This window comes from Podarcis melisellensis (assembly GCF_964234715.1).
Source record: "Podarcis melisellensis genome assembly, chromosome: 8".
Lineage (NCBI taxonomy): Eukaryota > Metazoa > Chordata > Lepidosauria > Squamata > Lacertidae > Podarcis > Podarcis melisellensis.
In genome coordinates, this window is record NC_138540.1 from 76,022,890 (window position 1) to 76,162,171 (window position 139,282).

The 139,282-nt window shown below is 43.9% G+C and overlaps 10 protein-coding genes, 3 long non-coding RNA genes and 1 pseudogene across 18 annotated transcripts; 3 read left to right on the forward strand and 11 right to left on the reverse strand.

Moving 5' to 3' along the window:
• Window positions 1-603: 603 nt before the first annotated feature.
• LOC309376607 (phospholipase A2 inhibitor NAI-like) lies at window positions 604-7,364 on the reverse strand. Its single transcript, XM_081923063.1, has 4 exons — window positions 7,239-7,364; window positions 3,190-3,299; window positions 2,685-2,798; window positions 604-938 (listed from the first exon to the last, which is right to left on the reverse strand). The coding sequence occupies exons 2-4, from the start codon at window positions 3,236-3,238 to the stop codon at window positions 748-750; spliced, it is 354 nt and encodes a 117-aa protein (XP_081779189.1). The 5' UTR covers window positions 3,239-3,299; window positions 7,239-7,364; the 3' UTR covers window positions 604-747.
• A 2,787-nt stretch (window positions 7,365-10,151) lies between these two features.
• On the forward strand, window positions 10,152-10,563 carry LOC309377069 (H/ACA ribonucleoprotein complex subunit 3 pseudogene; annotated as a pseudogene). Its single transcript has one exon. The product of its transcript is annotated as an H/ACA ribonucleoprotein complex subunit 3 pseudogene (transcript).
• Window positions 10,564-15,994: 5,431 nt separating this feature from the next.
• LOC309375327 (phospholipase A2 inhibitor NAI-like) lies at window positions 15,995-21,319 on the reverse strand. Its single transcript, XM_081921023.1, has 4 exons — window positions 21,213-21,319; window positions 19,843-19,998; window positions 18,518-18,652; window positions 15,995-16,311 (listed from the first exon to the last, which is right to left on the reverse strand). The coding sequence occupies exons 1-4, from the start codon at window positions 21,304-21,306 to the stop codon at window positions 16,163-16,165; spliced, it is 534 nt and encodes a 177-aa protein (XP_081777149.1). The 5' UTR covers window positions 21,307-21,319; the 3' UTR covers window positions 15,995-16,162.
• Window positions 21,320-29,721: 8,402 nt separating this feature from the next.
• On the forward strand, window positions 29,722-43,353 carry LOC309376608 (phospholipase A2 inhibitor NAI-like). 4 transcript variants are annotated; one of them, XM_081923064.1, is made up of 6 exons: window positions 29,722-29,849; window positions 33,194-33,274; window positions 37,146-37,262; window positions 38,330-38,473; window positions 40,434-40,595; window positions 42,601-43,353. In XM_081923064.1, the coding sequence occupies exons 1-6, from the start codon at window positions 29,738-29,740 to the stop codon at window positions 42,816-42,818; spliced, it is 834 nt and encodes a 277-aa protein (XP_081779190.1). In that variant the 5' UTR covers window positions 29,722-29,737; the 3' UTR covers window positions 42,819-43,353. The 4 variants fall into 4 exon arrangements, with proteins under 4 accessions (XP_081779190.1, XP_081779193.1, XP_081779192.1 ...); XM_081923066.1 differs by having other exon boundaries at window positions 29,723-29,852; window positions 33,199-33,274; XM_081923065.1 differs by having other exon boundaries at window positions 29,772-29,849; window positions 33,115-33,274.
• A 3,763-nt stretch (window positions 43,354-47,116) lies between these two features.
• On the reverse strand, window positions 47,117-50,100 carry LOC309377070. Its single transcript, XR_014171425.1, has 3 exons — window positions 50,005-50,100; window positions 49,791-49,922; window positions 47,117-47,337 (listed from the first exon to the last, which is right to left on the reverse strand). It is a non-coding gene; the product is annotated as an uncharacterized lncRNA (long non-coding RNA).
• Window positions 50,101-51,251: 1,151 nt separating this feature from the next.
• On the reverse strand, window positions 51,252-53,622 carry LOC309375401. Its single transcript, XR_014170908.1, has 3 exons — window positions 53,547-53,622; window positions 52,057-52,109; window positions 51,252-51,304 (listed from the first exon to the last, which is right to left on the reverse strand). It is a non-coding gene; the product is annotated as an uncharacterized lncRNA (long non-coding RNA).
• A 3,475-nt stretch (window positions 53,623-57,097) lies between these two features.
• LOC309375285 (phospholipase A2 inhibitor gamma subunit B-like) lies at window positions 57,098-62,410 on the reverse strand. Its single transcript, XM_081920945.1, has 5 exons — window positions 62,249-62,410; window positions 61,574-61,690; window positions 60,671-60,823; window positions 60,013-60,144; window positions 57,098-57,483 (listed from the first exon to the last, which is right to left on the reverse strand). Exons 1-5 carry the CDS (start codon window positions 62,358-62,360, stop codon window positions 57,269-57,271), a joined length of 729 nt encoding a protein of 242 aa, XP_081777071.1. The 5' UTR covers window positions 62,361-62,410; the 3' UTR covers window positions 57,098-57,268.
• A 5,805-nt stretch (window positions 62,411-68,215) lies between these two features.
• Window positions 68,216-69,317, reverse strand: LOC309376609. Its single transcript, XR_014171253.1, has 2 exons — window positions 69,051-69,317; window positions 68,216-69,019 (listed from the first exon to the last, which is right to left on the reverse strand). It is a non-coding gene; the product is annotated as an uncharacterized lncRNA (long non-coding RNA).
• Window positions 69,318-69,847: 530 nt separating this feature from the next.
• Window positions 69,848-74,238, reverse strand: LOC309375297 (phospholipase A2 inhibitor gamma subunit B-like). The gene is made up of 5 exons (XM_081920972.1): window positions 74,143-74,238; window positions 73,756-73,872; window positions 73,108-73,260; window positions 71,307-71,441; window positions 69,848-70,064 (listed from the first exon to the last, which is right to left on the reverse strand). Exons 1-5 carry the CDS (start codon window positions 74,189-74,191, stop codon window positions 69,865-69,867), a joined length of 654 nt encoding a protein of 217 aa, XP_081777098.1. The 5' UTR covers window positions 74,192-74,238; the 3' UTR covers window positions 69,848-69,864.
• Window positions 74,239-78,899: 4,661 nt separating this feature from the next.
• On the reverse strand, window positions 78,900-84,576 carry LOC309375316 (phospholipase A2 inhibitor 25 kDa subunit-like). Its single transcript, XM_081921001.1, has 6 exons — window positions 83,861-84,576; window positions 83,048-83,100; window positions 81,997-82,113; window positions 80,987-81,139; window positions 80,734-80,865; window positions 78,900-79,091 (listed from the first exon to the last, which is right to left on the reverse strand). The coding sequence occupies exons 2-6, from the start codon at window positions 83,094-83,096 to the stop codon at window positions 78,946-78,948; spliced, it is 597 nt and encodes a 198-aa protein (XP_081777127.1). The 5' UTR covers window positions 83,097-83,100; window positions 83,861-84,576; the 3' UTR covers window positions 78,900-78,945.
• A 2,240-nt stretch (window positions 84,577-86,816) lies between these two features.
• Window positions 86,817-94,312, forward strand: LOC309376715 (phospholipase A2 inhibitor and Ly6/PLAUR domain-containing protein-like). Of its 2 annotated transcripts, XM_081923322.1 has the most exons (6): window positions 86,817-87,120; window positions 88,535-88,648; window positions 90,109-90,225; window positions 91,490-91,636; window positions 92,449-92,592; window positions 93,814-94,312. In XM_081923322.1, exons 2-6 carry the CDS (start codon window positions 88,588-88,590, stop codon window positions 94,023-94,025), a joined length of 681 nt encoding a protein of 226 aa, XP_081779448.1. In that variant the 5' UTR covers window positions 86,817-87,120; window positions 88,535-88,587; the 3' UTR covers window positions 94,026-94,312. The 2 variants fall into 2 exon arrangements, with proteins under 2 accessions (XP_081779448.1, XP_081779449.1); XM_081923323.1 differs by lacking the exon at window positions 90,109-90,225 and having other exon boundaries at window positions 86,818-87,120.
• A 3,536-nt stretch (window positions 94,313-97,848) lies between these two features.
• LOC309375309 (phospholipase A2 inhibitor gamma subunit B-like) lies at window positions 97,849-105,171 on the reverse strand. Its single transcript, XM_081920989.1, has 6 exons — window positions 104,477-105,171; window positions 102,775-102,875; window positions 102,059-102,175; window positions 101,705-101,857; window positions 99,708-99,848; window positions 97,849-98,971 (listed from the first exon to the last, which is right to left on the reverse strand). The coding sequence occupies exons 2-6, from the start codon at window positions 102,821-102,823 to the stop codon at window positions 98,823-98,825; spliced, it is 609 nt and encodes a 202-aa protein (XP_081777115.1). The 5' UTR covers window positions 102,824-102,875; window positions 104,477-105,171; the 3' UTR covers window positions 97,849-98,822.
• Window positions 105,172-108,523: 3,352 nt separating this feature from the next.
• On the reverse strand, window positions 108,524-115,875 carry LOC309375349 (phospholipase A2 inhibitor NAI-like). The gene is made up of 5 exons (XM_081921047.1): window positions 115,630-115,875; window positions 114,818-114,917; window positions 111,760-111,938; window positions 110,520-110,663; window positions 108,524-109,071 (listed from the first exon to the last, which is right to left on the reverse strand). The coding sequence occupies exons 1-5, from the start codon at window positions 115,676-115,678 to the stop codon at window positions 108,845-108,847; spliced, it is 699 nt and encodes a 232-aa protein (XP_081777173.1). The 5' UTR covers window positions 115,679-115,875; the 3' UTR covers window positions 108,524-108,844.
• A 2,021-nt stretch (window positions 115,876-117,896) lies between these two features.
• LOC309375294 (phospholipase A2 inhibitor gamma subunit B-like) lies at window positions 117,897-126,744 on the reverse strand. The gene is made up of 5 exons (XM_081920968.1): window positions 126,343-126,744; window positions 124,875-124,991; window positions 123,148-123,297; window positions 122,012-122,149; window positions 117,897-120,551 (listed from the first exon to the last, which is right to left on the reverse strand). Exons 1-5 carry the CDS (start codon window positions 126,389-126,391, stop codon window positions 120,331-120,333), a joined length of 675 nt encoding a protein of 224 aa, XP_081777094.1. The 5' UTR covers window positions 126,392-126,744; the 3' UTR covers window positions 117,897-120,330.
• Window positions 126,745-139,282: the final 12,538 nt, after the last annotated feature.

The following is a 139,282-nucleotide window of genomic DNA, read 5'->3' on the forward strand; positions in this document are numbered from 1 at the left end:
TCAGTTGGTGCCTCATTATTTCCTGGATCTATTTCCTTTCTTTCCTCTTGACTCCCCATCACTCTTTATGGGTTACATGGAGGGGAGTCTACAGTGGGGAGTCTGTTTCTGCAGCCTCCCCTGCAGCATGTAGAAAGCCAACTCTACCCAGGCACGCCCACTTATGCACACTGCTGCTACAGATGTCATACGTCTCAAAGCTAAGCACCGGAAATGCAAGGTACTTCACTTTCAAGAGAATGATGTGCAAGCACTGTCACATAAAATGGAACTCAAAGGAAAACTCCACTTAAGTCACTCTGAAGGAAGATATTGGAGCCCTCCTAATCATTTGTCCATGTGCATGCACAGAAAATAGTCATTCTAGCTGAAAGGCAACACATGGAGATCTGCACTGATCATTGCAATGCATCCTGAATTTATAATTACAATATTACATATTGCATAACCTAAGAAGGTTGTATAATGCTGGAGTCCATCTTAATTCTCCTCTGAAAACATCAGCATTCCTTGAAAATTATGGATTTCCACAAACTTCTGGTCAATCACATTGTTGGAAATACATGCCTTGCTCACCCCTCTCACCCTCAAAACAAGAGTAGGTTTATTTATTTCTTCCTCTTTATTTGTTCTTACTCAAAACATCAGAAATGACAACAGATCTCTCCAGTGAAACATGTGATTTGGTCTGAAGGTATTTGCATGGAACTGAGAAGGGGGCTCTTCTGCACTGCTGTCAGCGCTTCATTACAGGAGACTCTTCATCAACAGGAGGCTGGAGAAAGTGAGGAGGAGAGATGCAGCTGCTCCAGGGGCCTTGTTGCATTCAAACGTTTTAATTTTTCCAAGCTTTGGATCAGACTCCCCTGTCTTCATTTTTTCACACTCAGTCTTAACAAGACAGTCTTTAACTATTATGCTGACATTGACGCTTGGTGCTGGATATAAAACAAACAAACAAACAAACAAACAAACAAACAAACTGAAGTTGAATGACCAGCAGAGTTAGTGTTCAGAGCCATTATGTCCCACATAAATTCACCCACTCAGCAGTGCTGTAAGATGTCCTTTGATCCATGTTTTAAAACAACTTACGCAGACTCTCATTTCCTACACTAATATACAGAATGCAGAGGTATTGGGGGGAAACCAGCCTCATATAACCAACATGCTTAAGTCTAATTAATACATGAAGGGGTTAATGCCATAGAGTAAGCTCTCCTGCCAGGCTTAGCTAGGTCACCTTGGGGGAAGGTAATCAAGCCTATTGTTCTCTCCCAGTTTAGCATGTAAAGAGAACTGAGCTGGTTAATCCAAGCTCAGATCGCATGGCTCTAACAAGTCTTTCTTGAATTCCTATACCAATAACTTAGGAACTTTCACCACTGTAATTAAGCTAAATTTTACTGCCTGCATTTCCTCACTGGTGTATGATGAAGCACATGAATCAAACCTTTGAAAAAAAAAGTAAAACATTTTAAATGTACCAAATGTGTGATCTTTTTCTATGCTAGAGGAAGAGGGTAACCTTGGAATGAACATAGAAGGGCATATTTTAAAGGTCTAACAGCCTATATTTGCTGCATATTTTGTGATTTTAAATCTCTGTTGGGGTTCTCTCACCAGAGAGAACTTCTGCAAACTTGGATATTGGCATTGAGGAATTCTCCTTTTATACCTACGTTTTCCTTGCCACCAAGAGATATTTCTGTTTCTGCAATTTAACTTTCAGCTCAAAAACACCACAAAATTCATACCAAGATGTACATTTTTTGATAAAGCATAAACAAAAATAGGGAATCTGAGGAGTGAGCCCTACTCTTTCATTGATGCCCGTTCATGTCTTGGAGACACCTGAGAAGTTGTGCTGAAGTGTTAGGCTGAGCACAATGCTCCTTCAGATGTTCAGTTTGAATACCTGTAGGGGGCTCGAATATCCCTCCAATAATAATAATAATAATAATAATAATAATAATAATAATAATAATTTTTATTTATTTATACCCCGCCCTTCCCAGTCTAAAAGCCGGGCTCAGGGCGGCTAACAGCAAATATAAAACACTGATTAAAATATTACTTAAAAACAGCATAAATGCAACATAAATGCAGCATCAATGTCAATAAAATTCAGGGGTCATTTTAGGGTGTGGGGGGGAAACCCCAGCCAGTAAACATCAAATGATCACCAGGGCTAACTGGCCAAGTTGGTCCTACTAGGGCCAGCAGGATTCCAGGGAAGTGTTTAAATGTGGGGTCCCAGAAGGGTTTCTTCATAAAAAAGGAAAGGGAAAAGGCTAATTCAAACTGAAGGTCAGGCAGAATAGTTCTGTCTTACAGGCCCTGCGGAAGGAAATCAAGTCCTGCAAGGCCCTGGTCTCGTGGGACAGAGCATTCTACCAGGTTGGAGCCGTCACTGAAAAAGCCCTGGCTCTGGTGGAGGATAGTCTGACACATTCACAAAGAGGGACCTCATCTCAGCAGTCAGGCCCACGCTTTGAAATCTTTTGGTCAAAGGGTCTCTGGTTGCAGGGCTGGGAAAGAGAGTTGGCTGAGACCTTGAGCAGCTTCTGTTAGTTGGAGACAGCTTTGGACTATTCAACAGAACGAGAGTTTCATTTGTTTATATGATTTGTGCAACCAAGGACCCCATTCATCTGGCCTGGGTAATGATCCTTTTCACTCACGTGTGGGTTCATACTGAACAACGGCACAGGTATCTCGTTGAGGATCACATTCCACATTATCACTGGAACAGGTTTGTCCGACGGCTGTGCAAATCTCACACTGCAAAGAGGCACCTGGAGTAGGAAAGAGATGCAGATGTTTGAGTTATTTGCCTGACGAAATGGGTAAATCCCACCTGAGTGGATAATGAGATTACCTTGGAACATAAATGGGTCTCCCATGGGTGATGGAACCGGCATTCAATGGCTCCCCCCCCCAAAAAAAAATATATGAATGAAGCAAGAGGTCAGGAAGAACTCCCTCACCTTAGATGGTCTCTGGGTCCTTCCAGTTCAATACCTGCCTTTGTCAAACCAAGCAATCCTTGCTTGAAGGAATTATACTTGATTTTTTCCCTCATGCAAAGTGAAAGGATCCCAGCTTTGAACTTGTTCCACCTTATTAATGCCTTCAGGACAATTCCCCTCTGGGGTGTGGAAAGAAAATCAACTACTAAGTCCTCACCTGTAGCAAGAAGCAGAGAGAAGAAGAGGAGTCCCAGGAGAGCTTGCATGGTGAAGGAAGTGCAATGTTGAAGACTCAGTTGATGAAACAGATTTTCGGGGCTAAAGGATCTGCAGAAACATTCAGAGAATCAGCAAGGAAGCACTTTCAAAATCAGAACTCACTGGAGTTTCTAAAATGCCAGTTCATCACTGAGGTGGTGAAGTGATGGTTTTGCTGACGTTTCTCATTTCCTCATCTTCTAGCTGTAAAGTATCCACATGGTACAGGGAGTGGTGCCTGTCATCTCCTAGTGCAACTAAGGTACTCACAGAAATAAAAAATCAGTGGCCACTGGTGAGGTGAAAGGCAGGGAAACTAGCAATAGGTGGGGTCTGAGCCAAAGACAGGAAGAGCCGCCTCCTGACTGGTTCTGAATAATAAGGCATGGACTCTGGAAGTGAGCTAGAGTGCCTCTCTGACATGAGAATTTATTAATTGTTTTAAAAATTAATTTATTAAATGTGTATACCACTCTTCTCCCAAAGACCTTGGGGCGCTTCATAGATAAAAATACAAAATACATAATAAAGGGAAGAATGAAAACAAAACAAACCCATAACCCTCCTCTCAAAACACATTTAAAAGGACACAGACTGTTAAACAGACCAAAAACCTGGCAATGTTTTTGCCTGGAGAGCATTCGACAGATGGGGAGGTAAAGGTAAAGGGACCCCTGACCATTAGGTCCAGTCATGACCGACTCTGGGGTTGCGGCGCTCATCTCACTTTATTGGCCAAGGGAGCTGGCGTACAGCTTCCGGGTCATGTGGCCAGCATGACTAAGCCGCTTCTGGCTAACCAGAGCAGCGCACGGAAACGCCGTTTACCTTCCCGCCGGAGTGGTACCTATTTATCTACTTGCACTTTGAGGTGCTTTCGAACTGATAGGTTGGCAGGAGCAGGGACCGAGCAATGGGAGCTCACCCCATTGCGGGGATTCGAACCGCCAACCTTCTGATCGGCAAGTCCTAGGCTCTGTGGTTTAACCCACAGCACCACCCGCGTCCCTTCACAGATGGGGAACCACTGCATAAAAGGAATGTTTTTGTGCAGCCGCCCTCCAGACCTCTTGTGGAGGAGGCACATGAAGAAAAGGGTCAGCCATGATTCATATGGGGAGAGGCGGTCCTTGAAGCACTTTGAATTGGGTTGGGAAACTAATTGGTGGCCAGTACAGTTGGGCCAGGATTGGTGTGATATGCTCAAACTGTCTTGCCTCGGTGAGCAACCTGGTGGCCAAAATCTGCACCGGCTGGAATTTCCAAACCACCTTCAGAGGCAGCCCCACATCTAACATATTGCAGCCATCTAACGTAGAGGCTACCAGAGCTGAGACAACAGAAATTACACTATCCCTGTCCAGATATAGGCACAGCTGGGTCACCAGCCGAAACTGATGAAAGGCACTTTGCACCACTTAGGCTACTTGAGGCTCAAACCAACAGCAATGGATCCAGAAGTCTCCCACAAGCTACATACTCACTCCTTCCAAAGGATGGCAACCCCATCAAGAACAGGCAACCTCCCATCCATCCAGGCTGGGGAATTGCCCACTAACAGCACCTCATCTTATCTGGATTGAGCTTCAGTTTGTTGTCTTTCATCCAGTCTATTACCAAGGTGAGACACAAGTCCAGCACATCCACTGCCGCACCCGTTGATGTACAGAAGATGCACAGCTGTGTGTTATCAGCATATTGTTGACAATGTACTCTGGATAGCCCAACGCAGTGGTTTCATGTAGATGTTAAACAGCATAGGTGATAAAATTGAACCCTGAGGAACCCCACAGTGAAGGCTCCATGGGGCCGATGAGCACTCTCCAAGCATCACCCTCTGGAAACGACCGTCCAAGTAGGACAAGAACCCAGCCCTAACTTGAACAGCCGTTCCTGAAGGATACCTTGGTTGATGGTACAGAAACCCATGGAAAGGTCGAGGAGAATTAACAAGGACACTCCATGTATGTGCCCCAAATGGGCCAAAACCTTGATTAAAATGGATCTAGAAAATTAGTTTTCTCCAATAGTGCCTGGATCTGGTTCACAACCATTCACCACTTGGAAGTCATTCTGGACTCACAGTTGTCTATGGAGGCGCAGGTCAATTCTGTGTCCAGGGCAGCTGTCTACCAGCTCCACCTGGTACACAGGCTAAGACCCTACCTGCCCACAGACTGATTCACCAGAATGGTGCATGCTCTAGTTATCTCCCGCTTGGACTACTGCAATGTGCTCTACGTGGGGCTTCCTTTGAAGGTGACTCGGAAACTGCAATTAATCCAGAATGCAGCAGCTAAACTGGTGACTGAGAGTGGCTGCCGGGACCACATAACACCGGTCTTGAAAGACCTACCGTATTTTTCGCCCAATAGGAACGCACTTTTTCCCCTCCAAAAATGAAGGCGAAATGTGTGTGCGTCCTATGGGGTGAATGCAGGCTTTCGCTGAAGCCTGGAGAGCGAGGGGGGTCGGTGTGCACCGACCCCTCTCGCCCTCCAGGCTTCAGGAAGCTATCCGCTAGCTGTGGGAGACACAGCTCTCCCACGGCTAGCAGAGACCTTGCCGGCACCTAGAAGCTTGGGGCGCGCTGAGCTCAGCACGCCCCAAGCTCCGTGGCTCCCACAGCTTGCGGATAGCAGCCTGTTCTGGGGGGGGGGAATTATTATTTTTCTTTATTTCCCCTCCAAAAAAACTAGGTGCCTCCTATGGGCCAGTGCGTCCTATGGGGCGAAAAATACGGTACATTGGCTCCCAGCATGTTTCCGAGCACAATTCAAAGTGTTGGTGCTGACCTTTAAAGCCCTAAATGGCCTCGGTCCAGTATACCTGAAGGAGCGTCTTGACTCCCATCGTTCTGCCCAGACACTGAGGTCAAGCTCCGAGGGCCTTCTGGCGGTTCTCTCATTGTGAGAAGTGAGGGTACAGAGAACCAGACCAGTCTCATTAGTGACACCTGTCCTGTGGAACACCCTCCCTTCAGATGTGAAGGAAATAAGCAGCTATCCTAACTTTAAAAGACATCTGAAGGCAGCCCTGTTTAGGGAAGTTTTTAATATTTAATGCTGTATTGTTTTTAACACTTGATTGGGAGCCACCCAGAGTGGCTGAGGAAACTCAGCCAGATGGGCAGGGTATAAATAAATTATTATTATTATTATTATTATTATTATTATTATTATTACTCAATAACCTTGCCCAAGAAGGGGAGATTGGCAAATGGCTGGTAGTTACTTAGATTTTCTGAGTCCAGGGACGGATTCTTAAGGAGTGGTTTTGCCACAGCCTCCTTCATGTTCAGGAAGCAACACAATCTCTTTGTTTTAACACCGGAGAAAATCATTTCAAACTGCTCTATCAATCGTACATGTGTAAAATTTACACACTGTGATTATTTAAGTGTTGAATAGGTGGATATTTGAAGGTGGACGTGAAAGATATTTCCTGTATTTGTCCAATGATTAAAGTTTTTAGGGGAGAGGTAGTAGAGATAATATTAGTAAGAACTTGCACATTGTCATTGGGCTCCGGTAATTTTATTAGGGTATTTTGACCCACAAATAAAGAGTAAATGCAGAATCTAAGAGTAGCTGCTGGCATGCTCTTTGCAAAAATAAATAAATAATAATAATGGAAAAAACAGTGAAAGGAAATAAAAATAAAAGGTATAAAAAATGGATAAGGTTACAGAACTGAATTATCGTCACAGAAAGTAGACAATAAAGATGGGTTTTTTAAAGGGATAAATGGAATCCACTTACTGCATTTGCAGAATATAAATGTAACTTAAATATGGACAAATATAATGGTTTTTCTATGTTGTACAAGATTAAAAAAATTATTATAATATATCAATTATATATAGGTATTTTTCTCTTTTCTGTAATGATTGCATATATATATATATATATATATATAGAGAGAGAGAGAGAGAGAGAGAGAGAGAGAGAGAGAGAGAGAGAGAGAGAGAGAGAGAGAGAGTCATATAAAAGGGATGGTTGAGCTTACCACAATTTTTCTGGGAGTGCAGGTAGGGTGTTTCTCAGTGCAAGGTAGACAGGATGTCTTTCTCCAACAACCCAACATCAGGTACGGAACTCAGATGCCAACCTTTATAAAGTGAGTCATTGTGTGGCTGGTGATTCTTTCAGTGTCTTCCTATTAGCTATTCCCATACCTATTGTTAATCATTACACAGTTTAGTTTCCATGAAACTGGATCAAATCTTGCATGCACACATGCATGCAATAGGGGTAATCTATAAATAGGGCCCTGGTTGCACACACACAGAGGAATGTAACCCTTCTCCGCAGCTGACGTAATAACCGGGGAGGGGTCTCTTCTAGCCCCCCTCAGGCCACTGGCATTACTATGATTATGCATGTTAAAATGTTACTTTGCTTCCATGGTATGTGGTGATGGCCTTATAAGAGAATAAAGCAGATATGTGGAGGATAGGCCTTTCAATGGTTGCTTGTCACGACTGCAGTGGATTCCGTCCAGAATCAGAGGCAAGATCAGAGGAAGAACCACAACCGATTGCCCTCCCCGTGGGCTTTCCAACAACATCTGCAAGCCTTCTCTGGAGGCTTACAAATCAATCTCCATCAGGAGCAACAGCCAGGGTGTAAGTTAGATGGTCAATGAATCTTTCAACAAGTGTTTTACATTGAGCTTTCCCAGTCTGCATCTGTACTGGAATAGGTATTTTTATGATGCTTTGAAGATTGCGTTCTTCTTGTCGTTTTACAGTATCACTTCGCCCTAATGTCCCTGGGCAAGTTACAACAATTTAAGCACAACATGAATATTAAACCACAATGTTACATAAGATCAGGGCCGGATTTAGGTTTGATGAGGCCCTAAGCTACTGAAGGTAATGGGGCCATTTATATATCCTGTTGTCCTTTGTCAACAACAAATTGTTGCTGTTTTTTGTGTTGAATATATGCTATATGGTAATTTATGGACCTAATAGGTATCTAAAGCCATTTGCACATAACAAAATAGGTATTTTATCAAAGTAATTGTTGAACTGAAATACAGTTTTGGAAATGTACATCCAGTTTTTTTCCTTTTTTGGGGGGGGCAAGAGAGTGGGGCCCTAAACTATAGCTTGTTTAGCTTATACGTAAATCTGGCACTGCATAAGATTAAAACCGGGTTGTTGTTTTTTAAAAAAATCAAAGTACAGAAATAAGGTGGGTCCTTTGTGGGGAAGGAGTTCCACAGTTTAGGGGCTGCTACAAATAATGTCTTCTCCCTGACCACCACTCCCTCAAATTTCTGAGGGTAGTGGGACACCCAAAAGGACACCCTCTGCCAGTCTTAGCACCCAAGGGGGTCTGTCAGGGAAGAGGCAGCTGGGGGCCTGAGCCATTTGAGGGTTTAAACATTAACATGAGCACCTTGAACTGGCTCCAGAACAGTGTGGAAACCAGGGTGGGGCTTTGCAACAGTTGTGACCTCTGATAACTAAGAGGAAAATATTATTGAAAATATATAAATTACTATTGAAATGAGTACTAAGAATGAGAAGGTTAAAGGGGTGATGATACAATGGGCTAAAGATTTTGGATATAATGTTCAGTTAGAATCTTGGGAAAGGTTGTGGAAGGAAGGCATTAATTTTACTGCATCCAGTGCACTTAAAGAAAATGTTACGGAAATGATGTATAGATGGTATTTCATACCAGCTAAACTTGCTAAACACCAGCTCTTGAGAGTCCATGGACTGCAAGAAGATCAAACCTATCCATTCTGAAGGAAATCAGCCCTGAGTGCTTACTGGAAGGACAGATCCTGAAGCTGAGGCTCCAATACTTTGGCCACCTCATGAGAAGAGAAGACTCCCTGGAAAAGACCCTGATGCTGGGAAAGACTGAGGGCACAAGGAGAAGGGGACGACAGAGGACGAGATGGTTGGATAGTGTCTTCGAAGCTACAAACATGAGTCTGACCAAACTGCGGGAGGCAGTGGAAGACAGGAATACTTTGCGTGCTCTGGTCCATGGGGGTCATGAAGAGTCGGACATGACTAAACAACTAAACAACAACAAAGCTTGCTAAAATGTACAAGACAAGAACCAATGAGTGTTGGAAATGTAAAGAAAGGGAAGGTAACTTTTACCACATGTGGTGGACTTGCAAAGAGGGAATGGCTTTCTGGGAAATGGTATATAATGAGTTAAAGAAAGTGTTTAAAAATACTTTTGTTAAAAAAACAAAAGCCTTCCTATTGGGTATAGTGGGTGAAGAGATAGCAAGGGAAGATAAAAGACTGTTTATGTATGCAACAATTGTGGCAAGAATTATTTTAACCCCCAAATGGAAACAACAAGAAGTACCAAAGAAAGAAGAGTGTTGGATGAAGATGATGGACTTTGCAGAACTGGTGAAGTTGTCAGGAAAAATCCAAAACCAGCACAGTATTCAAAAATGACTGGAATAAATTCATACGATATCTGAAATATTATTGCAAGCAATAATCAGTTGTGACATCTGATAAAATCAACAACTCAATAGCACTGACAGAGTTAACTTAGAATGAAAATCTTTGTCTCTATCCAGACTCTAATGCACTTCCTGATTTAATTGTAACTGCAGTTCCGTGCCGAATCTGCGCTTTGAAAGCCTTTTATTCAAGATGCCCACCTTTAGATCTTTAGCGGTGCCCTGGTAGGTTGGAATGTTTGGAGTTGTACCCTAGTGGTACAGAGCCTCTGTTTTGCATGCGGAAGGTCTCAGGTTCAATCTTCAATGGCATCTCCAGGTAGAGCTGAGAGAAAACCTACCCTGAAACCCTGGAGAACCTGGGGCTGATGGAAGTTGAAGTCCAAGAACACCAAGAGGACTACAATGGGGTTTTTTTTCTCAGTCCAGGCACAGGCAACCCTAAGCTAGATGGATGGGGCTAATATGCACATGGGTTGTATGGAAACATGTGTATATTGATAGGAGGAAGTTCTTTTAATCCGTCTGCAGGTATATTGCTAATGCTTTCATAACCTGCAGCAATGTTTCTGCAGTACTACCTCGATGAGCAAGGAAATAGGGTCTACACTCTCAAGAAGGCAGATCCCACTGGCCAGCCAACGTGTTCAGCCCATCCTGCCCACTTTTCTCCAGATGACAAATATTCCCGACACAGGATCACCATCAAGAAACGCTTTGTAGTCTTGATGACCCAGCAGCCTCGGCTGGTTGTGTAAACTGTTTGCCAGCCGTTCTGGGAGGGACCTCTGCAGCCCATGGAGATGAGGCAAGCTTCTAGCTCTAAAGCAGCCTTGAAGATGTTGGCATAGAAAACAAAAGCACAGTTTTCATGTTACTCTATTTTATCAAAGAAACTAGAAAAAATATTATGATGGGAAGATCTCACACAGGTGAAGGGAAGCAGTGGGGAGGAGGGGAGGATTAGGTTGAATTTGGGAAATAAAATAATATATGGGACAGCAAAGGATATAATAGATTCTTATAGAATAGTAATATATTGTAACCAGAATAAAAGTTTAAAAGGGGAAGTAAATGTACTTTTAGTATTTCCATTATTGTAATAGTTATTATTATTTTTTATTGGTAGAAGGCAATGTTAATTTAGGCTTCTTCATTTTCTGTCTATATAATTTTTTTAAGCCAATAAAAAGAAAAGAAAAGCACCAGATCTGCATTTCTTCATTCCACTTTATCACTAGGACCTCTAGAGAGCTGCTAATGATGTGCGAGGAAACTCCTGCAATCTTCGAATGAGCTTGAATTCCTTCAGTTGCAACTGCTTGCCCCCTTGATTCTGGAGCCAATGGGTGTGGCCAGCGGCATAGCTAGTTCCTCAGGTGCCTGGGGCAAGCCAGGGCAGGTTGCGCTGCATGGAGCCAGAGACTGCATGGAGTCTGCTCTGCTGCCGCCTCCCCCTCAGCTGCAGGCACCACACTACCTGAAAAGAAGTGAGCCCCACACTGCCTTTTCAGGTGGTCGGTGCCTGCAGGCACCAGAGCTACCATGTCACTCCCATGAGAGACATGTGGCTCGGGTGCACTGTAAGTGGCCACCCAGTGCATCCCACGCCCTAGCTACACTAGTGGGTCTAGCTCAGTAAGGGGCAGTTAATTTGCTTTGCGCCTATAAAACATGATCATCTGTGAAGGTAGGGCAGGGAATCAAAGTTCTACACAGTGTTTCTCAAGCATAGGTCACCAGTTCTTCTTGGACTACAACTCCCATCATCCCTGGCTAGCAGGAACAGTGGTCAGGGATGATGGGAGTTGTAGTCCAACAACAACTGGGGGCCAAGCTTGAAAAATACAGCTCTACTCAGGCTTCCAGCTCGTTGCCACAGAAGATGGCTGAAATTCCATCGTCTCTGTTTCGCAGAGGCAATTAGAGGCTGAGATGGGAGTAATCAGCCTCCCAAATTGCTCCAGGGCCGGAGGAAACAGTCTCATCTGCAGTCGCCCAACACCTGGCCCCAAATCCGGAGGGAATAAGGGGCTGGAGGGTGCTGGATGGAAAGCCCCAGTGCGATTCTGGCACTCTCCGAAGCTGTCTCCACGAGCGACGAGTCTCCATTTCTTAAGATGAAAAATTGGATTTAAATAATGGACATGCTTTGAGCGAAGAGGGAGGATTTTTTTCCTGCTAATTAATTCAGCCTCTTAAGACTTAGAAGACTCAATTGGAAAAGGGACTATCATCTGAGATGCCAGTTTGACAGAACAGAAAGGGTGGGGGTGAGCCTTTGTTTACTTTCCTTCGATATTTGCCTATGTGATTACATTTGGCAAATCCCCTTTGGAAGAAATGACTGCCGGACTTATGAAAGCAAGTGAGAATAAGAAATTTACATTTGTTGATATAATAAGGTTTTAATAACTCTAATAATTACTAACTGTGTGGAAATGACTGGAGGGGGGGGAGAAAATCAAGGCTTTCAACTCTTGGTTTCCTGGAAGAAGATCAAATGACTCCCCTGGAGTAGAAGAGACATCTCATTAACAACTGGAGAAACACCAAAGAACTTTGGATATCTGTTTGGGAGGTTTCTGACCCAGTATTAATTTAACAAGGAGCCAGGAGTGAAACCAAAAGTAGACTGACCAGCTAACTGAATCAAATTATACTGCTATGGGAGGGGGGTAAACCTCTAACATTTTACTTTTCGATATTTGTACTTCCAGTTTACTTGGTAACCCCCCTCCGCAGGAAAAGCTAATGTTTGAATAGCAGCTGGTTAAGGAACAACATTGGGCAGATGCCATGATTTGATTTTATCTAGACTGTGTGCCAATGTGGCAGCTACCTGCAATGAAAGGCTCCTGGACTGATTCAGCAGAAGCACCAGTTTGTGAAAAGAGGATGTGAATTTACAGAGGGGAATCTTGGATTACAGATTTGGACTATAAAGAAGAAGAGTAAAGACGTAAAATCCACACAGAAACGTTTTATTTGGACTTAAACTCACTAGCAGGATGAACACAGAGGTGTTGAAAATACAGAATGTAATTATTGTAATATTTTGAAATGCAGTAGAACTCTGAGATGATTAGGATTGCCTCCGATCTAGAAGCACGGGAAGTCAGCTAAAAATAAAAATAATTTATAATTAGGCATAACATTGGGATTTGTTTGATTATTGGATAATTTGTACAATTTGGAATATATAATTTGGTTCGATTGGAAAACTTCAATAACTATTACTTTTAAAAAAGAGAAACACTGCTGTACTGTTTAATGAATACAGTATTCCCACGCTGGGTGATAACTTATTTGCATCCATTGATTCGGTTGCAAAGCCATTAGTGTGTTTGTCCTATGCAGAATTGCAGAAGTGGACCGCTTGCAGATTACGACATTTATTACACTGGAAGAAGAACAACGCCAGGTGAATGAACCCCTGATGTCACGGCTGACATTATTAGGTCCTATAATAAAGTTGCCAGAGGAAGGTGTGGGGGCAGAGTAGGGCATTTGGGTTTATTTGCTGGGGATGTTTCCTCTGTCTGTGTGTCTGTTACGCATCCTTTTGCTTCTGACAAGTTGTTGTTTCAGGTTAGGAGGTGATCTAGGCACTACAAGGCCTGTGAAAGGGGAGGATATTATCCAGGATCGGTTGCAGATTCTGGATGCTAATGTCATAGGCTGGGCTGGACAGCGCCTGTCGAATTGCACAGAATGTCAGAAGAGCCTACTGTAGCACCTCATCCAGCATCCTCAGAGACGCCACCTACTGTAGATGTCTGTGGGAAACCCTCGAGAAGGGCCCCAGCACAAGAGCACCCCCCTGTGGTTTCCAGCAACCGATACCCAGAGCATTACTGCCCCTGACTTTGAAGGCAGAGCATAGCCATTGTGGCTAGTAGTCAAAACAAAAAAAAATCCTTCCAGTAGCACCTTAAAGACCAACTAAGTTAGTTCTTGGTATGAGCTTTCGTGTGCATGCACACTTCTTCAGAGACACGAAAGCTCATACCAAGCTCATACCAAGCACACGAAAGCTCATACCAAGAACTAACTTAGTTGGTCTTTAAGGTGCTACTGGAAGGAATTTTTTTTGTTTTGACTATGGCAGACCAACACGGCTACCTATCTGTAATTGTGGCTAGTAGTCACTGACAGCCTTCTCCTTCATGAATTTGTCTAGGGCTCTTTTAAAGCCATGCACCCAATAATTCTTCCTTAAGCTGATTCTTTCATATTAGAAAAAGAGAGAGTTATCTCTAAACATTGTTGCAGTCGGCATCTGTCTGTCTTGGGAGACAACTGAAGAGTGAGCCTTCAGGAGTGTAGTGAACTGTTGGGAGAGTTTACAGTGTTTGCCAGGGCTGCAGAGAGCAATACGGGGGAGACATGTTTTGTTGCAGCTGGGGAAGATGTAAGCATCTGGTTGTGCTGATGCAAATGTGCCATATGGTGTTTCTTCTTTTGGCGCTCATCCTAGTGGCTGTTCCTCCTCTGGTTAAGCCAAGCCCAATTCTGACTCCCCCAGATTAAAAATAAATAAATTCAAGTCTTGTGATTTATGTTGTTCTAGGGTTGGGCAGATGCTCTCTGGGAGTCCCTTCCAATCTTATAGTTTTACAGCTATAAGAGTTGAGTCTGCAGAAGAGAATGGGTTGTGTTTTTTTTTTTTTTAATTTTCAAGCCAGTGTCATTTTTTCAAGCAGATAGTCTGGCACATTTCCTTTTGTTCGAGAGGATCCCTGTGCTTATCCTGTCCACATGGTAGCTCTAATTTGAATGGTCACTAACTGCATTTCTGGCATTTCATTTCATAGCATCATAGAGTCTTAAGAGTTGGAAGGGACACCAAGGCTCATCTAGTCCAACCCCACTGGAATGCAGGAATCTCAGCTAGAGCATCCATGACAGATGACCACCCAAACTCTGCTTAAAAACCTCCAAGGAAGGAGAGCCCACCACCTCCCAAAGGAGTCCGTTCCACTGCTGAACAGCTCTTAGTGTCAGGAAGTTTTCCCGAATGTTTAGTTGGAATCTCCTTTCTTGTAACTTGAAGCCATTGGTTCGTGCCCCACCCTCCGGAGCAGGAGAAAACAAGCTTGCTCCATCTTCCATGTGACAGCCATTAAGATATTTGAAGATGACTATCATACCTCCTCTTTTCCAGGCTAAACAAACACAGCTCCTTCAAGCGCTCCTCATAAGGCTTAGTTTCCAGACCCTTGATCATCTTGTCTCCCTCCTCTGCACACATTCCAGCTTGTCAACTTCCAACTTAAATTGTGGTGCCCAGTATTGGACACAGTGTTCCAAGTGTGGTCTGACTAAGGCAGAATAGAGTGGAACTATTACTTCCCTTGATCTGGACACTATACTTCTGTTGACATGGTGAGCATTGTGCTGTAAGGCTATACATGCAATACAGTGGTACCTCGGGCTAAGAACTTAATTCATTCTGGAGGTCCGTTCTTAACCTGAAACTGTTCTTAACCTGAAGCATCAGTTTAGCTAATGGGGCCTCCTGCTGCCACCGCGCAGCTGCACCATGATTTCTGTTCTCATCCTGAAGCAAAGTTCTTAACCTGAGGTACTATTTCTGGGTTAGTGGAGTCTGTAACCTGAAGCGTCTGTTACCTGAGGGGTACCACCTTGGCTGGGGAGGGTGGGGTATAAATAAAAATTATTATTATTATTATTATTATTATTATTATTATTATTATTATTCTTTAACTAGACAATAGCTAGTGTAATGGGTCAGCACACCTGGCTGTTAACCAGAAGGTTGATTATTTGCACCCACCTAGGGATCGCTGTGGGCTGGATGACCCTCAAGGTCCATTCCAACTCTATGATTCCATGACTCTGTTTAACAGTGGGACTGATTCTGTGGGACACCTCCTAGTAGAAACAGTTAGGTTTCCTTCAGATCGGGGCTTTGCCCCATCCTCATACATCCCCTGAGGGGCTGAAGCCCCTCCCCATTCCTGTGATTGTAATCTGTTTCAACTGCTTTAATTTCGATTTTCACATTGTTGTCATCCACCCTGCTAGTGAAGGGTGAGTAATAAATATGAGGAGGAGGAGGAGGCACACCTGCCTTACAAAATGAAAGCATGCTGACATTGTGTAAACACCTGCCGTTGGAGGGAAAACCCAACACAGATCAAAATGTGTTGCTTTTAAATGTGAATCGTGAAAGCCACCAAACAGGAGAAAGACCTTTCTTCAACAAATGGGCAACTTTGCATACCGATTTGTAGAAAAATTCCTTGCTCCCCACCCTCCACCCCACAAACCAAGACTGAACTCAATGTATTTTCTCCATCTTGTTTTAATGCAAGAAATTGCAGGTGACAAGAGACCCAGCTGATGAGCTCCCGAGAAGGTTGCATAGAAATAGGAAGGGAAGTTTCCCTTGGTGCTGTGTCGCCACATTGGGTTCCTTACAGGAGAATCTTCACCCTGTTGTCTCATAGGGATCATGCTGAGGGAACAGCCCTGCTGGCTGGCTGACATTCAGCTTTTGCAAGAGAAACACCAATATTGGCCAAGTTCACCTTGCCACTTTGTATTGCAGTACAGAAAGATTCAGTAGTACAGCCCTTCAGAGTGGTGCTCATAGACTGTCCTAAAGAGGAAAAACAAAGATCAGGGTAGAATTAGCCCTTCAGTCTTTTCTGCCCAAACAAGCTCATTCATCCCAGTTTATAGGCCCCTTTTCCATTGCCGTGCTCACAGTGGCGAAGAAAATCAAAATACATTGAAATGATGCCAAAGAGCTCAGCTTTTTCCTTGAACAACAAATGCCTAAAAAAACAAAAAGAAGGAGGGAAACACCTGACTAAAAAAAGCATACATGTAAAATGAAAATGTTAAAGGGAAACTTAAATAAACTTAAAAATCAGTCTGCATATGCACAAAATTTTATCGCTGTGCTGCCCATAAATAAGCTAACATATTTTTCTACATAAAAAAGGACTTGAACCTTGGAATAAAAGAATTTAGGAAGACACAGCAACCCAGAAAACTGAATATCAGATACAAAAATACTGTATTTCAGTTACTAAATCGGATAAAACAGAACATATGTCAAACCCTCTATACAGTTATGCTCATGGGTCTTCAAAGCTTTTCTTTAAATGGCTAAAATGCCAGGATGGGGTGTTCTTAATGTTTTGATTTTCTGGATAGCTGAAATGCCAGTGCCAACTGTGTTTTGGCTCATTTGCCTTCTTCGGCTGCCCCTTTTGTTATGCAGCCAAAATATATCCAAATCTCTCCACTCGAGTGAAGGTTAAAAGTCAATTTCCTCAACTGGCAAGGGTCTGCGAAAATTTGCAATCATCCGTGTAAAATGCTAAGACTCAATATTCAGGACAGATTCCTTGCTAGAGCAGGTCCCTCATCTGTTGCCGTCGTCTCTTCATAAGCAGCAGCATGAGGAGCATGCTAGGAATCTTCAGGGCTTCACACTTGGCAATGCCTTCCTCATCAAAGCAGTAATAATAATAATAATAATAATAATAATAATAATAATAATAATAATTTATTTATACGCCAAACATCTGGCTGGGTTTCCCAAGCTACTCTGGGTGGCTTCCAACAGAATATTAAAATACAATAGTCTATTAAACATTAAAAGCTTCCCTAAACAGGGCTGCCTTCAGTTGTCTTCTAAAAGTCTGGTAGTTCTTCTCCTCTTTGACATCTGGTGAGAGGGCGTTCCACAGGGCAGGTGCCACTAATGAGAAGGCCTTCTGCCTGGTTCCCTGTAACCTCACTTCTCGCAGTGAGGGAACCGCCAGAAGGCCCTCGGAGCTGGACCTCAGTGTCTGGGCAGAACGATGGGGATGGAGATGCTCCTTCAGGTATACTGGGCCGAGACCATTTAGGGCTTTAAAGGTCAGCACCAACACTTTGAATTGTGCTCGGAAACGTACTGGGAGCTAATGTAGGTCTTTCAAGAATGTAGGGTCCTTGCAGAGTGAGGTAAGGTGGTCCCCAAGACTGCCTGTCCTGCTCCTTCGCCACTGTGGTAGCCAATGCTGTTTAAACTTTATAAGCAGCAAATGGCTGATCGTTAATGTTCAAGAGCTTACTGCTGTTAAACTTTAAACCATATTTGCTGTGTTGAAAGGGGCAACAGCAGGGGTGCTCTCGAGGGTCACCTCGTCCACAGTGCCTCGTTCTCACGAAGGACCCCTCCTCAGAATGAGGCATGGATGACTCAGTACCATCAGCCAACCTAGGACTCAGCTATACAGCTGCAAGTAAAACGTTTTAAGTGCAATACAGTCATACCTTGTGTTGCATCCGCTTCATGTTGCGTCTTTCCAGGTTGCACCCCGCGACAACCCGGAAGTACCGGAATGGGTTACTTCTGGGTTTTGGCGCTCATGCATCCGCAGAAGCGCCAAATCGCACTGTGCGCCTGTGCAGACGTGGCACTTTGAGTTGCGGGCTTTTCATGTTATGAACGGGCCTCCGGAACGGATCCCGTCCGTAACACGAGTTACCACTGTATACAATGTGACACCAGATGGCGATGGTGAGCCTTATGGCAAATTCAATGCATTTTTAAAAAGGCTAAAAAAAAAAAAGCATTTTCAGAACGGTTTTTTATATGTGTGTAGATTCCACCCTTGAAAGGGTGCTCAAGGCAACTTTGCAGCAACCTTAGGGTGCTAGGCAGTGGTCGCTGGGAGAGAGGGTGCAAATCTGCTGCCCTTCCCAATCTGGTGAGTGGGGTAATGGTCCCAGGGTGGCCACCAGGTGGGTTCACAGTCCCAAAGAGGAGAGAACTTATAAGTAATGTTTCATATTAAATCAATTACCTGCCATGAGTTGCGTGACCACCTCAAAGCAGTAGTCCTCAGAGCCAGTACAATCTACCATCTCCGGGTTGCAGCTTGCCAAAGAAAAGCAGGCCGGGCATTGTTTTCCATTGGTCGTGGTGTTGACTGGTGGCACTGGAAAGCAAAGGGAGACCAGCAGTTTAAGTATGGCATGGGTGGCAAGAGACTGCACTGGGATTCAGGAAGTCCTGGGTTCAGCTTTTGATGCTGCCATAAAATTCTTGGCCAGAGGGCAAGGTATTCTCAACTACAAGTCTCCCCGCCCCCTTCCAGGGGGTGGGGAATTGGACCTGGCTGGTGGGACAGTGTCAGGCTTCGGGGAATCGGCTTCCTCCCCCGTGGCAGTAAATAAGAAGATCCAATGATAGAAACGTCTTACCAGTAAGATGTTTTAATAATCACAGCAAAGAACATGTCTCTCTAGAAATAGCAGTGCTCTCAATTAAGGTTCACTCCCCCCTCCGTCCCTATTAATCTACGTCACTCCTGTGTCTTGTAATCTGAGCTTGTACCCTCTGTGCTTTCTGTTCTGAGACTTTCTGAGCTCTTTTTGACCTTGGGGAGGGCTTCTTGTTCTAGCTGTTCCCCATCCAGTATTTCCAAGCTTCTGCCTTCTGAACTGTGCCCCTCTGCAAACCACTGTTCCAAATCTATGCTGTCCTCCTGCTCCTGGGAAGATTCAGGATCAGGGGGAGGGGGTGGCTCCCACCATTCCTCCTCAGCACAGTCCCTGACAGACAGGATGCTTACCTTCCCCCGCACACCCCTTGACCCCTCCCCCATTGGTGCCCCTGCTTGAGAGCCACTGACAGTCTAATAATACTGAGCTAGATGGCATTCAAGATGGGCCATGCTCACTTTGGTTCTACTCATTCAAGCAGGGGTGATTGTTAGAGCAAGCATCCCTAGAGCATCTGCTTTGCATGCAGAAGGTCCCAGGTTGAATCCCTGGCATCTCCAGGTAGGACTGGGAGATACTCCTGAAACCATTGAGAGCCACAACCGGTCAGTATAGGCAGTGCCAACCTTGATGGACCAATGATTTGATGTAAGGCAGTTTCCCATGTCAAATGTTTACAGCATGCCCAATTTCACCCATTGACCTACCTGTCATGCAGATATTTCAGTGGCTGACCAGCCTTCCTGGGTACTATTTGTTATTTGAGGTTTAGCTATTTAGCCATTGCTATTAGAACTCCCACCCCAGACTGCATCCTTCTATTTTATGTCACAAACACCATGATGTAGCCCTGCTAGCACTGAGTTAGAAGAAGTCAGGAGAAAAACAGCAGTCCTGTACTTACGCTGAGGAGAAGCTGTGAGACAGGCATCTCCTGTGCAACAGCCGCCATTTGCCTGGATGACCCTATCCTTGCCAAAATGCATATGAACTGGTGCCAAAAGATTGCAGATGTCGGAAGACTGACAGGTTTTCACTGAGCTCAGAATGCTTTGTCCATCTGAGGATGAGGAAGAAACACAAGCACTTTATTAGAGATGTTCACCTGCCCAATTCTTCCTAGCAGCTTCCTTTGTAAGTCAAGAAGACTATGCCAACGCTGGCCATCTAGTTTTTAAGAGTCCTGATCGAGTCTCTAGCCTGGGATTCTCCGGTTCTGCTCATGGTCCTCTAGCTCATGTTGGGCTCTCTGCAAGCCACCGCCCTCTCTTACCAAAGCCACATTAAACATCATCATCATCATCATCATCATTACTACTACTACTACTACTACTACTACCCCACCCATCTTACTGGAGTGCCCCAGCCACTCTGGGCAGCTTCCAACGTATATAACAACATATTGAAACATTAAACATTAAAAATACTTCCCTATTCAGGACTGCCTTCAGATGTCTTCTAAGGGTTATATAGTTACTTATCTCCTTGACTTGGGGCCCTCATAGCGCCATACCCCCTAATATTTGTCTGATGAAAATAACGACGTCCTATCATACCCTCCAACATTTCTCCGATGAAAAAGGGGTGTCCTAATCTAAGGAAAAGTGGGACATTCTGGGATCAAATCAGAAACTGGGATGACTTCTGTAAATCCGGGACTGTCCCTGGAAAACTGGAACACTTGGAGTGTCTCTGATGCTGCCTAGTAATTATTTTTTTATAAATATAAATAGATATGTATATTGCATAGCCATGTATTTGGACTTTTAAAACGCAAATCACCTGAAACTGTGCTCATTGTATTCTTATGTATGGTATTTTTGCTTATTTCTTTGAAAGGAATTCTTTATTTCTTCAAGATCTGCGGGCACTAAGTGATCTCTAGATGGACCAAATAAAAATAACAACAGTAACAACAACAAAAGAAAAGCTTTAAAATTAGTGGCAGTGGAGAAAACCATCATTAAGACAGTGTTCCAGCCAACTACCAGAATGTGGACTGAAACAAGAAAGCTCTCAAGGCTTTCCTAAAGACTGGAAAAAAAATGATCACCTTCCTTGGGGAGGGTATTCTAGAGATGTGGGTCCTCCACAAAGAAAGGCCCTGTCCCTGGCACTCACCAATCTATCAGTTCCCACAGGTGGACCTTGAAACAGGGGTATAAGGCACCTTCAGCTCACTATAAGGCATCTTCAGCTCTTAAGTCCATGTAGCTTGCATAGGACCTGTGGCCAATTCACTGTCAGGGCCTGCTTATGATCTCTCTCACCCACCTACTGAGGTTTTGCTCACACCAACAACACAAGTATCTTGGCCAGCGTCACAAGTCTGCTTCTGGCACTCAATATTGTCGGTGTTGAAGACCATGCAAGTTTCACAGTCCAGCGAGGCACCTGGATGTGGGAAGCAAAAAAAGCAAGCTAAAGTATATGGGGCAGATAGAATTCTAAATTCAATAAAAGGGTAAAACCCACCCACTGGTAGCTAAAGTGATGTCCCTCTAAACCACCTGTGGCTGTTTCTAGACATCAGGAGCCTGTGCCTAGAAAGAAAACTCTGTAGACAGACAACTCCAATTCTGTGATCAATAGCAGCTATGCAAACTGAGCAAATGTGTACAATTTCTTTTCCATTCTGCATTCTGTAATCCAGGTACGTCCAACAGGCAGATCGTGATCTACCGGTAGATCACTGGCCACCTGTGGTAGATCACTGGTAGATCACCGGCTCCCCCCAAAGAAGCTCAACAACTTTGGCTCCCCTAAGAAAAGCTCAACATTTTTGCCTTGCACCCCCCAAGAAGGGGACTTCGACCTGAACCCCAAAAAAGGGGGTAGATCACTGTCAGTTTCTAACTCTGTGAGTAGATCACAGTCCCTTGGGAGTTGGCCACCCCTGCTGTAATCATTTCGCACAATTTATTCTGGTTTAGCTAGCCATGGAGGAGATCGATGAAAAATGCAATGCACTGAATCCCAGTGGCACCCGCCGGAAATCTGACCGAAGCCATTTGTAAGCTTCTAAGCTTCTAAGGGATATGGGTGGCGCTGTGGGTTAAACCACAGAGCCTAGGACTTGCCGATCAGAAGGTCGGCAGTTCGAATCCCCATGACGGGGTGAGCTCCTGTTGCTCGGTCCCTGCTCCTGCCAATCTAGCAGTTCGAAAGCACGTCAAAGTGCAAGTAGATAAATAGGTACTGCTCCAGCGGGAAGGTAAACAGTGTTTCCGTGTGCTGCTCTGGTTTTCCAGAAGCGGCTTAGTCATGCTGGCCACATGACCTGGAAGCTGTACTCCGGCTCCCTAGGCCAATAAAGCGAGATGAGCGCCACAACCCCAGAGTCGGTCACGACTGGACCTAATGGTCAGGGGTCCCTTTACCTTAAGCTTCTGTAGACATTATCTAAACACCTTCAAGGGACTCCAGCTGATCCCTGCCCTCAGGGAACTTTTGCAAACCACAACTATCACCAGATGGTTCATACAGGCGAAAGCAGATCACTTGATGCCATTGTGATATCAGGTGATAGGCAAGTGGGGAGCCCTGTCTGACTTGGCCCATGTGGTGGAGGTAAGGATCCAGCCAACCAGTCATATCCAGTAGCCCACCCACCTTGTAAAGCTATTCTGGATATTCACACCAATGAGGTGGCATCAAATGACATCTAGCTTGGTCCCCATTGATCCTAATGGAACAATTCCCTTTCCTATGGGACACTGAAACATTCCTTGCCTATAGTAAGAAGCATAGTGAAGAAGAAGAGTTCCAGGAGAGCTTTCATGGTGACAGGAAATACACGGTGCAAGAGTGGTTGCACAAAATATTTATCCGTGTTGCCTGAGGTAGCCACAAAACCATTCAGAGCAATAAATTAGAAGAGCAAGCTTGTCAGCATGAGCACAATCCAAAACATGACCAAACAGTTATATTGCCCATCTGGGAAAGCAGTGACTGTTAGTTGCCATATTAGAAACCCATATGGCTATTGTGAATTCATATTTGGGGCAAGATTTTAGCTCCAAGCTCAGTTAGAAAAACATTTCTAGTAACAGAACCAACACTAGATTAGCAAAGGAGGCATGTCGTAGCATTTCTCTCATCATTAGATGCAAAAGACATGTTGTGAATTCAGAGTTTGGTTTTGTTCAAAAGGGTTCAAAAACACTACATCAACTCTTGCTTTATATCAGATTACTGCAGCGTGAAAACCTCCAGTGGAGTATTATTTACTTACTTATTTACAGTGGTACCTCGGGTTAAGAACTTAATTCATTCCGGAGTTCCGTTCTTAACCTGAAACTGTTCTTAACCTGAAGCACCACTTTAGCTAATGGGGCCTCCTGCTGCTGCTGTGTCGCTGCTGCACATTTTCTGTTCTCATCCTGAAGCAAAGTTCTTAACCCGAGGTACTATTTCTGGGTTAGCAGAGTCTGTAACTTGAAGTGTCTGTAACTTGAAGCATCTGTAACCTGAGGTACCACTGTATTAGTTTTTTTTAAAAGAAATTATATATTGCTGTATCATGAATATATATCACAGCAGTTTACAATGATATAGAAACATAAAATCACAAAAAGTTTATGATAAAAAGTTAACAGATTAAAGACAAACATCAATTTGTTGGGGGGGGGGGAGAGTTGCCCATATGCCAATCTACAGGTAGGGCTAGGACTACTCCCCCTTCTGAATCCCCCAAGACCTGCTGTCAATCAATGTAGACCAGCGGTCAGCAACCTCTGTCCTGTTGGTCTGATTCTGTCAAGCCTTCCAATTTCACCTATGATGCTGTTTAGACCAAGCCATGTCTACTTGCCAAGACATCTTATATGAGACAAGGCTGGAGCAAAAGCCGTTTGCAGGCACTGCTTATCAGTGATGTCTTCCAAGCCCGGATGATCAGCACCAATGATCAGCAGATCACCAAGGCTTGCATAGTCTGTTCCTATGCCTGTATGACCACATCCAATTCTCTAAACTCAGTGTAGACAATGCTAGATGGGCTAAGAATCTCTCTTTTAATTATTTGACAGCTCTGTATATTACAGTGGAGCCAAAAGCCTGCCAGAGTTCAGGGACATGGAAGAAGGACAACAGGGACCTCTCAAGGTGGAGCATGTGAAGATCTGCAGTGAATGATTAGCCAAAGTAAACTTTCAGGAAGTGTTTGAATAAACACGGAACTCATTTAACTCACTGTGACACATTTTATAATAATAATATAATTTCTTTTATACCCCACCCTCCCCAGCCAGGGCGGCTAACACCAAGTATGAATCACAATAAAATGTAATAGAAAAAAGAAACAACAACAACAACAAACAGTTAATTAAAATATGGCTTAAAATACAGCTTAAAATGCAGCCTCATTTTAGTAGTAGCCCATAAATCAAGACCATAAAGGGAGGAAACATCAGATATTCACCCGAGCCAACTATCCTACATGGGCCAGCAAAAAAGCCAAGGGGAAATTTATATACCAAATCCCATATAAGGAGTCAGAGTCAGTCAAAGCTGAAGGCCAGGCAGAACAGCTCCGTCTTGCCGGCCCTGCGGAAAGATGTCAAATCCTGCAGGGCCCTGGTCTTTTGTGACAGAGCGTTCCAGCACATTGGGGCCAGTGCTGAAAAGGCCCTGGCCCTAGTTGAAAACAATCTAACCTCCTTGAGGCTTGGGACCTCCAAAGTGTTGTTATTTATGAACCGTAAGGTCTTCCACGGGGCATACCAGGAGAGGTGGTCCCGTAGGTACGAGGGTCCTAGGTACACAATGCACATGCATTTCTGCTTTACATTAAACCCTGGTGAAACACAAGACAATTCCCACTAGTTTGCAGTTGCATATCCTGTATTTGGACAAATTTTGATGAGAGCATCCTCTGATAAATTCCTGAAGTTGAACAATGCAGGAATCATAGTGGCGGGTTGGAGGGTGGAATTTGTTTGTCTTGCACCAGATTCCTTCCTGCTTTCTATTCATCATCTCACAATGAAGTAGATGTTGGTCAAGAAATAATAATCTTACAGGGGACTCTGTAACACAAAACACTACGTTCCTATCTACCCCTAATTCCTACTTGGACTGCTCCTCCTCAGTGCTCTAACAAGCCTAGAACCCATGCTTTTTAGTGCTGTTCACGTCTTTCCAGGGAGGTGTGTTTCCCTCTCCTCCTCACCTTAGCTTTCCTCTGCCCAGATCCAGTCCAGAACCTCATGTAACAAAAGTTGGCAAGACCCCACAGTTTTCCTGGCACTCAACCAGGGTCTGTGGGTCTTGCCTGATATATGGATTTTTCTGCATGCATGTTCTTCAAATGTAATGCATGTCTGAATGGCCATTTCACTAATATATTGATTCCCATGCACATTTTCCCCTAATGTTATTCGACTTGAGAACTGCACTGCAAAATTCAGATGAGTTGCAGATTTTGAAGGGTGGCTGTACAGTGGTACCTCAGGTTACAGACGGTTCAGATTACAGACTCCGCTAACCCAGAAATAGTACCTCAGGTTAAGAACTTTGCTTCAGGATGAGAACAGAAATTGAGTGGTGGCGGTGCGGCGCAGCGGGAGGGCTCATTAGCTAAAGTGGTGCCTCAGGTTAAGAACAGTTTCAGGTTAGGAATAGACCTCCAGAATGAATTAAATTCTTAACCCGAGGTCCACTGTATTTCAGTTCAGAAAGTGTGGGTTTGATAGGTTCAGCTGCAAATGCAAATGGGTCAAATTTCTCACCCATCCCTACCTGAAGGCTTTGTACTGTGAAAAGTAGCATGTACTCTGCATCAGGGATTTAAGGCTAGCATGCAGTTGACACTTCAACCCAAGGAGTGTAGAGATATTGATAGCACAATGGTATGAATTAGGCTTGCCATACGTCGGGAAAGTTCCATACTGGTCCTGGCTTTTGGGTGTAAAAATGGCATCGGGGGGAATTGTGCCGAATTGGCAGAATGTCAGCGGAAACAGCTCCAAAATCTTTCTTAATTATGGGGGGCCGGGCTCAACAACTTTGCAGGTGTCAGGAAATATTACAACCCTAGTATAAATGAGTTTCCTCACTGTGATCCCTCCCCCAAGCTCTTTCATAATTGGAACAAGTCAAAAGCATAGTACAAATGACAAACTGCAGAACTTCCCAGTTTGCCAGGATATAGGGGCAACAATGCTACAATAAAATTGGCATGTGCCCTTTATTGCCCTATGTTTAAAATGCTTAAAATAATGTGCTTAAATTAACTTGTGCCCAAACCAAATCAGGCTGTTTCGGAAGATCCAGCTTTGGGCCATGTCAGGACAAGACAGTCCCAGATCAGGTTGCCCAGGGCTGTCAAGGTGGCACAGATTTCCTTAACCAGCATGTTCCTCATAGGGAAGGCATTGAAGAAACCACCTCCTACAGGATTGAACCCTCCTACTCTTGGAGGCATAGTTTCTCCTCCTTTCCCTGCCCCCATCCCAACCATATGTTTAATTGGGATTTTTTAATATATTTAAAAACCCTTCAATATTAGCCCAATTCCCAGATTAATTCAGGGATAGTTCCAGGGTGGGCCAAGTGTTCCTAAAGATTCCCCAAAGTATTTAATTTCTTTTTCTCCCCTACAGTAAGATTTCAAAAAGACATCAGAAAGGGCTTTTAAAAGGCCCCCAGTGAGATCTGGAATCCTATACTAATCAGCCCTAAGATGACATACACAGAATGCTTTTCCATTGCTTTCTTCACCATTTTAAAAATCATTGGTTTGGCTCCATCATACTTCAAACATACATCTCCATAGTCTAATAATCGAACAACTTTGTAAATATTAACATATCCCATCATAGCAAAAAACCTTACTAGACTGGTAGATCAAGCCAATTAGTAGGCAACTTCTCACCAGAGCCTAAAGCTGTGTGTGAATGGTCTCTGATGGTAGGAGAGCCGGAGGATTAAAAAGATACGAGAGTGAGAGGAGAGTTCCTGCACAGACTAACATGGGACCTTTTATAGGACGTTTATCCTAGGATCCCTACCAGTCATGTGTTGACATTTTCCTATACCAGCTTGCACTGTTACAAAACCACCCTTACACTCCTTGACCTTAGTTTTTACTCTATAAACTTGTTGACTATTCTAAATCCTTGAACTATGAAAAACACATTTATTTAATTTTTGGAATACGTTTCATAATATGCCTGACACACTAAAGTTTTCCTTTTCAATCAAACCTGTGGGCAACTCTATCAAGAGGCTTTCCTTTACTGCATGTGTGAAGAACCCTTGGCTCCCCAGTTGCTGCTGAACTACAACTTGCAGGGGCCGATGGGAGTTGCAGTTCAAGAACATCTGTAGGGTCAAAGTTTCCCCACAATTGATTTACAGAGCTTTTTTTCCCCCTTTCAAAAATGCCAAAACCCACAATTTGCCAAAGATCCAGGACAAAGCGCCACATTTCAGTAATTGTCCCTTGAAGTCAATCCCAATAATGTCTGTACATATGGCAGCTTTCGCATAATTCTAGGGTTTTCTCAGCACTGTGAAACAACTAATTAAAGAAACAGGGCCTCCCAGAGGGTCTAGGGCTAGGGTGAGGAACCTCAGGTCTGTGGGGCCAAATGAGGCCCCATAAGGCCTTCCAGTCTGGTCCTCAGAAATCTCCCCAGGCCATACCATGGGTGGACTTTGGTAATCTTTTGCATACTGCTCTGTCATCCTGATTTAAGTGGGACATCCTGGAATTACAAAAGCCGTCTCAGCTTCTGATTGGATCCCAGAATTTCCATTTTTTTGGTCTGGCACTCTGATGCGAGCCCATTGGCTTGCACCAGAGCACTGGACCAAAAGTCACTCATTTCTTGGTCTTGCACTCTTGTGGGAATCAGCTGGCTCCCATAAGAGCTCAGGATCAAAAAAACCCCCAAGCGTCCCGATTTTGATCAGTGGGATGGTGGAAGGTATGCTTTGTGTGAAGCCAACATTTGGTGCCCCCAAATGGATCTTCTCAGTTATGGATCTTCTCAATTTTGGGCCCACTCCACTCAGCACAGTGTGTAGAGGAACTGCCTACATCGCCCCAAATCACATTGGCCATACTCTCATTGGCCCAACTTCACCTCTTCCCAGGCTGGAGGGCAGAGTGTAGGATAATATGTAGAAACTAGCCTACTGTAGGAAGATAAAATCCACATCCATTGTTTTGACCACTTTTGTCTCTGGATACACCCACAAACTGGCATTTGCGAGAAGGTTGCCCAGAAGAAAATAAGATCCTGGGACTGGAAAAGGTTTTGCATGCCTGATCTAGGGTCTCATAGGGAGGGATTTTTGAGCGGAATGGTGATTCTGAGAAAGATTAGAACTAACAGTGGCCATTTCCCTATTCTGAGTCTTCTCGACTAACGCTTGTAATTGCCATGCCAATCTGGATACAGCCTGAAAGAGCCCACATGGATCTAGTACAAAGGTAGTGTGGGTAGCAGTTTTTATTAGGGCAGGTAAAATCTAGTTCTCAGCAAGATCTATATCTGGTCTGCGTACCAACCCAGATTAAAGGTGGAAGCTCCCATGAGCAACTTCATTTAGAATACTGTTACTCTGTTTTTCTAGTCAGCATTGGGTGCAGGCAGAGAGTTCAAGCTGCAGGGAACAAACACATTAAAATGTTCAAACGTTAATTCAACATTTTTTAATTGGGGTGAAAAATCAAATCCATTTCCTGCCTAGAAAATTAGTGCAAACAGCACGACTGCATTTAAAATCCATCAGAAACAACTTGTTCCAATGGGAGTGCACGTGGTGGGTACTTTTTAAGAGGTCCAGGAGTAATAGAATCATAGAACTGTATAGCTGGGAGGGACCCCGGGGGTCATCTAGTCCAACCCCCTACAATGCAGGAATCATAGCGAAAGAATCCCTGACAGATGGCCATCCAGCCTCTGTTTATAAACCTCAACAAAGAAGACAACATAACAAGACTACAGGAAGTGTCTGGATTAATAATAATAATAATAATAATAATAATAATAATAATAATAATAATGTTATGTATTGAAGTTCTCACCCTGGACACCAGGGGGCATTGTGTATATAGCTTTCTCTCAGGCCCAAGTAAGTTAATTTAGGCAGGAAACCCTGGGCTGCTGTTGTTACAATGTTGACAGCCAGCGGCCTATAAAAGCAGGCCGGCTGAGCTGTTCAGTTCAGTTCAGTTCCAGCTTACTTATATAGAAGTACTTGGAGAAATCTCTGTGTTGTCTGCTATGTCCACCTACTACTTAATTAAATAATAATAATAATAATAATAATAATAATAATAATAATAATAATAATAATTCTGTCCCACTCATCTGGCTGGGTTGCCCCAGCCACTCTAAGCAGCTTCCAACATATATAAAAACATCATAAAGCATAAAGTATTAACATCTTCCTGATATAGGGTTGCTTGTAACAACAAATTGATTTTACTTCAGATAAATCCCCAAACCCATGTTTTATTTGTTGCGAGCTGCCTTGAGTCCTGGTTCAGGGAAAAAGACAGGATATAAAGAAATGTAGCAACAACATCATCATTTTTGGGCTCTGGCGCTGGTCGTTGTAAGCCCTGGTCATTGCTGGAGTGCGGCCCCTGACAGATTATTCCTGAGGGAATATGGCCCTCACTGGGGGACAGGTAAGGTTTCCAACCCTTATTTTGACAGTTGTGGAGGAAGAGGGAATTCCAACAGTCATGTGACTGCCTGACCATCTCTCCCGCAAAACTGCCAAAGGCCTAAGAAGCCTGCTTAACCTTCACACTGTGTTGTCATAGAGATGATGTTGCTATGGCGCCAACAGGTCTTTTGCAGTCAGGATTCAGGTTCATATATCGATTGCTGCAGCCTTCTAGGGCACAGTGGATATGGACTGATTTGCTGATAAGTAAAGAAAAGGCAGGTAGTGCTTTCTAAGACTTTCTGATTTCATTTTATGAGAAATGTGTTTGCTTGTTTGTTTGTTTGTTGCTTATGGAAGGGAAATAGAGGTTCTGGAGGTCCCTAAGGTACCTTTGACCTACGTTGTGCTGGACTTTGTAAATGAATACAGGCAACAACCATTTTAGGTGTATCTCATATGTGCTTGAATGTGCATGTATGCATCACGCCCACCTGGGAAGTGACCCAAAAACATCACAAAAACGGGCAGGAAGTGGAACAAGGTGTTTTCAGGCCTTTTCAATAGGCTTTCTAATTATTTGCAATTTCACTTAAGCGCATGGTGCCTGTGGAACTGAAGCGTTCGATAATTCCCAAAGAAGAGGAATGACACATCCTCTATGGAGGTTGCTACTTGCCATTTATCATTCCCTACATTTCTGACATCCACATTGTGAATGGCATTGGTTACACGGTCAGGACGGCAGAGCCTAGAACACCCACCAGCAACGTAAGCTTAACTGTCTATACCACCAAGCTGATCTGTTGGACTCCTCCAAAGAGGGCCTCAGAGTAGGAGCCCCATACAGCTGGCACCTTTCAAAGCTGGGGCTTCACCTGGAGCTGGCAGCCACTATATAGAGTTGTCGTATTTTGAAGAGCAAAAAAGAGGACGCTATGACGACTCTCAGGGACGCGGGCGACGCTGTGGGTTAAACCACAGAGCCTAGGACTTGCCGATCAGAAGGTCGGTGGTTCGAATCCCCGCGATGGGGTGAGCTTCCGTTGCTTGGTCCCTGCTTTTGCCAACCTAGCAGTTCGAAAGCACGTCAAAGTGCAAGTAGATAAATAGGTACCGCTCCGGCGGGAAGGTAAACGGTGTTTCCGTGTGCTGCTCTGGTTTGCCAGAAGCGGCTTAGTCATGCTGGCCACATGACCCAGAAGCTGTACGCCGGCTCCCTCGACCAATAAAGCGAGATGAGCGCCGCAACCCCGGAGTCGGTCACGACTGGACCTAATGGTCAGGGGTCCCTTTACCTTATGACGACTCTCATTTTAAATACCCCTACTATATGTAGGCTATAGAAGCTGTGATATATTGCTGAGGGGGGCAGGTGAAGATAAGATAAGATAAGATAAATTTATTGTCATTGTCCGTATATACACAGTATACACAACAACGAAAATCAAACACCCAAAGACCGGGTTCACATACACATTTGCACGTATCTCCAACACTCTCACCCTATTCAGACATAATCTATAAAACATAACATAATCCAGAATATAACATAACCTATTAAAGGCATAACATAACCTAAAACCTATCTCATTCCTTCCCACTCCCTGCTTGCTATTTCTTGCAACTGGCCCTGAGATCATTATTTAGTGCAATCAGAGCTCTTGGATAGAAACTATTCAGAAGGCGTGTGGTTCGTGTTTTCATTGTCCTATATCTTCTGCCCGAAGGCAACAGTTCAAAGAAGTTGTGAGCAGGATGGGTGGGATCTCTCAGGATATTGTGTGACTTCTTGAAGCTGCGAGACGTGAAGATCTCATCCAGGGTTGGTAGTTGGAGCCCAATAACATTCTGGGCAATTTTAATTATCCTCTGTAAAGCTTTTTTATCCATTTCAGAGCTGCTCCCAGAGAAGAGGAAAGCAAGTCTTCAGCCACGTCTCACCCAGAAAGTATAGCCTGAGACATTTTGGAAAAATTTAAAGATTTACCCACACAGAAAATTTACCCCAGAAAAAGAGGATGTGCCCTGGAAAAAGAGGACACATGGCAACCCTACATAGCAGGCAGGGACTGAAGCAGGCATTGATGAGGGCTTCTGCAACTTCTGTCTCCATTTGCTCTCTGCCCTAGCTCCATGTCATAGCTGTCAAGGTTTCCCTTTTTAAAAGGGAAATTCCCTTATTCTGAATAGGATTTCCCTTAAAAAAAGGGGGAAAGTTGACAGCTATGCTCCATGCAGCACTACTTCAGAGCTAGGTGAGGGGGAATTATTTTGTGTAGCCTCAGCCTGATCCCTCACCTAAATACTGCTGCCATACCAGGCCTTCCAACTCCCAGCCCTGGAGAAAGAAGGTGTTAGACATTGTCAACTTGGGCATGGTAAAAAACAAACCAGTTCTTGATCTTGCAGCAAAGATGTATGCAAAACTTTCGTTTGCGTTCTGATTTAGGTCATTGTCAGGAAGGGCTGGTGCCATGAACCTGGATGGTGCAGAGGGCACAGCAGTGATGAGGTTGGGATGGCATGGCTACACTGGCACAGCCAATCCAGTACTCCTTTTAGTATGCCCGCTGCAACCACACCTTGCTGCTGCAATGCCCTGAATGTCCGCTCACCTTTCACAGTGGGCCATGTTGCGGCCAGGCATCTGGTTCCTGGCAGCGATCCAGCTTGGGGGCAGGAAGTTGACACCACCCTTGCACTGACCCCCGGCTACGTCACACCTAGTGGCCCCATTAGCCGATCATTGCTGTGGGAGATTTAAACTGCAGTGTGGCTGGGGGAGATCCCCTCTTTCGCATCCTCGCCAGATTTTCCAACCCACCCACCCTCTTTTTATGCGTTGGTATGACAAAACCTTGCTATGGACAAATGTTGGCCGCCATATTGTTGGGTCTGGGTAGGAATTTTTCCACTTGGTGAATAGGCTCCAGCCATTTGTTTTTCACCTACCTTGTAACAATGGTAACAACTTGGTGAGGTTAAGCCTTCATTTAATGGAGGGGAGGTTGAACCCTCCACCTGCCCCTCTGCAATATGGTTAGCCTGTTAAAGGGATCTGAGGGCTGTGTGGATTCTGTTTGATGCATGGATGTGGGCTAGCCCTATGATATAAGTCAAGGGCTCCCCCTATTGTTGGTTTACCTTTAGTTGGACTCCCTGATAATGGACAGGAGTTGAGATATAGCCTGGCTTCACCTAATGCCTAAGCCGAACTGCTCACTTCTGTAACCAATAAAGTTGTGGCCTATTTTATCCCATAAACCTAAATACTCGTGTCCATGCGTTTATTAATCACTTGGGAACTGCTGGGCACAGAGCTTGGCACGCAACCACACTGTCTGGGTAAGTGTCAGTGATATTGGTGCCAAGAAGTTAAGTCCATGGTGTCAAAACCTCCCCACCAGCAACTCCACATCATCCTGCATCTTACCAAACCCCCCGCTTTCCAATCCTACATCAAATCTAAAGCAGAAATTCAATCAAACTGATTTATCTATTACATGCTTTACCTTTTTCTTCTTCTTGTTGCTTGTTTTTTGAGGGTGGGTGGCGGCATTCCTGCAGCACTGTATAACAAGCTGTATCAGACCAAATTATCTCTTCTGCAAAATTACCAACAGCCCAGAAAACCTCTCCATTGATGCATTATCTCACCCTGTGCTGGTTCAATATGGGAGTGCTACTATTCTTGGCGCGTAAAGGTAAGCAAAGCAGAACCCTTACATTATTAAACCAGGGCTCTGAAATGTAATATAAAACAGGGCAGCTTGCAAAATTTAACTTTTAAAAAGCTAATTGTGCTAAATGACATTTTTATGAATGCGAATAATTGGAAATGATAGTTTGTGGGTAACAAGGTGAACAACTAGGCATGGTTCTATACATCACCATCACTCCCTCTAATAGGAGCTATGTAATTTTGAGTGCAACTTTGGAAAAAATAAAACCCTGAAAAAGGGACAAGTGTCAATTAGCTTGCTTGACACACTCAGAGCTTATAATTTTATAAAGTACTAGCAATCTCTTACACAGCATTGCTCAGGAAACCCAGATCAGTGCAGTTTTCAAGTTATCAGTTAGAATTAGTGAAGTTTTGAAAGGTGTACTCCACCATCTTGTTTCAAAGCTCCATCAGATTGTACCCTGGCACTGACAAAACACCCCCCTGCTCATCTCAAGAACCCACCATATAAAATTTGGGTGCTGTCCTACTGCAAGTGACACCAAATTCAGCAGTCCCAAATTCACACAGAGGGGCAATCAAAGAAATCAAGTTCTGGTCATGGTCCAAACTCAAAACACAGGAACAACACAAAAGGCAAGGTCCAGAAATATTCTGATGTGGGGAAACCCCACGTAATGTTAATTGCACAGTTGAGTCCTTTACTCACTAGCAATGAGGTGTGATGCCTGAGAATTTTCCAAAAGCAAAGTTTTATTTCTTGCTTGAGCAGGAAAAGTTACAGCAAGCAATAAGGAAAGAGATCAGAGGCTGGAACCCTGATCTCTGTTTACGCACCATTTTTATAGTCATATAGACATGCAAGGCACCCAGTGATACAGTCTTACTGCCAGCTTAACTGCGAAGACAGATCTTTCCATACCTCAGCTAGCTAGGCATTTTCCTGTTTAAAGGCCATGCCTTAGCATGCTTCTAAAACTTTCCTTTACGCCTTTTATTGCAGCCTGCTCTTTTTATGTTCCTCTCTTAAGATTGCATTTCAGCATGACTACAATAAGAATAATTGGTTATGATATATCAAAACAGTGTCTGTCAGGGCAACGTTTGGTGCCCTCAAATGAATCTTCTCAGTTATGGATCTTCTCAATTTTGTGCCCCCTCCGTTCAGCACCATGTGTAGGGGAACTGCCTAAAGGTAAAGGGATTCCTGATAGTTAAGTCCAGTTGTGGACGACTCTGGGGTTGCGGTGCTCATCTTGCTTTACAGACTGAGGGAGCCGGCGTTTGTACGCAGACATTTTTTTCCGGGTCATTTGGCGAGCATGACTAAGCCATGTCTGGCACAATGGAACACCGAAACCAGAGCAGCACATGGAAACACCATTTACCTTCCCACTGCAGTGCTACCTATTTATCTACTCAATTTTGTGCCCCCTCTACTCGGCACTGTGTGTAGGGGAACTGCCTAAAGGTAAAGGGACTCCTGACGGTTAAGTCCAATCGCAAATTACTCTGGGGCTGCAGTGCTCATTTCACTTCAGGCCAAGGAAGCCGGCATTTGTCCTCAGACAGCTTTCTGGGTCATGTGGCCAGCATGACTAAACAGCTTCTGATGCCACGAGACACTGACAAGTGCCAGAGTGTATGGAAAGGTCATTTACCTTCCCTCTGCAGCAGTACCTGTTTATCTAGTCGCATTGGTATGCTTTCAAACTGCTAGGTTGGCAGGAGCTAGGACAGAGCAACAGTAGCTCACCCCGTCGTGGGGATTCAAACTGCCAACCTTCTGATTGGCAAGCCTAAGAGGCTCAGTGGTTTAGACCATAGCACCACCCACGTCCATGGGGAGCTGCCTATGTCGCCCTAAATCGGCCATGGCTCATTGGCCCAAATTCACTTCTTCTCTGGATGGAGGACGGAGTGTATGATAATATGTAGAATCTAGCTTACTGATTACAATAAGAATAAATGATTATGATATATCAGAATGGCAGCTGTCTGGCATTCATCAGTTACAATGTAGGCGGAAGTGGTCTTGCTTCGGTTACAACAAGCCCAAGGTCAAAACACAGGAAAGCTCAGTCACATGTCCGGCAATTTGTGCAAATATATTGTTCCAACACTCCAGCAACTGGAGTTCTTTGGACATGAGCCATCTGAGCCCCACCCAGACAGAGCAAAGCAACTAAGTGGCAGCAGATGGCAGCAGACAATCTGGATGATGATTGTTATTAATTTCTAGCCACTTTCTCTTGTCCGAAGCAACTTACAACAAACCGGCCAATCATAGAAGTACAGAATTCTAGAGTTGCAAGGGACCTCAAGGGTCATCGTCCAACCTCCCGCAATGCAGGAATCTCAGCTAAAGCATCCATGACAGATGGGCATCCAGCCTCTGCTTAAAAACCCCCAAGGAAGGAGAGTCCACCACTTCTCGTAGGAGTCTGTTCCACTGCTGAACAGCTCTTACCATCAGAAAGTTTTTCTTTAGTTAGAATGTTTAGTTAGAATTTCCTTTCTTGTAACTTGAAGCCATTGGTTTGAGACCTACCCTCCGGAGTAGCAGAAAACAAGCCTGTTCCATCCTCCATGTGATAGCCCTTGAGATATTTGGAGATGGTTATCATATCTCCTCTCAGTCTCCTATTTTCCAGGCTAAACATACCCAGCTCTTTCAACCGCTTATCCTAAGGCTTGATTTCTAGAACCTTGATAATCTTGGTGGCCCAATTGACCAAACCAAAGGCCCACATCTACTGTGGCGTTTGATCTACTCATGAGGAGGAGCTTCCCTCAATCCCAGAGAGACCTGGTTCTTTAGTCTGGCACTTCAGTGTCTGGCACCTGACTGTGCCTGCACTTTTAGGAGCTATTGCTCACCTGGACTTGGAAGCAGCTTCCTATTAAAATATAAATAATGTAATGATGCTATGTGGTTAAGTACTTGCCAATTCAAATATTAACCTTAGAAAATGTAACAAACAAACTGTGCTGGTCCCAGGTGGAAGGTTACCGTTGGCGTAGTCAAAGTCCGGTCCTGGGTCACTAGCCTGGAAACAGTTCACAAGGAGTGGGACGAGGTCCTAAGCAGGAAGCCGGGCGGGGACAGGAACACTGGAGGGTCAGGTCTGGGTCCGGGCAGGAACAGGTACTCAACAAAGACACTGCTCCCGCAACCTGGGACCGGGCTGACTGGCTTTTTCTTCTCTGAGGCCGGGGCGGCCCCGGCCCCCAGGAGACCCGCCTCTCCTGGCCTTAAGGCGAGCACTCCTCCTGGGAGAAACCAGTTCCCTTCGCCTCTCTGCCCTGAGCCTCTGCAGTTCAGGAGAGGCTGAAGGGTTACTGGGCCCAGGGGGAGACTCACCTGTAGGTACTGAGTCCTCAACCACCTCTGGAGCCAGAGTGGATTCACCTGGTGCCTGCTCCTGAGGATCCAGCACAGGTGCAGGCACTTCAGAATCAAGGCCCTGCCCCAGTTCAGCCGGCCCTGGAGGCAGGGACTCTTGTGCAGGCTAGGATTCCTCCGGTTCAGCCTCTGAATCGGATTCCCAGGCCATCACACCATCCCCCCTCCCAGCCCCCCCCTCAATCGAGGGTCTGGACCTGGCTTGCTGGGGTACGCCGCATGGAAATCTCGGAGGCAGGCAGGCGCGTGGACATTGGCTGCTGGTTCCCAGGAACGGTCCTCCAGTCCATACCCCTTCCAGTCCATGAGATACTGTAGCTTTCCCCTGCGGTATCGGGAGTCCAGAATGCGTTCCACCTCGTACTCAGGCTCCCCCTGAACCAAAACTGGCTGCGGTCGGGGATGGTTTGGGTGGAACTCGTCGGGTGGGGCCACCAGACTCAGAACACAATCTTGATGATTCTTCTTCCTTTCCTGCTTTTAGGGCTGTCTCTGGAGTGCTGGATTTGTAATGGCATTGAACTGGATTGCACTGGAACTTTGAAGAAATGTTCATCTATTTTTGACAGTTGTGCCATTGTTCAATCATACAACATTAGAGGTATGTGCAAGAGATCAACAACCACTGACAGGGTTCAGTGACCACTGGCCCTAATTCTGCAGCTGTGATGTTAAAGGGTTCTTAGCTCACAGCTTGGGACTAAGATACCTTAAAGATAGTCTCATCTATAATATACCCAATGCAACATTGCACTCTGCAGAAGAAGGCCTCCTACAGATACTGTCTTATCAGAAGGTCTGTTCTGCAGAATATAAGAATTGGGCATTCAGTGTGGTGGCCCTTTGAAACGACACCTGAGTTAGATATGGCTCCTTAATTATTATTATTTTTTTAGAAGTGTCCAGAACAAAGGCCCCTGAACTTATTTTCCTGTACTTTGGGCAGGCTTTTTCCCTTCAGAAAGGACTATGATGCCAGCATATTTCATCCGCTTCTATCAAATGCAGGAAAGTTATAGCCGTTTTTACTTCCCAATAGTAAAAGTGGGAGATGATTGAGCAGATCCCAAAGCTATAACAGCGGCCCTTCGGGGGGGAAACTACTGCAGCTATCCTTCCAAAATTTGCTAGGATTCGTGCCCTTGGAAAGGGCAGGCTTTGCCTGCAAATTCCATCCAGTTCTTCACAGAAAGAAAAAAGATATAATCCCTTTTAAAATAGGAAAGGAAAGGAAAGGAAGGGAAAGGAAAGGAAAGGTGTGCAGCACAAATGTCTCCAGACTTATTTGCCTATAATTTGACAGGCACTATCTTCTCTGCAGGAGTGACCATGAGTGTGTGTAAATTGGGAAAGGCAAAATGAAGTGGATTCAGATAGATGAGTCAAAGCAGGCAATCTATGGAGCACCTTTAGCCAAGGCAGCCTATTCACAAAGTGCCTAGATTTGAACCAAAGCTCAGTGCCCCCCTCCCCAATATATAATATATAAAGATATATTAGAACAACACAGATGCCTGCTTTCAGCATTATGAGCTCCTGCACTTAAACATTTACCTCTACACCACTGATCAGAGCCTGTCCACATCATGTCCTCCCTTTCGATTTAAAATTCTCTCTCTCTCTCTCTCTCTCTCTCTCTCTCTCTCTCTCTCTCTCAAATCCTTGCAGGACAACAATACGTTCTGAAAACCTGCAAGCAATCCACTAGCTGCTATGAAGACCTCACAGCCATTAAATTTGCTGAAGGAGAAACAGTGTTCACCAAGGTTTCCTGTTGCAAGGGGAATGGCTGCAATAAGGCTGCTCCACCATGTATTTTATGCATTTATATACCCTTATGTTGTCCAAACTGTGTATCATATCACCTTAAACTGCATCATTTGTTACCCTCCAACTCCTCTCTGTACTTAGGAGGGGTGCCAGCTAATGCTTTGAGGTGGGAATTAATTTTTTATGCTATTTTATTCTCTCTGCATATGCCCCTGGTAGTTCATCCTGAAACCCAGAAAATAAAGATTATCATATCGTATCGTATCTGAGGACAAAGGGCACTTGCTACTGTATATTTGCACATAAACTCCTGCATTCTAGTTGTAATAAGCTGCATAGCTCTATCTTGAGATCAAGCAGGCAAACTCACTGTATTCCTGACAGTGCCTGCTGAAAACAGCGGCATCTACTCAGATGCTTAGATAATTGAGGTAGTTTTAATCTGCTTTAGTTTGTTTTAAAGTAGGGTTGTATCCCCCCCCCCCCGATTTTATTGCTTTATCTTTTTGTAAAGCACTTTTAGGTCCTGTCTCCCCCTCAACCAAGTGGTGCAATATTTTATGAGATAAAATACATCAGCAGAAATCTGCACTAAAATGAAAGCTTTTTTTAAAAAAAGACAATTTGCACATTTTATTTGAGAATGTGTAACAAGGAATTTTGGTGGATTCTATTGTGGTTCTACTACATATGTAGTAACTGCTGATTCCTCCCCCCTTTTTGTTTTCCTTTCTTTGAGTGATGCCATGATGTTTGGCTAGCTCAATAAAAGTTTATGCATTGCTAAAATAAATTGAGAACTGATGTGGACATGTGGGGAACTGAAATTAAGATTGGAAAAATAAGAAATAGAGATAATTTGAAATTGACAACTACATCCTTATTCAGAGCATTAGACAGGTGCAATGCAAAGTTATCATAAGTAGCAGCCGTTAAAATCTCTGAAAGCAGCATTCTGAAAGGCAATGTGATGAGACCATTGTCCTCTTCAGGAATTTAGGTGGATACATATGTGCATGGGGACTGTGGCATGCACAATGACATGGCCCCCAATGCCTTCTTGTGTGTGGCCCCATTTACTTTCCCACCACAGTGGTACCTATTTATCTACTTGAGCACGAATGCTTTTGAACCGCTAGGTTGGCAGGAGCTGGTACAGAGCAACGGGAGCTCACCCTGTTGCATGGATTCGAACCGCCAACCTTACAACCAGCAACCCAAAGAGGCTCAGTGGTTTAGACCACAGCGCCACCTGCACCCCAAATTCTAACCGCATTAATGAGTGCAATAGCAGTTTCCCACAAGGCTGAAGCCCTATTCCTGCCTCTGATAATGATATGAGGACTCCAAGTGTGTTAGGGTCTGGGAGAGAGCTAGCTCACCAGCACCTCCAGCAGGGACCCCCATGTGCACTGTTCCAGTGTGTCCTCTCTCAACCTCCACACAGTCAGTGCAAATGTCTAAAGAGGGCTCAAATGCCATTCAACTGAACGTTCTTAGAAACTTCCTTGGAAGTAGGAACCCTACATAGGATTCTGACTGAAGGGAGAATGCTCACTATCCTGCTATAATAATCTCCCTCAGACTTTTGTGGTCTAGGCCATCATGCCTGTGAATGTTGGGACCACAGTTTGAGTCCTTTCACATTCAACCAGTTCCCTGAAGAGGTTTAAGCTCAGAGACTATAGGTAGGTCATTGCCACTCTTGTGCAGTCATGGACTCTTCTCTGTAAAACACGGTTTGTGGCCTTGTTTCTGGAGTACAGCAACAGCTTGAGGAAGACAGGTTCCCCATCCCTGCTATGAATGCTGTGATATTCCCAAGTAACAAAGCAAATGAGGCAGACGGTAGCATAATGATCATGGACGTAATCTCTCCTAGCATGGAAGGGACTGAGAAAGGAGTCTGGTTGAGCAAGCATTTGATGCCTGCAATTTCCCTCCTTGCCACTTTTGCCTGTTCTCCTTCTAGCCTGAATCTCTCTGTTTACCCCCTTCACAGTTCCAGATGTAAACATGACAGCCAACGGGAGGAAATGTCAAGGGTGCTTTGCTATCAACAGAGATCGATGCTTTGCTGAAGTGGTTGCCAACTGCGAGGGAGACCAGCACTATTGTTCCGATGTGTCTGGCTTTGCAGAGGTTCCATCCCCCATATTTGCTGGTAATTCATCTCTTCCTCATTCCCACCTCCTTTCACCCAGACCACACTCAAGTCCAGAAATTTCCTTTGGTACAGAACATATCTACCAGGTTGTGTGTGAGGATCTGTCTTATGGAGCTATTCTGGTCAAATACATAGGGACATCAGGTGTACATGAGGCTATTAGTGTGGCATGTGCCTTCCCCAAATCCCTCCCAAGCTCTCTTCCAAAATTCTCAAAAAACAACAACAAATCCCTCCCCTTGCCGCAAATTGTCTGCCTCTTTTTTACAGAATTGAACAATCAAAACTTGGCAATGCTAAGCAAAAACAGAAGCCAAACTCAGTGAATCTTGGGAGAGGAAGAGGCTAGGCTGGCATACATGGGAATGTTGGGGCCACAGATTGAATCCTCACACATTCAACCAGAATCTTGAAAAGGGTTCATCTCACACCCCTGTAAGGCAGGGCTGGGGAACTGGATTTGGCTGAAGGTCTTGATCCAGAAATGGTCAGCCCCTCAACAGGTCACTTTGATGGGTGGGTGGAGTCACCCATCTGTCATATTGCCTGACATCATGTGACATGAAGTAACTTCAATCTGTGGCTGAAAAGGAAGAATCTTCCATGCTTGAATTCAAGCCACAGGAAAAATCAGGAGGGCACTGCATGTAAACTTGCAGTTCTTCATTTGCAGGCAAAATTGAGTCCTTTTAAAACGTGGCACCTTTTTCTGTCACCATGCATAGCTGGGACTCTAAGAGAAACTAGACACTCTCCAGTTTCCCCAAGCGAGATGACATAATGTCCTTAACGAGCTATTTCAGGGGGATGGATTGGGTCCATTTCCATTTTGGGTCTACATTTTGGGTCCATTTCCATTCTGCGTGTATTTATTCTTAAGGCTGTCTGTTTCCGCATTGGTCTGTTATTTTTTAAAAATGCAAATAGTGATAATTGGATGCATACAGTGGTGCCCCGCAAGACGAATGCCTCGCAAGACGGAAAACCCGCTAGACGAAAGGGTTTTCCGTTTTGGAGGCGCTTCGCAAAATGAATTTCTTTATGGGCTTGCTTCGCAAGACGAAAATGTCTTGCGAGTTCCTGCGGGTTTTTCCCCTCCCCCCTTTTCCTAAGCCACTAAGCCGCTTATCAGCTGATCCGCTGATAAGCCACTTAACAGCTGATCGCTAAAAGCCGCTAAACCGCTAATAGCGCTAATTCGCTAAGCTGTCAATGGGCTTGCTTCGCAAGACGAAAAAAACGCTATACGAAGAGCCTCACGGAACGGATTAATTTCGTCTTGCGAGGCACCACTGTATTATGTTTCACTCACAATAACATTTTATCTCAATGCACACACTTTTAAATTTCATTAAACAATGTATTTTTAAAGTGTGCTCCCCCCACCCACAAGTTGATGTGTTTTTCTTAGATGAGGCCTGTATTACTACTTTTAGAGAATTGCAAAATTTCCAATGGACTCATAGAATCATAGAGCTGAAAGGGGCCCAAGGGGTCACCTAGCCTAACTCCCTGCAATGCAGGAGCAGCCAAGCATGTGGAGCCCAGAGTAACAGACCCTGAGGATGCTAAAGTCCACGCTGGGTTGGTTGCTGCCGCTTCTGGGTCAGCCTCTCACTAGGATGGACTTGAAGGTGCTAGAGCTGCACTGCTCATGTTCTCCAAAGAGTGCCAGACTCTGCTGACAGACTACCCATCCAGTTTCACAGGGAGCGGGGAACTGGTGCATGTACAGACAGGACTCCTCAGCAGCCTCCACACAAAGGGAATTGACCCTGCCCCTCTTGTAGCAGAGACAGGATCCTTCTTGCAGGGAGAGGAGAAGGAACCGACTCCTCAGTTTTCCAACCGGCCACGATTAAGCTTTCAGGGTTCGCTGACTGGGATAGGTGCAAATCAATTTGGCTTGCTGAATAAGGTGGACTGCAGCAAATTCTTCCTAATCACGGGATGCTGGAATTCCTCTGGTGCTGACTGCCTTATCCTTCCTTTGTCCCTGCAGGATCTCCTGTCTTGGTGATTGTAATTGCCTTCAAGGGCTGTGTGAACAAAGCTTTCTGTGATGCTCATTATGAAGGCGTTTTCCATACTTCCATGCTTGTTGTGACCGCAAGAGGTGATTGCCAGCTTGCTTCTTCCATGGTCCGTGCCGCTCCACAATTCTTTGGACTCTTCCTTCGAGCCTTGGTTGGGCTCTTCCTTGCGATGGACTTTGCTTGATTTCCCTCCATCAAAAGGGTCCAGGGGAACCACACTTAAATAGTCCTTCCTTCCCATGTGGCTAATGAAAAGCCATAAGCAGACCAAAGGCTTTACAGGGAAGAAGACCTCAGACCTCCCAAAGTGTGCAGGTGCCCATGTGTTATTTTCCACTGCGGTGTCTAGCAGTATCAGAACATGGCAACATCAAGCAGGAATCAATGGAAGCTGGAACTGGGAGTGATTTTGTTTTTACTATTTTATAATAATTATTTTTTTTGCATTTTCTATTTTACATAAACAAATGAATTATATTCATTTAAACAAAAAGGATTATATGTTTATGTATTTAACATATAATCCTTTTTGACTCCCCCCCCAATTGTGGATCTTAATGTAATGATTTCCCCCTCTGCATCTCTTTCATAACTCTATTTTTATAAATCCTTTGTCAATCCATAGTTCAATCTTTTTACTACAAGTTTTCTGTCAATCCTACCAATGTATGTCATTGTTTACAATAGCTTTTCAAATAAATCATAAACATTCCCCATTCTTTATTATAGACCTACTCTTCCTGGTGACTAATTCTTTCTGTCATCTCTGCCTAGTTCATCAATTTTGTCTGCCACTCTTCCTTGTTTGGAGTTGTACCAGCTTTCCCTTTCTGGGCTAACAGAGTCCGTGCAGCCATGGTCTTGTACATAAATAGTTTTGTCTGGTACTTCGGGATCTCTGGTCCTATAATACCTAAAAGAAAAGCTTATGGTTTCTTAGGAAAAGTTATTTTCAACATTTTTTTCCAATTCATTATATATAATTTCCCAGAAGTCTTTTATCATCTTACATAGCCACCACATATAATAAAGGTAAAGGGACCCCTGACCATTAGGTCCAGTCATGACCGACTCTGGGGTTGTGGCGCTCATCTCGCTTTATTGGCCGAGGGAGCTGGCATACAGCTTCTGGGTCATGTGGCCAGCACAATTAAGCCACTTCTGGTGAACCAGAGCAGTGCACAGAAACACCGTTTACCTTCCTGCCGGAGCGGTACCTATTTATCTACTTGCACTTTTTGGCGTACTTTTGAACTGCTAGATTGGCAGGTGCTGGGACTGAGTAACAGGAGCTCACCCCATCACAGGGATTCAAACCATCGACCTTCTGACTGGCAAGCCCAAGAGACCCAGCGGTTTAGACCACAGGGCCACCCAAGGGTCTATATTTTCAGGGGAGCTGTCCAGCTGTAATTCACTGTATGATTAGGCTGTACCCAACAATTTCCACTCAGAGTAATCCCACTGAGATGAACGGACCCAAGTTAATCATCCCATTAATTTCATTAGGTCTGCTGTGAGTAATGACCCAGTCAGATGGGTGGAGTATAAATTATTATTATTAACATTGGATATAGTGTGTGTGTGTATGTGTGTTTCTTTAGCTTTTATATGCATTTCCCGACCTCACAACCAGTTTGCCACACCCACTCCAGTTAACCTTATAAAATCATATAATATGGGTCAGCTTTACTGTCATCTAGTGGCTATGTGGCCACAAAGCAGATAATTGCCTTGGTTTGTTTGTCTCAGTGCTTTTCTATCATCTCCTTCCTGCATCCTCATCACAGAGTGGCTAATTGCAAAGTACAAATAAACCATAGAACAAAGGGCATTTTTAGAACTACAATATCATAATAAAAACTACGGCAAAAACCAGCTGTGATTATGTCAATCAAACCATACCCAAATGTCCGCGGCCCAAACACCTGAGCAAATAAAAAGGTTTTAACCTTGTTTATAAATTTATTGCCGTTATAAAGGAGACACATTTTAAAATGGAAACTTTAAGCATAGAAACGTTTGGTAAATGAGGCTCCCCTCCACAGGAACATAGAAAGCTGCCTTATAACAGGTCAGACCATTGTTCCGTCCAGTTTAGTACTGTCTACACTGATTGACTGTGGCTTTGCAGGGTTTCAGACAGAGCTTTTCCAAGCCCTATTTGGAGATGCCGAGAACTGAATCTGGAACCTTCTGCATGCCAAGCAGAGGCTCTGTTCCTGAGCTGCAGCCCATCCCTAGTTGAGTCCTGAAAACCGCAGTGACCAACACCACCATCTTGCCATAGACTCACTTATGCACCTTTTCCCCAGGACCTTTGTGTAAGTTCGATGGATTCTAAGAGTGGTCAATCCTTCATCTGCTGTTCTGTGGGGTCACTGTTTTGCAACTAGTTTTTGGGGCTTCCAGCACATATCACTCACCTGGTATAAGTATTCAAGGCCCACCCAGGTAGAAAAAGGCATTTGCTGGATCAGTCATGGGTGGGGAGTTAGAATGGGGCAGCTAGGGCTTCTGCAGTAAGGTTACCAGATTTTTTCCCCAATGAATCTGGGGACTCTTCATTGAAATGAGTTGGAATCATAGGATTTTGTAAGGGGACCGATTTGTAAATCTGGGGACTGTCTCTGGGTTCTCAAACTTAATCCATTCTGGGAGTGCAATCGACTCCTGAAACCATTCAAAAACCAAGGCGTGGCTTCCGATTGGCTGCAGGAGCTTCCTGCACTCAACTGGAAGCTGCCTTGGATGTTTGGCTTCCAAAAAAACATTCATAAACCAGAGCACTTACTTCCGGGTTTTCGGTGTTTGGAAACCGATTTGTTCGACAACTAAGCCGTTTGAGAATCAAAGTACCACTGTACCATTTAAAATTGCCAGTTGCTTGTTAACTGAAGGTTTCCAATTGACTTATGGCATGTTTAAACATAAAGAAATTCTACCATATAGACAGAACAAAACAACCCTCCCCTAACCGCCACAGGCTTGGAAGCATGCTAGTAACAAAACTACATCACCTTAGTCTAGCAAAAGATAAATGTTGTCAATGTTGCAACCCTAACAACAACGACAAAATTCTTTAAAGGATTGCCCCAAATGTGAAGAGGAAGTACCTTTGAGAATGAAAGGTGGGGAAGATAGATGTAGAAAGATTTGGGGGAAGAAATATGTGGTGGGGCTTAGGGGTTGGACGAGGATAGATGGTTTGATGTCCAGTGAGATAGGCTAGTTTCTTGGCCGTAAGGCGCAGAGAGAGATGAGAGGAGCCTGCATTGGCCAAAGGGTCTTGCCCAACCTTATCCAACTTGGAAGCCTCCAGATGTTTTGGATGGCATTTCCCATCACCTGTGCTGCTTGGGGCTGATGGGAACTATAGTTCAAAGCATCTGGAGGGCTTCAGCTTAAACACTTGTCCACAGCAGCAGATAGATATGGCCATAGATGGTCACATTAGTCCGCCCCATTTTAGACATCTCACTAGCAAATATGCAGTGTGTCCACATATCTGCCTTCATAGAGGCAAGTGTAACAATGCGTGGTAGTCTATACTCTTTACATGGTTTATTTTTATGGATCATGACATTAGTGCAATTGACATAAGTTTAATATGAAAGGCCTCCCCACATGAACTATCTGTGACCTTCGTACAAGCTCCTATCTCATATGGACCTGGAAAGAACAGCTAACTTCCTGATCCTAATAGTTGCAGAGAAGATCAGAACACAAATGTTTCTATTTTTCCAGGAAGGTCTGTTTACTCTTTATTAACCTCCTATAAGCAGGAATCAGACTTCAGACAGTGAAGATCTCTTTTAAGGTAATCTCAAGGACCTACATATCGCTGGACTAGGGACCAAATGAATGGATGAGAGACCTTTGTTTCCTTGCTGGCACAGGTTTCTGAAGGGGAGAGCTTAACTCTTGCAGAAGCCACATGTCTCAAATTTTTGATTTTGTGCTCTCCTTTGCTCCAATATAATGTACACCCCTTCATTATTTTGCTTTGCTATGTAATGAAATTGTGTCAAATATCCAATAGCAAAACTTTCATACCTGCTCTAACACAAGGGAGATAAGAACGCATTCTTACACTTTCATAATGTCTCTTACTTGCATCAATGGAGGATGAAGATTGTGTACAGAGAAACCTCTGACTTTCCTGTGGTTGGAAGATTGCCTACTTCACAAAAGAAAGTATTTGTTCCACAAACATTGGCCTTTGGCCCTGCCCACCACTGGCTGGTGACCCCCCCCCAAAGGTTGTCATGAGGAAATACATCACTCAGGCTGAAAAAGGGTTCTCCATCTCTGCTAAGTCTCATTGACCAACAGATCTTTAATGGACAAGCTCATCCTCATTTCTTTTTGTTTTATTTCTTTCCATGATTCATTGCAATTCAGTAAAATAACTTGGAAAACAAATTATTCTGAAAAACCAAATATAGTGAAGAACATGGAAAGGAAGGTCTCCCGTGGTGCTGACTAACAGGAGGGGGTTCATTAGAGGAGGATCTTCACTGCCAGAAGCCCCAACAGGGCCAGAAGGGGAAATCTCGATGATGGAGGTGCCTTATTGGCTGGTTTGCATTGAGCATTTAGTGTTTCAGAAGCAGTAACATGGAAGGTCGTTCTCATCATTTCTTGCACAGCTGCACAGTAAGACTTGGTAGTGCAACCTTTCACGATGATTTCATTCACCCCTGGAGATGGAAAGCAAAGACTACAGTTAAAACCCACAAACCAGGAAAAGGGAAAGTTCTCAAAATTAGGAATTAATTCAGTTCATTTCTCACAACGGGCCAGGCTAACCTGATGCTCCTGAACATTTTATTATTACAGTATTAGAACCAAGAATTAAACACAAACTTCTAACAGATAAAAAACATAGAGGTGGAATGGCGCTACCTGACCTAAATTTATATTACGACGTTGTCTGTTTAAATTGGTTAAAAGAGTGGATTGTATTAAAAGATAGTGATTTGTTAGATCTAGAAGGATTTAACAATCTTTATGGTTGGCATGCGTATTTAGCTCGCCTCTAGAATCAATTACAATAAAAAAGAAAAACATGGAATGAGAATGGGCCACATATAAAGATCTGATTAAGGAAAAAGATAATAAATTGGTAATTAAAGATTATGAGGAAATTAAACAACACGTTACGGGTTGGATCGAATACAATCAATTGCATGAAGTGTTCAGGACAGATAAGAAAAAAGTTTCTCAAATGAACCTTCATTATTAGAAAAGGTGTTATTACAAAACAAAACTAAGGTAATATCAAAAATGTATGATACCTTATTGGAGTGGGAGGCCAAAGACGAACAGGTCAAGGAGGTAATGATCAAGTGGGCTTTAGATATTGGGAAAACCATTAACTTAACAGCATGGGAAAAACTATGGAGAAAGAACTGGAAATTTACAGCCTGTGAAGTATTGAGGGAAAATCTAATCAAGATGTTTTATAGATGGTACTTAACACCTACCAAAATAGCTAAAAGTTATAAGACAAAAACAAATCTGTGCTGGAGGTGTGGTAAAACATAGGGGACACTTATACATATTTGGTGGACGTGTGAAAAAAATCAAAAGCTTCTGGAACATAGTATATGACGAGCTTAAAAAATGTTTAAGTATAACTTTATGAAAAACACAGAAGCTTTTCTATTAGGGATAACGGACACGGGTATAGCAAGAGAAGATCAGAAAATATTCCTCTCTGCCACAGGAGCAGCAAGGATCCTAATTGCTAAAAACTGGAAAAAAGAAACTGCCCAAAAAAAGGAATGGCAAGACAAACTGTTAGAGTATATTGAACTGGCTAGATTAACAGAGGCAATTAGAGATCACACTAGAAAAGAATTTCAAAAAGCATGGGGAAAATGCAGAGAATACTTCACAAAACAGTGCCCTAAAACAGTGTTTTTCAACCACTGTTTCACGGCACACTAGTGCGCCGCGAGATGTTGCCTGGTGTGCCGTGGGAAAAATTGAAAAATTCGTAAGATTTTAAAATAAAGTGTTTTATAATTTTTCATATTTCTGTTTGCTTACTATTTCATAATAAAGTAATTATAAAATACATGCTTTGTGTTTATTTGATTCCTATTCAAGAGAATTACTTTATATATAGTCAATATAGGCACAGAGTTAATTTTTTTAACATTTTCTAATGGTGGTGTGCCTCATGATTTTTTTCATGAAACAAGTGTGAATTTGCCCAAAAAAGGTTGAAAAACACTGCCCTAAAATACATACCTGGACTTGTTTCGATTAATGTCTGTAGGAGACTTTGTGGATATTTAAGTTATAATTAGAAAAATCTTAATAATTATTCATAAAGGAAACAGCTTATAAGAAGTAATTAAGGAGGCCAGATACAGGATAAAGGAAGTCTTTTATTTGGTTGTTTGTATTGTTGTATGTTATGCTTATTGTATGTGATGTTCATGTTTAATGAGGGTGGATTTCTGTATTGGGGGGTGGGGGTGTATGTTATGTTGTAAATAAAATTTCCTATAAAAATTTAAAAAATAAAATAAAAATAGAACACATCTCACAGACAGATTTTATGCATTTCTCTGGACTTTGAATGGCATTTGCAACACATGCAAAATATGCTTCTTGCTGGTGAACTCATTGAAAAGCATGCATTGTTTCCAAGGGGATTCTACTTAGGGTAGACCCACTGAAATTAACAGAACTAAGTTAGCTGTGCCCATTCGTTTCAATGGCTCTACGCTGTGGTTGATACAGTGGTACCTCGGGTTAGTTCTTAACCTGAAACCGTTCTTAACCTTTTGCCTTCCACTGCCACTGCGCCACCGGCGCACGATTTCCATTCTCATCCTGGGGCAAAGTTCACAACCTGGAGCAACTACTTTGGGGTTAGCGGAGTTTGTAACCCAAAGTGTTTGTAACCCAAGGTATCACTGTATTGGCTACAACCCTGAAGAGTTACATAAAATGTGCACATTTCAGGTAAAAAGTAAACACGAAATTGGTTAAAAAAATGCAAGCAGATGAACAGAGCAGCATGGAACAGACCCCTGTGACTGATTGCTAGCAAGACCAAAATGGGACAGGACTTGCTGCTCAGCCAATCCCTGCTCATAATCAGCAATATCAACATAGTAGATCTTAACAGAATTACCAGATTTGAGAGTAGCATCCAGACAGTGGTCCTCATCTCCTGTACATTCTACCTCCTCTGTAGAGCACGGGAAATTTTGAGTAAAGCAGGCTGGACATTTTTTCCCGTTGGCTTTACTGTTGATTGGTGGCACTATGGGGGGGGGGGAGCAGAGACACTGTCAGAAAAGGAAATATACTGGGACCATTCTCCAGCCCAAGGACCATGTTCTCACGTGGGGTGCACATGCCAGTCGTAGATGGGGCCTGAAGCAGAAGTGCGTGGAGCAATGAATGCTAAGCCTTACTTTCATACAGTAGGCTAGTTTCTCTATCTTGGCAAGTGAGAGATGTCATCACAATTCACATTCTGACCAGGCAAAAACATTCAGTGAGGTTTGGGCCTCTCCTTTGGAGGTTTTCAAGCAGAGGTTGGATGGCCATCTCTCGTGGATGGTCGGTTCAAATGGGGACAGGTGGTCCTTGAGGTATTGGGAAACATTTTTATGTTCCTATGTTCACACACACACACACACCCCATGGCACAACCTGGCCTCTGGAACACAGAGCAGGAAAAGAGGATGAGAGCTAAACTATACCTACATTGAGGAGAAACAGATGCACAGTAATCCCCCTTGCAGCAGACAACCTTTCCTCTGGCAGTAAACATCTTGCCCAAATTCAGATAAAATGGTTCAAGTCCGCAGATGCCAGGAGATAGACAGCTTTTCATTATTTCTTGGTTTGGTCCATCAGCTGCAGAGAAGGAATAGTAATAGTAATAGTAATAATAATAATAATAAAGCAGAGACTAGAGGGTGAAGCAAGGCAGGTGGGAGGAGGCCTTGCCTGACTAAGTCTCTCCCCTCACAGTTCTTCTTCCAGGACCAGCTCCCTTGTGAGGACTCCTAGATAAGCATTTAGGGCAGTGTCCTACAATGCATTGTCCCTCTGGCATTGCTGGACTACAGCTCCCATTAGCCCTTGCCAGCACAGTGAAGGGCCAGGAATGATGGGAACTGTAGTCCAGCAACATATGAAGGGACGCCAGCCCTTGACCACCGTGCCAAGATACCTCAGGCTGCAGAGGGCTGGAAAAGTGAGCTCTCTGCTTGAAAACTTAGAGGCCATGTTCTCTAGATGTTTTTGAGAATACAATCCCCACCAGCCACAACCACAGCCACAGTCTGCACTGCCAATGGTGAGGGGTGATGGGAGTTGTAGTCCAAAGCATTCGGAGGCCCCTAGCTTTGGGTGGGCTGCATTTAGAGAGCTGCTAGCAATCTAAGCAGTCACCACTGCAGGTGAATGAATGAATGAATGAATGGCCTGATTCCAACGAGGGCTTCTTGATATACCTTTTTGCAAACCTATGGCCTATGGCCTGGCCTGAATTTGGTGGAGATCCTTCTCACTCACCTACTGTGACTTCAACAACAGCAACAGCACATCTGTCTTCAGCAGCACTGCAGTTCGCCATCGTGCCTGTACAGTTCAAGCCTGGCCCTGTGCAGGTTTCGCACTCCAAGGAGTCACCTGCAGGAGAGAAGATGCAAGGTTTCCTAAGCAGGGTCCATGTGCACACATCATTCTACGTTATCATCTGCAAAAGGGGCCAGGATTCCACAAATGTGTGTCAAGCAGTGGTGGAGCTTCATGCTCCAGGACCGCGGGGTGGAGAGCAGGCGGGGGCGGGGCTGGCATGCGTCCTAGGGGCATGGCACACCATCCGCAGGGATGTGACGTGCTGCCAGCAGGGGCGTGCATCCTGGGGGCATGGTGTGGCGTGCAGCGTGGGCAGGGGGGCACCCCACCAGGCTTGTGCTGCCGGGGGCGGTGCACTCCTCCTGCAGTCCTCTTCCTCTGCCAGTGGTGTCAAGTGCAACGCTGTTCCTGCTCTGTGTAATGTGACACTCACCAGCTTGAAGGTGATACAGTGGTACCTCGGGTTAAGTACTTAATTCGTTCCGGAGGTCCGTTCTTAACCTGAAATTGTTCTTAACCTGGAGCACCACTTTAACTAATGGGGCCTCCTGCTTCCGCAGCGCCACCAGAGCCCAATTTCTGTTCTTATCCTGATGCAAAGTTCTTAACCTGAAGCATTATTTCTGGGTTAGCGGAGTGTGTAACCTGAAGCGTATGTAACCTGAAGTGTATGTAACCCGAGGTACCACTGTATATTGGTTTCCACCCCGGTCAGCCCTTCCAGATTTCCCAGCTTGGATCTCCTTTACTCCCAAGCATCCCACTGCAACACACACCGGCCCTAGAAGATTACGACTGCCTACCTGGGATTAGAAGCACAGAGAAGAGAAGAAGTCCCAAGAGAGCCGGCATGGTGCTGGGGACACGAACTGAGTAGAATTTCACCCCTGTTGTTGCAAACTGTAGATACAAATCTCCTGGCCAATTAATCATTTGAGAAGTTCATGGGATCAAGTATACATATTGGGGGTTGGATGTGTGTGTAGGGGTGGAAAACTAAATTATTCCCCCCCCCCATTTCAACAAATAATTTTTAAAAATAAATAAATCCCAAACTTAATAAGCAACCAATTTAAGGAGCCAAATCCATCCAGGAAGGCTGTAAGGCTCACCTCATATTTTATCAGAATCCTGCTGTCATGTGGAGGTGCTCAATGTATGTGCCAGTGGAGATCATAGCAGTCAGGTGCGCTGCCATTTTCTTCTCAGTTCCATCCGAGAGCGGTGTGTATATGTGTGTTGCACGTGTGTGCACGTGTGTGCACACACACACACACACACACACTCCTAATAACTAGAGGCTGGCATGACTAAACCAAGTGAGATCAACCTTATCTCCTTTTTAGATAGTGTTACTCGTGTGGTAGATCACGGGAACACCTTGATTTCAGCAAAGTATTGGGTAACTGTGGTATGTTAAAGTTTTCCTAGCAATGCTCAGCTCCCTTAACAAGCTATAGCTGCCAGCATTCTATGGGAGAAGTGTGCTTTACATGTGTGGTTGTGAGCTTACTCCCAAGTATGTATGGCAATGAGCATAGCCCAGCAAAAATTTCCTGACCAGCTTCTCTGTCTTCTACCGACAGACTGAGTGTCCCCTCATTTTGATGGTAGCAGCAACAGAAGGGGACTTTTCAATGGTGGCCCCCTTTGACTTCCAAAGGGCATGGCACATACCCTCCTATTCTTCCAGGTCTGTAAGATTTAATGTTTTAACACCATTTGATTTTAATCTGTTTATAGCTATGTATTAGTTTTAGCTTTGTTTAGTTTTTATATATCACCCTAGATTCCTCTTTCAGTGGCACAGGAAAGAAACATCTTTTCTTAAATAAAATAAATAGCAACCTAACCATGAGCGGTAACCCCTCTTCCAGAACATTGCCATTTCTCAGAAATACAAACTGGTATTATTTCTAGATTTAGGCCACATTCACACCATCCATTCGAAGCCCTCTGATACCACTTTAAACAGCTGCAGCTTTACCCAAAGAATTCTGGGAACTGTTGTTGTTTGTTAACGGTGCTGAGGGTTTTTAGGAGTGCCTCTGTTGCCCTCCAAGAGCGACACATCTCAGAGTACTCCATGAAGGCAGATTGATTCTTAACCATTCTGAAAACTGAAGCTCCCAACAATTCTCAGCACCCTTCACAAACCACACCTTCAAGAATTGTTTGGCGGCACCCATGACTATTTAAAGTGGCATTGAGAGTGCTTTGAACAGATGGTGCAAATGTGATCTAAGAGTCTGCCAAGTCTAGAGCTCCAAAACGGATGTAGCATGTGACTTACCACAAGTTGTGAAGGACTGCAGGGCAGCTGCTCCTCAATCAGGATGTCTTCTTCTGGCTGCTAAAGGTCACTTATGGCACATCTATTCCGGAATACCTTACCTGATGTAGGAGCCAAAGGCTTTGGAACGACACACAAGAAATATTTGCATTTCATGCTATATATGATAGCACCAATTTTATGTTCCCCACGATTGCTACACCCATTCACTACTCAAGGTTTTTAAATATACATACATCCATAAAAATATGGTAGAACAAAGTTCAGTTGGGTCAAACAGCTTTTTTTTAAAAATCCCCATAAAAATGAAGTGCAACATAGCATAAAGATCAAGCATAGAGCAATGAAATAAAATGAGACAATGGTGTGGGAGGGAACCAAGGTACAAAAACCAGATGTCATCAAGGTAGAAAGACACACCTTATTCTGGATATATCACTTCCAGGTTCGTGTGAAGATTAAGATAGATGAATCTGTACATTTCTGCTTCTGATTCTCATTTTTTTGCCCATATCCCCATAACGAAGAACCAAGAAACATTGCATTGGATGCAATAATTATATTCATTATATAGCAAAGGAAAAGAGCTGCAACAAACTGAACTGCTTTGTGAGTTTAAGGGCTGGTGGAATTTGGATCAGCTGGTGGGAGGCGAAAGAAAGTACAGTGGACGCTCGGGTTGTGAACATGATCCGTGCGGGATGCATGTTCACAACCCACACAGGCGCGTCTGCACACATACAGGTTGCAATTCGGCATTTCTGCACATGGGTGACTGCCGAAACCTGGAAGTAACCTGTTCCAGTACTTCTGAGTATTGGTGGGTCCGTAACCTGAAAAAACGCAACCTGAAGCGTCTGAAACCCGAGGTATGACTGTACCTCTTCCCACAGCACAGTGTTAAATGATGGGTATCGCTTCCACAGGGCGCAATGATCGCCACCAGCTTGTATGGCTTTAAAAGAGGAATGGGCAAATTCATGGAAGAGGAGGCCACCAATGGCTACATGTCATGATGGCTATATTCTGCCCTGATGATCGGAGGCAGTAATACTTCTTAAGATCAGTTATTAGAAGACACAGGAGAGGGAGAGAGCTCTGAGGCCTGAATCCTTCTTGCAGGTTTCTGAGCTAGATGGGCCATTGAGCTAATCCAGCAGGACGCGTTTCATGTCCTGAGGTTCTCAAGCTGTGTGAATGTGTACATGTGAATATTTGCTGCCCTCATATTCGTAACATGATGTCTAAAACAACGCCCCTATAAACACTGCCTTTCATTTCCAGTCAGTCTTGAGGGCCAAATGCTGGCTTCCAGGCCTCATTCCTGGATCCTCAGGACTCTCCTTAGTTAGGCAATAAACCTGACCGAGACCATGGTCCTCCCCAAAGGCCACTCCTCTTGCTGGTTCTCCTTCTCGTCCTCTCTTCAGGTGGTTGCGCCTGCCAATAGTGCATCCTTTAACTGTAATAATGTCTCTTGTTTCCATCACTGGAGAATGAAGAGGGCGTGTCTCTTGCAGTGCTATTTTTCTAGAAAAAGAGGTGAAGGAACACCACAAACACTTCCCTCGTTCTCTTGCAATGGCAATGGCACCCACCTAAGAGGTGCCAGAATTGAGATCTGGTGAGTTCTGGCTGAAAAAAAGCCCTGCCAACAACCCTGTGTAGTAGGCTCATCTGAGAGTGAGTGAGTGAGTGAGTGAGTGAGTGAGTGGCCCAAGGTCTCCTGTGACTGAGTGGGGATCTTCCAACTTCACAATTCTATGATGCTAAGCTTTGTGGATCTTTAAAAGGCTGGCAAACTCCATTGTGCTGCTGTTGTGAATAAGGCATTAAGCTTTTTAACTAACTCCTTTTGAGGTTCTAAATAAATGTTTGTGTTAGGCTTTGAAGCACTGCAAGGGTGTGAGCGTTGGGGTTGCCATATTTCCAAAAGTAAAATTCCTGACACCCACAAAGTTGTTTTAGAAACCCATCCAAATTGTTAAGCTTTTCGAGTGATTTTAAGCTTTTTGAGCTGTTTCCATGGCTTTTTCCATCGCTTTGCCATCCATCTGGGTTTTGCCTGACATTTTGCTGATATTTTAAAAAGTGAAAATCCGTACACCAAAATTCCTTTGTTTTCAACATCCGAATACTGGACACCATTTTCGACATCTGAATCCTAGATATGTCTGGGGAAACCTGTACGTTTTGCAGCCCTAGTGTGCTGTCCAACTGAATTCAATTGCTAGGAGGCAGGCATTATACCTGAGCTGTAGGTGTGTTGCCTATGTTAATCTCCTGTGTGTGTGTGCGCGTGTGTGTGTGTGTGCGTGTGTGGGTGTGTGTGTGCGCTCTCCATCATCATGTATATAAATGCAAAAGTAACACTGAGCATGTAAACATTCCTCAATCAGCCTTTGGTTGATTGACATCTAGTGCCCTTTTAAAATGTGTTGGAGTGGGGTGTTTGTGTTATTGGGTTGTTTTTGTTTTTATTATATATTTTGTGGTTTTATGTTGTGACCGCGGTGTACAAATTTCAATAATAATAATAATAATAATAATAATAATAATAATAATAATACTAGACTAGACCCACCCCCGGGACTGGCAGAGTTAGTGTCCCTTTAACAGGCAGGCAGAAATTCAGATCAGAATAAGCATTTTGAGTGTTATTCATTAGAAGTCCATGGGATTTAAATTCCCACTTTTAACAGTTTAAGAGGGTTGTAGATTCCTGTGTGCGCTCTCACCAACCGGACTGGGACAGCATATGTGTAAGATTTCAGGCCTGAGCACACTTGGATAAGCTTACAGTTTAAACCATGCACAGTTTGATCCATGCGTGTTTGCTTAAATATCTGTCCCACTGAGTGTTAGGAAAACATTCTTTAAGAAACAGATAAAAGTTCCTGAAAGCTTTAAAGAGGGTTCCAGAATTTTTCTTTAGTGTGTAGGAGTGGCTTGATTGGTGTCAGCTGGAGTTGCAAATAAAGGGAAGAAGTTGCAATTTCTGCACAAGTAAAGCACACAAATATGCTGTACACATATACTGTGACAACAAAGTTGGAAGTAAGACAATGTGTGCTGCTGATACTGTGAGTTTTGCTGTGTCAGGATTGTTAATTACTGGACTGAGATTATACCATGCTGGAGAGATAAAGAAGGAATGTAAATAGCTTGTATATAATAGTAACAAAAATGCTCGTGCAACCAGTTAAGCAATAAAGCTCTTGACTCTGAATTTTAGTATGACTCCTTTCGTTGTCCTCTGCCTCCGGGGAAAACTCTGCTACAAACAGTAAGAAGTGGTTTTACCGAGGTGCCACCACACAAGCAGAAAAGCGCAGCAGAAGTGTGTGGGCAGTAACCTGTAATGCTGAGGCAGCTCAGCCAGCCCTCCCCTTTTCCCGTATTCCACCAGCAGTGTGTGTATATGGGGGCACGGAGGGGAGGATGTTCCTGATGTCCCTATTTTCATCTGAGAAATCTTGGCAGCCATGAAATGCGTTCCACAGGTTGAAAAAGGTCCCCTGTTTCTGCTGAGGTTGTTTGGCCAACAGATCTTCACGAAAGCATTTCACTGTCATTTCTGCAAAAGAACAAACCGGCTCTTTGTAAGTCAGTAAGTTATCTACGTAGGAATACAAATCCCTCTGGAGAAAAACCAAACCGAAAGTAGAGACGGACATGGAAAGGAAAGTTGTCCTCAGTGCCGGGTCACAGGAAGGAGTTCATTACAAGAGGATCTTCACCAGCAGAAGCCATGACAAGGCCAGAAGAGGAGATCTCAGTGATGGGGGTGCCTTACTGGCTGGCTCACATTTACCATCTAGAAATGCAGAAGTAACTGCTCTCAAGGTACTCTTAAAATTTCGTGGCAAAGCATTTAGTTGTATAATATCGCAGTAAGTCTTGGTAGTGCAACCTTTCATGGTGATTCCAAACCCTCCTGCAGATGAAAAGGAAAGATGGGAGGTCAGGGGACGGGCACTATTCCCAGTATTCCCCAATGCAAGTTTGATTTGTCTCCCACCATGGTCAAACGGGCTAACAAAATAAATAAAGAACAAAATAAAGATAAAGGCTAAATAAATAAATAAATAAATAAATCTTTCAAAAATGTCCCACATTGTGCTATATGAGGTGCATGTGGAGCCATGTCTGTTGATTTCAATGAATATACTATGAGTAAGACTAGTCTTGGATATAGCCCATTGATGGGGATGTTCCTATGGATTGAAACAGTATAGGACAAAGAATGTTCTTCTTCCAGGCGCCACTCATGTCGACCTCAAGTGTAGCCATTTTTCTGGCATAGATTTAGGGTGAAAATGTATTTGACCTGGCAAAGGACAGTCCTCTATTTGAAGGTCTATCAGAAGCTCTAAGAGACAAGCTCTGTTAATGGGCCTGTCTGGTCTCCAAAGCTCCTGAGGAAGTATTGCTCCAGATATTGTGGGATAATAATATTATTATTATATTATATAATCAGCATCATCTTTAAAAAAAAGATGATGGGGTGGCAACAAGAAAACAGGTCTTTTCTGTGGTGGTTCATTGACTGTGGAATGCTCTGCCACCATCACTACATGTATTAGGGTGGCAGGCAAAAACATTATTCTTTTCTAGGCCTTTGGTCATTAAATAATCTACGGCCTGCTAAAGCTTGGGGGCCTGTTGTTGTTGTATGTATGTATGTATGTATTTATTTATTTATTTTCAATGCAGAATCATAACAAAAATTACAAACATTGAATCCAAAATAATACTATACAAACAAACAAAACGGAACATACAAAAAAAAGCAGAAAAGAAAAAGCAAAAAAAGCAAAGGAAACAAAACTAAACTAAACAAAAACGAAAAAGCACACATCTACAGAAAAATACCATATCATTACGTACATTTACACATACTGACTTCCTTCCTCTGTTCTAAGACCTCAAAACATTTACTCTTACTGTATTGTTGTGTCTGGTTAGATTACTTCCATCTTTGTACTTAATTTATTTATTTACACCTTTTTCTTTTCTTTAACCCTGTAAAGCATCATTCATTACATACCAATATACTTACTCCAGAGCAATGTTTTTTCATATACTCTTTAGCACAACCCCATTCTTTTAATAATTTCTGGTCCGATTGTCCCCTTATGAATGCTGTGAGTCTTGCCAGATTTATGTATTCACAAAATTTAATTTGCCAATCTTTCACTGATGGAATTTTTCTCCCTTTCCAATTTTTTGCTATAAGCATCCTGGCAGCTGTTGTTGAATAAAGGAATACTTTCCTTTGATTTTTGGGAATATCATTTGTAATTAAACCTAAAAGGAATGCCTCCGGTTTTTTACTGAAAGATATTTTAAGCATCTTTTTGAGTTCTTCGTAAATTTCATTCCAGAATTGTTTAATAGGTTGGCATTCCCACCACATGTGAAACATTGTTCCTATTTCTTTTTTACATCTCCAACAGGTATTCGATTTTAATTTGTAAATTTTAGCCAATTTTACTGGAGTTAAGTACCATTGGTACACCATTTTCATAAAATTTTCTCTTATTGTATAACATGCCGTGAACTTAATATCATATTTCCATAATTTCTCCCATTGTTCCAGCCAAATCACATATCACATGCCCATTTAATCATAACTTCTTTTACTTCTTCATCCTTTAATTCCCATTCTAATAATAAATTATACAGTTTGGATATATTCTGTTTTGAGTTTTGTAATAATACTTTTTGTAACAGGCTTGGGGGCCTGTTGTTGTTACAGTCATACCTTGGAAGTCAAATGGAGTCTGTTCGACTTCCAAAACGTTCGGAAACCAAAGCACAGCTTCTGATTGGCTGCAGGAGCCAATTGGAAGCCACAGAAGCTGCGCCGGACATTCGGCTTCTGAAAATCATTTGAAAACAGGAACACTCACTTCCGCTTTTCAATCGTCTGGGAGCCGATTTGTTCGGGAGCCAAGGAGTTCGGGATTCAAGGTATGACTGTCTTATTATTATGCTGCCTCTTACTATGTCTTTTGTTATATCTGAAGTTCCCGAACTTTCTTTTCAATTCAAATGCATCTCCAGACTGATTGTGCACTTTTCTGGTTTGGTAAAGTGTTTTAAATGGGGTAAAAAAAACATGCAGAAAAGGTGCTTACAAAATATGCTTCTGGCAGATGAATTCATTGGAAAGCATGGGTGTCTCCAACTAAAATTGGCTCAGAGCACACCCACTGAAATTAACAGACCCAAGTTAGCCCTGCCCATTAATTTCAACTGGTCAACGCTATGATTAACATCAGCTAAAACCCAGCATACGTTACCTAAAAAGTGCACATTTCAAATAAAAAGTGAACCCAAAATGCATTAAAAAACACAAACAACTGGATAGAACAGGGTGGAATTAGATTTTTATGACGGCGGGCCAGCAAGACCATAATGCAACAGAATTTGCCAGAAGAGCATAACAAATCAGAATTACCAGTTTTGATGCTTGCATCCAGACAGTGGTCCTCTATTCCTGTACATTTTGTCACCTTTGTAGAGCACGTAGGAGTCAACGAATAGCAGGCTGGGCATGTTTTCCCATTGACCTTTTTCATCATTGGAGGCACTGAAATAAAGCAAAGAGGCAGTGTATACTCACGCATTCCTCTCTATCCTCCATCCAGGCAAGCCAAGAGACATTATCACAATTTAAGGACCACAGATCTTGCCAACCAAAAACATTCAAGGGGATTGTGGCTGTTGGGTGTGGCCTGGAGAGATGGGGCATGGCCGAGGAGGGAGTGTGATCTAGGCTAGTGTACTTCAACCTTGGGTTCCCAGATGTTGTGGGACCAGAACTCTCATCTTCCCTGACCTTTGGTTGCTCTGATGAGGGATGATGGGAACTGTAGTTCAACAACACCTGAGGACCAAAGTCAGAAAACCTTGGTCTAGAGAGAATGCACGGTCCAGATAGAGAGGCCTGGAGGGGGCACAATTGGCTCCCAGATATGATGTTGTCCTCCACTGTGCTGCACAGTGGCAAATGATAAATCTGTGATTCAGGAGCGCCCTGATGAAATCAGTGGCACAGCCTGACCTCTGGGGCATAGAATGAGGTGGGGGAATGGAAGAAAAAAAACTATACCCACACTGAGCTGAATCAGATGGGCACTCAGCACCCTCGCAGCAGATAGTCATTCCTCTGGAGGTAAACATCTTGCCCAGATTTACATAAAATGGTCCCAAACTGCAGACTAGAGCTGGTGCACAGCCTTTCAGGACCCTCTGATATGATTTTCCAGCTGCAGAGAATGAACGAATAGCATATGGATTTAGGGCAGCCTTCCACATCATGAGGCCCTTCTGGTTTTGCTGGGCTACAACATCCCTCAGCCCCTGAGAGCCCAGTGAAGGCTCAGAAATGACAGGAACATCTAGAGGAAGGGACATTGGTCCTTCACCACAGAGTTACGGTATCTCAGACTTCAGGAGATTGGGAAAGAGAGATTTTTTGCTTGGGAAGCTAGAGGCTGTGTGCCTCAGATGTTTTTGACTATGACATACCCTCCAACATTTCTCTGATGAAAACAGGGACGTCCCATTCCATAACAACAACAACTTTATTATTTATATCTGCCCATCTGACTGGGTTGCTCCAGCCACTCTGGAGGGATTCCAACATCCATAAAACATAATAAAGCATAAAATAAAACATAAAAAATATACCCTCCAACATTTCTCCGATGAAAAGAGGGACGTCCTAAGGAAAAGCAGGACATTCAGGGATCAGATCAGAAACTGGGACTGTCCCTGGAAAATAGGAATACTTGGAGGGTCTTCTGTGAGTTTATGATCCATATCAGCCTGTTAGCACTGCCAATAATAATAATTTATTATGTATTAATAATTTATTATATGCCGCCCATCTGACTGCCACTTAAGGCAGCTTCCAACCAATTAAAACACAGTTAAGACATCAATATATATATATTGATATGCCTTTTGCAAAATCTATGCCTGGACCTCATTTGGTGGGGATCCTTCTCACTCACCTATTTTGCTTTCACTAAAAGCGACAAAGCAGGTGTCGTCATCAGCGCCGCACTTTGTCATGCTGCCTTTGCAGCTGATGCCTGCCGCTGTGCACGTTTCACACTCCAGCGAGTCACCTGTAGAAGAGAAAATGAAAGGTTTCATAAGCGGTGTCCAGGTGGAGACACCGCTCTACAAAATGGGGGCAGGAGCTCACAAACATGGGTCAAGCGCAACACGGTTCCTGCCCTATGCAATGCCACACTCACCATCTTGAAGTCAGTATATTGGTTTCCAGCTCAGTCCAGGGGCGCCAAATTGCCCCCCAACTAGAGGGGGCCCAGCATTGTGTGACATCATATGCACATCATGTGCCACTCCACACATCCTGGCTCACACATGACGGAGACAGGGGATAGAGTGGGCAGAGGGCAATCTTCAACCTCCATGCATTCTGCTCCCACGCGGCATGTGAGTGCTGCATGGTGGCAGCAGGTATCCAAAAAGGAGGCCCCTCAGTATTGGGGTGACTCAGCCCCCTACTCACAAATATTGAGAGGGCTGAAGCCCCTTCCACCACCTATAGTTGGTGCCCTGCTTCAGTCAGCTCTTCCAAAATCAACAGCTTATATCTGGCTTACTCCCAGGTATCCCACTGCAACACACACCAGCCCTCGAAGATTACTACTGCTCACCTGGAGTTAGAAGCACAGAGAAGAGAAAAAGTCCCAATGCAGCAGGCATGGTTCGTGAGAAGAAATGCGCAGCAGGAGCATGTGCAAAAAGCTTGGTTCCTCGTGAAGCCATTTTTTTCAGCCTGCTGTCTGCAAAATTAATAAATCAAAAGCCAGATTGGAAGCATGTATGATTTTTTTTAAAATGTCCCAATTTCTCAGTACAGTAAGATGCTGGAATCTGGACACCATACATAGAAACCTTCCTCTCCTGTGAATCTTCTGAGAAATTCATGGGATAACAGAGGGATCTCATCTAGTGATGAGGCAAACACGTATTAGCAAGGTTGGGAAGCTAATTCATCCTTGGCCCAGTATACAGTGGTGCCTCGCAAGACGAAATTAATTCGTTCCACGAATTTTTTCGTCTAGCGAATTTTTCGTCTTGCGAAGCATGAAATCCCATAGGAATTCATTGAAAATCAATTAATGCGTTCCTATGGTCAAAAAAAGTCCAAACAAAGCCAAATTTGGTACAACAAGAGTTTATTAAGTACTCTTTAAAGTCACACATACTGTAAAAAGCATTTCAAAATTCAAACCCAGATTTTTTTTAAAAAAACAGCAGAGTGGCCCAATGGTCACAGAAAATCATAAAAATGCAGGAAAAAAACCACAAGCTTCCAGATTCTTGCAAACCCCTCCCGAACTGTTCCCCCAGCCACCCAGAACACAGAAATTCAAATCCAGATTTTTTTTAAAAAAAGCAGAGTGGCCCAATGGTCACAGAAAATCATAAAAATGCAGGAAAAAAACACAAGCTTCCAGATTCTTGCAAACCCCTCCCCAACACCAAGTCCTTGAATTCCAAACACCCCAACCCAAAATCCACCCCCCCAAAAAAAGTTTTAAAAGCTTAACTTACCAAATGGCTGCAAAAGAAGTTTTGGAAAAGCTTCAAAAATCACCAAAGTCTTTAAAAACCTCAAAAAGGCTACTATGTACACTGTGTTCTATGAGTTGCTCCTCAAAGTCAAGTCGCAACTGTATTAATGGTGTTAAGAAAAAGGAAACAAACTTGCAAGACTTTTTCGTCTTGCGAAGCAAGCCCATAAGGAAATTCGTCTTGTGAAGCAGCTCAAAAAAACGGAAAACCCTTTCGTCTAGCAAGTTTTCCGTCTTGCGAGGCATTCGTCTTGCGGGGCACCACTGTACCTGAAGGAGTATCTTCACCTCCATCGTTCTGAGGTCCAGCTCCGAGGGCCTTCTGGCGGTTCCCTCACTGCAAGAAGTGAGGTTTCAGGGAACCAGGCAGAGGGCCTTCTTGGTAGTGGTGCCTGCCTTGTGGAACACCCTCCCATGAGATGTCAAGGAAATAAACAACTATCTGGTGTTTAGAAGACATCTGAATGCAGCCCTGTTTAGGGAAGTTTTTAATGACTGATGTTTTAATGTATTTTTAATCTCTTGTTCGAAGCCGCCCAGAGTGGCTGGGGAAGCCCAGCCAGAGGGGCGGGATATAAGTAATAAATTATTATTATTATTATTATTATTATTATTATTATTATTATTATTATTATTATTATTATTATTATTATTATTTGCCCTCACAGTTCAACAAAAAGCTTCCCTTGCTTCAAACTTCATTATAAACCAGGGGTCAGCAACCTTTTCCAGCCGTAGGCCGGTCCACCGTCCCTCACACCATGTGGTGGGCCGGACTATATTTTGAAAAAAATAATGACAAAATTCCTATGCCCCACAAATAACCCAGAGATGCATTTTAAATAAAAGGGCACATTCTACTCATGTAAAAAACACGTGGATTTCTGGACCGTCTGTGGGCCGGATTGAGAAGGCGATTGGCCCCGGGCCTTAGGTTGCCTACCCCTGTTATAAACCAAAGCAAGGAGGGAGGGGTTAAAATTCAAGGCAGATAGGCTTGTCTAACCAGGATCCTCCCACCCCCATGTTCCTCAGCTTGTGCACGAGATCACTTCGCATGTGTGCTGGGTGTGTGGCCAGTGGGGGCCATAACTGTCAGGTGCATTAATCGTGTTGTGGCAGGATTAGCCTTTGCACCCTGACAATTCCTTCACACATGCTTTCAATGCAGGCATTGGGAATGCATATGTTTCCACATGTTGAATTCCAACCCCCATAGCCCCTGACCCAGATCAGAAACGTGACCCATTAATACATCCACTCACCAACCTCCCTGTCACCCCCCCTGTGTTAGCCCCCTAGAGCTCCCCCTTTTCAAATATCCCGTTGCACAGGACCTCTGCTATGGTTTAAAGCTGCAATTCCTCGCCGTTGCCCTCCATCCCTGCTGGACTCAAACGTCTGCTGTCGTTTAAAACCATCACTTTCCCACTGTCCGTATCCTTCGCTCCTCACTCGCATGCTATGGCTACTGCTGCTGTTCAGTGCATCTTCTCTTCTGCTCCCCTGGCCCACCCTGACTTCATCCAAATCCACGATTGTGATGCAGCACTGCAAATCCTCCAATGGGGACTGCATGATAACAGCCTTCATTTTTTATGTACATAGGAGGTTTCACTGAACTTGGAGGAGTGGGGAGAGTTTCTTGCTTCTTGCTGGGTATCAGAGGGCACGTTGCCTGTGCCAATGGTGTGGTTCACACAGCTGGCTTTGTATGTTGACTAGTTTGTGCTACGTGAACCAACCTAGCTATTAAGATTGGGCCTGCTTACACGCCACTCTTCCATTTGAACTAAGTTGCAGCGTAAAATGTGTAGAAGACACTCTTCACAAAGGTCTGCCTGGCACCAGCCAGATCTCCTTTTTGGTACTGTGTTTGTGTTTGTGTTTGTGTGTGTGTGTGTGTGTGTGTGTATACACCCATCCACACCCCTATATATTTGTTATCTGCTGCAGCCTTTTTTGTGCCATTGTATTATGGCTAGACTAACTGCTTGCCAAATGTTTTATCTGTTAAATCCAGTGCTTTTTTCGGGAGGGACGCATATATACCCCTAAACATTTTGTGAATCTACATGTGTACCTTTGTCTATTTACTGTATTTATTTTTCCAAATTTGAACTATAAAATGGTGATTTTCTCGAGTCAAAATGAGAATACCCCCAAACATTTTTATTATTACTATTTTTTTAGAAAAAAGTACTGGTTAAATTATACTGTATATGTATCTTGCAAGCTTCTAGGGCAGTGGTTCCCAATTAGCTAATTACTGAGGCCCCCCTATTTTTCAAATGCCAAGCCATGGCACTTCAACTTTTGGAAATTTTGCTAACTCGGTGGTTGTAGTTACCTCTGCAAAGCAATTTTTTGGGCAAAATATGGAGTAGCCCCTTATAAGCAAAAGATTTTAGGTGTACTAAAAAAAATTGTGAGATTACAATGCAAAAATGACAAAAAATTAGTTGGGAGAGGAAGGCAAGGAATGGGCCCCCCAGACTCCTAATTGGAAACCACTGCTCTAGGAGATATGGCTGAAGAAAGGAAAATAAAAGTTTGAACAAATAAAAACATAACATAATGATATTTTTAAAAATTTATTAGGCACCGCATATGCACTAGGACTCTATATCTATTTCCTCCCCACATTTCTCTCCATAATGTAAAGAAGGGAGTTTCAGGGGGTTGGACTAAATGACCCTTGGGGTCCCTTCCAACTCTACCATTCTATGATTCTACGTGAAGAGTTGCACCAGTGATCAATGTTAGTGCTGCATAAAGTCACTCTCTTCAAAGAAGGAGGAAAAGGTGAATCCAGAAACCTAGATGTCAGTCTGGGCAAACCTATCCTACAGATTATTAAGCCATCAGTGAACATCTAGAAAATATATAAATTCACAGCTAAGTAAGTAGTAGAGCTATGCCCTGGATGCTGCTAGAACTTGAGCCAAATCTGGAAGACTTGAGATCCCCTCTCACACAGCTTCTCCTTACCCAGTCCCCTCCTGGATCCCTTCCAGTCGGGATTCAGGCCTCATCATGGGACTGAAACTGCCTTGGTCGCACTGGTTGATGATCTCCGGCAGGCTAGGGACAAAGGTGAGAGCTGTTTCCTAGTTCTGCTGGATCTCTCAGCGGCGTTTGATACCATCGATCATAACATCCTTCTGGACCGTCTTGAGGGGCTGGGAGCTGGGGGCACTGTCATACAGTGGTTCCGCTCCTTCCTCCTGGGCCGTGTTCAGAAAGTGGTGGTGGGGGATGAGTGTTCAGACCCCTGGGCTCTCACTTGTGGGGTGCCCCAGGGTTCTGTCCTCTCCCCCATGCTTTTCAACATTTACATGCAGCCGCTGGGAGAGATCATCAGGAGGTTTGGGCTGGGTGTTCATCAGTATGCGGATGATACCCAGCTCTACCTCTCTTTTAAATCAGAACCAGTGAGGGCAGTGAAGGTCCTGTGTGAGTGCCTGGAGGCGGTTGGAGGATGGATGGCGGCTAACAGATTGAGGTTGAATCCTGACAAGACAGAAGTACTGTTTCTGGGGGACAGGAGGCGGGCAGGTGTGGAGGATTCCCTGGTCCTGAATGGGGTAACTGTGCCCTTGAAGGACCAGGTGCGCAGCCTGGGAGTCATTTTGGACTCACAGCTGTCCATGGAGGCACAGGTCAAATCTGTGTCCAGGGCAGCTGTTTACCAGCTCCATCTGGTACGTAGGCTGAGACCCTATCTGCCTGCGGACTGTCTTGCCAGAGTGGTGCATGCTCTGGTTATCTCCCGCTTGGACTACTGCAATGCACTCTACGTGGGGCTACCTTTGAAAGTGACTTGGAAACTACAACTAATCCAGAATGCGGCAGCTAGACTGGTGACTGGGAGCGGCCGCCGAGACCATATAACACCGGTCTTGAAAGATCTACATTGGCTGCCAGTATGTTTCCGAGCACAATTCAAAGTGTTGGTGCTGACCTTTAAAGCCCTAAACGGCCTCGGTTCAGTATACCTGAAGGAGCGTCTCCACCCCCATCATTCTGCCCGGACGCTGAGGTCCAGCGCCGAGGGCCTTCTGGCGGTTCCCTCATTGCGAGAAGCAAAGCTACAGGGAACCAGGCAGAGGGCCTTCTCGGTATTGGCACCCACCCTGTGGAACGCCCTTCCAGCAGATGTCAAAGTGATAAACAACTACCTGACATTCAGAAGACATCTTAAGGCAGCCCTGTTCAGGGAAGTTTTTAACGTGTGATATTTTACTGTATTTTTGGTTTTTATGGAAGCCGCCCAGAGTGGCTGGGGAGGCCCAGCCAGATGGGCGGGGTATAAATAATAAATTATTTTTATATTATATTATTATTATAAGTAATTGGAGGCTGGGACAAGCAACAGTGGTATTGTAGTGACTTAGATGGATGGTGTGAATGTGACTTTGTGGGTCTAGAGCTCCATAATGGATGGGATACGTGACTTACCACAAGCTGCCATGGTCTGCTGGCTGGGTACTCCTTGGTGAGATTGTCTTCTTACGGCACACCTATCCTAGAATACCCTGACCTATGAAGGACCTGAAGGCTTTGGAATGATGTGCAAGAAATATTTGTGTTTCAAATTACATCCGCTAATACCAGGAACTTTGATTTTCTCCTGCTTGCTCCACCCATGCAACGCTTAAGGTTTGTAGATATAATAAAATAAAATAAAATGTGGGTATACAAAGTTTGGTTGTGTAAAATGGCTCAAAATGAATAAATAAATCTGTGAACTGCCCTGAGACCTTCAGGTATAGGGCGGTATATAAATTCAATAAATAAAAAACCCCGAAAGGGCACAGAAGATAAGAACCAAACATAGAACAATAAAATGAAACCAAATAATGCTGTGGGAGGAACAGAATGGCGCGGGCAGAACCAATGTACAGAAACCACACATTAGCTATGTAGGCCACTTCCTGGTTCATGTGGAGATTGGGATAGATGAATCTGTACATTTCAGTTTCTCTGTTTCTCATTCCCCTCCTCCCACACACCCATAATGAAGACTCGAGAGACATTGCATTGCATAGAATAGCCATATTTATTAAATAGAAAACAAAAAGATCTGCAAGAAAATTCAGTTACATTGTGAGGTGGAATTCAAATCAGCTGTTGGAGGAAAGAAAAAATTTGCTACGCGCATATTTGTAACATGCTGTCTAAAAGTGCACCATGGGTGTAGCCAGGATTTTTGTTGGGAGGGGGCAGGACTTGGGGGGGGCAGAACCGACGTGATTGGTCAGTTAGTTAAGCATTTCTATTGTTTTACTTGATCTAGGGGGCCAGCTTCCCTCCTGCCCTGCCCCCCCCCCGGCTACACCCATGAAGAGCACGCTTGAAAACTCTGACTTTCATTTCCAATCAGCCTTGAGGGCCAGATACAAGCCTCCTGGCCTCCTTCTCAGGTCCTCAGGACTCTCCCTATACCATACACTCAGCTGATACGATGGTCCACTCCACAGGCCACACCTCTCATTGGTTCTGCTATTTCTCTTCCTCAGTCAGCTGTGCTGTCCAATAGTGTATCCTTTAACTGTAATAATGCCTCTTGTTGTTGGATATTCTCTCTGTGTGAGAGAGAATCATTTGTTCCAGAAACAGAGAAAAATAGAGAATGTTTCAAGAAGCAGCAGAAGGCTGAGATTGTTTTGTCTATGACAGGACGTTTCCTGTGGGATCTTTTTCTTTGGACACGTGCAGTATGACAGGAAGCACTGATAACAATGGTTTTGTGTAACTTTTTGTAACTTGTGAGTCTCTTGCTTGCGCCTTGCAGTGAGAGAAGCAGAGAGTGAGTCTTGGACTCTTGTTGGACTCTAAGCCTGCCTTGACCATGGTATCTTTGCTACCAATATGCTTTTGTGCCTGTCAAGTAAACATCTACCCTTGACTGAATCTTTAAGGCGTCCATGAGTGTTTATTGCCCACTTTGTGTACCTTTAACCCCAAAGATGCTTCCAAGGAAGGAACTGCGTTGAGATGTAACTCTGCTGTGTATGGATACTGACACACACACACGTAGCAAAAGTGATGCCAGACCAAATTCTTCTAAATCATCCATCGGAGGTTGATGGATTGATCCAACACTTGTTTCCATCATTGGAGAACGAAGAGGGTGTGTCTCTATGTGGGCCGGACATCACAGGCTTTGTCTGTGAGAGTTACTTTCAGTTCTCACTGAGAGACACAGCTCAACAGAGAGGCTGTGAATCTGTGTGCTTTTGGAAGCACGGAGAATGCAGGAAAACTCTGATGGAAGAGACTGATTTATGGCTTGTAAATAAAGCTACTAGAGATAAGAACCGATCTGTCTCTGGACGTAATTTATCCCTATTCTCACACCGTGGCAGGACCGTTGCTGCTACTCTGCTATCCTGCCAGGTCATTTTTTCAGCAAAGTTCGCGCAGGGAAGAGTGACTGGATGGCAATTTATATTTACCCGAAGGTAAATTTATTTGCACCTGAAGATGGCCTTTGTTCCAGAACCATTTGCCCTTGGTCTTGACCATCACTATTTCATTCTCATTTCTTTAAAAAACGAACTGACTCTTTGTGAGTTTGTAAGATATCTACGGATACAAACCCCTCTGAAAAAAACAAACAAATTGAAACTAGAGTACGACATGGAAAGGAAAGTCGTCCTCCGTGCCGAGTCATGGAAAAGGGTTTATTACAAGAAGATCTTCATCAGCAGAAGCCATGACAAGGCCAGAAGGGGAAATCTCGATGATGGAGGTGCCTTATTGGCTTCTGTACATTTGCCATCTATCATTCCATATGCAGTTTCCTTGAATGTATTCTTAACATTTTGTGATAAAGCATCGCAGTAACTCTTGGTAGTGCAACCTTTCATAGTGATTTTAATCGTTACTGGAGATGAAAAGGAAATATGGGGAGTCAGGGGGCCCACTATTCCCCAAAATTACCTCACACAAACAAGCTTGAATTGGCTCTCAACCTTACATTGGCCTGGCCAAACTAACCAAATAAAATAAAAACGGCAAAGCAAAAAGGTGCATGTGTAGCCATGTCCATTAATTTCAATGATTCTACTCTAAGACTAGCCTTGTATATAATCCATTGATGGGGATGTTCCTATGAGTTGAAGTCATGTATTACAAAGAATAAATGTTTTCCTCCCAAGTGCCACTCTCATCTTCCCCAATATCTGTTCCAGATATTGTGGGATAATAATACTATTACAGTGGTACCTCGGATTAAATACTTAATTTGTTGTGGAGGTCTGTACTTAACCTGAAACTGTTCTTAACCTGAAGCACCACTTTAGCTAATGGGGCCTTCCGCTGCCACCGCACCGCCGGGGCATGATTTCTGTTCTCAACCTGAAGCAAAGTTCTTAACCTGAAGCACTATTTCTGGGTTAGCGGAGTCTGTAACCTGAAGCGTATGTATAACATATAATCAGCACCACCAGCCTGAACTCACCAGAGTCCCTGCACCTCTCAAGTGGGCACCATTGCCATTATAGGAGAACAAGGGTGCACCATGAGTTCTAGCACCTCTTTTACTTGAAAAATAGCACTGATGTGATGATGCAAAGTTGCTTAAACCTTCAGTTTTCCAAGCAACTTATAAAAAAGGTTTCTTAAAAGAAAAAAGGAAAACAACACGTTTGGAGGGTGGCAACAACATTTCTGTGGTGGCTCCCTAACTGTGGAATGCTCTCTCCAGAGCAGCTCACCTGGCACCATCACTACATGTATTTGGGCAGTAGGCAAAAACATTCCTCTTTACCAGGCCTTTGGCTATTAAGTAATCTATGGCCTGCTAAAGCTTGGGCGGCGGGGGGGGGGGGAGGACGGGGATGACTGCTATTGCTCCAGATATTTTTTGATGATGATAATGCTGTTGTTGATGATGATGATTATCCCCAAGCCAGCTTCGTTTTGCATGGCTGGATCATTCCAGTCTCACAAAGTGCCTCGGAGCTGCTGCCACTTTTGGGTGACTCTGTTTGCCCTTGGCACCCTGCTTCCAATGGAAAAGCACGCTCCGCTGCTGGACTGAGTGCCAGCAAGTCCAAAATGGAACAGAATTTCCATTGCTCAGCCAATCCCTCCTCAAAATCCCAAGAACATAAATCAGAAATACCACTTTTGATGCTAAGATCCAGACATTGGTCCTCAGCTCCTGTACATTCTGCCACATCTGAAGAAGAACATGGGCTTAACATAGAATAGCAGGCTGGGCATTTTTTCCTATTGACTGTGTTGTTTATTGGAGGCACTGGAAAAAAAGGCAAAGAGACAGTGTACACTCACGCATTCCCCTCTATCCTCTATCCAGGCAGGCAGGAGACGTTATCACAATTTAAGGACCACATATCTCGCCAACCAAAAACATTCAAGGGAAATGTGGAATAGGACCGCTGTTGGGAGAGATGCTGTTGTACCTCAACCTTGGGTTCCCAGATGTTGTGGGAACAGAACTCCTATCTTCCCTGACTCTTGGTTGCTCTGATGAGGGAAGATGGGAGCTACAGTTCAGCAACATCTGGAGGCCATAAGTCAGAGAGCGTTGATAGATCGAGAGGTCTGGAGGGCCACAGTAGGCTCCCAGACATAATGGTTCCCTCCACTGTGCTGCACAGTGGGAAATGACCATAGCTGTCAACTTACAGATTTGAAAATAAGGGACCAGCAGCCTTGAAAATAAGGGAGGAGCAGCCACAATAAGGGATTTTAGTCAACCAGCTGAAATACGAAGTTAAAAGGGACCAATAATTTTGGAGAGCAGCGCCGGTTTTTAGCCCTTCGTTTGCAGAGGTTGCTGCTCAAGACACCAGCTGATGAAACACTGCAATTAAATAACTACAAGCAGCACAAAACGAAGTCCAAGCTACTAAGATGCTGCTTCAGTTTTGTATCTTTTCTCTCGTGCTCCATCTGCAGCTCTCAGTTCCATCAGGCGGGGCGGGAGGAAGAGAGAGGGGAAAAATAGTGCCCGAAGTAAACCCGCAGATCAGACCATCTATGCTAGTGTACCACTAGAAGAAGAAGAAGAGTTTGGATTTGATATTCCGTCTTTCACTCCCCTTCAGGAGTCTCAAAGTGGCTAACAATCTCCTTTCCCTTCCTCCCCCACAACAAACACGCTGTGAGGTGAGTGGGGCTGAGAGACTTCAAAGGAGTGTGACTGGCCCAAGGTCACCCAGCAGCTGCATGTGGAGGAGCAGAGACGCGAACCCGGTTCCCCAGATTACAAGACTACCACTTTTAACCACTACACCACACTGGCTCTCACTACAAATCTATGGATTTCCCTTGTACCCCTTGGAAAACCTGCCCGCGCCTCCGCCTCCACCTCCTCCTCCTCTCTCTGAACTGCTTTCTCTATGGTTGCCCTCGCTCTCCTCTCAAATCTCCTCAGCAATTCATAGGCCATGCCAGGCTGTCCATCTCATCCGGGTTCTTCGGCGGCACAGCCGCAGTACAGCCTAGCAGGAGTGGGAGCGGCGGTGGCTGGCAGAGGGGAGGCCCCAGGCAGAGACGCTCAGTTCGGCAGCCACAAGGAGGATGGCGGCAGAAGGGCCCGAGGCTCCCGCCAGTCCTGGCAGGGAGGGGTTCCCAGGGGCTGAGGCTGGTAAGAGGAGGCCGGAGGGGGGCGGGCCGGGCAGCCAAGCAACACAGTTGGAGCCTCCCTCCTCCCTGGCTGGCAGGGAGGGAGAGAGAGGAGCTGCTTCCTTTGAAACCCGGGAAATTTAAGGGACACCCATCAATAAGGGACAGCAGCGGGACACGGTGCTGGGATAAGGGACTGTCCCTCCAAATAAGGGATGCTTGACAGCTATGGAAATGACTGCTCTGTGATTCAGAACTCCACCATTGAAATCTATGGAACAACCTGACCTTTGGGGCATAGAATGAGGGGATGGAAGCAAAAATACACTCACATGGAACAGAAATGGATGAGCAGTTAGCACCCTTGCAGCAGACAGCCATTCCTCTCAAAGAAAGTATTTTGCCCAAATTTATGGAATATGGTCCCTGTCCGCAGGCCTTAGTGAATGAACAGCCTTTCACTATACTTTGAGTTGATATCTGATCTGTAGAGAATGAAAGAAAAAGTTAAGCATTTAGGGCAGCCTTCACAACACGGTTCCCTCCTGGTGTTGCTGAGCTACAACTCCCACCAGCCCCAGAGAGCCCAATGAAGACTCAGAAATGACAGGGACTGGAGTCCAGCAACATCTGGAAGGACATTGGGGCTTGATCCCATATTTAAGATGGCTCAGCTCCAGGGGGCAGAGCTTTCAGCTTGGAAAGCTAGATGCAGTGTGTTCCAAATGATTTTGACTATGATTCTCTGCTCCCTATCAGCCCCAGTTAGCTGTCAGGCAGGCCAACTCCACAGGGACACAAGTGCTCTAGACCCCACAACATTTTAATGGGGGGGCAGGGCACCCACAAAGCGCAGTGGCCATGTGCACATGCCCCCACCAGTCAGTTGATGAATCTAATGACTCCCAATAAGGCATCTTGATATGCCTTTTACAAACCTCTGGCCTAGACAGCATTTGGTGGGCATCCTTCTCACTCACCTACTTTGCTTTCAGTAAGAGAGACAGCACAGGTGTCTTCATTGGCACTGCAAGTCATCATATTGCCACTGCAGTTGCTGCTTGTCGCTATGCAGGTTTCACACTCCAGTGAGTCACCTGTAGAAGAGAAGGTAAAAGGTTTCATAAGCAGAGCCCATGTGCAGGCGCCATTCTAAGTCATCCGCCTGTGAAAAGGGATGGATCCCACAAACATGGGTCTACCGCAACACTGATACTGCTCTATGTAGTGTGACACTCACCAGCTTATTTTGGCGATATTTTGGTTTCCACCCCAGTCAGCCCTTCCAAAATCAATGCCTTGGATCTGGTTTACTTCCAGGTATCCCACTGCAGCACACATCACCCCAGAACATTACGGCTGCTTACCTGCAGTTAGAAGCATAGAGAAGAGTAGAAGTCCCAAGAGAACCGGCATGGTGTTTGAAAAGAAATGTGCAGCGGGAGTACATGCAAAAAGTTTGCTTCCTTTTTTCCCCAGCCTGGTGTCTGCAAAATAATAAATAAAAATCCAGATTGGAAACATGCACATTTTTTAAAAACAACCAACCAACCAACCAAACAAACAAACACACACACCACCAAATTTCTCAGTACAGTGAGATGCTGGAATCTGGACACCATTGATACGAGCCTTCCTTTCACATTACTTTTCTGAGAAATTCATGGGATAATAGAGGGATCTCATCTTAACACATACTATTAGCAGGGTTGGGAAGCTATTCTACCCCTGCCCCCACTGTTCGGCAAAAAAACTTTATTCCAAACTTGACTATAAAGCAAAACAAGGAGGGATTTAGGGCACAGAGGTTGTAAGGCTCACCTCATATTTAACCAGGATTGCACACACTCATGTAGAGCTGAGACATAGCTGTCAGGTGAGTGAATCATGGTGGGGTAGGATTACACTGCACACCAGTACAACTCACAGATGCTTCTCAAGACTCTTCCCAGCAGGGGAAACCAACTGCTTTCTTCCAGGTGAGAAATACTGGAGAGAGGCTACATCTCTTTGTTTCTTCCACCTGCCCACAAAGCTACAATCTCTGAATTCCCTGTGAAGAGGGATTGACTGTTCAACCGAGTTGGAAACGGGAATCCTGGCAGGGTTCAGTACCCTTAACAAACTACAGCTTCCATAATTATTTGGAGGAACCCCTAACTGTTCAAAGTGCTGTCCTAGTGCCTTAAGTGGATGGTGTGAATGTGATCTAAGAGCTTGCAGGTCTCAAGCTCCATAATCGTTGGGAAATGTGACTTACCTTGAGTTGCGAAGAACTGAAGGGCGGGTGCTCCTCAATGAGAATGTTTTCTTCTGGCTGCTAAAACTCACTTCTGGCACCTTTGCTCCTGTATATGTGGGCTTACGAAGAAGGTGGCGGCAGCAGTAGCATGACGCAAGATATAGATTAGATTATCATATCACTTCTGCAAATTTGATTTCACCCATAACTGCACCATCTGCTTGCAACCGGAGTTAGATCCATTTAGACATGTGAACTTTGTTCACCATAATTGTGCTTCCTGAGTTTTCATTTGGGGTGTGGCATCAAAGTTCTGTGGGTCAAAGCAGCTCAGACACAGCCCCATAATGGCACAGAAGATAAGGGCCAAGTATAAAACACTAAAATAGAAACAGAAAACAGTGTAGCCGTGTGGGGGCGGGGGGATAGAATGGAGTTATTGGAACCAAAGGACAGAAATCATTTTTAAAAAAATATTGTTATAAGGTGTTTTTTTGGTGGTGACAGATCCCCCAAAGTTCTTAAATGTGTCAAATGCATGGAGATGTTGAAACTGGCAAAGTGCTAAAATTAAGGTTAGACGAGTTTTCTGGGACCAGGAAGCCATTTGGCAAAGGGGCCTAGTAAGAGACAGGGAGAGAAGTGATCCATATAACTAGGGCTGTGTGCTGGAGAGCAACTTACTGATATTAATGGATATGGATCTATTCATTATTATTATTCATTATTATTGTATTTTAATATTTTGTTGGAAGCTGCCCTGAGTGGCTGGGGAAACCCAGCCAGATGAGTGGGGTATAAGTAATAAATTATTATTATTATTATTATTATTATTATTACAACCCAAAATGTTGCATTCCCTTAGTATTCTGCAGGTGCATTCTCAGAGTTCAATTCAGAAGGCAAATATGTATGGAGGGGTGGAATCTGCACTGCTGGTCTCTTTCCCTGTAATAAATGTAACAAAATCCAATGGAGGGGGGGGGGAGCTGCTGGAGATGATCACTGGATGTTGGAAGGTCTGAAGCAGAGACCCTATTCTGCACAAAGATTGGTGTTTAGAACTTTGCACCGCGAGTGTTCCAAATCATGGGGTGTGGAGGCCATGTCTATGGAACAATTCCTCCACTTAGAGACCTTCAAACCCCCCCCCCCCACCTGCTGATAAGGGGGAGATGATGTGATGCAGCAAAGGAGGCAAAGTCAGTCAGTGAGCACCAACCATACCTTCTTTCTCACAGATGAGAAGCAAAAGCCTGAACAGAGCTTCGGTACACAGAGGGGACACTGGAATTTGATTGCCTTTTTGTTAATTTATTGTTTCATTTGTCCTACAGCTTCATGGTGGATGTCAGCTGCCCTGGTGATCTCACTCAAGGAGGAAGAGTACATTTATCATTTATTCAATGTAGTTATTACTTTTTAAAAAAAGTATTAGAGTGACTTCAAAGATTTAAAATATGAAATTTTTGTAAGGTCTTCTTTCTTCTTCGGCAATCACTCGTTGCCAAGTAGGATTATCTTCTATGAATATGGTCTTAACGGTGTGTCCGTAAGTGGCCATGCAGGCCAAATCTGGATCCACACATCCTTCCACGTAAGATCAGCTGGCACGGGAAACATGCATAATACTAACAGTGTTCAATGATAATATAGCAAGAACAATATCTAGATCTGGATTTGGATCCAGATCTAGATAGACAGACAGACACATATAAAACCTTCCCATGCTGCAAAAAAATGAAAACCAAAATCACATTAGAATCACATCATGTATGTCATCAGTAACTGTGCTGGACGCGAGCAGACTGCTCCTCTGTCAAGCTGTACAATGGTGGAGGAATATCACTCCAGCCCACTCTTCTGCCATTGGGCCAAGAAAAGAGGGGGGCAGGGAGGCTGCAATCCCTGTATGCCTTCTCCTATTATCTCTTCTTCTGTGTTGGAGCACAATTCAAAGTGTTTGTGATGCTTACCTTTAAAGCCCTAGCGAACTGGAGGCCTGGGTACAGTTCCTATACCAACCTGCCCAGGAACTGATGGAAAGAGGGAAATTTGTAGAAAGTGGAGTTCCCCAAAGATACGTATTGGGACCTGTGCTTTTTAACTTGTTCATAAACAACATGGAGTTAAGAGAGAGCAGTGAGGTGGCCAAGATTGCGAAGTGCTCCAAAAGGACTTCTCCAACCAAACAGTAAAATGGCAAAAGATTCCTGCATTGCAGGGGGTTGGACTAGATGACCCTTGCAGTCCCTTCCAACTCTACAATTCTATGATTCTTTAATGGCAAATGAAATTCAGCGTAAACAAATGTAATGTGATGCACGATGGGGCAAGATATCTTAATTTCACAAATACTTTTAAGGGGTCTGAACTGCCATCATTCAAATTTCAGATACAGTGGTACCTTGGGTTACAGATGCTTCATGTTACAGATGCTTCAGGTTATAGACTCCACTAACCCAGAAATAGTACCTTGGGTTAATAACTTTGCTTCAGGATGAGAACAGAAATCACGCGGCGGCAGTGTGGCGACAGAGGGAGGCCCCATTAGCTAAAGTGGTACCTCAGGTTAAGAACAGTTTCTGGTTAAGAACGGACCTCCAGAAGAATTAAGTTCTTAACCTGAGGTATCACTGTACTGTATGCAGTTGTGGTTGCCTCAGCTAAAGAGAGAGAGGATATTGTAGACTTTGAAAAGATTCGGAAAATGGCTATCAAACTGGACAAGAGGACAAGGGGATGGACTGAGGGGGTGGGAATGCTGTAGTACTTAGGACTTAGTTAAGACTTAGTTTAGATATAATGTGAGTAAGAGGCCACATGATAGAAGTTTGTAGAATTATGCATGGCATGAAGAAATCAGATAGAGAAATGTTTCTCTCCCTCTCTCGTAACTCTACAATTCATGGTCATCCAATGGCAACGAATGTTGGAAGATTCAGGACAGAGAAAATAAAGCACGTTTTCAAGCATCACATTAAGCTGTGGAACTTCTTGCCACAGTAATGGCCAACAACCTAGATGGCCTTAAAAGAGGATTAGACAAATTCAATGTAATAAAGGAATCTTTGTCCATTTTCTGCTGTGTGAAGTTCTTTATTAGGCATAAAGGTCAAATGTATAAAGGCATTTTTAATGAATGCACATCCTGAATCTATACAGAAGGTACAGCTCATCTCAATAGTGGAAAGCATCAGGTCTCTTCATGTAGTAGACACGTAAATGGGTTCACATGTGCACCTTGTAAAAATAGTCCTCTATTTAAGTGGGCTGTCAGGTGGGCCCACCCATGAAGCAAGATGAGGTAACCGCCTTGCGCAGCGGCAGCCCACAGCCGTCATCACCTATGGAGAAGTGGCACTGGCAGCAGTACCAGTTTCTGGAGAGATCTCACCCACTGAGATTTTGGTGAGATCTCATGAGCTCTCTCTGGAAGCCGGCGCTGATGGCAGTGGTTCGCAAGTGCTGCCATGCAATACAGGGAAGGGACACCTCAGCAGGAGAGTGGGGCAGCAGCAGGGAAGGGTGGTACATTTCCGTTTCACCTCAAGTGGTGAAACAGGACATGCCATTCCTGGCTAGAGGACAGCCCTCTGTTTGCAGAAGTCCTCTGTTTCATTGGCTATACAGGAAGAAGCCGTTGTTCCACAGACTTTTGCTTTTGGCCCTCAGAAGGTCAACATGAGGGACTGCATCCCTCAGGCTGAAAAGGTTTCCCGCTCCTCGGCCAACCGATTTTCACTACAGAACTTCATGATTTCTTTTAAAAAGATGATTTCTACTTCGGTAGAATTTCTTTCTAATTCAGTAGAACAACTAGAAATACAAATCCTTCTGGAAAATGACAAATTGAAAGTAAAGAAGGACATTAAAAGGAAGGTCTTCACCAGAAGATCTTCACCAGCAGAAGCCATGACAGGGGAACTCATAATGATAGAGGTGCCTTATCTGCTGGTTCACATTTACCAACTACAGATCCAAAAATGTTGGCTGGGCCGAAATTTTTTTCTAAAGTAGCACAGTAAGACTTGGTAGTGCAACCTCTTATGATGAAGTCAGACCATCCTGGAGCTGAAAAGCAAAGATGGGATATTAGGGGTCCACTCTTCCCAGTAATCACCACCCCAAATAGGTTTATTTGTCTCCCAGCAATGCCATGGGTCAAAGTGACTAGTAAAATAAAGAAAAAGCAAAGCAAAAAAGAACAAAAGGACAACGCACATTGTTAAATTATTATTATTGATTAGATTTCCCCCAACACTGGCAAAGAAGGCCTCCTCTGATAAGGACTAGCTTTGGATATAACCCATTGATGGGGATATTGCTCCAACCACCCCAATGCATTGGCATATATGTAATGTCCTCTATTAGAAGGGCTATCAGAAGCAGCCCACTTTTTAAGGTGTCCTCTTTGAAGGCCTGTCAAGTCTACAATGTTCCTGATATGGCATTTGTCCATTACTATTCCCCATTTGTGGGGATGATGATAATGGGGCATTTTAGTTGCTTGCACCAGCAGCTCCTCAAGCTACTTACAAGATGTTCTAAAGCTTGAAAAACTATTATGTTGTACCATAAAATGGAAAACAGCACCCATAAGAGCCTCAAACATTTTGCAACATACTAGGAATAAAACTACTGTACATCAGCTCAGTCCATCAAAAGTTTGGGGAAATGTAAGTTTTTACTTGGTGCCAAAAAGGTGCCAACAAAGGGACAGGGTAGACTTGTGACAGAGAGCATTTCTCAGTCATAAAAGGCTCTTTCCCCCTATTGCCACCTCCAAGCTTCTCTCAGAGCTGTGACCTGGAGAAGGGCCTCAGAAGATCGGAGCTTTCAGCTAAGTTCCTGTCAGGAGAGGTGCTCAAGAAGTCATTGGGGTCCTAATTGTAATGGTGACACCCCGGTATCGGGTCCGTGAGCCACCATTTTCATTTCCCACAATGCTGAAGCTGGCAATGACTGCAGGTAAAATCAAGTATCATGCCAGGAGAAAGAACCACAAAATCAATGGTAGGAGAGAAATTCATTTGGTTCACTTTTCATAATAGAGCCACCCAAACTGCTGCACCCAGACTTAGATTTCAGTTAGAATGCATCTCCCAGATGGATTGGGCCCTTCTCTGGATTTTGTAAGGTGATTTGAATGTGAGGAAAGCATGCACAAAATGTGCATACAAAATGTGCTTCTTACGGGTAAATTCATTGAAAAGCATGCGTTGTTTCCAAGTGAATTCTACTCAGAGTAGACTTTAGCCATACCCATTAATTTCAATTAGTCTATGCTATGCTCTGGGCCAGTCCACACATGGGGCAAGGTGAGGCAACCACCTCAGAGAGGCAAGAATCCACAGAGGCATCAGATCCCCATGCAGATCTTTATTGCCCACTTATTCCTGATGTAGATAATCACTCGCATCTTATTCCTTGACCGGGAGGCAAATGCCATTCTGTGGTTCGTCTCAGGTGCCAAAATGTCTTGGGCCAGCCCTGGCTACCATTAACATCAGCTACAACTCTGCAAACCTTACACAAAGGGTGCACATTTCATGTAAAAAGTGAACCTGAAATGGATTTAAAATGCAGACAACTGGACAGAGCAGGATGGAACAGATCCCTCTGATGGAATGCCAGCAAGACTTAAAATGGGAGAGAATTGGCTGCTAGGCCAATTACTTTTCAAAATCAGAAGAGCATATCAAATCAGAATTACCACTTTTGAGGATTCCATCCAGGCAGTAGTCCTCTGCCCCTGTACATTCTGCCAGCTCTGAAGAGCAGGGGCCCATTAGAGACAAGCAGGCTGGGCATTTTTTCCCATTGGCCGTGTTGTTTATTGGGGGCACTGAAAAAAGCAAAGACGCAGTATAAGAAAAGGGGAAGAATTGTACTCGTACGCACACTGTGGCACAACCTGCCCTGGGGCACAGAGCAGGAAAAGAGGACGGGAGCAAAACTATACCTACCTTGAGGAGAAACAGATGCACAGTCATTCCCCTCACAGCAGACAGCCTTTCCTCTGGCAATAAACATCTTGCCCAAATTCAGATAAAATGGTGCGAGTCCACAGGCATGAGTGGATAGACATCCTTTTATTATTTCCTGACTTGTTACTTCAGCTGCAGAGAAGGCATAAGGTAAGTACTTAAGCCAGCCTTCCACAACATGGGGTTGGCTGGGCTACCAACTCCCATCAGCCCTAGCGAGCACAGTGAAGGGTAAGAAACATCTGGAAGTTATGATGGGGTGGAAAGTTCACAAGCTATGAAGGACTTGCTCACACATTTATTGACTGCTGCACAAATTATTATAGCTAGGAAGTGGAAGGGGCAAGCAGAAGATAAAACAGAAGAATGTTATAAAGAGGTGTGAGGTATAGCTATTAATGATAAATTAACATGTATCATTGAGGTAAGATGCGGAATATGCAGGAGAAATGATTTTGAGGAGATACGGAAAGGGGTCAAACCATCACAAGAGGTGTTGAAATTTTGGGAGGCTGGATAGTTATAATGGAATGGTCTTGGTGGTGGAGTGCACATTTTTATTTTTATCCATTTATTATCATTACTCTGCCAAAAGGGAAAAAAATCTGTTACATAAAAAAGAAACATCTGGAAGGTTACCAATCCCTCACCTCAGAGTTAAGGTACCTCAGGTAGCAAGAGGCTGGGAAATATAGCTTTCTGTGTGGAAACCTAGAGGCAGTGTGCTTGTTATGTTTTAAACCCGGCATGTCCAACAGGTTGATTGTGATCTGTGAGTAGATCGCAGTCTCTTGGGAGTTGGATGTGCCTGCTTTAGACTATAATCTCCATCAAGTCAGCGTTGCCAATGGTGGAGGATAATGGGAGTTGTAGTCCAGTGCATGTGGAGTCTAAGCAGTCACTACTGCAGGTAAATGGATGGATGGCCTGACTCTCAATAAGGCATCTTGATAGACCTTTTGCAAGAGGTAGAGGTCCTTCTCACTCACCTACTGTAGCTTCCACAAAAGTGACAGAGCAGGTCTCTTCATGAGCACTACAACGCTCCATAGTGCCATTACAGTTGCCATCTAACCCTAGGCAGGTTTCACACTCTAAAGAGTCACCTGTGGATGGGAAGACAAAAGATTTCTTTAGAAGGGTCCATGCACAGACATCTCTCTATGTTACCTGTCCACTGGATCCCAGAAAAGTTGGTCAAGTGCAACACCGTTCTATGCCTTCCCCAATGTAATGCAACATTCAACAAGAATGAAGGAGATACAGTGGTTTCCAATCCCAGTCAACTCTTCCAAAATTTCCAACTTGGATCATCCACCACCCCTAGAAGATTACTACTGCTTACCTGGAGTTAGATAGTACAACCCGTGCAGCACGATGGCGAGAAATATTCACACAGTTGTTCAAGAATAATTTTACATCATTTATCAAATATGTGAGAAAGAGACAATTAATTGCAAAGTGCCATGAAAACTTCCAAACTACATAAAATAAAGTAAACTTGCAATATCTGATTTCACTAGATTCTTACAAATTCTTGACTCTGTTTTTCATTTTTCATAAATTCAAGAAAATTCAAGAAAAAAGTGAGTTCAACGTTGTTCCTGGTGGCTTTAAGGTGCTGATGAACCAGCATATGGAGTTATAAAGAAGACAGGGTGCAGCCCAGAGTGGCTGGGGAAACTCAGCCAGATGGGCGGGGTATAAATAACAAATTTATTATTTATTATTATTATTATTATTATTATTATTATTATTATTATTATTATTATTATATCCCCGTTTCTCCGTAGCAGTCCATACAGTTGAGAGGCTGCTGTTTCACCCCTGGTGTGGCCAATTTGTTGGGATTGGCGGATAGCACACTCCCTGAGCACAGTTTTCTGGGGTTCTTCGGTTGTCTCGTGCCATTGATGCATCTACTAGTGCTGAATATCGTTGAAGAGACAATTTCTTGGTTTAAGCATAAGAGACTGAATAGCTTACTCCCAAGCATCCCACTGCAACACACACCAGTGCTAGAAGATTACGACTGCTTACCTGGGGTTAGAAGTGCAGAGAAGAGAAGAAGTCCTAAGGGAACCGGCATGGCGCTGGGGAAGAAGTGCGCAGTGGGAATGAGCTCAAAAAGTTTCAGGTTTTTTGTGAAGCAATTATTTTAGCCTGCTGTTTGCAATAAATAAATCATGAGAGGAAGCATGTATGATTTTTTTTTAAAAAAAAAATCTCTCAGTACAATGAGATGTCTGTCACTCCCTGCTGGGTTCTGGGCTCCATCAACACAAATTCCCCTCCCCTCTGAGTTCTGTTAGAAATTCATGGGGTGGCACAGGGATCTTGTGTGGGGATGAGCCAAACACATATTGCGGGTGTTGGAAAGCTCCCTGCCCATCTCAGGAAAAAGCTTGTTTTATCCCAGACTTATTTATAAGCCAAAACAAGGAGGGAAGGGTTAAAAATCAAGACAGAGAGACTATAAGACTCGCCTCCTGTTTATTCGGGATCCCCCACCCCCATGTAGAACTGTGTCGTGTCTGTTCCTTGGGGTGTGCTACTTTCCTAGAACTCCAACAACCCATCAACACCAACCCAACCCATCTCTTTGCTCTGCCCATAAAACTACACTTCTCAGAAACCAGTGTGAAGAGGATCGGATTGTTCAACCACCTTGGCAATTAGAGCTCTCGTATAGGAATAGGGTTTTCCCAACAACTCCCAGCACGCTTAATAAGGAGTCTTTGGGGGACCCAAGACTGCTTAAAGGGGCATCACAGTGCTTTAGATGGATGATGTGGATGCAACCTGAATGTGCTCAGGTCTGGTGCTCCAAAATGGATGGCATATGTGACTTACCACAAGGACTGCAAACTGGGTGGTTATGTCCTCTCCTGGTTACCAAGTTTCACTTGTGAAGCATTTGCTCAAGCATGTCCAGGCTTAAATAGAAGACGACGACTTTAGCATGACGCAAAAGAAAGATTAGCTTATCATTTATATCAATACCAATTTGATTTCCTCCATTCTCTCACCACCAACATACCACCCAAGTCTGAACAAAGAACAAGATAGATATTTCACAATTCTGTCTCCTGACTCTGATTTTGGATGCGCTAGCAAAGCCTCATTGTGCACAGCGGCTGAAACACTGTAGCAATTCAATGGCACAGAAGATAAGGACCAAACATAAAACAGTTAAATAAATGTTTAAATTTTTACTTTGGTTAAAAAAAAAATCTTGCACATGAAGGAAGACCCGAGTTAGAGAAGGCCTTAGAGCCAATTTTTGCTCTCTCAGCCCTACAGTCACTGGCTCAGATAACACACACCAAAGATATACTACAGCATTTGGTTGCAGGACCCTGCTTGCTACGCTTTTCTTTCTTATATACTAGCACATCAGCACAGACATACCACACCATTGTTCTGCATAGTAAGGTCACTTGGATTTGCCATCACTTATCAAAATCCATGTCCTTTCGTTCTGCAATTGAATGAATAAAGGGACAAGGGTGGCGCTATGGTCTAAACCACTGAGCCTCTTGGGCTTGCTGATCAGAAGATCAGCAATTCAAATCCCCACAGCGGGGTGAGCTCCTGTTTCTTTGTCCCAGCTCCTGCCAACCTAGCAGTTTGAAAGCACGGCAAGCAGTTTGAAACATGCGGCGGGAAAGTAAACTGTGTTTCTGTGCGCTCTGGTTTTCATCATGGTGTCCCATTGGGCCAGAAGCAGTTTAGTCATGCTGGTCACATGACCCAGAAAGCTGTCTGTGGACAAATGCTGGCTCCCTTGGTCTGAAAGTGAGATGAGAGCCACAACCCCATAGTCTCCTTTGACTGGACTTAACTGTCCTTTACCTTTTTTACCCAGTGCTTTCCCCCCCTAAAAAAATATTTGGGGGCACTCTCATTTTGACTCAAGAAAACCACCATTTTATAGTTCAAATTGGGGAAAATAAATACAGCAAATGGACAAAAGTACAAAGATTCATAAAATGTTTAGGGGTATGCGCATCCCTGCATCCCCCCAGAAAAAGCACTGTTTTTACCTAATTGAATAATCCCACAAACAACTAAATTCTCATTTTCTTCTGCAACTTTGTTCAAGGCACATTCCTCAGAGAGTGATTACTATTTTCTTCCCCATTCCACACACACACGCACACATACACAGATAGAGAGACAACGTGTCTGGAACTTTCTGGACTGGAATTACCTCAAAAAGTCACCAGCAAAGAGAAAGAATTCAAGATGGTATATAGAAAGAAGTTTTTGGTGTCTGCTTCTGCAAGAGAAGATCTCATTTACTACCTATGTTTACTAGTGGAATGCAATGGGTTGCATCTAACATTAGACCTATTCAAACTAAATCCACTGAAATTAATGGTAATATTAATTTCAACGGTTCTACTCTGAGTAGAATGTGGTGGACTTCAACCCAAAATATTGGAATCGCTTATTATTCTGTAGGTGCCTGTTCAGAATCTAAGTCAGAAGGCAAATATATGCAAAAGAGGGGAATTCCTACTATAATAATCTTTCCTTCCCTGTCAACAACCAAACAAAAGCCAATGAAAAAAATGATGGAGACATTCACTGGACTTTGGAAGGTCTGAAGGGCAGATCCTGTTCTCCACAAGGACATTCCTGATATCATTTAGAACTTTGCACAGTGAGGGTTCCAAATCATGTGTGGTGGGGCCTATGTCTATAGAACACGCCTTCTGCTTAGAGACCTTCACCCCGGTGTTGATAAGGTGGAGTTGAGCCAATTATGATGCAGCAAAGGAGGCACAGCCAGTGAGCACCAATCGCACTTCCTGCTTCACAGAGGAGAGGCAAACACCTGAACACCTGTCATGCTGTTGCAGTTTGATAGCTTTATTGTGCATTTCCTAATTTGTTTGTACTATTAATTCCTGATAGGTGTCAGCGGCCCCGATAACCTCACTCAAGGAGGAAGGGTGCATTCATCAGGGGTTTATGTAGTCAGCACATTTTTTACAAGAGTCTCAGAATAATATGATTCAGCATAGTCCATGCAGTGATCAGATAGTTTTTTAATAGGCATTTGATAAGTTCCATAATGAATAAATAACGTGTCAGGGCTGCATGATGGACACACTGGCAGAAGCACAGGTGTTTCTGCACAGCCCCGATCTCACCATCACCCAACCTGGCCATAGCCCCATCTAGGTGAACGCACTGGTGGAGGAACGGGGGTGGGGCAGGTGGGGTGCACTGCCTCCAGCACCATCGGGAAAGGGGGTACCATCGCAGCCATCTCCCCAGACACACGCTGCGCAACCCCCACCGCGCCGGGCGCCATGCCCCCGGATTCATGCCATGCCCCTACGGGTGACGTACCATGCCCCTGGAACCACGCCCCTGTGTGTGGCATGACAAACCCATGCGAGCAATGTGCCACTCGCCTGGGACGTGTGCCATGCCCCCGCCTGCTCTCCGCCCCCGGTGCCAGAGCATGCAGCTTCGCCACTGGGTGAACCTGAGAGGGTATCAAGGCAGCTCTGTCCCATCACAACAGCCACTCCTGCTCTGCTACACACCCACCCACCCATGACTAGCTCTGTACTTTCGGCTGTCAGGAGGAGGGCAACAGCAGCAGGAACAACAGCAAGTGGGAGAAGTCACTCTAAGAAAGGGGATCAACTGCAGGCATCATGCCCAAGGCCCCGAAACCAAATCCAGCTTGCGCCTAATGCTTCTCCAAACACCCAGCCGACTGGCTCACCAGAGAGAGGGCATCACAATAGAGGGCATCACATCAGAATAGGAGTTTATGCTCATCAGCTGACATCTTTTTTCAACAGAAGCTTAGGAGTGACAGCCACTACTGGCATGCGGATGCTAAAGCACACCTGCTGAGGACTTCCGCTGCCTCTGGCCCCATGTGCCATTTGGCCAAGCTCAGCCCCCTTGGCTGCCACCACTTCTCAGGGCTGTGTGTGCCTGCTTATCTCGCTTGAGATTTGTAGAGGGGCTCGTCCTTCCGTCGGCTTCCTTAGTGCTCACCTGAATGATGCTCGCATACATAGTCCTTCCCATGCCAAGCAATGGAGAAAGGAGGAGCTAAATATCCAGGCACTTTGAACATGGTAAAAATAAACCTTCTTTATTTATTTATACCCCACCTTTCCCCCTAACGGGACTCAAGGCTGAACACAGCACCAGGACCGGATTTAGGTTTGATGAGGCCCGAAACTACTGAAGGTAATGGGGCGCTTTATATGTCCAGCTGTCCTTTGTCAACAACAAATTGTCACTGTTTTTTGTGTGTTGAATATATGCTATATGGTAATTTATAAAGCCATTTGCACATAACAAAATATGTATTTTATCAAAGTAATTGTTGAACTGAAATACAATTAAGAAGAAGTATATTAATAGTGAAATACAATAGTGAATAATACATCTAGAGTCCCCCCCCAATTTGATTCCCTCCCTCTCTTTTTTTCCCTTTCTTTTCCTTCTCCTCCTGCGATGAGGCTACATTTTAATATTTTAATGTTCCATTATTTTAATGTATTTTATTTTTGTTTTTAAGTTGTAATCATTCATCTTGTTTTTATTATTGCTTGTAAGCCGCTCTGAGCCCGGCCTTGGCTGGGGAGGGCGGGGTATAAACAAAAAATTATTATTATTATTATTATTATTATTATTATTATTATTATTATTATTATTTAATTTTTTGGAGGGGCTCCAAGAGAGTGGGGGTCGTAAGCTATAGCATGTTTAGCTTATATGTAAATCTGGCACTGCACAGCACACTTCTTGAAGGAAAAGATGGGGAGGCAAAGAGGTTGGAGGGGATGAAATGAGGGGGCAATGCCAGTAAATGTGTATTGTGTGTGTCATTTGCATCAGAAACAACAAAAGAACGTAGTGGACGCTTACTGCTCAGTTCCATGTTAATTGCTTTCAGAAAAAAATATCCATTTGCAATCCTATCCACCCAGAAATGGTGGGAGTAAATTTACGAAATTTGAGGCGGTATACAGCTATATGATTCTTCCCAACTGTTTTAATGGGTAAACAGAAGTATGGAGAAGTAGTGTTGTTCTCAAATGAGGGCTATCATTGTGCCACACCACAACGACTGGCATGAATGAAATTTAGCATGACATGGCTGTTAATTGGTTAAAAAGACGAACCAATTCATTACGGCATAATTTAAAGCACCAGTGGAGGGGTGGTCCACTGTGGTGGGTTGTAGTCATCAGGTGGTGGTAATTTCAAGTACATGTACCTCCTTTAATCATAGACAGAAGCAGAATATTTGTTGAGAGGGTGGCAACAACCACACAATCTGAGAACCTGGCTGCAATATCAGCCCAGCTCTAGGTCAAAGTAAGCCAGACTGAATTTTGAGTCCATGGCTTCCGTTTCTCCATATCTACTCCCTCCCCACTAAATCGCAGAGGCAGCCAAAGTGATTTATCCCTGGCATGCATCTCTGTGTACCTTGCCTTTACTCCTTGAAAGGTGAGCCATGCCTGACCTCTCTTGCAGCGCTGCGATCCCACAAGCTCCCAGAGACTCACCTAGGGAACTGGGCTTCTCTGATGCATGTTTTTGCCCTCTGCTGGTTTCATGCAGGAATGCTACTATTCCTGACAAGGAAAGGTAAGAGCAGGTGGAAGCTGGTGTTATTAGAATCATAGAATTGTAGCATTGGAAGGGACCACGGGGATCATCTAGTCTAGCTCTCTGAAATGCAGGGATCTTTTGCCCAAGGTGGGGCTCAAAACCATGACCCTGAGATCATGAGTCTCATGCTGTAACAACAGAGCTATCTCTAAATCATGCATCATTCAGGGATTAATGCATATTAACATTCTGAAAGCTTCCTTGTGCTAAACAAAATGTGTTCCAAATCTGAAGGCAAGGCTACTGACGGCTACTTAGCCATGATGGCTATATTTGACTTTTTCTTTGATTTTTTAAAAAGCAATTTTCTGCTTCAAATGAGAATATCCTAAAACCTCAAGAACAAGGTCCTTCCTCATTTAAATAAATAAATAAATAAATAAATAAATAAATAAATAAATAAATAAATGATCCTACCCCCCTCCCAACATCAATAATTATTGTTACTTATCGCAGGAATTGTGAACGAAATTACCTCAAGTGGCCTTTTTAAAATTATCTGTGTGTCTGATTTTCATTCATTTGCATTAGCTGCATCGTTTTCTTTTTTATTTCTTTAGATTTCTATGTAATTGAATTATATGTTCTTGATTAAATAAGTCAAAAGAAATATATACAACTCCTACACCAATGGTGGGTAACCAGCAGCACATGGACTTTCTAATTAGGTTTAGCAGGACTCTCCATTGGCCTATGAGGTCATCTTCACATGCCCCATATAGCTCATCAGCTGTAGGGTAGGTAAAGATGCAGCAAAGAGGGCTGCTGAAGAGCGATTTCCTTTGACGCTGTTGCCCGACAACATAATGATGGCAGATGACTGACAGGTAGGCAGCCTCACCGCTTGTCAAAATTGTTTCATGGGCAGTGGGGAAGGTAAGGATCTGGCCCACTGCCAAGATCCAGTTCTCCATCCCTGTCCAACATGACACAAAACGTGCTGCCTGGGGCTGATGGGAATTGTAGCCTAAAACTACAATTGGTAGGTTGGTGACTTGTGCTTGTATCAGGTAGACAATTGTGAGAATGGAATGCCTTTCTTCCAGCTCTTACTTGGGTTTTCATTTGCAGCAGCCTTTCTCAAAATTGGTTCCCCAGATCTTGTTGGATTACAACTTCCATCATTCCTGACCACTGGTCCTGGGAGCTAGGGATGATGGGAGTTGTTGTCCAACAACATATGGGGACCCAAGTTTGAGAAAGGCTTACTTACAGCAAGGAAGGGGAGCCCAGGACTCTCCTGGTGTTTTTTAGACTCCAACTCCCATCAGTCTCAGTAAGCACAAGGAATAGTCAGGAATGTTGGGAGTTGGAGTCCTCTACCACCCACCCATCCAATGTGTATTGTGTTGGCTCTTAGGGTTAAAAGATGCCCTCCAGGGGTCCTGGCCACAGTGAATATGCCGTTTGTCTGCTTTTACTTGCTCCTGCTTTAGGGGGATGTCTGCCATGTGAGTCATGTTCAGCTGCTGGGGACAGTTGTAGTGGCAGTAAGATCATTTGCCCTGGTGGGCTCATCAAATGTGGCACAGCACGAACCGTGAACACAACAGGTGAGTTTCATAAGATGTCACACACCCACATGTTCCAGCAAATAGGGTGGATGGCAGGAATGAGGCAAGGCTCATTCTTTTCCATGGACTGGGTGGTCTTACTGACCAGGCCCAAGCAGGTTTACTCAGAAGTCAACCATATTGAGTTTACCGAGGCCACATGAACACCATACATGCTATGATAACGACTTTAAACTGTCAGTTTTCCTCCAAGAATTCTGGGAGCTTTGAGTTTGTCAAAGGGGCTGAGAGTGTTGTTAGGAGTCTCCTATTCCCTTCACAAAGCTACAATTTCCAGAGTGGTTTAACAGTCAAACCTTCTTCATAGGTAACTTTGGGAACTGTAGCTCTGTGAAGGGAAAGGGTGTGTTTGTCTCCCTACAGCTCTCAGCCTTAACATACTACAGCTCCCAGAATTCTTTGACTGTTCAGAGTTTTTTCATAGTTCTTTACATGTATGGGGTGAATGGGACTTGGGTCAACGTCCACACCATACATTAAAAGCACCATGATACCACTTTCAATCGTCCTGGTTTCTCTCAAAGAATCCTGAGAACTCTTGCTGATTGAGGGTGCTGAGGGGGTGCTTATGTTGGAGTTTGGTAAATATATTACAGCAGTATGCAGAAAGAAATAGGCTGGTAAGACTGCTGGTTGAACAGATAAAGAAAACATAAGGCTTATTACTCGTGGCAACCAAAGACATTGAGTTAAGATTTTACCTGTTGCCAAGATGGAGCCAAGAAGTTAACACCAGCACATGGAAACTCACAATGAATGAACTTGGAGAAGGGTAGGAAGGAAGTAAAGACTGGAAGGAAGGGATCTCTTTTACCAGAAAGCAGTTACTAAAAGAGAATGAATCAGGGAGGAGGAAGACCAGACTGCCTTTCTGTCTGCCACCCCCAACTGGATCAAGTTACTTGTTGCAGCCATTGTTGCCTTACTCTCAACAGTTTGTGGTCTTACATTCCTCTCACAGAGCTGCAATTCTCAGAGTGGTTTAACAATCAACCTCTCCTCCCAGGACGCTCTGAGACTTGTAGTTCTGTGGTGGGGATAGGGGTCTCTCAACAATTCCCAGCACCCTTTAAAAAAACTACAGTTCCCAGGATTCTGTGGTGGAAGCCATGGCTTTGAAGGTATATTCCAAAATGTAGCATACATCTTCTTTCCAGGTCAGTATAATTTGGATTACAGGGCTAATCATTTACGCCAGGGACCTCTCTTCTGATTAAAACTTTCTCTTCCTTGATCCCAACAGGACCAAGGACTATTCACAAGTTTTGCTTCCTCCCCAGCGACTGCATCTACAAAGGCCCTTCCACATTTAACGTGGGCAAGTCAGGAATTGTATCAAGCAGGCTTTTCTGCTGCAACGAGGATGAGTGCAATCATTACTTTCCTGATGGTAAGTCACTGATGTATCCCTTTGTCTTTGCCCATTCTATCATTCCACATTCTACGGTGTCATTTTTTTAAAAAACACACCAGCTTCCTACTTGGGCTGGGGAAGAGTGATTTGCAAAATGGATGTCGGTTCTATCACCGAGCCACTTCCTTACTTGTGTGTGTTTGCTTTAACAAGGCTCAGAGAGCACTGTTGAAGAGCTGGTCACTGAATCATAGGACCATAGGAAGGTGTCTTCTGCTGAGTCGGACCATACTCAACTGTCTAAAATATTGCCCATCCAACTCAATATTGTCTAAAATGACTGGCATTGCAGGGCGTTGGACTAGATGATCCTTGGGGTACCTTCCAGCTCTTATAGTTCTATGATTCTATGAATCAGGTGTCTGGATAGACTTTCCAAATGCAGGAAAGTTTTGAGCAGGCATCAAGAGCAAAATATCGAGGGCCTCTTCCTGAATGCCCAAAGGCAGGGATTTCAAAAGTGCAGGTGTTGCCGCACGGAAGATACCATTCTTCCCAAATGCAAATAGATATTATATGGCAATTGTAAAAGTGCGAGTTTTGCATATCAAAGTGCTCCGATAGGTACAACAGCATTTTCCCGACTGAATTCTCCAATACTACGAGAATATCAAGGCAAAGCAACCAAAGGCTGTTGTATTGAAACAACTTAGTGGACTTAGAGAAAACCTGGCTTGCACTTACTAGCCGCTCTCTATGGGAGAAGGTGGATTTGTGATTTCCACCCTTGTGTTTAGAGCTCTCTTCTTCCTTCCTCCCAAATCTGGACTGTCTTTTCTTTCTCCCAGTCCCACCCATAAGCACTACATTCAATGGAATAACGTGCCCAGCCTGCTTTGGTCTGGAGAACTATACATGCAACGAAGAAGTGATTGCCAAATGTACTGGAGACCAGGACTATTGCCTTGACATGTTTGGGACTGCAAGGACAGGTAAGTAACCACATAAATGGCTCTGCTGGATTGTACCGGAGACCCAGCCATTCCAGAATTCACAGAGGTGAACCAGATGCCTACAGGAAGCCTACAAGGGGTGCATGAGTACAATAGCTCTGTCCCACTTGTGCTCCGCAGTAGCTGATATTCAGTTACAGAAGTTAATAGAGATATCATGACTAGCAGCCATTGACAGCCACATCCTCCTGTCCAAACCCCCTTTTAAAGCTCTCTAAGTTAGCAACCATCAGCACATCTTGTTCAGCTTCATAGTTCAGTTTAGGGACTGTATGACAAAGTACTCCCTTATGCTGCCCTGAACTTCTCATCATCCAACTTCATTGGAACACATACACAAACATGCATACTGGTTTTCTGTGGATTTACTTTGAGTATGGCTTACTCTAATCTAACTATGTAAAGTATACACACACACACACTTGAATATATATATTTGTATAAGACTGTTGTCAAGGTGTAATTCACATGACCGCAGACAGATGGCACTAACCCTGTGAATGACACCATGATGACAGTTAGGAGGAGGCAATGGCAAGGATTGGAGGAGGAAAGGAGGCTCAAAGCTGAGGCAGAGGAGGAAGGATGGATAGCAAGATGAAGATGAGGTTGAGGAGGGGAGACAACAACAAAAGGATTTTTTTTCATTCTGGAAAAACCTTACTTCCTATGACAGCATGGGAAAAATCTGTTAACATATGTCTCCCACTGGGATTCATTTTTCTAGAATATGAATTAGGGTAGACTTACTGTATAGAATTTTGCTTTTCATGAGATAATTGACCCAAGAGAATCTTGTTCCATTTCCCCCAGTCTTTTTAATTTTTAAAAAAGTCTAATTTGCAAAATGGTGCGATGATGAAGCACAGTCATCACACCATGTCATCCTTTTATGTGTGCACTGTGACTTCATAACTTCCAAAGAATGAAGGGGGAAAATTAGAAGCTTCCATATAAAAATTAGCAGTTAAGTTTCCCTCTCAGAAAAATTCTGAAACTCCCGAATCCAACCTGACTCCTCCCTTTTTCTCCAAGTTGCCTTGGAAACAACAACAACAACTATTTATACCTTGCCCACCTGGCTGGGTTTCCCTAGCCACCATTTCAGAAATATGGAACTGCAAAATCTGGAAACCAGTTAAGATGGATTCGATTTCCAGCCTAAATGCTGACTGTCCTTTCCTTCTATTCCCTCTGCAGGACCACCAGTGGCTATCAAGGGCTGTGTAAACAAGGTTGTCTGTGATGATTTTAAAAAAGGGATGGTATTTTTTGCTGGGGTTCATGTACATGGAGAAGGTACTTGCCTTCCTATGAAGGCCATCTCTGGAAACGCTGACTACACTCCAGAGTTGTTTGCACTTTCTCTCCCAGTTCTTGCTTGCCTTCTTCATGTGAAGATCCTTCCTTGATTTTCTTCTGGCACGAAGAAAAAGAGTTCCTGCCTGAGCCCTTCCTCCTTGCTTACTTGCTTTGTGGCCCTTAGTGGCCCTTTATAGGCCTTGGGCTTTACAGTGAATGAAGAGCTCAAATTGCCCAAGATACACTAGTGTCTATTTTTTTATGTTCCGCCATGACCTCCAGCAGTAGCAGAGCATGGTGGCACTCAAGTGATGTCACCAAGCAGCGACCAGCTGATAATACTTGTAGGTGACAAATAAAATACATCAGCTGTAGCTGAAGAGTATTGGTACTGAAATCCTGCCTCTGGATGATGATGATGAGTGCTGTCTATTATGGGCTAACAGACTGGGTGGGTACGCTGGGTGCAGCCAGCATTGCTTATCCTGTTTTAGATCAGATTTTAGGCCAAGCACTGCTTCACGCAGCAGATCTATGGAACTCACTTCCACAGGAAAAAAACAATGGCTTTAAAAGAGGATTAAACAAATTAATGGAGGAGAGGGCTGTTGATGGCTACTAGCCATGATGGCTTTGCTCTTCCTTCATGGTAAGAGGCATCAATGCTTCTGAATACCAGTTGCTGGAAAAACCACAGGAGGGGAGAGTTGTCTTGTGTTCGAATCCTGTTTTGGGTTGCATATAGGCATCTGGTTGGCCGCTGTGAGAACAGGATGCTGGATTAGGTGAGGCAAGGGCACAATCCAGCAGGCTCTTTTTATGTCCTTATGTTCCAGAGGAAAGCTCTGACAAATGGTGTAGGAGCTAAGACAAAAAATCAGGACCATAGACAGCTCCAAGTGGAGCTAAGGAAATTACAAGCTGGATTCCATAGCCGTGCATTGGCTCTGTGTGAAATATGACACACAAGTGAACTGTGGTGTGTGTGTTTTACTTGATCAAATAAGATCACAATATCAGCAAAGTCCTTTGGGTTGCAGTGATTAACCACCCCCTGCAAAGCTTCATGCCACACTATTCAAAAGAAGTCACAGAATTTTTTGTTGCGGTGGCTATTAAAATCGAAATAATAATAATAATAATAATTTTTTATTTATACCCCACCCTCCCCTGCCAAGGCCGGGCTCAGAGCGGCTTACAAGCAATAATAAAAACAAGATGAATGATTACAACTTAAAAACAAAAATAAAATACAACATTAAAATAATGGAACATTAAAATATTAAAATGTAGCCTCATCGCAGGAGGAGAAGGAAAAGAAAAAAGAAAGAGGGGGAGGAAGGGAATCAAATTGGCTCCAAGCCAAAGGCCAGGCGGAACAACTCTGTCTTACAGGCCCTGCGGAAAGAAATCAGATCCCGCAGGGACCTGGTCTCATGAGGCAGAGCATTCCACCAGGCCGGAGCCAGAGTTGAAAAGGCCCTGGCTCTGGTTGAAGCCAATCTAACTTCCTTAGGGCCTGGGACCACTAGGGTGTTCCTATTTATGGACCTTGAGGCTCTCCGTGGGGCATACCAGGAGAGGCGGTCCCGTAGGTACGAGGGTCCTAGGCCGTGAAGGGCTTTAAAGGTCAAAAGCAGCACCTTAAATCTGACCCTGTACTCCACCGGGAGCCAGTGCAGCTTGAAAAGCACTGGGTGAATATGCTCCCATGGCAGAGACCCCGTGAGGAGCCTCGCTGCAGCATTCTGTACCTGCTGGAGTTTCTGGGACAGCTTCAAGGGCAGCCCCGCGTAGAGCGAATTACAGTAGTCAAGCAAGCTGACTATAAGAGAAATGCCCTGATGCAACTTGAGTGAAGAGAGAGCGAGGAGGAGATAAATCATTTTGATAGACAGGTCTTGCTTTCAATGAGAAATAATTATTTTATCAAGGTTCTCCAATCACTGTGCTTTGGGGAAACAGCACAGTTGGTAGATCCTGAGACTCTTAATCTCAGTGTCATAGGTTTGTGCCCCATGTTGGGCAAAAGATTCCTGCACTGCAGGGGGTTGGACTAGATGACCCTCATGGTCCCTTCCAGGTCTTCAACTCTATGATTCTGTGTTCATGGAAATGGTTTGGTGTGTTCATTCATTGCTCTTTTTCAAAATCTGTCTCTTGGGAGCAGGATATTTAGAAGAATGCTGGACTAGTTCGAAACCCCACCACCACCCTTTCCAATCCATTTCTGATGATCAAAAAGCAATACAGTGGGACCTCAGGTTACAATCTTAATTCATTCTGGAGGTCCATTCTTAACCTGAAACTGTTCTTAACCTAAGGTACCACTTTAGCTAATGGAGACTCCCGCTGCTGCACGATTTCTGTTCCTATCCTGGAGCAAAGTTCTTAACCCAAGGTATTATTTCTGGGTTAGCGGAGTCTGTAACCTGAAGCATCTGTAACCTGAAGCATCTGTAACCCGAGGTACCACTGTAGCCGGCATTCATTATTGTATTTTCATCACGCCACCCACATCTTTCTTGTTTCCCCCCCAGTTAGCATTTGTTTGTGCCAGGTTTTAGAGTTAGCATGTTAAGCAGATTGTTATAAGAATGTAAGATGAGCCTGCTTGGATCAGGCAAAAGGCTCATTTTGTCTAGAATCCTGCTCTCACAGTGGCCAACCAGATTCCTGTGGGAAGCTTGCAAGGACAGCCTGAGTGCAACAGCACTCTTCGCTCCTGCAGTTTTCAGCAACTGGTATTCAGAGGCATACCATTCTGGCAGTGTGCGCAGCCATTGTGACTTGAAGCCACTGAGAGCCTTATTGCCCATGAATTCTGTTAAGTTGTGGGCAAACATATCAGACGACACAGCGATTCTTCAACAGTTATTGTTTATTCAGAGGCCAGAATAGAACTGAACTGAAGAGCTCAGTCAGCTTACTTATATAGAGCTCCAGAACAAAGTAACTGTTGCAACTTTCTAAAACTATCCAATCACTGAACGTCACTTTCGATCCTTCATTTGCATAACTATCTACAGTATCCCCCTGATGGCCCAGGGTGAGAACTTCAGTACATAACAAATTCATCTGATCCTTCCAAAGTCCTTTACGTTGGTGCTATATCTTGTGGGAGCAAATTCCATAGTTTAAATACGTGCCATGGGACGAAGGACTTTATTTTGTCTGCCTTGCATCTGCCAACATTCAGCTTTATTTGATGGCCTATTCTGAGTAAGTGGGGTCTACTCTGAGTAAAGCATCTGAGTTTAAAGCCATCTTCTTCTAGCCACATTCTCCACATCCCTGAATAATTGTACACACCTCTGTCGCTCAAAGTAATCCCCACAGGGGTGTAGGGCTGGTGGTGTAAATTTCTTTGGTCTCCACTTTTTTAATAAACCTTTTGCTTCCTCTTTGTAATCAGTTTTGAAGAGTCCCAGCACAAAAGGCTTTTGATGCCTGTCTGCAGTTTGGCGGTTTTCTTTCATGGCAGCAATGTTCACCTGCCGGGAACTTTGTTCTCCAGCAGAGCAAACTTCTTCAAAATATCTTATTGCCATTAGCACCAGGCAGTTGGTTCTGGGAGCTGCCATTTAAATTTCCCACAATGCCTCTGTGGCATCATATCTTAGCCCAGGGACTTGTGGGGAACGGCCTCCCCGAGCCTGTTGACACTGATTGGAGTGCTGCTGTTATCTCACATGCCCACCACTGCCAGTTAGACCACCTTGGAGACCCTTTGATATACGATGGAAGCCTCTATCTCACAGGTGCTTAACCACCAGCTCTCCGGATGTTGCTCATGATTGACCGGATCATACCTGATCAAAGACACTCTGCACATGGTTAAGGATACTTGGCACACACGTACATTATGTTACTCTTGAGAAAGTGCATCCTGCGTATGCTCAGATGCACATTTTGTAATAAAATGTGGCTCTCCCCATTCCATCAGAATTTTGTTGCAGAGAATTTGCACTGAAAATATTTCCCTCTTAAGTTGGGACATTTACTTCCATAAATTAGTATTAAGTCTCATGGCTACCTTTGATTTGTTGGATCAATCCATCAACCTCTGATGGATGATTTAGAAGAAGTGGGTCCGGCATCACTTTTGCTGTGTGTGTGCGCGCCAGTATCCATACTCAGCAGAGTTACATCTCAACGCAGCTCCTTCCTTGGAAGCATCTTTGGGGTTGAAGGTACACACAGTAGACAAGAAACACTCATGGACGCCTTAAAGATTCAGTCAAACATAGAGGTTTACTTGACAGGCATAAAAGCATATTGGTAGCTAAGATATACAGACATTCACCACTGTCAAGGCAGGTTTAGAATCCAACAAGAGTCCAAGACTCTCTCTCTGCTTCTCTCATCACAAGGCATAAGCAAAAGACTCACAACAAGTTACACAAAACTGTTGTTATCAGTGCTTCCGGTCATACTGCACATATCCAAAGAAAAAGCTCCCACAGAAAATGTCCGGGCATAGATAAAACAATCTCAGCATTCTGCTGCTTCTTGAAACTTCTATATTATTCTCTGTTTCTGGAACAAATGAATCTCGCACACACAGAGAGAATATCCAACATGATTCCCTATTGATCTGGTTATTTACCCACTTGATTTTTAAACTCAAGGAAGAGTTTGAACTGCCATACACAAAACATCTCCCTCTCTATTATATTGGTGGATTCATTCTAAAGGAGCATATGCTGCCTCAAGTGGTGGACACAGGTATTGCACTGCAAGGATTTATTTATAATCAAGTTCTTCAGTTATTTATTTTTTGATGTGATTTTGGGAGAAGCTAATAAACTAATCAATAAGAAAGTCAGCATGTGAAGAAGGGCAAGCCATTTAGATAAGAAAGATCTGGTGCGGCAATGACATTCTGCGATGTAAGAGTCAGCTGGTTACCGAGCTTTGGTGGAAATAGCTGCACTGCACTCAACCGTAGCCGGATCCGTACTGATTCCTGCAAACGTTCTTGGCCCCAATTTGAGCATGGTACAGGAAGCCTCATTAGCGCATCCCTTTAAGGAAACATCCATGGTCTGAACCACTGCAAGAAATGGCCAACATGTTGGTCAGTATCAAGCCTGCAATGAACAGCTCTCTCTGCCCACTATAGTTGCCACCACCCTTTTAAAATGAAATTATGGAGAAAATGTGGGTTAGCAATGAATGGGTCACAGCCAATTTCTGGTTCATGTTATCATCTCATGTATTCATAAGCTTTTTTTCCTGTTTCTGTGTCATTCTGCAGATCTTTTTCAATGCATTAAAATTCAAAAAAATCTGTATGAATTTTACAGATACTTTACAGGTACTTTTTTTTAAAAAAAAGCTGTGGATTCTATGCAAAATTTGGAGAAGCATGAAAACTGGAGAATAGCTGCTTTAACCCACATGTTAGTCTAAAAAAGGTAAAGGTAAAGGACCTTTGACAGTTAAGTCTAGTCTCAAACGATTCTGGGGTTGCGGCGCTCATCTTGCTTTGCTGGCCGAGGGAGCCGACGTTTGTCCACAGACAGTTTTTCTGGGTCATGTGGCCAGTATGACTAAGCCACTTGTGGCGAACCAGAGCAGTGCACGGAAATGCCGTTTACCTTCCCGCTGGAATGGTACCTATTTATCTACTTGCACTTTGACGTGCTTTCGAACTGCTGGGTTAGCAGTCTACCTAAACCAGGTGGTTATGGAGTTGTCATGGGGATCACTCTGGTTACCCCACTTTTCAGCACATTTGAAGATCAGGATGATGGAAAGACAATTTTGAAAACACTGAATCTCTCTACCTGTGATGTTCCCAGCAATGTTGATGCACTTGGTCTCTTCTCCATTGCAGGCAACAGGCTTTTCATTGCACTTGGTGGAAAACATCCCAACACAGCCAGGACACTGGAGACCATTGGGTTTGGTGTCTGGTGGTGGCAGCACTATGGAGAGAAATGGAAGGTCAGCCATCAGGTGTCTTTGACCAATGCCTGGCCTCAACTCTGAAACAATAGGGGGCTGAAGCAAGTTTTTTCACTATCCTCAGCTCTTTTGATGAAAAATAAAGCCAGAAGGAATTAAATACTAAATATTAATGTTCTGAGTTTGTATGCTGAAAGATTCCGGACATATAAAATGAAGCATTAAAAAGGTAAAGGAGGTAAAGGACCCCTGGATGATTAAGTCCAGTCAAAGGTGACTATGGGGTTGCGGCGCTCATCTCTCTTTCAGGCCTAGGGGAGCTGGCATTTGTCCACAGATAGCTTTCTGGGTCATGTGGCCAGCATGACTAAACTGCTTGTGGCACAACGGAACACTATGATGGAAACCAAAGTGCATGGAAACACTGTTTACCTTCCCACCACAGTGATACCTATTTATCTACTTGCACTGGCGTGTTCTCGAACTGCTAGGTTGGCAGAGCTGGGACAGAGCAACGGGAGCTCACCCTGTTGCGGGGAATCAAACCGCTGACCTTCTGAGCGGCAAGCCCAAGAGGCTCAGTGGTTTAGACCACAGTGCCACCTGCTGCCACAGGAGACAGTCATGGCCATCAACCTGGGTGGTTTTTAAAGAGGATTGGACAAATTCATAGACCACAAAGTTCTTGTGGCCACTAGCTATGATGACTATGTTCTATCTCCATCCTCAGAGCTTCTGAATACCATTTGCTGGAAACCACAGGAGGGGAGAGTGCTCTCGTGTTCAGGTCCTTGGAGGTTCTCACAAGCACCTAGCTGGTGATTGTAAGGATGCTGGACTAGATGGGCCATTGTCTTGATCGAGCGGACTCTTTTTATGTTCTTAAGATTTTATGGACTAAAGCTCCCTCCCCACTGAGAAGTGATAACAAACAAGCACAGAGTTACAGCCAGGGTGGAGAACCTGGGGTCCTTCTGGTGTTGCTCGACTACAACTCCTAACATCTCTGACCATTGACCATGCCCACTGAGGCTGATGAGAGTTGAAGTCCAACTTCAACTGCAGAGGCACAGTTTCTCCATCCCTGGGGTTAGGGGGCAGAGCATTCAGATCGGAGGGTATTGGCAAATTAGAAATCTGTCTCAGTGTGATGCCCCAGTCTATTAAATTTAACTCCACCGGGAAATTTTATTTTAATTCCACTAGGAAGTTGAGTTCCTGTTTTGCCAGTCAGTTCTCGGTTCAGGGAAAGGAGGCTTACCGTGGCTGCTGAGTTCTTAAAGATGGCTCCAAGAGTGTAAGGCTTATAAGCAGAAGTGGCTGCAGTGGGAGGGTCTTGATGTGGAGCCATCAACCCCATACTGTTGTTGCTGATGCTTACTAGTACTGTGCAGGGCTGGTGGGTCAGGGCTGTGGTGAGGTTGGGTATGTGCAGGTATACCAGGAGAACAAGCCCATGCTCCCCCATCAGGGCACCTGCACCATCCCAACCTTGTTGCCACCATCTTGGTAAGTGGCAGCAATGTTGGTGTCAGTAGGGTTCTACATTGGCTGCTCCTACATAATAGGCTGAGCCCATTATTTTTCCTGGGTATCTAGGGTCCCATCTGCACTATACATTTAAAGCAGTATCATAACACTTGAAACAGTCATGGCTTCCCCCAAAGAGTCCTGGGAACTGTAGTTTCTAAGGGTGCTGAGAGTTGCTAGGCAACTTCTGTACTCCCCTCACAGAGCTACAGTTCTCAGATTTCCCTAAGAAGAGGAACAGACTGTTAAACCACTCTGGGAATTGTAGCTATGTTGGAGAACTAGGGGTCACAATTAGAGGGCAGCCATGCAAGTTTCTAGATCTTATAGACAAGACAGTAAATACCAGGAAGTGAGACTGTTCCACTTTGATTCTCCTTGTAGCAGACGATATTTGATCTCACTTGCATTCCACTCCCAAGATTTATCTCCTCAGCACCAATTTTGCAGAAGCTGGATGAGCCACAGTCCTTAGCGACAGATGTGATTGTCACGGGAGCTGCACAGGTGATTGAGAAGGGAAAGGTTGAGTCAAGAATAGGGCAGCCCCCTCCTGATAATGTTGAAGAAATTTCTACACAGACATAGTTTTTGTGAGGGGTTTGCTTCATCCACATCCACCCAATGAATAGTCAACATATGAAATTTTCAATATAGCACCTATGTGATATCTCAGCCCAAGACTCTCAAGAACACCTACGTTGTGAATACTCCATCAGACTGATAATGCAGGTATCTTGACCAGCACCACAAGTCTTCATTTCACCAGTACAGTTGTTGCCTCCGCCATAGCACACCTCACACTGAAGACAAGTACCTGGAAAAACAAACACTTAGCTGTTTTTACCATTCATAGAATTGTGCCCACCACAATTTAGATGATTATATTTGCCATTATTATGCAATCCACACTTTACAGAGTGTCGCAGATAAATGACAAAGGAGGAAGAATCTGGCAAAAGCAAGGGTTATATGAGAGGAACACAAGCAAAGCCATGTGTTTTTTGGCTTTGCTTTAGCCAAATATTTCATGACATAGGTGGATCTGGAAAAGGGCACCTCCAGATGATTTGGACTACAACTCCCTTCATTCTTGATCAATTACTAAACTGACTAGGGTTTATGAAAGCTGGGGGTCCAGGAATATCTGCTGTTCATTTCTGCTGTTGGTTGAGAACTTGTAGGTTTGCTATCCATCTCTCTGGTCCCATTCCATTCTCCATCCCACCTGGGAATAATATTCGGAATGGCGGCTAGTTTCTTGCACAGATTTCTCAGAATGGGTTGAGATGTTAGTTTTATGCCATCAGCAAATCTATTGACTCTGGATAAAGAAGCATTGGGCTCAGGAGCTACCAACTCTTGCAGAACCCAGAACCCAAAAGAGTTCCATAAACTGGTAAGATGTCTCCTCACCTGTAGCTAGGAAAGCACTGAGGAGGAAGCAGCCAAGGAGAGACCACATGGTGTTTTTTCTGTTACAAAGAGGTGCAAAACACTCAGTTCACCAGAGTTGCCTAGAAGGGAGATCGGAAATAAACAGACCATGCAACCACTTATTTATATATAAACTCTATGTACTATCTTTTTTTCAAAAAAAAAGTTTACTTGAAGCATAATGAATTGAAGCTAAAAACTACAGCAGGGGAGAATTACATTGTGCCATACAAGGAGAAGTGGTAGCTTACAATTATAAATCAAGACACTGACATTTCCTGAGCTGGCATGGATGGTGAATGCTGTCCAAAGCTTAAGAAATAAAATCCCACCAGGTTTTTTGTGCCATCTTTTCATCGTGTGCAAAGTGCTGCACAGCAGTAACACCTCAGTAGTGACACCCAGATCCATTAAAAAAACAAAAAACCCCAACTTATTAAATCCATGGGAGCATGGGGCAATGGTTGCCCACTCCTGGTGGTTGGAGCTGCATTTGATGTGATGTGGCAGAGCAGCCACAATTCAGGAGAAGCTCCAAATCTGCAGCCCGTGGAGCTGCTGCCATCAACCCAGAGATCCGCCTGCACCCTCAGCACTGCCTTGCCTCCTCCCCATGAATTTATTTGTTTCTTAAACTGTTTATAGACTGCACTTTCATAGAGCAAGATGGTATGCAGCCTAAAAATGTAATGCTGCAATGAAAAAAAGAAAGAAAAAACACCAAACACATCCGTAAAAGGTGCTTGCAAAGAATCTCACGATCAGAAGGTGTGTCTAAACAGTATGGTTTTCAGCAGACATTTGAAAGTAGACAGAGATGCTGGCAGGGAGCTTTACACACACAGAGCCTAGGACTTGTTGATCAGAAAGTCGGTGGTTTGAATCCCTGCGACGGGGTGAGCTCCCATTGCTCAGTCCCTGCTCCTGCCAACCTAGCAGTTTGAAAGCACGTCAAAGTGCAAGTAGATAAATAGGTACCGCTCCGGCGGGAAGGTAAACGGCGTTTCCGTGTGCCACTGGTTCACCAGAAGCGGCTTAGTCATGCTGGCCACATGACCCAGAACGTGTACGCCAGCTCCCTCGACCAATAAAGCGAGATGAGTGCCGCAACCCCAGAGTCGGCCATGACTGGACCTAATGGTCAGGGGTCCCTTTACCTTACCTAAAAGGCCAGCTGGCATGTGGGACCACCCAAATTGGGCCAACAGTAGACCTTAAAGATCAAGGTCAAACTTAAGGAATCAAACTTAAGGAATCAAACTCAAGGTCAAACTTAAGGTCAAACTTAAGGAATCACCTAGTCCTTAAGGTACTTTGGGCCAAAGTTTTCTAGGTCTTTGTGATTTAACACAATAACCTTGAACCTGGCCTGGTAGCAAACTGGTAACCCATGCAACCCAACCTACCTCCGAAGGGTTGTTGTGAGGATAAAATGTGGGGGGCGGGAGAAAAGGAAGGATATAAAAGAAAGGGAGAGACAAAGCTCAGTGGCAGACGGCATGAAAAACACAAAGAAAGCCTCAAGATCAGTCCTCAACAATTCCAGGGAGGTCTGGGAAGACCTCTGCTTGAAAGCCTGGAGAGCTGAAACCAGTCAGTGTAGGCAACACTGAGAGAGATGGGTCAATGGTCTGGCTCAGTATAAGGAAGGTCCCGTTGTTCTTTGGAAAGATGAGCTTACCTGAGGCTCCAAGTAGCTGCAGCAGAGGCGATCGTTGCCAAAGGTCAACTGCGTAGGCTGAGTGAATGTGCACCATTCCTCGGGCTATTTATAGTAGAGATGCAATGTCATTTTTTCCTCCTCAGCTGCTCCTCCCAGCTATCCATCACCCAGCTGAGACATTCTTTTCCATCTCAACGAAGAAGGAAATAAGAAATAAATTTCTGGGTGGGAACCCACTGTTCTTTTCAGGGAGAGCACGAGGCGATGCGTCAAAACTCCTTGGCGTGCTCTCGTTTTGCTTCACCCGGACAGCTGTGACTTGACTGCAAGGCTTACCTTTGTGCAAATCCCACCTGAAAAAATTGTCTGTGTGGTTTGGGCTGCCCTGAAATACCACTAGCAAAGCAGCATCCCAACTCGTCTTCCATTCTAGGCCAATTGTGGGTGACACATGTGGACTTTGTGGGGGTCTTTAGAGCAGCTGTCACCAGCCTGGTGCCCTCCAGATGTTTTGGACTACAACCCCCATCACCTCCCTGCTAGCATGACTTTTTCTGTCACGGCACTGAGGCTGTAGAATGCCTTAATGACATCAGAAGAGCCCTGACCGATCAGACCAATGGCCCATGCAGTCGAACATTCTGTATCCCACAGTGGCCAATCAGATGCTTGGGGGACACGCACAAGCAAAGCATGAGCACAGTAGCCCTCTCCTACTGTTGTTCCCCAACAAAGGGCATTCAGAGAGGCACACTCTCACTGATTCTGAAAGCTTATAGCCAGGACTAGCCGCCACTCATTGCCTTGTCCTTCGTGTTTTTGTATAATCGCTTTCTAAATCCATCCAACTTGGCAGCCACCTCATTTTGTGGAATCCCATATTTTTAATGCTGCATTGTGAGAAAAAAACTACTGTATATCTTTTTCTCTGTTTTGAATATTGCAGCATTCAGCTTCACTGGACTATCCCCTGTCTTAGTACTATGAGAGAGAGAGAGAACCTCTTGTCCTCTTTCTCTGCATAACGCACAATACCTGCATTGTATCAAGAATCAGTGTCCATACCCTCCACCATTACTCTGATGAAAATCAAGACACGCTGCACCAAAATATGTGGGTCTTTTGGCTTGCTTGAGTGCACCACACCAAAATGCATGCGTCTTTTGGTGCAGCACTCAGCACATGGGAGCCAGCTGATTCATGGCACCAAAATATGCGCTCGTCCTTCCCCCCTCCCCCTGAGCTTAGTGGTGGTGCTGGAGGGGGAAAATGGGGCATCAAATTAGGATCAAATTTTGGGAAGTCTCAGGAAATTGAGACACTTGAGGGGTATGCTATCACACACCCATCTTATTTACCTTTTTTTGCCTCTCTCACTCAATGAAAAAGTCATCAAATGTCCATCCTAGCGGAGTTGCTCCAGCCTTTAAATAATTTTGGTTGGCCTTTTCTGCATTTTCCCCAACTCTAGCATACGTTTTCTGTATTCTTGCTTTTCACAGCTGCCAATTACTGGATCGAAGTCTTCATCAACCTGTCCACCATGACCCAAAAGATCTCTTTCCTGGTCAATTGCCACCAGCTCAAACCTGCTCACCATACATTTGAAGCACATCCAATGAACAATTAAAACACATGACTTCCCCCAAGGAATCCTGGGAACTGTAGTTGTAACTTACAGAGCTACAGCTCCCAGTATTCTTTGGGAAGTTATGTGCTTTAAATGTGTGTTGGATGCACAAAAGCAGGGGCTCCAATGTGAATAAAATATTGGGGGGGCAGGTGAGCCCCATTGCCATTCAAATGGTGGTATGCACACCATTTGAATGGCAATGCCGATCAACTTTGCCCCCTCCTCGTCCCCTCAAATATTTTATGGTGGGTGAAGGGACCTTGGCCCCTAGGAGTTGGCTCATATGCGCATAGGGATGTGCCCATAGCCTGCAAAAATAGGATCACCCTGAGAAGGGCCCATGACAATGGCTTTAATCGTCCTTTCTGCCCTTCAGTCACATTGTGCCATTAATCTCCCTAAAATGGCTAAAAATATTTACATTGGTATCATAGACCCATAATTAAATTGTACAGCAACAGAGCACTGCAAAGTCAAATACTGAGTTGTGCAACCCGAAACTTGCATAATGCATATTTGCATATGACAAAATCATCAACCAGGGGAATTTACCAGCAATGAATCATTAATCAGATGTTTACCTATTTATTTGTTGTTAAGGCTCTGTTCTTTAATTTATGGTTGGCATCCATTGCAGTGCCGTGCAATGCAGTGACCCCCAGCTGTATACAGTATCCCAAGTATGATTTATATAAAGGCATTACGGTATTGGCAGTTCATATTGACAATATTCACATCTGAAGTTTTTTTTTTAAAAAAAAACACCTCTCAAGTGGATACGGTTATAAGAATTTTATGGTCTCAAGTGTAGAATAAATATTCATAAATGGACACATCTAAATATATGAACCATGTGTCTGAAATAGTATGGGAGAGCAATCCTGAAGCCATTTTGACTCTCCCAGTGACCTCAAATATTCCTCTACAGTAAGGGAGGCAAATGGGGAAAGCTTTCCCAATGTCTTTTTGCTTGCAAATCCTGTCTTAAGGGCCTATTTGTGCAGGAATAGAGTGAGCCTGTGACCTGGATTCAGGAGCTAAAGTATTCAGGATTCAGGAGCTAAAGTATTCAGAATTCAGGAGCTAAAGTATTAAGCATCACAAAAGAATGGCCAGGCAATGCAGTGAGTGACCATTATCAGGTATTCTGGCAAACAGGGTTTCTGCTGTAGACCGCCTCCTTCTGTGATGTATGTATGATGTTTTAGGGGTGGTCTTGGGCTACGGGTGGGCAATTTCAAAAGTCTATATAAGGGCTTGCACACGATTGTTCAGGGTTCTCCTCCCTCCTGCATGTGGTGAGTGGGGACCCTGCTGCAACAGTTCCATGAAGAAAGATCAGGCTTACTAGCCGCTTTGCTTTTCAATATACTCTGGTTGACCTCTGCTATTTTCTCCTACAAATAGGAAACCCACTTAAGGGCTCTGTATGGGCTCTGGAATACCCCATAAGGGAAAGGGAACAGTTTTTCTTATAACAATACCATTCGGGCCCAGTAACTTCATCTCCTACCATGGTTATTTCCTGAGACAGTTATCTGCAAATCGCAGGCACAGCAATTGCCCTGCAGTTCCCAGAGTTTCTTGGGAAGTGGGATTGACAGACAAAGCCCTCTGAAAACTAGCTCCGCACTACCCCCAGCACTCTTAACAAAGCAAAATTCCCAGGATTCTTTGGAGGCAGTCAAGGCTGTTTAAAGTGATGTATGAATCAGGCAAGGGAAGGCTTGCGTTGTACCGAAGGTGAACTGCTCTGGAAGCTGTGCTTAAGCCCTCTTGGCAAGGTGACCCTTCAATTAATTGGAAGTTGCTATAGCTATGATCTCATAGATGCTCCTATCTGCCTGCTTTGATACACTAGTGGGCTTAGTTTTGATGTACCTTTGTCGGTGGGAACCAGGATGTTGGGCTCAGAGCCCTGAAGAGGAACTTAGTAATGTTTTGGGTATCTTGGTGTGCACTTTGGGCTGGGTATGGACTGAAACAGACACAGGAACAAATAAGAAAAGGATGTCTTCACCCCGGTGAGACTCCCCTTTGCTACACACAGCCCAACAAGACAACAACATAAACCCACTGACAGCATGCAAACTGATATGGCTAACCTGACCCAACAACCCCACCCTCTCACAAACAAAACCCACTGCAATCAACTGAAGGTCACCCAGCCAGGCCCTGCCCACCCCCAACCTCTCTCACTGCTGATGAAAATTATGAAATAGATAGAAAAAGAACCTACCCAACATGACACAGACACAAAAACATCACACTCACATTATGTAAAAGAATAAAAACTGACTACCAAACCTCTCTATCTCCCCACCTATCTTGTTCCCCAACCTTATACCACACACAACATCAAAGTCTCACATCAAATATAAATGAGCTGTAAAAAAGACTTTATGATCTGAAACTTGAGATGATGCATGTACTTCTGTAACCCAAGAAAATCTTTAATAAAAAGAGAACAGAAGAGAAGAGAAGAGAAGATTGCAAAGCACAGTTGGTGAGGGATGTGACCTAGGGGGGGAGTCCCGAGGCTGAAATAGAGAGAGGAGACATTTGGTCCTCGCAAGTGTGGCTCCCCAACCCTAGTGTAGGCTGAAGGTTCTGTCTCCTCTGAAAAGCCTACAGTCCTCATAGGTTCCAAGAGCCCCAAGCAAGGGTCACGACAGCCCAGCCTCTGCCCCAGGGGGCAAAATCTGTGGAGCCCAGAAGTGGCCAAGAAGAACCCTGAGAAGGCAGTGGGCTTTCTAGCCCCATCTTGGAAGGTGCATCACAGACAAGAGCCCAGCAAGGGTTGCAAAAAATAGTCGAAATGATTCTGGAACGATCCCGTGGCCTCCAGAGCTGTTAGCTGGCTTGCAATTGCTTAAGGCAACAACACTGATCCCAGAGAAAGAGCCGGAATGCTCGTTCAGTTCCTGACAGGTTGCGGAGTTCGTACAGCCCTTCATGATCGTTGTAACAACTAAGGCTCCTAAAAGAGAGAATTGCAGAAGATCACCAGTCAACAATCAATACCAGGGAAATATATGATGAACTGTGATAACCACATACCCATCTTCTACGGTATTGACTGAGAGAAGATGGGAGGAGGTGGGGATCTAGAGCCATCTTTTCCTGATCTTGTGTGTGACAGAGAGGGATGAGGCTATCACACTCTGTTTCCACAGTGCTTTATTGCGCGCTGTGCACTGATCATGCATGCAAATATGTTGCCTAGTCTGCATGATGTCATCAAAGCGCCATCCAAAATCTTTTGCCCTCCGCATTAATTCAAGGATTAGAATTCAAGGATTATTGTGGCCTTGTAAAACAAGCGTACAAATTTGGAGAAGAGGTGAGGCAGGGTGTAGCTAAATCTATGGTTTTTGCTTCCATTTCATGGCCATTTGTTACGTATATGACAGGATGGCAATTCCTGATTAAATATGGGTTTGTTTGGTATTCATAACAAAACAAAATTATTTTTCATTTTTTGGTAACAGGTTGTTTTTGATGTAGCATCTTATGGTGTAGTCTCTTGAGAATGTACTTTATTTTATGTGGTAACAGCTCTGAAACCAGCTTTCATTTATTTATTAAAAAGAAGTATCTAGCCCTCATAGAAAGAAAGTTATGGAGCAAAAGTGCAGGTGCTCCTCTAAATAATTTCTGTGAAATTAGAATGCTGTGTCTATCTTGTATAGACTCAGGTTCTGCTATCCCCTCACACTATGTGAAAATTCACTTATTGGAATGTAAATAATTATGACTGACCCTTGCTATACACTTTGCAGATTCAGATATCCAAACATCAAGAGTTTGCCCACTTCTTTACATCCTTGCTTGTTTGTGCTTTGTTGGTCAGAAGCAGCCATTTTGGGCAGCAGATATGCAGGGAGGGAGGAAGATTGAACCAGTGAGAGAGCAGGAGAGATCGGACAAATCAGTTTTTCCTTTGTCTCTCTCTTGCTGGTTGGCTGTAGCCATTTCAGGAAAAAACCATGGAGAGATGGGCATGGGGAGATATTGGACAAATCCCCAATTAGAAATGTTCCTATGGCAAGACCTGCATGTAGTCCCTGGTACTGAGGAATGCTTGCTGTTTTTATGAGACAGCAACAACGTGTGTGTGTGTGTGTGATCACCATAACAAAGACCAGCAGGACGTAGCTGACTTCCCATGGTAAATATAAGGTTGGGGATGGTTGTCTCTCTAATTTTGTCTTATTCCATGCCTACTCCATGGCAGCCATTTTGTGACTGGCACTCCAGCACTCTCAAAATGTATGCACTGGTCCAAAAGGGCTGGTGACCTCTGAGGTAAGGGGTACCTTTCAGAATGTAGTTGTACTGACTGAAGTAGTGAAAGAATAAAGACCATTCTGAGTTGTTGTGTGAGAGAGTAGATTTGCTTCTGCATATGCTTATGCGTTCGGCTACCTGCAGTTGTAGTCCCAGACAAGGCAAGGCAATAGTTCTCATCCCCAGAACATTTGACCTCTTCCTCCTCCTCACACTCAAGACTGTGCAGAGCATAGCAGGCTGGGCAAACTTTGCCATTCGGCTTTGGCTTTGCAGGCGTCACTGCATACATTTGGGATGAAAGAAAAACACAGTTTGAGCCCCTGTTTGAGCAGCCAGTTTCTAAGTTCCTCATGTGGGGTGGAGGCGTTCACCAATTATGAGTTCAATTCAGAATATTTGAGGGGGAAAGAGGCCATCTCCAAGACTTTCTTCAAGTATTAAATTAATGGGGCCTACTGGCACATGTTGCGGTCTTGTAAAACAAGCGTACAAATTTTGGAAAGAGGTGAGGACTTTAATAAAAGGTGTGCCAGTTGTTTTTGCTTTAGACCTCAAATTGTGTCATGTATCAATTCAAATATAGCAGGGGTGGTCAGCCTGGTACTCACAAGGGCTAAAGTTTTTGCCAGCATCTCTTATGGTGCCCCAAAAGGACTCTGTAAATATCTCCTCAGAAACCCACAGGCAGGAGAGACGGTTTGGATTTTCTGCTTGGTTCCGGCTTGCACTGGCTCAGCCTTCCCTACATTGAACATGCTTCCTTAAACATCTCCACGTGTCATTGGATCCAAGGATCAGATAGCCTCCCTCCCTTCCATCCTTTCCCCTGTCAATGGAGCGGTGGGGGCATGTCTGCCCCATTTTGTGGTATGCTCCCTTTGTGGCTGCCATTTTGTGTCATACCATGCCTCTTCCAAGGAGGCTATTTTGTGCCAGTCCACATCCCTATGGCAGCCATTTTGTGCCAGTCCGCATCCCTATGGCAGCCATTTATGGCTGTCACCCATGTCCCTTTCCCCAAGTCCTGAGTATGCTCACTGCCCCCCAAAAAGATTGACAATTCTTACAATAGATATAGAGGGAGCTCGTTTTCCTCTAATAAAAAATACAATACAAGAAAGATTTTTTAAAACTAATTGTATAGAATTGGGAGGGCTCCTTGTGCGTTAGGGATTCCCCTGCTGTTTTTGAATGGGCTGCAAATAAATAAATGAAGCACACCAATGTGAGCTCATTAAACTGGAGTGTGGTGTGAGTCAAAGAGCAGAGGAATAGGACAGATTTAGGGTTCGGTTGTTTGTTGTTTTTAAAGAAAACTAATTAAAGGTAGTAAGATAAAGAGAGGAAAGGAAAGAGGAGAACAGCAGCAACATACAGGTGGGCGTCATCGTCCTGCACTCGTCCCCCACACAGCAGAAAACTTGGGTCACTATTTTTCCTGTCTGGCCCATATTGAGGACAGTGACGCCATTGTTGCAGGCACTGGATGGCACACAACTCTTCACAATGGCCTTCAACTTTGTTCCTGTAAGCATCAAAAGGGAAACAGGATGTCTGAAAAAGGACCACGATGGTATTGACCCTACTTCTCAGCATCCTTGGTAAGTGTCATGTCACTTCATGTGAATTGGATCATTGGTCCATAGAGCCCAGTTCTCGCTATTGTGGCCTTCTGAAACCTGGGGTTTCTGAACTGCAGCTACCATCCTCCCTGGTCATTGGCCATGCTGCCTGGGACTGATGGAGGTTGGTCCAGGAAATCTGAAGGGCACCAGGTTGGGAAAGGCTCTCTGCCCCAGCTGATGGAAGACTATATCAAGGATCTCAGAATGAAGTCATTCCCCTATGTCCCATGTGATATCATGGAGCATTCCTTATAAGGCACTGTGGTGGCCCACCAGGTCATTAGGAGGAAAGCAATTACTTAAAAAAAATTATTTGGTTTTCAAATTAAAGTTTTTCAATCACATATCCAACATACAACAAAAAAACCAAGATTCCAAAGAATCCCCTGGACTTCCCTCCTTCCCTTTGTGGGTCCTATTGTTAATCATTTCCTCCTGCATCTCTTATTATAATCCAAATCTTTTGTATCTCCATTATGTCCAACATTCACCATTAAACTACAAGTGTTATTCCAATCCTACTAATGGTTTTAACTGTTTACAATGGTTTTTAAGATAAATTATAAATTTCCCCCATTCCTTATTAAAATTTAGTCTTCCTGATTCTTCCGGACATTTTTGCCATTTCGGCATAATCCATCCTCTTAGATTAAGAGGAATGCCATTATTGTTCCTTGCAGGGAAGGTCAAATTACATTTTTAATAAGGTGGGAGGGAGACAATGCCATAATTCCACCTGGGATGGCAGATGTTAGTGGCATGGAACTGAGGCTCCAGATAATTTAAATCTACCACTTCTCTTATTTTCATCCAGCCTCTTCAGCTACAGCTGAGAAGTACTGTGGAGGAGATCTGTTGCCCACTAACTTCAGTGGATTTTAATCCAGTGTTACTCCTACTGAGATTAGACTTACTGAAATGAATGGACATGACTAATTTAGGTCCATTAATTTTAGCAGGACACACAATCTAATGGGTCCACTTCAAATGAACATCACTGGATAAAGCCCACTTTACACTTTTGGAGCAACCTTACTTGATACAATATTGTTTCATAGCTCTTTTTTTAAAAAAGTCAGAAACCAAAACTAACTACAAAACTAGATTTGTCCCTCTGCTTACACCACGGTGAATGTCTCAGTCCCCATGCCGCCTAGGCTACAATTACTGATAATGTCTCTCAAGTTGGGGAAACGGCTTTTCTTCCCGTGTTTCATGCTTAGCAGAAGCTTTTGTATTTTGAAGTGCAGGGAGCTATAAGGAAATCCTGTGCTAATGGGGGCATCTAGGACACATAACCCCACTCATAATTAAACCAAAGCAATTGCCCCAATTGGCTTAGACTCCTACTCTGTGGAGTTAGTGTGAAGAATGAAGCCAGTCCAGCCTATGCAAGACGAAACTGGGAAGATTCTGGATTCATTCCTCTTTGGGGGGCAGTTAGTGCCATAGAATCATATAACTGTAGAGTTGGAAGGGACTTCCAAGGGCCATCTAGTCCAACCCCTTGCATTGCAGGAATCTCAGCTAAAGAGTCCCTGACAGATGACCATCCAACCTCTGCTTAAAAACTTCCAGTGGATCAGAGACCAGCACCTTCTGGTCCACTGTCAAACAGCTATTACCATGAGAAAGTTGTTCCCAATGCTTAGCCAGAGTCTCCTTCCTAGCCATTATTATTATTATTATTATTATTATTATTATTATTATTATTATTATCATTATTATTATACTGCCCTATACCCAGAGGTCTCAGGGCGGTTCACAGAAAAGATTTAAAAAAGCAACAACCCACATTGTACCTTGGTTCTCGAACATAATCCGTTCCAGAAGTCCGTTCGACTACTGAAACGTTCGGTTTCCAATTGGCTGCAGAAGGTTCCTACACTCGAGTAGAAGCTGCGTCGGACATTTGGCTTCCGAAAGACATTTGGTTTTCGACGTTTGGCGTTCGAAAAGAGGAACATTTATTTCCGGGTTTTTGGCATTTGGGAGCTGATTTGTTCGTCAACTAAGCCATTTGAGAACCAAGGTTCCACTGTATATATAATCAAAATAAATACAACCCAATAACACCCTCCCCACCCCAAAAAAGTGCCACATTTTAAAAGGGCATAGGATCAACCAAAGGCCTGGTTAAAAAGGAACGCTTTTGCCTGGAGCCTAAAGGTGTGTAATGAAGGCGCCAGGCAAACTTCCCTGGGGAGAGCATTCCACAGATGGGGAGCCACTGCAGAAAAGGCCCATTCTTGCACTGACACCTGTAATGGTTTGTGTCTGCTCTTTGCAATAAGCACCCTCTGCTCACTCAGAAAGATAGTTACAATTCTTTATTTTACATATGTACTAGCAGCACAGTACAATCATGCATGCAAATCATCCGGTTCAGATTCGGGGAGTGGTCTTCTCCTGCTTCTCCTCCAACAGAAAAGGCAGGGGATGTCTCTGATCATTGCGCTTTAACCCTCTCCTTTACTGTGACAAAGGCATGGGCATAGGCTCTCTGTCTGTTCCTGAACTCCTTGTGCAGTGCTGGGGCTCTGCTTCAGCATCGGAGAGCCTTCCCACCTCCTGGCTCTCTTCTTCTCCCCCTTCCGTCACTCCCTCTCTGTCTCCTTCTGACTATACCCGCTCTGACTCTTCTCTTCCCCCCAACTCAAAGGCGTTCCTTGGCAGTCCCATGACAACATCCTCCAGACCTCTCAAGGAGGAGGCACACGAAGGAGGACCTCAGAAGATGATCTCAGGGACTGAGTAGGTTTGTATAGAAAGAGACGGTCCTTGAGCTTTTGCCATGGACTTACCCACTGTATAACGGCACACCTATCGAAACCAGGGGGGCATCTGTTCGTAGGCCCACTGCAAGAGTGCCCAAGGCCCTCACAAATCTCACACTCCAGAGAGGCCCCTAAAAACAGGGTAAAGAAGAAGAAGAAGAAGAGTTTGGATTTGATATCCCGCCTTTCACTCCCCTTCAGGAGTCTCAAAGCGGCTAACAATCTCCTTTTCCTTCCTCCCCCACAACAAACACTCTGTGAGGTGAGTGGGGCTGAGAGACTTCAAAGAAGTGTGACTGGCCCAAGGTCACCCAGCAGCTGCATGTGGAGACCCGAACCCGAACCCGGTTCCCCAAATTTACGTGACTATTAACCACTATACCACACTGGCTCTCAAGAAAAAGTATCACCTGGATGTGTTAGAAATGGCATGTGGATTGCTATACAGTGTACAGCTCAACTATTTGTGTGTGCAAAGAGAGATTGTGCACTCAATGAATATAATGTACGAGCAACTCTTCATGTGACACAGTGCCAATACTATCCCTATGGCTATACACTGGCACAGATACTAATCATTCAGATCTCAAATACTGTATCTCAGACTGCAAAAAAACGGCAGGCATGTAAGTACATTTCAAGTGTGCACTTTCCCCAAATAATTCTCAGAACTGTAGTTTCCCCATCACAGAACTACATTTCCCAGCACCCTCTAAATGTATGACGTGTACACAGCCTATTTCTATTTCTATGGACCTTTCTTAAGAGATGTAGCAATTAATTTATTCTTGGAAGGCTTGTAAACCCATTAGCCTCAATGGTTTCTTAGCATTATCTACTCACCTGTAGTGATGAAAACAGAAAGGAGGAAGATAGGCAGTGGAGTCTCCATGATTCTCGAGGTCTCCTGGCCTGGGACCAGCAATTTCTAGAGGAGTAGCCACGGGGTCTCCTATAACAAAAATGAAGCTTATGACACCTGAAAAATAAAAGTTTATTAGGGCAGAAGCTTTTGTGGGCTACGGACCATGTCTTTCAAAGCACAAAGTGCTCTTCTGAATCTAGCGAAGCCACTGGCTCTGTGTGACTCAGCTGAGGGTGTCCTACAAAGTTGAGCAAACAGTTCTCAGAAAGGGCAAGGGCACTTTTAAAAAAAATCCTGTTCTCTGTCCTGCTGCCAAAGTTGAAAGTCAACTGAGAAATCTATACCAATGTTTCTCTATTTTCGTGCAATGCAATCCACATTTTGAGCATTGCCAAACACCCGAGGGTCACATCCAAGTGAATGTGAGAAATATGCAACAACAACCAGGGGTGCCAATTTGAATAAAATTGGGGGGGGGCAGGTAAGCCCCACCCCATGTAATTGATCACCCGAGGGTCACATCCAAGTGAATGTGAGAAATATGTTGTTGTTAGCCGCCCTGAGCCCAGCTTCGGCTGGGGAGGGCGGGATATAAATAAAATTTATTATTATTTATTATTATCACATGACACACACACATATGCAATTTTAATGGCAATATCCATTAACTTGGGGTGTGTGGGCCCCTCAAATATTTTATTGGGAGGTGAAGACCCCCCCCCAGCCCCTAGGAGTTGGCTCCTATGACTGCTACCACTGCAGCCAGCTTTTAGACAAACCCAGTTTTGTGAATTTTTGCTATACTTCAGTCCAGACTTTTTAAGAACCGTTCCCTGCCCTCCCTGCTCTTCATGAGAACATCTGAGACTCAACACCTTGCTGCTGGATGTGAATAGCTCCCATGAGCTCCCAGATGTCCTTGCTTTTCAGCCATGTCACAGTGATGGAGGGCCATGTCACACCAGCCAACGTTGATTAAAATTATTATTATTAAAGAGAGAGAGAGAAGTGATCCACAATACGTTTTTATTTACACTTTGTCCCTCTGTTCCGCAACTGTTGATTTCCACATTATATTTGAGCTTTCATGGGCCGCAAAAGCCCAGAAAACTAGTGAAATGTAGTTTGCTAGGTTGATTCCAGAAAAAAATGAATTTGTTTAATTCAGAAAATTGTCGGAGTATTTTTTTATTAAAAATGGAGGTGCCATATCAGCATAGCATTCCTTTCTGATGTTTTCATGGGGGGACAGAAGCATGCATGTGTGGAAAGAGCGAAAGAAGCAATGTCGTCCAATGATGTTCATTGTTGCACCAGAGGATGCCCATTGGTGGGAATTAAATTCAGGACGAAATGCCACAGTTCGGCATAAAGCAACAAGTTCTCCAGTGCTGAGAAGAGCATAATTGAATGAGACAGGAACACTAGCCCTATAAACAGGAAAACTAATGCAATATTCTTCACATGTGAATGCACTGAATGCTATCTTGCAGAAGAACTGAAGGTTTTGGGGGGGCAGGGAGGGGGAGGCCAAGTTATCCGAAAACCAGAAATGCAGTTCCATCCACCCTGGTCCTCACAGAATAGATTCTTCCATGTCCTTTGCACTTTGCCCAGGTTTGTATACAGGGAAAAAAAATATTAACTGATGAGCAGGAGTATAGGCCAAATATGCAGGGCTAGGGAAACATTTCCACATTTAAACCTCACTGCTTAAATTGCACAATTATCATAGAAACATGGAGTTCTAAATCACAGAGTCAGAAGGGACCCAGGAATCATCTAGTCCAAACCCCTGCAATGCAGGAATCTCACAAAGAATCCTAGGAACTTTAATTTGTTTAAGGGTGCTGGGGGTTGTAGCTCTGGGATGGCTAAGCTATAGTTCCCAGGATTTTGTGTGTGTGTTTGTGTGTGTGTGCCCTTTAACTATATGGTGTGTACTTAACCACTGGTAAAAAAAAGAAGAAGGTCAAGGACCCTGGACGGTTAAGTCCAGTCAAAGGTGACTATGGGGTTGCGGCGCTCATCTCACTTTCAGACCAAGGGAGCCAGCGTTTGTCCACAGACAGCTTTCTGGGTAATGTGGCCAGCATGACTAAACTGCTTCTGGCACAATGGAACACCATGATGGAAACCAAAAATGTTGCATTTTTTCCTTCTCGATATTCCTGCCCAAAGACTCCAAGCTCCAAAGTTCTAAACCATGAGGGAAGTTTCCACAAAAGCAGGTGGCAGACAAATCTGTTTCTCATTTTCCCAATCTTTATTTCTGTTCTCCACATTGCCATAGCAGTTTGCATTTACAGCAGCAGCGGCAACAAAACACGTGCAAATTTATTTGCATATTTATGAAAGCTTTTCCTAATATAGCCATTTTTGTATGCAGTTTTGACGAATATACACATTTTTGTATGTGGTTTCCCCTAATATACACCTTTTTTAACAAGCAATTTTCCCTAATACAAGGCATTTTTTTTCATGAATATATGTAATATATGTACACACCCACCTAATGTATGCATTGCTGTGCACATAAATTTGGGTGAAAAACTGCATTGCAAAATTCAGGGTAGTACACATTTCAAAAAGATTTGTTTTGGTTAACACACTGGCTCATGAATTGAAATTTGTGTGGTTTCTCATTAAAATGCAAAATAAAGCAGAAATAATAATAATCCACATTCGCACTCAGGAAAAACAGTCAGCCTGAAGGGGGAAAGCGATGGGCAGTATTTAGTCATCTCTGTCTGGTAGCCAAGAGCTATTGCGATAGAGGACGGTGGAGCTTAAAGGATGTGTTACAAGGGAATCCAATGCAGCAAGGTTGCTAGTGGAAGCTTCTCGCAGAACAATCTTTCCGTTTGCACAAAAGCATCCCCCTAGTGCAAGAAATGCACGACTGAGTTAAATTTAGCACTACATTGGGTACAACAGGATGAGCACAGGGCTGAGATGAATTTGCCTCTAGATTCCCAATGGACATGAGTATCAAATGCCAACTGTGTGCTTTTTGCACTGGAATGTCTGACAGGTTAACAGCTGAGCTGCTAGTTTGTGAGTTTAGTTTGTGCAGTTAGCAGCAGGTAGAGAAGAACTGGGGGTGTGTGGAGTTGCAGCTCTATGATGGAGCACATGCACTGTTTGCAGAAAGCTCCAGGTTCAGTACGGGAGGGGCAGGGGAGCAGTTGCCCCCCCCAACTCAAGTAAAATAATAGAAATACTGAACAAACTGACCAATCATGTCGACTCTGCCCCTCTAACAAAAGTCCTGCCCCCCCCCCAACAAAAATACTGGGTATGTGCATCGTTCAGTACAGTCATACCTTGGATCTCAAATGCCTTGGCTCCCAAACAAACCGGCTCTAGAATGAGCGAAACCTGGAAAGTGAGTGTTTCGGTTTCTGAACAATTTTCAGGACGCTCCTGCAGCCAATCGGAAGCCATACCTTGGTTTTCAAATGATTCCGGGAGTCGAATGGACTCCTGGAATGCATTCTCTTTGAGAACCAAGGTACAGCTGTACCTGATATTTAGGAACCGCTGGTAGATAACTGCTCAGTTACAGCCTGAAAACAAGACCCACCCTTTTCATTTCCTGTGATTGCTGGAGGCCAGACGTGTCAGCCAAAGAATTAGTGGGGAAGCTTTCTCAACCCAAGGGTCATATTCCATTCTTTGTAGCCTTCTGAGGACCACATATCAGCGGCGACAAGAATGGGCAGTGCAGTGGGTGTGAATCATAGTACATTCAGTTAATTTCTCTGCACATACTTATTCACCCTTCCCTATCCACCATCAGGCCCTAAGTTCATTCCATTTCATTTAAAGTCTGTGACATATGGTTTTAGTTTGCATTGTGATGCCAAATTTGATACACTGTAGCTTTAAATCTCCTTTAACTGCATGTTATTTGATACACCTGTGAACAGCCTTAAAAGTTCAATACATCTGTATTACCAGCATTAGTTGGTTACACCGGTTAGTGAGCACTGGTCTATAAGTATCACATTTACCTGAATGGATAATTTATTAGAAATTATTTGGTATGTATTCCACATTTGTTCATTTTTTATTTATTATCTAATATTCAGGTTGGTCGCTGCTATTTTTGTTTTCATACATTGTATGTAACATATTTAATTTTATTATTAGCTGACGAAGATTCATCTTCGAAACAGTTGATTTAATCCGGAAACACTGTTCTGCTTGTTTGCTATTCATTATTGAATTCTACACACGGGAGCAACCACCAGTACAATACTGTTGGACATTATCTATTGAAAGGGATTCTGCCTGCGTTGTGGTGTTCCCTGACAGCAATTCATTACGTTGATTATTTCTTGTTTATGGACTTATACATACATTATATAACGATGTTTATGAATTGTAAATTTTGGATTATATTCTAACTACAACTAATAATACATTTACCATACTTATTAGCCATGTGTTGCGGCTGTATTTGAGCTAAGTTCATTCCAGACAGACAAAAACACTCAAGAAGGTTAGGGAGCAAAGGGCCACATAGAGAGGTCTAGAAGGCCCATATTTGGTGCCCTATCCCTAGTGTTTGCTGAGGTCAGTGAGAGCTCTGGAAAGCCTATAGTCTGCATATGCAAGCAAGCAAGCAAGCGGCAGCAAGGAATTCCTCAAGCCAGACACCCTAGGGGGCGAAATCATGGGAGGTGCATCACAAACTGGAGGCCAGCAAGGGCTGCAAGGAAGAGTCCAAATGATCCTGGAACGATCCTGTGGCCTCCAGAGGTGCTGCCAGCTGGCCTGCAACTGCTTGAGGAAGTAACAGTGATCCCAGATATAGAGCCGGAATGTTCTTTCAGTTCCTCACAGGTTGGAGAGTTCGTACAGCCCTTCATGGTGGTCTTAACAGCTAATGTTCCTAAAGAGAGGGTTGCAGAAGATTGCCAGTCAACAATATGTGATGCACTGTGATAGCCATCTACCCCTCTCCTATGGTGATGGGATACAAATTGAACTGAGAGAATTCCAATCTCTCCTGATTTTGTGCATGGCAGAGAGGACCAAAGGTATCACACCCGATTTCCACGTGACATTTTCTTGTGGACTCAGTGTGGTTCATGCTTGCAAGGCTTGTCACCATGTCCGTCTGATGCCAGCCTTGTCAAAATGCCACCTGGCATCTCCCCATACCAAAATCCAGTTCATAACAGATAAGAAATGGCTAGCTCATCTTAAAAGTAGGACTGTTGACATTTTTTAAAAAGGCTTCTGAATGTTAGAATACCTGCTGATTCTGTACTGGACTAGGCAATACCAGGGGAGGAGGAAGGGGGGTGGGGGGGGCGAGCTGACCCAGGTGTCACCACTGGGGGGGTGTGACAAAATCCCAGGCAGCACTCACCACAGGACCTGCAGCATGCCCGAGCCATGTGTCTCTCCTGGGAGTGACGAGGTGGCTTGGGTGCCCACAGGCTCTATGCTGCCCCAAACAGTCTACCAGCCGCCTCCCCCTAAGCTGTAGGGTGGCTGAGCGGGAGGAGGCAGGCAGACTCCTCGGAGGCCCCACGGGTGGCTAGCCCCACCCCTGCAGGTGGCTGGCCCCGCCCCAATTGGCTTCCTCCACCGCTGGGCAATACCAAATGCCCAACTTTTAGTTGAAGCCAGGGCAGATCTACACTTATAACGTAAAAAACTGCATCATTAAAATATGACACCAGAGGGCGCTGTAGAGCTGCAAGCTACTGGCAATGGAAAACTGCCCATTTAGCATTATAGAATGTTTTATTCAATGACATTTGGAAGACCAACGTAGATCCAGCCTCAGTCAGGTTTCTGAATCATGGGGCACAACTAGCAACTCTCCTCCACAGGATCTCAGTGGTGAGCTGGGATAGAAGAGGCTTTTGAGGTGTCCTAGACCAAATATAAGATCCTTCAACCTGTAGTGTATGGGCAGACAGTGGAAATGTTTCATCAGAGGTATCACTTGCTGCCAGCCGCCTGCCCCCCCCAGCAGCCTAGCTGCTGCATTCTGCTCCCTCTGGAACTCCTAAATCACACCCCAGGGCAGCCCAACACAGAGTGCATTGCAGTACTCTAGTCTCGAAGCCACCAGTGCATGGACTGCAATCCCAGTCCATATACATCAGGCCTTGCCAGCCTGGCACTCGGGAAGGTCTCCAGTAGTGTCCCTGGATAGGTTTCCCAGACTCTGAGTTTTCATTCTCTCTCCCCCCCCCCTTTTTTTAAAGCAAGTCCAAAAATGTAGGCGATGCCTGAGATACTGGATGCTATACTGTTTGGGATGGAAAAACAAGAATGGTCCGTATGAGTTTCTGTGATAGATTTGCTTCTGTATATACATATGTGTTTAGGTACCTAGGTCTGTAGTTCCAGAAACATCAAGGCAGTAGTTCTCCTCTCCATTACATTGAACCCATTCCTCCTCACATTCACTGTTCATAGCATAGCAGGCTGGGCAAAACTTCCCATTTGGTTTGCTTCTTGTGGGTGTCACTGCATACATTTGGGATGACAGAAAAACAGCACCAAGATAATCAGGAAGACAATGTCACACACTTGTTTGACCAGACATTTTATAATTCTGTTTCAGTGGGTCAGAAAGTTTGAGGGGGGAACAGGGTTGTTTCCAACCCGTTCCTCACTTTTCTCATGACCGGCAAGCTAAATTTAAATGCAGCAGGGACTGTCAACCTGAGGCTCACACATTCCAATGTGCCTGCCAGTATCTCATTTGGGGCCCATAAAAAATCTCTTTAAATGTCTTCTCCAGAACCTGAAGAAGATGGTTTGCGATTTTTGCATGGTTCCTGTTTGTACTGGCTCAGCCTCTCCTACACTAAACATGCCTCCTTAAACATGACGACATGTCATAGGATCCGAGGATCAGACAACCACCTTGCCTTCACTTCTTTGTGATGAGTTTCTCTCTATGAATATACCTAATGATAGCTGCTATAGGTGGTGGTGTTTTCCCCCCATGGATGGTGGGTGGTACACATCTGCACTATTCTGTGGTCTGTCGCTTTATCTGCTCTTTGTGATGCAGCTGCTATTTTGTTCAACGGCAGCCATTTTGTGACATTCCACTCCCCATGGCAGCCATTTATGGCTGTCATCCATGGCACTTCCTAAAATTTCCAGATATGCCCACTGGCCCCCAAAGGTTGACAACCCTTAAAATTGGACTTGAGGGGGCTCTTGCTTCTTGAATAAGGGATACAATTCTCAAGGGGCAGAAGAATGATCCCAAAACTCACCCTACGGAATCGGGAGGGCTCCTTGTACATGGGGGGTTCTTCTGCCATTATTAAACTGAACAGAAATAAATAAATGAAATGCACCAATATTGAGTTCATTGGATTAAACAAGAGCATTGTGAGAGTGAAGGAATAGAGGAATTAGGTTTTGATTGTTGTTTCTGTTTAAGAAAAGAAAAGAAAAGTAGTAAGATAAGAGTGAGGAAAGGCAAGAGGAGCATGGCAGCAACATACAGGTAGGGGTCATTGTCTTGCACTCGGCTCCAACGCAGCAAAACACTTGGCTCAGTAGTCCTCCTGTCTTGCCCAAATTGATGATGGAGGTGCCATCATTGCAGGATTTGGATTGCACGCAGTGTTTCACAACCGAGTTCATCTTCATTCCTGAAAGCGTTAAAAGAAGAACAGGATGTGTGAAAAAGAATCACAGTGGTGTTGACCCTACTTCTCAGTATCTTGAGCAATAGTCATTTCACTTTCCTTGGTCGATCAAACCTATTGCAGTCTTCCACCACTTGGTGTCCTCCAGATATTTCTGAACTTCAACTCTCATCAACCCTGATGACTGGAGCTGACGGAAGCTGGAATCCAAAACATCTAGAGGCCACTATGTTGGGAAAGTCCAGCTGGTGGCAGAAGATACTGAGGGTCCAGGACAGAGGTCCTTCCCAGATGACCAGTGTGCTATCCTTTTAGCTGGAGCTTTTTTTATGAGGCATTAGGGTGGTACAATAGGTTATTAAGAAGAAAGTCATCCTGGCTCCTTGAAGGGATGGTCCAACTACATTCTAATCAGGCAGAGGAAGGAGGGAGGCATAAGGATAACTACAGATGGGATGCTAGAAATTGGTGGCATGGAACTGGGGCTCCAGAAAATTGACATAAATAGCCTCTATTATTCTCATCCAGGCTCTTCTAAGTGAGTGGGGAGGTTGGATATCACTACCATAGGGCCATGAATTTTAGTTGGATGCAACCTGGTGGTTTTGTTTTGAACGACTACCGTTGGATCCAGCCTACTGTATGTCTTCAGAGCACTCTTACTTGATATAATATGATATTACTTGATTTTCCTACTGTTTCATGGGTGAGATCAGCACTAAGGTCAGGGCATACATCTGAAGCTCTATGATACCCTTGTACTTTGCTCAGGGTGCTGAGAGTTGTTATGAGACCCTATTCCCCTCACAGAGCTACAATTGCAGAGCGATTTAACAACCAATCCCTCTGCACAGGCAACTCTGGGAATTGTAGCCCAGGGGAAGGAGAATAGGGAGGGTGTCTCCTAACAACTCTCCATAACCTTAGCAAATAATTCTTTGGCGGGGGGAGCACCAAGTGCTATCAGTGTTTAAAATATATGCTGCGAATGTGGCCTAATTACAAAAGCAACTACAAACTAGATTTGTTTCTCTACTTATACCTCTGGCTCCCCGTTTGTGGAGCTTATACCTGCTCTCCCCAGGGCAGCTCACCTGGTAACGAAGCTACCAGGTGAAAACATTCCTCTCTAACCAGGACTTTGGTTGTTAATCAATCTAAGGCCTTTTGATATGTGGGGGTATTGACCTTTTATTATGTGTCCTGTGTTGTAAACTGCCCTGTGGTCTCCTGGTGAAGAGTGTTAGATAAATTTAATAAATAATAATAAATACCAGTGTGAAAGTCCTAGTCCTCATACTGTCTAGGCCACCAATGCTGTTAACGTCTCTCAAATTGAAGGAGCAGCTTTTAGTTCCCTGTTTTAGGATTGGGGAAGGTAACCCTGTGCTAAAAGAGCAGGATGGGCACACAAACCCCTGATAATCAAGCCAAAGCTATTGCCCCAGTTGCGTTGGTCTACTACTCTGCAGAGCTGTTACTGTGAATGATGAAACAGGTCCTGGACATGGAAGAGGAAGCTGGGAAAGTATTTGGAACCATTCTCTATCCACAGGACCCTGGTGGTGCCATTCACTTACCCAGTCTGGCCTCCGACAGAGTAACAGCACACGTGTCAAAACCAGGAGAGCACGTTTCCATAGGTCCTTTGCAGGTATTCCCAACGCCTGCACAAGTCTCGCATTCCAGAGAAGCCCCTAAAACCAGGGAAAATAAGAAAGTTAAATCTGACTGTGTTTACTTTGTTGTGTATGTGTGTTTATCACTGTTAAATGTTCGAATACCACCCATCATCAAGTTCTGTTTCAGGGGAATTTAGAAAGTTTGACATTTCAAAATGCAACAGAAGAAAACCCATCAGAGGCAGTCCAGAAGGATGCTAGGGCTGATAGTATCAAGAGGACTATTGCTCTGGTCCATCAGCAGGCACTTCTAATGTTCTAAACCAGTTACCTTCTGCTATATGAAATTAGTCTTGATGGTCTACAACTGAGCAAACATACCAATCAGAAGAACCATCCCGAGAACCTCATTCACATGCAAACCAGAATCATTCAAGGGGGTCACCTAAAGTCTATTGTTGTTTTCAGCATCAGTTTATCAGCCACCTCGTACACAATCATTTGAAGGCAATGTACCAAAAATATCCCCAGTCCCCCTCAGCAGTGGCGGTGGCAGTGGCTGTCTCAGCAGCCCAGAGCCTGCCTGGGAGCACAGTTGGCTCTGGCTGGCTTCAGGAGCTGCTCACTGCTGTGGCACCTGCCATTTTGCCTCACCAGAAGTCCCCATATGATGTGTCTTGTGCCGTTGAACCAATCATGCAACATTCATTCCCTACTAATAAATCTATACCACTTAACATAGAAATCTGGGGACATTAAATGAAATCCGGGGACATTCCGGGGACGGATTTTGTCCAGGGACAGATTTGTAAATCCGGGAACTGTCCCTGGGAAACTGGGATGTCTGGTAACCATAAGATACATGCCATCTCTATGTACCATACAAGTGGTTGTGTGGTTCTTCTATATTTGTACAGCTCAACCATTGTGTACACAGGCAGACCAAGTCCACACTTGTTCAACATGACATATGAATGCAAGTATACAGCTCAACTATTCATGGAGAGAAAGAGAGATTGTACATTCAATGTAATGTGTAGGCAAACCTGAAGTCACCCCTTCATGTGACATAGTGCCAATACCTATCCCAATTGCAATATACTGGCACAAATACTAATCAGCTAACTCATTCAGAACTAAATTATCTCCAGCTGCATACCCACCAGATATTTAAAGAACACTTTGTGTACTGAATCCCCAATGCCAAATCCTCAGAACTGTAGTTTACTCCTCATGGAGTTACAGTTCCCAGTTCTGGGGATGCCCTCAGTGAAGTTTTGTGTTTTCAATGTGTGCCGTATATGAAGTCTTGTTTAATTCTGAGCTTGCTCTGTTGAGGAAACATCTGTGTCTTAGTTTATTTATTTATTCTTAGAAGACTTGAAAACCCATTAGCCTCAAAAGTTTCTCAGCATAGCCTACTCACCTGTCACAATGAAGATTGAAAGGAAGCAGATAGGCAGTGGCGTCTCCATGGTTCTGGAAGTCTCCTAGGCCTGTGATCAGCAATTTAGAGAGGAGTAGCTGTGTGGGTCTCCTGTAACAAAAACGAGGCGGCTTGTGACAACTGGAAAGTTTATTAGTGCACAAGCTTTATCTCCGGAAATGCACTGTGCTGTTCTGAAGCTAGAAAAAGATTTGCCCGTCTTCACACTTTTTAACCCCTGGCTCCAAGAAGGGGGAGTGCTTCTGCTTTCTGTTCTCCGCCCTGCCTCTAAATTCTGTGAATTGAAACCTTCTCTGAAAATGTTTCTCTGTTTTACTACAATGCAATCCCTGTTTTGAGCATTGCCAGAAACCCGAGCGTCACATCCAAGTCAATCTGAGAAATATGCAACAACTGCTACTGCAGCCAACTTTTGGACAAACCCAGTTCTTTGTGAGTTTTTGTTGTTGTTTTTTAAAAAAGATATTTATTAGAAATTTTTTAAAGAGATACATAAAAACATATAAGAAATAAGACAATACAAAACATTAAAAAACATAAAGTATAGAGTATAAAGAGTGCATAAAAAAGAAAGAAAAAACATTTTTCTTTTGAAGTTCTGAGTTTCTTAACCCTATTTCCTGGCTTCCCCGCACCTCCCTTCCCTGTGTTCCTGTTTACCATCAAATTCAGCAAATCCCTGTCCTCTTTCAAATCCCATTGTCTGTTAAGATATTTAAATAAGTCTTATTTCCGTATTTTCATCCCTATTAGATTCCTTATTACATAGTCATCACTTATTCACTAATGCCATATTATTTTATATCTCACATCGTTTTAACATTCATGGATTTTATAATGTGTCTGCAGGTAGTCTTTAAATTTCTTCCAGTCCTTTTCCACCAGATCTTCACCCTGGTCTCTGATTCTGCCAGTCATTTCTGCCATCTCCATATAGTCAATTACATGCATCTGCCATTCTTCCACGGTGGGTAGGTCTTGTGTCTTCCAATGCTTTGCGATAAGTATTCTTGCTGCTGCTGTTGCATACATAAAAAAGGTTATGTCCTCTTTTAACACCAATTGGCCGACTATGCCCAGGAGAAAGGCCTCTGGTTTCTTCAAAAAAGTATATTTAAATACCTTTTTCATTTCATTATATATCATTTCCCAGAAGGCCTTGGTCCTTGGGCATGTCCACCAAAGGTGGAAGAAAGTACCTTCAGTCTCTTTACATTTCCAACATTTATTATCGGGCAGATGATAGATTTTTGCAAGCTTGACTGGAGTCATGTACCACCTGTATACCATTTTCATAATATTCTCTCTTAAGGCATTACATGCCGTAAATTTCATACCGGTGGTCCACAACTGCTCCCAGTCTGCTGCCATAATGTTATGTCCAATGTCTTGTGCCCATTTAATCATAGCTGACTTAACCATTTCATCCTGCGTGTTCCATTCTAACAGCAAGTTATACATTCTTGACAATATTTTAGCTTTTGGATCTAGCAGTTCCGTTTCCAATTTTGATTTCTCCACCTGGATGCCATTTTTTTTATCCAAATTATAAGTCTCTCTTATTTGAAAATAATGTAACCAATCTTGCACTTTATCTTTTAATTTCTCATAACTCTGCAATTTTAATTTGTCTCCTTCTTGCTCTAAAATTTCCCAATATTTCGGCCAACTGGCCTCCATATTGATTTTTTTCACTGCCTTTGCCTCCATTGGTGACAACCACCTTGGGGTCTTATTTTCCAATAGCTCTTTATATCTCATCCAGACATTGTACAACGCTTTCCTGACAATATGGTTTTTAAATGCTTTATGAGCTTTTACCTTGCCATACCACAAATATGCATGCCATCCAAATGCATTATTAAACCCTTCTAAATCTAATATGTCTGTGTTCTCAAGAAGCAGCCAGTCTTTCAACCAGCAGAATGCTGCTGATTCATAATAAAGTTTAAGGTCTGGCAGGGCAAACCTACCTCTTTCCTTGGCGTCGGTTAATATTTAAAATTTTATTCTGGGCTTTTTGCCTGTTATTCTAAAGCACCAAAGCTGCAGCAAGCAAAGGCAGCACAGTCTGCTGCATGTGGCTGGAAAGCCAAACAGGATGTTTGTGACTGTTGCCATGGAAACAAAGGGGCAGTCCATTCTGTACTGAGCACCGGATGTTAGCTCAGTGGGTTTGTCATATGACCTGTACAGGATGTACATGGGTGGAGTCGGAGTTTCTCTCTGTATGTTGAAGAGAGCAGACATGTTTACTGTATGACTGCTAAAAGACACAAATAAAGACATGTAGATACGTTTCTGACTGTGTCTGATTCCCCTCCCTGGGGATATGCAGGGAGGAGGAGAGGAGGAGAAGCAGTTGGTGTGTTTTCCTCACAGCCTGAGGAAAATCGCCGGAACGGACCTCGTGTTGTTTATCCTGCCGGGAGACGCCGGAGGGAGGTCTAAGGAATTCAGCCGGTGCCTGATCAGATAGGCACATACCGATGACCGGGTAGCAGAATTCCAACAGTGGTAGCAGAGCTGATGGTTCCTGTTTTCATCGCCCTCTGCATCAAGAAGTGGCTTCCATGGATGCCTGACCTGAGAAAGCTGATTCTCTGCAGCCAGAAGCTGACCAGAGCAAGCTGGAAGCAAAAGCCATGGAGCCCAGGTATGTGATTTTCGGGTTTAGAAGAGTGGATGCAGATTGAGTTATTTTCTCTGCTTCGAGGGAGCAGCGTATGGGAAACGGCTCCGGTTAAAAGTGAAACCGCATACCAAACATTCCTGTGGTTTCTTCTTCAAGGGATTGGAATGTGCTGTTGCTAAGCGACGCCTTTCAGTGAAGGCTGATCCTCAGAGAGGAGAAGTGAAAGCAACAATAGAATGTTTTGACTACGAAGGCTGAGGAGCTCTTGGAAATTTCCAACGCAGCCAGCGTTGAGAGCTGCCAGGTGGCACAGAGTGTAAACAAGCCAGCTATTGGATTTTAGAGGCTTGTGTTTTGAGAGTCAATGCAAGGACTCAAAATGGATGCCAAGAAGGGGGGAGGCCTGCCTTCTCCGCCCCTTTTGACCAGTGACAATTATGCATCTTGGTCTATTAAGATGAAGGCCCTGCTGCAGAATCAGAGACTGTTTGACGTGATTGAGAACCCCATTCCTGCAGCGCCAACGCGTGCTTGGGAGTCACAGGATGTGAAGGCCAGAACTGCTATAATTCTGTGTGTGTCAGATTCTGAGTTGATCCACATACAAGGCTTAGAGCACGCGAGAGATGTTTGGAACACGCTGAGAAGGACACATCAGAGAGATGCAGGTTCTTCAGCGTTGCTGTATTTTGAGAAGCTGACCAACCTGAGGCTTGCGCCTGATGGAGATGTTCAAGCGCACCTGACGGAAATGAAATTTCTGCGTCAACAGATGGTGGAACGCAATTTCCGTTTGCAGGAGGAAGTGTTTTGCTTCATGGTGATCAACAGCCTGAATCGGACTTACAAAACAGTTGCCAGTCAGCTGGGGTCCCTCCCAGCGAATGATCTCACGTCGGAGAGGGTCTTTGCCGTCGTGTTGAATGAACATGACAGACTTGCCGCCCTAGACGTGAAGGACAGAGGGAGGGAAGAACGGAGTTCTAACACCCCCACTGCTCAAGCTACTGGAGGAGATGCTGTAGCTATGAACGTTGTCCGATGTTACAATTGTGACCAGACTGGGCATCTACAGCGGAACTGTACGAAGCCACGTCGGAAGAAAGGAGCTAAGGCGAGCTCCACAAAGTCTGAGGCGTCAGACAAAGGTCACACCAAGCCAAAGGCAAAGACTGCAAAGGCTTTGATGTCGCTAAAAGCCACACCAGAAGCGGGGAATTCTTTCGTTTTGGATACTGGAGCCACAGTTCACATGACAGGACACAGAGGACTATTTTCGTCGTTTAAGAAGCAAAGCTTCGCTGTACAACTAGCCAACGGTCAAGAGCTGGAAGCGACCGGAATTGGGACTGTGTATCTTAAAAGTCTGAACTTGACTATAAGCAATGTTTATTTGGTTCCAGAATTGAAGTTTAATCTGCTCAGCGCTTCGCAGATTGCCAAGAAGGGACTAAAGCTGTCCTATGATGATGAGAAATGCGAGATCTACAAAGATGGAGAGTTGTATCTTTCTGCCAAAGAGAAAGATGGACTGTATTTGTTGACTTTTGATCAAAGTGATTACATGAAATGTAATTCTTGTGATTCTAACATGATTTCTTTTGCAGGTGTAGCTGAGAAAGACGTCAAGCAGGTGACCTCGAGGGTCAAAAGAGCATTTAAGCGGGTGTATGCTGATGTGATTGGTCCTTTAGAACCATCTAGAGGCAATGCAAAGTATTACCTAATATGTGTTGATTCTTTTACAGGTTTTGTCTGGATTTATCTTTTGGAGAGACCGAAAGAAGCCCTAGAAAGGTTTAAAGAGTTTTGTGACAAGGTTAAAAGTATGCATGATGCTGACATAGATTGTCTTTGCACAGATGAGAAGCCAATTTTTCTTTTACAGGAGTTCCAGAGGTTCCTGAAGAAGAAAGGGATAAGACACAAACTTGCAGCTTCCGAAGAAGCTTGGAATAAATGTGTTTGTGTTAGGGTGAACAAAGAATTGCAAAAGGGAATGCATGCGCAATTGCTAAGTTCACATCTGCCACATGAGTACTGGGCTGAGTCGCTAATGTCATTTTGTTACACCTGGTTGAGAAAGTTTTCAAAAGAGTTGGGATGTTCTCCTTTTGAGAAACTGTTCCACAGAAAACCTTCTGTTGCCCATTTCAAGGTTTTCGGGTCTCATGTGAGAACAGAAACTCCAGGTGGAGTAAAGAATGCCAGAGGCATTTTTGTGGGTTATGAAAAGGGTCTCTACAGAGTAATTTTGTCTGAATCTGGAAAGGTGATTCTCACAAAATTTCTAGAGAGTGCTCCTGAACAGGAGAGAGTGATTGTTCACACATTTCCCACAGGTGATGATGATTCTGATGATGATGATGATGTTGATTTTATTGAGTTCAGTAGTACTGATGATGACAGCGATAGCTCAGACAGCTCAGTTGTCACAGTCATTGAGAGGAAATCTCACATAATGACTAGACCCTCAGAAGAGGAGGACGAACCACTGATTAAGCTTAGTACTGGTTCTCCAGAGAGTTCAGAGGCTGAACCAGAAAGCAAAGAAGAGCAGCACCTCTTACGTAGGTCTGAGAGAGCAACGAAGGGTGTACCACCCAAGAGGTATTCACAAGAGTTTGCTTACCTAACTGTTGCTGTTGTAAATGACCAAGGTCAGATTGAATCTGTGTCTGAGTCAGAGACAAAGGCACAACAGAGAGCTGTTAACCAAGGTAATGCAGAAGCACTCATTCCTTGGAAGTCACACAACCAGAGAGGTACATTGGTAAAACCAGTGGCGGGTAGTTCCAAGGGTGGAACTGAAACAACAGGGGAATGTTATAAGTATAACAACTGTTTGTTTTCTTCTCTGGATGACGCTTTGCTCGCAGCACGCATTGATACTTTAGGGGGAGGATGTTATTCTAAAGCACCAAAGCTGCAGCAAGCAAAGGCAGCACAGTCTGCTGCATGTGGCTGGAAAGCCAAACAGGATGTTTGTGACTGTTGCCATGGAAACAAAGGGGCAGTCCATTCTGTACTGAGCACCGGATGTTAGCTCAGTGGGTTTGTCATATGACCTGTACAGGATGTACATGGGTGGAGTCGGAGTTTCTCTCTGTATGTTGAAGAGAGCAGACATGTTTACTGTATGACTGCTAAAAGACACAAATAAAGACATGTAGATACGTTTCTGACTGTGTCTGATTCCCCTCCCTGGGGATATGCAGGGAGGAGGAGAGGAGGAGAAGCAGTTGGTGTGTTTTCCTCACAGCCTGAGGAAAATCGCCGGAACGGACCTCGTGTTGTTTATCCTGCCGGGAGACGCCGGAGGGAGGTCTAAGGAATTCAGCCGGTGCCTGATCAGATAGGCACATACCGATGACCGGGTAGCAGAATTCCAACAGACAAATTTAGAAATATCTTTCTGCCACCTCTTGAAGCAATCCATCTTGTCCACAATTTGTAATGTTTGAAACAAAAATAACATTTTTGGCAATACATTCATTTTTATAACCGCAATTCTACCTAACAAGGAAAGCTTCAAATTTGACCAAATCTCCAAATCTTTTTTTACCTCCAACCAACATTTCTCATAATTATCTTTAAATAAATTCAAATTTTTAGCAGTCAAATGAACCCCCAAGTATTTACCCTTCTTAACCAACGTTAACACTGTCTCTTTCTGAAACCTCTCCTTCTCAATTGGAGTTAAGTTCTTCTCCAATACCTTAGTTTTTAACTTATTTAACTTAAATCCTGCCACCTGACCAAATTCCTGTATCAGTTCTAATACCCTTTTCATACTAGATTCTGGCTCCTGTAATGTTAAGACTAAGTCATCTGCGAACGCTTTCAATTTATATTGTTTAGCTCCGACCCGAATACCTTCTATCAAACGGTCCCTTCTAATCATGTTCAACAAAACCTCCAGGACCGAGATGAAAAGTAATGGGGAGATAGGATAACCCTGTCGTGTTCCTTTTTCTATCTTAAATTCTTCTGTCACCACATTATTGACTATCAATTTAGCTTTCTGCTCTGAATAAATTGCACTTATACCGTTTTCGAACCCTTGGCCCACCCCCATACCCTGAAGATTTTTCTTCATAAAATTCCAAGAAATATTGTCAAAGGCCTTCTCCGCATGTATAAAAATTAAAACTGCTTTAGTATTAATATTTACTTATAATTTTTCCAAAATATTAATTATATTTCTTGTATTATCAGACAAATGTCTGCCAGGGAGAAAGCCAGCTTGGTCTCGATGTATCTCCTCAACCAAAACCTTCTTCAATCTGTTTGCCAAAATATTAGCAAATATTTTATAATCCACATTCAATAAGGATATGGGGCGGTAATTCTTAAGTTGTGTCTTTTCAGTCTCAGTTTTCAGTATAAGCGTAATAAAAGCTTCTTTCCACGATTCAGGTGCCTTCTTCCCTTCCAGAATCTCATTGCAAATTTGCTTTAATGGTTGAACTAACCATTCTTTCAAAATTTTATAATATTTTGCAGTCAACCCATCTGGCCCTGGAGATTTTCCCAACTGCATATTCTGAATGGCACCTTCAATCTCCTGTTCTGTAATTTGATGGTTCAGCATTGTCTTTTTTTCTTGAGAGATTTTTTGTAATCCATTAGTTCTTATAAATTGGTCTATATCCGTCTCTTTCTTTGGCCCTTGTGTATAAAGTTGTTTGAAGTATCTCTGGAAGCACCTTCTGATCTCAACTGGATTCTGAACATCCCTTCCTTCTATCTCCAAATTTGTGATAATATTTAATTTCTGTCTCTTTTTCAATTGCCAAGCTAACAATTTACCACATTTGTTGGCCGATTCAAAAGTCTTTTGCTTCATCTGTTTTATTTTCCATTCCACTTCTTGATTTATCATTTTCATATACTGTACTTGATACAGCTTAATTTCTCTCAGAATCTCTTGTGATTTGGGTTTAGATCTTAGTTTAATCTCACCTTCTTTTATTTTCTCCAAAATTTTATCCTTCTTCTCTTTTGAATTCTCTTTTTTATTGCGTTCTGCTGAATTAAAAACCCTCTCATAACCGCCTTACTTGCGTCCCAGATTACTCTTTTTTCAACCGTGGTTTTCAAATTTACTTCAAAATAGTCTCTCGAAGTCTTTTGGGCCTTCTTAATAACATCATGGTCTCTTAGTAAGGTGTCATTCATCCTCCATCTGAAGGCGCCGACTGGTGTTAGTTTCATTTCCATCTTTACAGCGTTATGGTCGGAGCAGGTTTGTGGGCAGATTTCTACCTTTTTTATCTTCGGTGCCAGTCCTCTAGTTATCCAAATTTGGTCAATTCTAGTCCATGTCATTTTGGCCTCAGAAAAGAATGTGCCTTGTCTTCCTAGGGGGTTCTTAGTTCTCCAAGTGTCAATCAAATCCATATTGTCAGTCAATTCAAAGAAAGTTTTCGGTAGTCTGCCATCTTTGGTAATCACCTCTCTCTGTGCCTTGTCCATGTTCGTAGATACCACCCCATTCATATCTCCCATCATGATGATGTTATATTCCATATAATCCAACAATGTCTCATGTAATTTCTTGTAAAACTCCGCTTTGCCCTTGTTCGGTGCATAGATTCCTAAAATCAAATATTTTTCTCCTTGGGATTGAATTTCAATTGCTAAAATTCTGCCTTGTTCATCTTTAAAAACAAATTTTGGTGATAGGCTTTCTTTTGCATAAATAACCACTCCCCTCTTCTTGACTTTGTCCGATGAAATAAATTCTTGGCCTAGTCTTTTATTAATCAGTACTTTCCTATGAAGCCTGATCACATGTGTTTCCTGCAGACAAATTATGTCCAATTGCTCCTTTTTTAATAAATGAAAAACTTTCCTCCTTTTTTCTGGGGAGTTTAGACCATGAATGTTCCAACTTAATAGTTGCAGAGACATGTTGTGCTATTTTTATATTCCTCCTACTGCTCCCAAAAGCTCTTCTCCCTTAGGTGGTGGTATCTCTCTCCCTGTTTTGTCAAGTCCCAAGGGGGTCGATGCTAGGCCTGCTAAACCAGCTCTTAAGGTTCTAAGTTCTTCCGCAGGTCCTTTTTGAAGGTTCTCCTCATGATCACTCAAAAATTTCTCCTTGTCTTCAACTGATCTTCTTTTCACCTTTTTCCCTCTATACGTAAAAGAAAACCCCTGGGGGAATTCCCATCTAAAGATGATCTTGTTGCTTTTCAGCAGGGCCACTAAATCTCCGTAGTTAGCTCTGAGATCCAGTATAAGTTTAGGAATATCTTTATAAATTTCCACTTTGGATTCTTGAACCTCCAGAGTGTTCTTGAAGTGCACACTCAATATCTTGTCTCTCTCTTCCTTCGTTCTGAGGGAGATTAAACAGTCTCTCGATCTGTTCTTTCTCCCTCCCTTTCCAAATCTAAACGCACTTACTATCTTAAAGTCCTTATCTTCTTTTAGGGCCCAAAATTCTTCAAATTCCTTTGTAAGATATTCACTTAAATTCTCCTTTTCGATTTCTGGAATTGCCCTGATCCTCAGATTATTCTGTTTTTCCTTCAACTCAATCATAGACAATAGTGCTTGATTTTCCCCAATCTGCTTACGCATCGGTTTTATTTCTTCTTGTACAGCCTCCACTTTCTCCTTCGCCTCCTCAGCGATTTTCCGATTTGACGCAGATGTTTCCAATAATTCTCCAATAGATTGTGCGTTGGAATTCACTTGCTGGCTTAACTTATTTAAACTGGCAGTATTTTGGTCAAGTTTAGTTGATTGGTCAGTAACTTGCTTGCTTAAGCCATCCAATTTTTCATAGATTTTATTTAGCACTGAAGTAAAATCCTCTCCTGATGCCATTCCTCTGGGCCTACTTTGATCTGAATCTCCCTCCTGTGTCACTGGGAGGTCAGGAACCGATGATCTGCAGTGTTGAGAACTTATGCCAGGCTGTAGTGCTTTTATCTTAGCTGATCTTGTCCTGCCCTTTGTGAGTTTTTGCTATACTTCACTCCAGATTTTTAAACATCTGCCCTCTGACCCCTCTGTTTTTTATGAGAACTTCTGGGAGCCAAAATCTTACTGCTGAATATGGATAGCTCGCAAGAGCTACCAGAATTCCTTGCTTTTATTTTTTTTTTTATAAAAATTTTTATTAAGATTTTTTACAGATACATATTTAACAAACAGAATAGGTTTAATAACATCCTTTCATTCTATTGTGGACTCCCTCACGTCTCCCGCTTCCACTTTCATCATTAAAAACAAATTTTTCCAAGCAAATTATCATCTTGTTTATAATCTTAAGTGCAGTATTTAGGTTAAACTCAAATAAAAAATTATAATTTAATGGTAGACCGTTATTTCTGCTCTGGCTTCCTTGTTAGGATTCAACCAAATTACAATACTTTTGTAAATAAATCTTAAATTTCTTCCAGTCTTCTTCAACCCTCTCCTCTCCCAGGTCGCGGATTCTGCCAGTCATCTCAGCTAATTGCATATAGTCCATCAGCTGCATCTGCCATTCTTCCAGTGTGGGTAGATCTTGGGTTTTCCAGCTCTTAGCAATAAGTATCCTTGCCGCCGTTGTAGCATACATAAAAAATATTCTGTCCTTCTTTAACACGTTCTGGCTGACCATGCCCAGAAGGAAGGCCTCTGGTTTCTTGGTAAAGGTATACTTAAATACCTTTTTTAACTCATTATATATCATTTCCCAGAAGGCCTTCACTTTAGGGCAGGTCCACCAGAGGTGAAAGAATGTTCCTTCATTTTCCTTACATTTCCAACATTTGTTATCAGAATTCCTTGCTTTTAAATCATGTTGCAGTGACAGTGGGCCATGTCACGCCAGCCAACATTTCTTTGGCTAGAAGAATTTCTTTGGCTTTTTGAGGGGGTACATGCCAGCACAGCGTACCTCTCTCTTTTTTTGCCTGGGGCTTCCCTGCTTTGCTTGCCCCCCTTCCTTCCCAGTCCCTTCCTCTCATGCTGCATCCAGAGAAATTGTGGGAGTAATGTGACAAACTTTGAGGCAGTGTATTTGCACAAAGTTCCTTCTGGGTGCATGGACATGTGGAAAGAGTGATGGAATAGTGATGTTGTCCAGTGACACGGGCCACTGGTGTGAATGAAATTCAGGACAACATGCTACAGTTCTATAATGCAATAGGTACTGCAGGGTAAGAAGGACATTAGAAAATTGAGGAACACCAGGAAAATTATTATTATTATTATGATTATTATTAGGGTCTCCCTAGCCACTCTGGGTGGCTCCCAACAGAACATTAAAAACACAATTCAGCATTAAACATTAAAAACTTCCCTAAACAGGGCTGCCTTCAAATGGCTTCTAAAAGTAAGATAGTTGCTTATTGCCTTGACATGTGATGAGAGGGTGTTCCACAGGACAGGCGCCACTATCGAGAAGGCTGCTGCCTGTATCCCTGTAACTTTGCTTCTCTCAGTGGGGGAACCGCCAGAAGGCCCTCGACACTAGACCTCAGTGTCCAGGTTGAACAGTGGGGGTGGAGACGCTCCTTCAGGTATACAGGGCCGAGGCTGTTTAGGACTTTAAAGGTCGGCACCAACACTTTGAATTGTGCTCGGAAACGCACTGGGGGCCAATGTAGGTCTTTCAGGATCAGTGTTATATGGTCTCGGTGGCCACCTCCCAGTCACCAGTCTTGCTGCTGCATTCTGGATTAGTTGCAGTTTCCGGGACACCTTCAAAGGTAGCCCCACGTAGAGCACATTGCAGTAGTCTAAGCGGGAGAGAACTAGAGCTTGCACCACTCTGGTGAGACAGTCCTCGGGCAGGTAGGGTCTCAGCCTGCGTACCAGATGGAGCTGGTAGACAGCTGCCCTGGACACAGAATTGACCTGCGCCTCCATGGACAGCTGTGAGTCCAAAATGAGTCCCAGGCTGTAATGCTGGGTTCAAGGTGCCTGCTCACATTGCTCTGACACCCCTTTCTCCAGCTTGCAAACTACTTGCAGAACTCAACTTTTTTTTCTTTCTGCATCTTACATTTCTCCCACTGCAATCCAGAAACAAAACTCTCTTTTATTGGGCTCCTCTGCCAGGCAGTTTCCTGGAAAGGGGGAGAAAAAACTAGTTTGGTCTGTATTTTGACACTGCTAAATTCTGAATTGGTGCAGAAAAGTGTAGAACTGAAGGCTGGATAAATGAGAAACAGAAAGAAATGGAAACAGATCAATCTTTCCATCCCTATTCCTCATTATCAAGGGGCTTCTGCCCAATGAGGCCCCATTTTCATTATACATTTAAAGCAGTATCCCCCCCCCCCCGAGAATTTTGGGAACTGTAGTTCATTAAGAGTGTTGAGAGTTGCTAGGAGACATATGTTCCCCTCATGGAGCTATGTTTCTCTGAGTGATTTAACAACTGCTCTTCCCAGGGAACTCTGGGAACTGTAGTTCTTTAAGGGGAGCTGTGGTCTCCTAACAATGCTCAGCACCTTTAACAAACAACAGCTCCCAGAATTCTGTGGGGGAAGCCAGGACTGTTTAGATGTGTTGTTTGGATGGGGCCTGAGTTCTGCATTATGAAAAACTGGCTTATTGTTAAGTTCAGCCCTCCCTTTGTTTTGTTACAATATGAGCAGCTTAGACAGAAGCAACAGATGCTTGTCAGCAAGAACATTTTGTTCTGAGGGTACTCCCAAATGGTGCATTAGCAGACAGTTCCTGAAAGAAATTGTGCTCTGTCCAAACCCAGCCTCGACCACAACCTCACTACTAAGAATGTTTCAATAATGTTTGTTCAGGAAAGCCTAAGGCTTGATCTAGCTTTATTTTATTATGTATCTTGTGTGTTTTTTATGTCGTAATTTTACTTCTGTTTTAGGTGCCACACTTCTGCACGGGAACAAGAGCTGGATCGGGGCTCATCAGCTGGCGAGGTGCAGGCTCTGTCAAACTTTCCATTGAGGGGTTCACAACTGCACTCCCCTCAAGGGAGAAGTTTAAAGGAGCCCCCACCTCCACCTCAGATTCTCTGCAACCCCTTGAAGGCAGTCAGGCTGAATAGTGGCTGAGAGCACCTGAAGGCAGCCAGGCGCTCCTCAGCTCAGCTGCCCGATCCGGCTCCTACTTGCATGCAAGCAGGAATGGAGGCGGGAATCTCTCAGAAGGGGAGTGGAGGCTTCGCTCTCCCATGCTGAGCTGCCTGATACCACTCCTAATTGCGAGCGTGCAGGAGCAGGGCGGGGATCTCTCAGAAGCCCAGCTGAATTGTGCTCGGAAACGTACTGGATGTTCTGTTGAACATCCGTCTTGGCT

What these genes read in the sequence shown, in the direction of transcription:
- LOC309375327 (XM_081921023.1), bottom strand. Translation starts at nt 21,306, where the DNA reads ATGGTCTTCAACACCGACAATATTGAGTGCCAGAAGCAGACTTGTGAC. An exon ending in TCTCACAGCTTCTCCTCAGC is followed by an intron (nt 18,653 to 19,842) that starts GTAAGTACAGGA and finishes TTTGCTTTCCAG; the next exon opens with TGCCACCAGTCAACACCACG. An exon ending in GGTCACGCAACTCATGGCAG is followed by an intron (nt 16,312 to 18,517) that starts GTAATTGATTTA and finishes TTTCCTCTTTAG; the next exon opens with GACAGTCTATGAGCACCACT.
- LOC309376715 (XM_081923322.1), top strand. Translation starts at nt 88,588, where the DNA reads ATGCATGTTTTTGCCCTCTGCTGGTTTCATGCAGGAATGCTACTATTC. An exon ending in ACTATTCCTGACAAGGAAAG is followed by an intron (nt 88,649 to 90,108) that starts GTAAGAGCAGGT and finishes CTCCTGCTTTAG; the next exon opens with GGGGATGTCTGCCATGTGAG. An exon ending in GTTTGGGACTGCAAGGACAG is followed by an intron (nt 92,593 to 93,813) that starts GTAAGTAACCAC and finishes TTCCCTCTGCAG; the next exon opens with GACCACCAGTGGCTATCAAG.
- LOC309375316 (XM_081921001.1), bottom strand. Translation starts at nt 83,096, where the DNA reads ATGCCGGTTCCCTTAGGACTTCTTCTCTTCTCTGCACTTCTAACCCCA. An exon ending in CTCTGCACTTCTAACCCCAG is followed by an intron (nt 82,114 to 83,047) that starts GTAAGCAGTCGT and finishes TCCCATCCACAG; the next exon opens with GTGACTCTTTAGAGTGTGAA. An exon ending in TTTTGTGGAAGCTACAGTAG is followed by an intron (nt 81,140 to 81,996) that starts GTGAGTGAGAAG and finishes CCTTCTCTGCAG; the next exon opens with CTGAAGTAACAAGTCAGGAA.
- LOC309375349 (XM_081921047.1), bottom strand. Translation starts at nt 115,678, where the DNA reads ATGGAGACTCCACTGCCTATCTTCCTCCTTTCTGTTTTCATCACTACA. An exon ending in TTCTGTTTTCATCACTACAG is followed by an intron (nt 114,918 to 115,629) that starts GTGAGTAGATAA and finishes CCCTGTTTTTAG; the next exon opens with GGGCCTCTCTGGAGTGTGAG. An exon ending in CAGGACGATGACGCCCACCT is followed by an intron (nt 110,664 to 111,759) that starts GTATGTTGCTGC and finishes AAATGTATGCAG; the next exon opens with TGACGCCTGCAAAGCCAAAG.
- LOC309375297 (XM_081920972.1), bottom strand. Translation starts at nt 74,191, where the DNA reads ATGCCGGTTCTCTTGGGACTTCTACTCTTCTCTATGCTTCTAACTGCA. An exon ending in CTCTATGCTTCTAACTGCAG is followed by an intron (nt 73,873 to 74,142) that starts GTAAGCAGCCGT and finishes TCTCTTCTACAG; the next exon opens with GTGACTCACTGGAGTGTGAA. An exon ending in GGATCTTAGCATCAAAAGTG is followed by an intron (nt 70,065 to 71,306) that starts GTATTTCTGATT and finishes TTTCATCTCCAG; the next exon opens with TAACGATTAAAATCACTATG.
- LOC309375285 (XM_081920945.1), bottom strand. Translation starts at nt 62,360, where the DNA reads ATGGCTTCACGAGGAACCAAGCTTTTTGCACATGCTCCTGCTGCGCAT. An exon ending in CTCTGTGCTTCTAACTCCAG is followed by an intron (nt 61,691 to 62,248) that starts GTGAGCAGTAGT and finishes TCTCTTCTACAG; the next exon opens with GTGACTCGCTGGAGTGTGAA. An exon ending in GGATGCAAGCATCAAAACTG is followed by an intron (nt 57,484 to 60,012) that starts GTAATTCTGATT and finishes TTTCATCTGCAG; the next exon opens with GAGGGTTTGGAATCACCATG.
- LOC309375309 (XM_081920989.1), bottom strand. Translation starts at nt 102,823, where the DNA reads ATGTGGTCTCTCCTTGGCTGCTTCCTCCTCAGTGCTTTCCTAGCTACA. An exon ending in TGGAACAGTCTCACTTCCTG is followed by an intron (nt 99,849 to 101,704) that starts GTATTTACTGTC and finishes TTCTCTCCATAG; the next exon opens with TGCTGCCACCACCAGACACC. An exon ending in CATTGCTGGGAACATCACAG is followed by an intron (nt 98,972 to 99,707) that starts GTAGAGAGATTC and finishes CATTTCTTGCAG; the next exon opens with TGGTTCAGACCATGGATGTT.
- LOC309375294 (XM_081920968.1), bottom strand. Translation starts at nt 126,391, where the DNA reads ATGGAGACGCCACTGCCTATCTGCTTCCTTTCAATCTTCATTGTGACA. An exon ending in CAAGACAATGACCCCTACCT is followed by an intron (nt 122,150 to 123,147) that starts GTATGTTGCTGC and finishes AAATGTATGCAG; the next exon opens with TGACACCCACAAGAAGCAAA. An exon ending in TTCTGGAACTACAGACCTAG is followed by an intron (nt 120,552 to 122,011) that starts GTACCTAAACAC and finishes CCCTCTCTTTAG; the next exon opens with GAACATTAGCTGTTAAGACC.
- LOC309376608 (XM_081923064.1), top strand. Translation starts at nt 29,738, where the DNA reads ATGGCGCCAACAGGTCTTTTGCAGTCAGGATTCAGGTTCATATATCGA. An exon ending in TCAATCATACAACATTAGAG is followed by an intron (nt 37,263 to 38,329) that starts GTATGTGCAAGA and finishes AAATCCTTGCAG; the next exon opens with GACAACAATACGTTCTGAAA. An exon ending in TCCATCCCCCATATTTGCTG is followed by an intron (nt 40,596 to 42,600) that starts GTAATTCATCTC and finishes TTGTCCCTGCAG; the next exon opens with GATCTCCTGTCTTGGTGATT.
- LOC309376607 (XM_081923063.1), bottom strand. Translation starts at nt 3,238, where the DNA reads ATGCAAGCTCTCCTGGGACTCCTCTTCTTCTCTCTGCTTCTTGCTACA. An exon ending in CTCTCTGCTTCTTGCTACAG is followed by an intron (nt 2,799 to 3,189) that starts GTGAGGACTTAG and finishes TTCCTACTCCAG; the next exon opens with GTGCCTCTTTGCAGTGTGAG. An exon ending in TGTTCAGTATGAACCCACAC is followed by an intron (nt 939 to 2,684) that starts GTGAGTGAAAAG and finishes TTTTATATCCAG; the next exon opens with CACCAAGCGTCAATGTCAGC.